Below are 144,179 nucleotides of genomic sequence, written 5' to 3'. Positions count from 1 at the left end.
GTGGAGTTTGCATGTTCTCCCCGTGTTTGCGTGGGTTCTCTCCGGGTACTCCGGCTTCCTCCCACCGTCCAAAGACATGCAGCTTGTGGGGATAGGTTAATTGGAAAATCCAAATTGCCATTAGGTGTGAATGTGCGAGTGAATGTGAGCGCGAATGGTTGTCTGTCCCTGTGTGTTGGCCCTGCGACAGACTGGCGATCTGTCCAGGGTGTACCCCGCCTCTCGCCCTATGACAGCTGGGATAGGCTCCAGCGCCCCCCGCGACCCTGAAAAGGAGAAGCAGAAGCGAATGGATGGATGGATGTTTACATATAATTTTATATATATAATAATTTTATATATGCGGTGGCCCCTAGAGACAAAATACGTACAAACTCCAAAGAGCACGTACAAATTCCAAAGCACGTACAAACTCCAAAACACATTTCTAGAGTTAACTGAATTTCCAAAACAGAGCTACCTAGATCACTTAAATTACACAATTGAAAGCATATGTGTATTGTTTGTGTATTTATACACAAGCATATATATTCAAATAATTTCAAAAAAATATTTGTTTGCCTTTTACTACCACAAACCAAATCCGGTCGTTAGAACTTGCTGGCTTGTGTAGGTAACAAAAGCTCAACACTGCACCTAGAATTCTGGAGCACTTCTGTTGTCTTTTGTACGTGTTTTGGAGTTTGTACGTGCTTTGTTTCTAGGGGCCACCATAAATATACTTTTATTTATTCACTCCACATAAAATGTAATAAATAAATCATATAATACAAAAACCAACTATTCACATTTCAACTTTTAACTATTTAAATTTTCAACTTTTCCCTTTTAAAGTGAAACAACACAAAACACTGCAAACCACAACACAAAAAATGTAATTAAATATAAATGAAAATATGAAAACAAAAAGAACATGCATATTCTCTGTCATATGGACCTGCATGAATAAACTTTCTGAATCCTTTATCATCTGCAACTGAAAATAGTTGTGAATGATTACTATACCTTTCTAATGTGACCAGTGTTGCCAACTCCTCAGCAAGGAAAATCGCTATTGGTTGTCCTAAAAGTCGCTAGAAGTCGCTAAATGACGTCATCACCTAATTTGCATAATTGGTTATGCTAATGTAATTGTAACCTACGCTGCTGGAGAGAGAAATAACATCGTGGACGAGACATAAAGTGAGCAAAAAACGTCCTAAATGCATTTAGAATTTATTTAGAACTACAAATTAAATTTCTTTTAGCAATTATTGTTTTTTGTAATGTCTTTCACGTCGCTAGGGGGTCTGAAAACTCGCTAAATATAGCGACAAAGTCGCTAAGTTGGCAACACTGAATGTGACGTTGTTGTCCCTAGTTCTCTTTCTCTGTCTCTCCCTCCCGCTCTGTTCCTGTGCTACTGCGAGTGCAACTAAGATGCAACTCAGGATGCCACCCCTCGCTGCCCCTATGCCATCAGGGTTAAAAAAATAAAGTATAAAAAAAAATTTGGAAATTTGGACATATTTAAATACACTATATTTTATATATTTATGTATACACACAAACACATCATCTGGTTGATGTCTGGTGTACTTTTGTCTGTTGTCATTGGGTTTCATCGGGTTCGTTGGTTTGCAGATATTTTGAACAGTCAGAGATCTTTTTCACCTGACTGGCACTCAGACTCTCAGAGCACATGGGACACGATGTCTCCCTCTCCAGCAACCTGGAACAAAGTTCAGTTTACACGTGAACATTTAAAATTTCTATTAATTACACTTGTTGATTCTGCCTCTCTGTAGTGAGAAAGAATACAGCCAGGGGACTTTTAACATTATTTAGCACAAAGACATGGTGAAGTGGTCAAATGGGTTTTTCCTGTTTGTGTGAAAAGATAAAAAGTTGCTATAAAAAGGGCGTTGAAAGCCTGGCGGGCTAGCCTTCGGCAAAGGCTTTTCAGGGTGAAGCGAGTGCAGTGTTCGCTCATACCCGGTGTGGAAATAGCCGCTTGGGCATGTTGCAGCCCGAGGCACATCACACACGCGTCATGTGTATCTGAACCTGAGATTTTTCAACCGCAGGGGCAAATTCTGGGCAGCAGTTTGCAGTCTGCCATATTAAGGAAGCTTGGTGTAGCTAGCTTGGAATGGCTGGACGGCTAACGCTGATTTTTTTTTTCTCCTCTTCGTCGGCTAGCTATGGTGAGCTAGTATGACCTAGCTAGTGTGGCGGCTAGCGCTTGTGCTACTTGGCTTGGTGACCGTGTGTAGCAAAGACAGTTAGCTTGTCAGCTAACTGTTGTGCTAGGTGCGTGGTGGCAGCTAACACACTCTCCGTCCTGGCTCTGTGGTGAAGAGCAGGCGACTCGAAACGTGAGCCGTGCTAGAGCCCGGTGACCAAGGTGTTAGCTTGCTCGCGTGGATAGTTAAGCTAGCACTCACGTTCACAGTCAGGAGAGATTAGGTTTCTAAGAAGCGAGAAGAGGAAATTGAATGACGGGTGACGCTCTGTCACACCCTTTTATAGGGAGGAGGGTGGCCCCTCCCTGACGCAAGCGTCACGACTGCCAGCCAATACTGGCTGGCGTAATGATATAGAGGCTTCTGAGGACAACGCTGAGAGAGCGTTCCCCATAGTGAGACACCGAAACGAATATTTGAAAGAGAACTGAGTTATTCTACAGGGTGGACCATTTATATGGATACACAGTAATAAAATGGGAATGGTTGGTGATATTAAAGTACTGTTTGTGGCACATTAGTATATGTGAGGGGGCAAACTCCTCAAGATGGGTGGTGACCATGGTGGCCATTTAGAAGTCGGCCATCTTGGATACAACTTTTGTTTTTTCAATAGGAAGAGGGCCATGTGACACATCAAACATATTGGTAATGGCACAAGAAAAACAATGGTGTGCTAAACATCAACGAAATGCTGACAGTGTAGATGGCTTTACTCTCAGGAGGTGAGCCGTCCTGTGTACTGTGGCGATGCAGTAGGGCAGGTTGTTCTTGCGGGAGATACACAGCAGTTCATTCTGCGGGAGCTGGAAGCCACAGAAGGGACACGGAGTAGTTTCCTCCTCCAGCTCCGACTTATCCGGGCGACTAAGGTGCAGATGGGAATTAAAATGAGGAGTCAGGGGCAGAATGGGCAAGAGGAGATGATAAAGCAGAGGATGAATGAAGAGGGTAAGGATCACACGGACTCACTTGAACCATCGCCTCAATCTTCTTCCTGTACTTTGGGTCGATGTCATTTCGGTACTCTGGTCTCATCAACATGGCAGCGAAGCTGAAGGCCGAGTTCTTCAATCCGGTGCGGTGACATTAGATTACTGCTGCCGTCAGAATGGTAACAACATATACACACACGCAAACACACAACGATGAGTTTTTGGCTTTTCACCAGCGTTTAGGTTTTATCAGCTATCATGTGAATCGGACTGACAAGTTGACTCACGTGCAGGAAACCTGTTGATGTTGTTGCTGACACGGATGAGCATCCGTGCCCCCTTTAAATGGACTCCTCTCTTTACATGGATCTAAAAGTAAAGAAATCAGACCCCAACCTTACCTACGGCTTCAGATACAGGCTGGGTTTTTTAGAAAAGTGACAGCAAAAAGCCAGTGAAAGCACTGGTTTTATATAATGAGAAAAAGGCAACTTCAGGCATTGTCTGTGTTCATTTTGCTTAAAGACTGGTAAACAATGAGATGCAGGAGTCAAAAAGGCGCTTGTGTGAGCTTTGACGATCCCGGTTACCCTTTAGTCATCTTTTCCTAGTATTCCTTGAAACAAAAGTGAAAGCCTAGAGTGCTTTCCAGGGGATTTAAATTATTAAGTAGCAACATGAAATCTAATTCAGAGTGATAAATGAAAGCACATTAACTTAGAGTTCGAGCCTATGCAACCCAATCGTTGCTGGGAGGGTATAGAGGTAATGGTGTGTGTGAGTAAGTGAATGTGTGTGGGTGTGTTTTGATGAATATACTGTATGCCTCTCTCCAGCTGTGGCTGTAGGCCTGAGTGTGCTCCAGAACATCAACAACTACCTGTCATTGACTCTCTGCTACCACAGCTGGTTGTTTAAAGGTCTATCAAAAACCTGTAATTTCATCTTCTTTTAAAGGACAGATATTCTCCTTGAAATGTAAAGATTCCAGGGTCTATATTTATGTGAGAATAAAAGGGCCCATAGAGATGTACCATAGTTTCTCACTGCTGAGGATATGAGCATGTGCTAAGCTGCCAGGTCTGATAAGTAAGCTACTAGATTTGTACAAAATATAGTACATGTGAATTTACTGCTATGGTAAATGGACTGGTTCTTATATAGCGCTTTGCTACTCTTCTGAGAACTCAAAGTGCTTTACCCATTCACACACAAGTACATTTTTCTTAGTGCTTTCTAACTAACATTCACACATACATCATTCATACTCCAATGGATGCATCGGAGAGCAATTTGGGGTTAGTATCTTGCCCAAGGATATTTGGCATGCAGACTAGGGGAAGCCAGGAATCGAACCAACAACCTTCCGCCTGAGCTACAGCCACCCCTATAAAGCTGTAAAATGAGGCTATAACTTCAGCTGTACATTTAATTAAATTTGTTTATTATTTTGTTTTTGTGTTTTTCATCTTACATCTATCCCTCATCCTGTCAAGGAAAATGTAGATAGTTTGCAGGAGCAGGAGATTTCTTTTTGGGGCAGTCAAGCTGTGAACTGACAGTGAGATTGGCAACAGTAATACGGTTTAAAGATATCATTTACTGTTTTATTTTGCTTGCTACCTCCATACAAGTGTGTCTGTTAATTTGTCATGTCTGTGATGGTGGTCTAGCCACCCTCACTAACTGTGCCGAGTACACTGTGTCTTTTAAAGTTTCATTAGGACAGCATGTAGCTGGAGCAAAGTAACAAACAGGCATGCTCCTGTTAAAACGCAACATGTATAAACGATATCACAGTGGCTGTGACTGTCAGGGGCTGGGTTTGTGACCAAGCAGTTTCGTTTTGTTGTGTATTTTTGTTCATTCTGAGGCTATGTCCACTCGTACCCGGGTATTTTTGAAAACGCAGATTTTTCTATGCGTTTGCACCTATGCGTTTTCGGTCACTGAAAACGGAGATTTCTAAAAACTCCGGCCAGGGTGGATATTTTCTAAAACTCTGTTTTTGCATTTACCTGTGGACGAGAAAAACGGAGAAAACGCAGAAAACACAGCGTCAAAGATGTGCGCCTTTTTTGACATCACAGTGTGCGCCACGTTATTGTTTCAGTGAAATGAATTTCTACAATACTGTTACTGTTAATTGTACTCTCTGCAGTGTTTAAATGCTTACATATACACACAGTTACTGTCCCTCCAGACATACGACTCGGTTCTGCTTCTATGCCCCAGCTTTGTTTACTATTTCCCTTCCTTCCCGCTTCTAGACTTCTGATTGGCCAACATTTCTACATGGTTAGGAATATAGCGCCACCTGCTGCTTTGGCATGTTCCTAGCAGCGTTTTCCTTCATTTCTGCCTTTACGTGTGGACGGGATTATTTTTTAAAACGAAAACTGAAAATCTCCGTTTTCAAAAATACCCGTGTACGTGTGGACATAGCCTGAGTTTGAGTTTCATTACTTCTTCTGTAGCTCCTGATTTAAGTCTTTTCTGGTCTTCAGTGTCAATATGTCATGTGTTTCTTGTCTGTGTGCTTCATGTTGTCAAGTTTTTGTCATGTTTAAGTCTCTCATCGTTTCCTGTTTTATTTTGAAGAGGTCTGGTGTCCTATGTTCATTGTGTTTAGTTTCACTTCCCCTGTGGTGTCATTGTCTTCACTCTAATCAGCTGTTTCCCCAGGTGTTTCCACTTCCCCCATTACCCTTTTGTGTATTTAAGTCCTCTGTCCTCCTTTGTTCAGTGTCAGGTCAACTGTTGTCCTTTGTGCCGTCTTCCAGGTATCTTTGTATCCACACCAAGTTTCATGTTTAGGGTTTTTCATGTTTATTTTTAGTTTTCCCAGTTTAGGTTATAGTTTGTTCTTGTCTTTGTTTGCCTTTTGCATTGCTTTGTATTTCTCCATCAACCACATTAAATGGCTCGCTTTTAGTTAATTCAAGTTTGGTTCCACGTTTCTTTGTCTGCATTTGGTGATTCACAATATATACAGTCTGTTTCTGCATACTGTGATAGTGACTGGTGAAATGCACTCCAACTTAAAAAAATCAAATAGAAAAAAACAACAAAATTTTCAGTCAGTCAAAACAGGAAAAAAAGTCAGCGGTCAGCAGCATCCAACTACTGAATTGTTTTTGGGAAGGCAATAATGTGAGGAATAGCTGTGGAAGTGACAAGCTAACGGTAAATAGGTAATATTAAACATGCATGTACATTATTACATGATTCATGTAATTAAAACACACATTACCTTATAATAATGAAGAGGTTTCTCTGTTCAACCTCTCAGGGCCACCAAACAAAGAGGAGTTAAAAGTGGACAAAATAATTCCTCGTTTACAGCACTGAGTAGTGTCAATTTTGAAAAGGGCTTTTCATTAGAGCCATTAAGATGTCATTGATCACGCTAGGGTGTTAAGTGATGAGAAAAACAACTCATTATAAAAGTTTTGCATTACTAAAATTAAAACCCTTTAAATTAAGTTTGCACATATTGGTCATATTGTTAAGAGGGTTTGCAGTCTATCGTGCTTTTACCTCTGTGTATAATTTCATAGTGATTGATATCGATATAGCTAAAACTGACTATTATGTTGAGTTCTGCAGCTGTATTGGCTTGCAGGTTTTCTTCTTCTTTCAGCTGCTCCCTTAAAGGATCACCACAGTGGATCCACCTCGCCCTATTCCTAACATCCTCCTCTGTCACACCAGCCTTCACTGCACCCATAAATCTTCTCTGTGGTCTTTTTTCTACCTGCCCAACAGCTCCTCCCGCAAGATCCTTTGTCCAGCATATCCACTGTCTCCTCTCCGCATGTCCAAACCATCTCAGTCTTTGTCTCCAGACCATTCAACCTGAGCTGTCCCTCTAATGTACTTATTTTGACACCTATCCCTCTTGTTTACTTACCACCTTCAACTTTACCAACACCACCTCCTGTTTTTTTTTGTCAGTGCCACGGTCTCCAAACAACCATAGCAGGTCTCAGCGTCCTCTTGTAAACCTTCTCTTTAATTCTTCCTTCTGTCGCATATCATCCCTGACACTCATGACCAACTACTCCATCCTGCCTGCACTCTCTTCTTCATCAATCTTGTGGACTGTCCATTGCTTTAGATGGTTCACATCAGGTATTCAAACGTATCCAATGTCATTACCTCTTCTCCTTGTATCCGTTATACTTGCCTCCCTTTCATTCTGTCGTGCTTATACTGCCTTGAATTCCTTGTCTCTTCAAAGCAAAACATCATACTCCACGAAAGACTCCTGCCTATCAATATTTTATCATCACTGCAAACAAGAAGGAACTACATCTATGATGTACTCCTCTATCCACACTGAACCCATCTGGCACTCACTCGTGAATAAAACCCTGCGATACTTACGGTCCTCTGCTTGGGGCTTCGACTCATCCCAGACCAGGAGTGGGCACTCCACTTTTTCGGTGTGAGAACGATGTCTTAGACTTGGAGGTGCTGATTCTCAATCCTGCCGCTTCCATCACTGTAGGCATGACAGTGGGATTGAGGAGATGAGGAGATCCACTGCCTGACTCTATCCTTAGTTGCGGTCAGCAGCATCCAACTACCACTGTATAACACTGAGTGTGAGTAGAGGGCAGCTTCCCAGAGTTATCTGATGATTTGTCAGAATTGCTTTGAGGCTGAGCCTTGTTCCATGATCTCACTGAACTCCATCCACAATCAAGTTTTTGCATCTGTCAGTACCAGAGTCGCGCTCTGCTCCACAGTTCCACAGGCTAACCAAGCCTGATAAGACTCCTGCTTCACTCTGACTGCTCCCTTCACCTCTGGCCAAATCAAACCAAGTGGCCAATTTTCTTGCTTGACCAAACCAAACAACATGTGCAAAGAAAAGTAAACACCAGGTAAAACAAAATAAACTTTAAGAAAACTGCATAATGAAACTTAAATTCAAAATTTGGGTCTGGGACCTGTGTGTCAAAGCTAAAAGTGGATCTTTGATATAAAGTACCAGTCAAAAGTTTGGACACACCTTCTTCTCATTTAATGTTTTTTCTTTACTTTCTATGATTATTTACATTGTAGATTTTCACTAAAGGCATCAAAACTATGAATGAACACATATGGAATTATGTAGCAAAGAAAAAGAGATAAATAACTCTAAATAAGTTTTATATTTATATTCCTCAGTGTAGCCACACTTTGTTTTGTCGGCAGTACTTCAAATTCTTGGCCTTCTCTCAATGAGCTGATGTAGTCACCTGAAATCGTTTTCACAGGTGTGCCTTGTCAGGGTTTATTTGTGAAATTTCTTGTCTTCTTAACGGGTCGGGACCATCAGTTGTGTTGTGCGGCAGTCTGGTTGGTACACAACTGACAGCCCTATTTGACAACTGTTAGAATTCATATTATGTCAAAAACCAATCAGTTAAGTAAATAGAAAAGATAGTCCATCATTACTTTAAGAGCTGAAGGTCAGTCAGTTTGAAAAATTGCAAAAACTTTGAATGTGTCCTCAAGTACAGTTGCAAAAAAACATCAAGCGCTATGAAGGAAAACCAAGAGTCACCTCTGCTGCTGAGGATAAATTCATCCGAGTCACCAGCCTCAGAAATCGCAAAGTAACAGCACTTTATATTAGAGCCCAGATAAATGCTTCACAGAGTTCCAGTAGCAGAAACATCTCTACATGAACTGTTCAGAGGAGACTGTGCGAATCAGGCCTTTATGGTCAAATAGCTGCTAAGAAACCACTACCAAGGAAAAGCAACAAGTAGAAGAGATTTGTTTGGGCCAAGAATGGATGGTCTCTACATGCATGGTTCCCACTGTGATGCATGGGGGAGGAGGTGTGATGGTGTGGGGGTGCTTTGCTGGTGCCTTTTCAGATGATTACCTCACGAAGCTCATCGAGAGAGTGCTGAGAGTGTGCAGAGCAGTAATCAAAGCAAAGAGTGGCTATTTTGAAAGTTCTAAAATAATTTAAAAAATGTGTTATTTCACACTTTTGTTTACTACATAATTCCATGTGTGTTTATTCATAGTTTTGATGCCTTCAGTGAGAATCTACAATATAAATAGTCATGAAAACATAGAAAACTGACTGGTAGTATATCTATGAACTGACAGAAGCCAAATGATTAGCTATAACGTCCAAAACTGGTTTATAAAAATACTAAAAGTGAACAAAGTTACAAAAGAGACTTTAGACTCAAAGCTGGGGACACAAACAATGTTCCAGAGAGGACTTTATGTGCTGCACATGATTCTGTTGGATAAAGAAACAGTTTCAGGAGTAGAGAAAGCAATGTGTAATACACCACAGGGTTGCTAAAAGGTTGGATTTGTCTGTTTGTAAGAGGCAGCATTCTGCACTTTCATTCTGTTATACAACAACACATATGATGAAAACAATATTTTTTTTCCATCTTATTGTCACTGAAGACACTTGGTCTGTAATCAGCAGGTATCTCAGACAATGGAATAGATCTGTGGCAAAAACAAAAAACAACTACAAGAGAAACAGTTGACAGGAGAAGCCTCATTTTAAAAATAGTGTCTAAGATGCAATACGGAAAATACTACTGTGGGGTGGTTCATCAGTTATTCTGGCAGTTTTATGTATCATCACCTAAAAGGTAAGGTGGAGGCCTTTCCAACATCCACAGCACTTTCTGCATCTTTAGTTAGCTTTGATTTATTTCTTTTCAGGAATCCATTTCATATAAAATATTATCCTTTTAAATTATACTGCTAAAAGCAAAATAACAGCCTAAGCACTTCGTGACAGCCCACCTGACAAGCCAAATAATAACTGCTTGATTTTTTTGCTTTGTTAATTAGTACCTCAACTTCTTTGTCAGTAAAGTTGTTGTCATGACCTTTTTCTTTATTCACTACTGTCACCCACAACCGTGGGAAGCTGTTAACCATACATGGGTCATTAGGATTGTTTCTTTTTGTGAATGTCGTTGATTATGAAAGCATTCAGTTCAGCCTCTGTCACAATAGCCAGGGGATGCACAATAAATGGAAAACATCATGTAATGGATGCATCAAGAGGTAACTAAATGTGAGGAGGTGGTCTTTCACTATGGAATGTTTGTTTGCAAATTCAGTGTAGTTTGCAAATTCAGCCTACTGCTGCATTGTTTTTATTTTCACTGTCAACTTGTGCATTTGCAGAGTAATTGTATTCAGTATATTGTCATATTCTTTTTGCAACAAGGCAAAGTAGTGACTCAATTTGCTTGAGCTTGTAAGAAATGTCAGGTAAGAGATGAGCTAAAATTGCCTGCCCACGCAGCACTGTAACATAAAAAGGGGTTGGTGGGATTTTCTTGTAGAATCTGCCTGTGCTACCAGGGTGAAAATATAATGTACTGCATAGATTACATGGAACATGTGCATGCAATATGTACAATGCGCACAATGTTTTTATATAGAGTCAGACAGTCCTTCTTGAAATATTTCTAAACAACTAATACTTTGTTCTCAATATTCTCTCAAAATCGTCGACGGTGCACTGCAGTATTTACTGACTGTGTGGGCTGGATGTGATCGGACAGTGTAGTTAAATTTTTCATGCCATTAAGCCACTGGAGAGAGTTGGTGGAATCTACTTTGGAAAGTTTTGAATGTATTTCCAGCACACTCACTTTTGAGATTTGCTGTGCTACATGAAGAAAAAATGAAGTGTGAAATATTGACCAGCAGTACCTTCTAGTGTAAACAGAATAGGGTGCTGTTTAACAAAAGAAAATAATAAACCTCAGGAGTTCTATATTTATTTATTTTTCAGTGTTGATGACCTTCGACCCTTTGCCCTTGCTGGGTTTGTTCCGTCGTTCGGAGAGAGCTAATGTAGCCCGGAGTCCTTGCAGCTGAAATGATGAATTGGAGATGGAGTACTTTTCCCTTGAGCTGCTGTCTGATTTTATATGCTTCACTTGTTCTCAACCTGCAATTTCACTGCATCATGCACAGCTAAACATATCAAAACATATTTCCACAGCTTGATTTAGCTTTGGCAAATACACTCTCAATTGGAACTGGTCAGCGATGTCTTGTGACTGCCTGCACATTGTCGACTGTACATGTGTTCTGCAGACTGTGTGTTTACAGTTTTAACACCACAGTCTTCTTCCACAAGCTGCTCCATCTGCTCCGGACCCCATTAAACAAACAGACCATATTAATTGCATAGATCCAACAGCAATTTGACTGCTCTTGAGAGCATACCACATTTGATTTCCTTTGGACTACACCACCATCCCAACACACCAGTACACGCACATCCAAGCTGCTGACTCTTTTGATCTTTGTCGCTCTTCCTGGAGGGCAGGTGAGTCATTCAGCACTACTTTTGTATTTCTGTGTCTGGCTCTTGTGTAGATTTTTTATTTTTTTAGATTTTTTGTAATGCCCTGTCTCTTCAACCTTCATATGCCCACCTGAGGGGAGAGGCCTTACCACAGGGTGGGGATCAATGAACTGCTGTGTTGTGCTCAGCCAGTGTAGGATCTTATTTAGAAGCCCTCCAGGTGGGGAGGATCAGTGGTGCACAGAGGGAGAGGGAGGCAAAGCCGGCATCCATTATTTATTTCCTCATTTAACACTGGCAGCAGAATCCTCGCCTACTTCCATTTGTTCAAAAAGTAGTGCTGCGTGGGGTTAATTCTCTAAAGGGGTTAATATTAGGAACATAATTGGATTCAGGCACCAGGACAGATGGGAGTTTGAAAGATAAGGGATGCGTTGTAAACACACTGAGCCTTGTCGCTGATAAAAGATCTATTTGTTCTGCCTGCTCTTTTGCTATAACGTCAGTACATGCCAGAACAGGGCAGTCCGGTGAAGTCTATTGATCTACCCTCGCGTCCTCTAATAGAGGAATGAAGAATTAGTCCTTGCCAATAAAACACAACTTATTGTCTGCACCATCCCACCCATCCGTCCCTCTATCCATTGTTCTTCTTCACCGTTTATCAGACCAAAACCCAGACGCTCTTCTAATGAGGGCTTAAGAGCAAGCTGCTTTGCGCTGTAAGTGATAAAACTCCTCAGAAGAAAAATAAGACTTCTTGAAGGTAAAATGCAGAACTTTAGTATCATGAATGGTTCTATGAACAACTTTTTGTCTGATAGTTGAAGGAGAACTAGAGGTAAAACAGTTTAAAAAGGAAACTTTAAAGGGAGCTTTATTCTCTCATAGTCACAGGCAGTGAATAATTGCTGGCAATGTTGTGATTTCTTTTCAAAAATCCCATTTCTGTTATGTTTAAAAGTCAGACTTCAAACGCAGCAGATCAGAAATCCATCTCAAATCAGACTTATTGAATATACCATTGACTGTGCATTAACCTTGTAAATAGCTTAGCTTAGCATTAACTGTGGAGCTGCCCACCACCAAAATCTTAAGACGGTACAAAACTTACAAGGTGAAAAAAAATACCGGACTAAAACATAACGTAAACGTACACACTAAAGAACTGCAATTGTATTTTATTTAAATAAAAATCAACATTAACTTAAAACACACATTCACTATTAATTAAGTTTAGCCATTTGGAACTATGCAAAGCCTCTGAATAATTGTATTACCATTTAAACAGCTGCTTTGGTCGAAAGGTATTCCTCTAAACACACAAGTATTTATATCCTTTAAATAGGATCCTGCATGTGAAAATGCTAAATGATCGGTTATTAAAATACTCTACCCATGATAATAACCACGACTGCTCCAAATGCTGAAGCACTTACCGTTAAACTTTTAAGCTCTAATTAAAAAACAGAAAAGAAGAAGAAGAAGAAGAAATGCATTCAGCTGCTGAACCCTGGAGGATGAAATCTGTCTTCTATTCTGTTGTAAATTGAGCACACCTAGCAGCTCACTGCAGTATAATCAGGAATTAGAGGATAAATGCAGCAACTGTGAAGAGTAATACGTGCTTGCATTGCTCCTGCACCCTGAGTTTATAAAGCTAACCCCCCCCCATTCACCTCCCCCAAGCTTGTGGCTATGCTTCTCTGTTTGAATGTGGGATTTAAAAGTCTCTGGAGGAGCACAGTGGGTGAGTAAGAAGTGTTTTTATGTCATGCTATAAGCTTTCCACTCAAGATATTTTCTACCCTTTTAGATTCCTTCTTTTTTTTCATCTCTGAATTCATGCGAATTGTGCTTTGAAATAGCACAGAGGGAGTGTGAAGTTGTGATTGCTGTGTAATAAATGAGAGAGAGAAACACTTGCAGCCCCTCAAGCTTTGACAAGTAATTAAGGGCAACTGTGCCACAGCAGAGGCTGAGTGGTGACCGGATATTATAAATAAACAAATTCAAGCACAAGGTGTTCTTAAATCACCTTATTTGCAGTTGTTGCCTCCTTCTTTCTGTTAACGAAGAACAAGTACGCATGGTGAAGGGTAAATGATGCATTGTGATATGCATTATATCGATATTGAAAGTACTGTCGCCTTTGTGGATTTCAGCACTATTCGCAGCCTTTGTCCTTTATTTGATGCATTCCATGAGCAGCATGAAGCCCCGGTCAGCAGGTGAAGGACACCAAAGAGGACATAGCCTCCTCATCAGCCTTGCACGTCCTTCAGCAGATGGAGTTAACCCACGGTGTTAACAACAGACGTCATAGTAGATCTGGAAGGCCTTGGTGAAACTTGAGTGTCAGGTATTTACTTGAACAGATTAAGCAGTGTCCCAGAGACTGTACGAGGCATTTCTTTAATCCTTTCAATTCTGCTACTACATTCGCTGTCGTTCACCACCGCCACGTAAACACGAGCACAGGCTGTTCGGACAACCCGATGTGTTTTGTACTGTGGTTGTTATTTCAGAGCAGTAGACATGGCCAGACATGTAAGGCTCCTTTTTTCAGTTTGTTATTTCACATTATTATAGCAGAGTCTGTCAGTATCACCACACATCATGTCTGGCTTGTTGAGCCAGCTTTTTACAAAACGGGAACACACCATAAGTCCCATAACAAACCTGGATATGTGCGTAAGGGTCAGTATTAGTTTGCTTTTCTAAAACACCACCTGCGATTGTTTTGATTTATATCTTTGAGACTTAATAACTGCTTCATGCATTTTGGGGGGAAATTAAAGGTCAAATTTAAACCGATAGTGTTTAGGAAACACAATTTGCAGGTCTCAGCCTAATCCTGCAGTTGTCTGAGTCATCACATTATGCATTCAGTCTTCACTTTATATAACACACACACACACACACAGAAACATATATCCTATATATCCAGTAGAAGAAAGTGAATATACTATACCCATATCCATTGCCAAGTTATCATGGCCACTGGGAGGTCAGCAGTGTCATACTAGAGATTGTTCTTGCTGTGGTGGTTGGCAGAAAAATGATTTGAATTGATACCATAAAAGCTGTGACACACAGTCCTGCTGACCAACAGTATGTGTGCAACCTAATTAAGCCTTAAAAAAAAATAAAATAAAATAAAATAAAAAAATAAATACATATATATATATATATATATATATATATATATATATATATATATATATATATATATACATTTAGTCCTTACATCAAACACTGTTATTTACATCAGAAGCTCAGCGTATTTGAAGGATTTGCCAGCTCAGTCCATGAAAGATCAAACCAGAAATTACAGCTGGTTTTAGCAAGGTTTTAGCTATTGGCTTGTATTCGTTTACGTAATGTATCAAACTACATTACAAGACTGGTTAAACTTGATTGAGTTATCCAATCCATCCATCATAGAGGACATCACATCTGCATTATTACCACATTGCCATTAATCTTGCTGAATAAAATAGTGCCACAGAGGTTTGTTGTAATGCACTGTGTGCACCTTTGGTGTCATTTTTCAAAAGTCAGGGTTACCTGAGAGGGCTCAGTAGACAGAAAAATGCAAAGTGAGATGGGAAAAAAGGTTTGCACCTTATAGTATATGTTTAAAAGGTCCTAAGGGGCGTGGTTTAACTCCTAACCATGATTTTTCTTAAACGAATCATTTGCCTAATTTAACTTATGGCAACAACAGAAAAGGAGAAGTCAAGCACAAGACCAGAATTCCTGTTTCCTCATTAGAGGTTGCTTGATTACACTTTTATTGGCTGCTGTTCTTGTTCGCAGGGCAAGATGGTATGCTGCAACAGTGCCCTGCACGTCAGATAGAGTGAGATTGTGTTGAGAGGAGGGAGGAGGGCGTCCCTATACTCTGAAACACTATGTGGGCAAATATTTAAACATTTTGGCACTTTCAATGTAAAAGTTCTCAGAAAATAGGGGATTCTTTCCCCAAATTTCATCATCTATGGCTCATATTATAATTAAAGATTCAGAGAATCCTCTGGAGACTTCTGCACATGGGACACAGCTAAAAATCAATACTGAATGGTCATGATCTTTGTGCCGTTGGGCAGCACTGCTTTATAAACGGACACAATTCTGCAATGAAAATCACTACAGGAGCTAAGGAGCACTTTCAAAAATCACTATCAGTGAACACAGTTCATAGCATCCTCTACAAATACAAGTTAAAGGTCTGTGTGAATAGGAAAAAGAAAAAACAACAAGATTGAGAAACACCACGGCCTTCTCTGGGCCCAAGCTCATTTAAAATGGACTAATACCAAAAAGAAAACCACCCTGTGGTCTAGCCAGAATTTGGGATTCTATTTGAAAGTCGGGGAAGTAGTACCTTCTCTTCTCTTAAGCCTCTGGAATAAAAAGAAGAGGACAAATCAAAAAGATTCAAAAAAGTGACATCTTTAGCAAAGTTTGAGTTTGTGATATCTTTGTCTTTATACCATTTTGAATAAATGTAGGATTTCTACGATTTTCAAATAACTGCTTTCTGTGTTTATTTGTAACATATAAAGCACTCTGGCCTTTTTCTACTAGTAGTAATACAAATAATGCAATACAGCTTTTCACTCCTGACTCTTTTTAAAACAGTGCAAAGTGCACCAGTACTTCCTGTTTACCATGCTGCTTGATGAACACATACTTGCAAAGATGAAAAGCTCATATGCATATCATGCATTTCTAATTTACTTTACTGGGTATTATCTGAATGGCTTTTCTTGGCCCTGCCCACATAATGGGCCACTCTTTCAATCACACAAACAATGTTTTAGATGACTACAAAGGTGTAATGCTCATTAGCTGCACACTTGTGGACGCAGGAGCAACCCTGGGTCATCGCTGACAGTTCAGTGATTCATTGTAGTCCTCCCCCCCCCCCCCCCCCCCTTTTATTAGCTGTATTTCTGGCTTGCAGTTGCACTTGCATAAAAACCAACTTCGGCAGATAACCCATACTTGGGAGGTAGAGGCAGTAAAGTACACATGTAACACAGTCACAGCATTGGGGGTAAAAACTCAGCTATGGAAACAAACTTCACTTCAACCCCTCACAACAGAACATACAGAATAAATATCAGGTCTCATATCCATCCACATTGAGAGTGAAGCAAGATAATAGGAAAAAGTAAGATGTTTTTATTTGTTAGTTTTCTTTTTTGTGATTTTCAAATACAAATGCATGTAGCCAAGTTCATCTTGGTCTTTGGGGCATAGCGAATGAGAACTGTGTATACTTTCATTCCCGCATTGCACATTAACAAGAAGGATGGCAGCTGATGCATTTGAAAAGAAATGTAATTGAGACTGGGTGCAGTGGACACTGAGATATTAATTTCTCAGAGGGCAAGGCCTGCTGTGGGGCATCAGATAAAATGTAATTAGGCCCACATTTCATTTCAGAGCTTCACCACTGCAAACAGAGACCTGAGGTGAACTCAGGTCACTGCTTTGATGTTAAGTAATATTGGATGCCAAATGATGTATCAATCATGCCTGTGGGCTATGTAAGTAGAATTTGCAATTATTATTCCCGGTTGTAGACTGTTTATAGGGATAAGTAAATGTTCTGACATCTTGTAGGCATATAAAACTTAAACCATATAAAGCACAAACCATTATAGAAACTTTAACAAGGAGAAACTGAATGTCTTCATTGCAGTACTTGATCTTTATTGAGTTCTATTGATTTGAAAGTTCAACAAATTGTTGTGACTGGCCTTCATAAATGACCTTCATCAACTTTGAATAATTCTCAGTACTTCTTATTCTTTTTATCTGGGCAGAGTAAGTAAAAGAATGAGTGAAAAGTTGAGCTTGATAGTTCATCAATTCAGCAACAGTCTAACACCTCGTTAGCTTTGTTTAATAGCTCCTGCAACTCCCTGTTATGCATAGGATGCTCTTTAGAATCAGCTCTAGTAATACTGGTTGTCAACTGTATTGGTTCACAGACATAAACCACTGTTTCATCCCGACAGAGAATCTTTTAATCTTCTTCACTCAGTCTGTACTTTTTCTGCACCAAAAAAGGGGAAATACCAAGGATTCAGGGTAAAATGACGACACTGACCCCAGCACAAAATGATGAGTTGGTAGTGACAGACTAATCCTATAACCCGGTGTGTCAGGACACCCATGCCAAAGGACAAATTGTGCATGCATGCAGAGGCTGTAACAAAATGGCACTAATCGATGCCCCGGGGATGAGAACAGGCTGATCTACTCCCACGGAGCATACATGTCAATGGTGGTGCAAAAAAGAGTGAGATAATAACATTTTGGACACTCAGAGGAGAACTGAAAAAAGGAACTGAACTGAAAAACAAAATAACATCTCAAACAAAGAACAAAAGAGAGAATATCTTCAGTTTTCAGATCGTATACCCAATATGAAGCAAATGAAATGAGAACGTATTAAAATGAAATGAAACCTTGTCATCAACGTGATCTGGCAGACACTTCTAGTGGTCTCGATGGCCTTTCTGGTATTTAGGACTATAGCTTTCCAGGACAAGTGTTTTCTTCAAACCTTTTAAGATGTTCTCACTAATGGAAGCAAGAGGAAACTTAAAGTATCTCCTGATCATGTTCACAAGCCAAGGAAGGATTGAGTTGGACACTAACAGAAGGCTTGGCGCAGTGTCTACAGTAATGCAGATGCTGCACCAGCCTTCTGAGGTAAAAAGGGACTGTGTGCAAAGACAATCTACATTTACTGGTCAATCTACATTTACTGGTCATTCCTACTCTCACCCATGGCCACTAGCTATAGATAGGAAAACAAGTCTGCGGATACAAGGGGCACAAGTAGGCAAGGGTCTTATTTACTAAGGGTGTCTGGGCTCATCGGTCATTCAGGAGTGGCTAACCTCAAAGACGCTACTCATCCACTTTGAATGAAGTCAGTTGAGGTAGTTCTTGAACCTAACTGGGAATTCTGAGGTGTTTTGGGCATTTTTTTTTAACTGTGAGGAGTTGCTGGGGCAGAATGTCTGAGAGACAAGTAAGTTTCTCTTAAAGTCTTTCAATACAGACCCTGACAAGTAGTGAAAAATGGATGAATGGATAGATGGATGTCTAGTATTGTGTGAAAGACTACCACAACCTTTCTCCAACCAAGCAGTTTTGGCACCAAAATGTCCAAAAGAGGATTGGTTAATGTATTTCTTAATCATAGTTGGACAATTATTTTCACAAATGAGGAAATAAGAGTCCAGCTACCTGCCACCTACTGGCAATATCTATCCAAGTGATATCAACTGATAAAAGCCATTCGGTGGGCTGATTACATTAAAATTTCTTCATTTCACCTCTTTTTTATCTCATCCTCTTTATCACTAGATCAGTCTGTCTGTCCAGGACATATGCGATTAAAATTCTATTGAAGATTTCCATTAAAATTGTTTCCAGAGCTCTGTCATATTGGCAGTTACCAGCCTGCACCACCTGTCCGAAATGTGTGAGGCCCTCTGTGCTTCAGAGACTTCGCAGTCTAAGCCAAAGTCAATTAGTTTTACCCTCAATGGCTGCTGTAAATGCTCCATAATCATTATATTCTCAGATCTGCATGCAAAATCCCTTAGCTCTTCAGAATCCATGGAGCCTTCCCACAAATGGAAACCCTGAATAACAATACGAGAAGGTCAACTGTTTGAGTAGTTAACATTTTCTGAATGTCTTACCTGAGGCATTGCTTGGATTTAGGTTCACTTTAAGGTGAGCAACACACTTTCAAATTCAGATAGACAGAAAAACACGTCCTTAATATGGAGACATGGCAACGTGTAAATTGGTTTTATATTCTCCGGAAGAGTCAAGAGCAATGATAGCGCTACATTTCATTTTCAGTGTTATAAAGCTTCCTGCAGCTAAGTCAGTTATTTACAACATAAATATATAAGTATGTCCTTTAGATCTGATTTTCTCTTAAAACCTCTGACAAAACTGTAAAATGCAGTAAGGATGGATGTCAGACACGACATCCCTCTGTCAGTCTATGAATTTTAGCAAGCTAAAGTAGTCTTACCTGATTTCTTAATATTGGCTGTGACACTTTGTTGCCCCACTGTTTCGCATAACGCATGTCTGGTGTTGAAGGAGATGTGGCTGTAGAAGTTATATAATGTGTTTCATTTGTTTTTCTTGTATAGAAAAGTCACACTTCTTATTTATTTACTACATTTTCTTGCAGATGGCAGTTCCCCTTTTGTGCTGCTGGCTGACGCCACAAGGAGCTTTCTTCCACCACTGTGCAGTGTAATGACATTAATCATAAGCAGCTGCCTACATCAGAGTTAAAGTCAAAGAGCTCACCTCTATACTTTCTGAACAACATTTCCATCCAATGACAAAATAGGCAAATCACCTCTTAATCCCAAAGCCATACATACTGTACTGATATAATGTATCTCGCACTTACGTGATAGCTTACATTGCACTTGCAAATTCAAAAAGCATTTTGTAAAGCGAGCAGGCACATTAATCTAAATGCCACTACCAACCTCCCCCATTCCCTCTTTGCACACAAAACAATCTACAATCTGTTTCCCCCGTGGTGACTTCTCCTGACTTAAGCAGAACTAAAATCTTGCCAGAGTAATTTATTACTTTCCTTCTTGTTGGGCGAATCTTCATTCTGCCAACAGAAAACCTCAGAAGCTCACACATCATTACGCACACAGAGATAGTGTAACTTGGCTGACAAGTCCTCGGGGTTAGACCTACATACACTGCATTATCTGTGCTGTTATAAGCTAATTCAAGGGGAAGCTTACCAACAGTGTGGACATTACCGCTGTATCCCTTGCATGGGTCACTAAGTTCACATGTGTTTGGTACATCTAGAAGACCAAAATGTCATCGCCCGCATTACGGGATGAATCACATAAGGACACCATGGATTATTATGGGCATGATAGCCACAACTGTACTGATATGTTGTGTATACGTGTATGCACACACATATATTTTGTAAACAAAAATGGAAAATATCTACAGAAAGGGGCTGATAAAAGTTTCCAATGTAAGAAACACTTTCTTGTTTATCGGTTCAAGATGTCCGGCAATCTGCAAAGAATTCATCACAAATTACCAAAAGCAAAAAGGGCAGAATTTGAAAATACCCAGATTTGTTTCATGCAAACATAGAAAACAGCAATTCTAATATTATGCAAATTCCTCTAATATTATGCATTCCTCATAGAAGAAGCACAAACAGAAAGACTCTATGTACCAAATCTATAGAGGCAGCAGTCTACCACAGCAAATGGTAAATGGTAAATGGACTGATTCTTATATAGCGCTTTTCTACTCTCCCGGAGTACTCAAAGCGCTCTATACAACATGCCACATTCACCCAGTCACACCCATTCTCACAAGCACTTTATCTATACTTAGTGCTTTTTCTAACTACATTCACACACATTCATACTCCAATGGACGCATCGGAGAGCAACTTGGGGTTAGTATCTTGCCCAAGGATACTTGGCATGCCGACTGGAGGAGCCTGGGATCGAACCTCCAAACTTCCGATCAGTAGGTGACCTGCTCTACCTCCTGAGCTACAGCCACCCACAGCAGACAGGACTTGGGAGATTCCAGCACATTGCAGCAGGATGTAGCATGCAGACAGAGACAATTCACACTGAAAAGCATAATAAAGTGGTTGGTGTGGTGTAGTCAGCAACATCTGTGGTTTGTATGGATCACAAGTTCAAGTGGGTCTTAGATCCTGTGGAACTTTAAGTTTCAGATAGGCAAACACTGCTAACAGCTAACAGTCCAGTCATAGTGACAGGAGTTGTGATAGAGGTTTTATTTGCACTGGACAGTGAAATCAGAAAGAATGTATGAGAAGAATATACGGCTCTATATGGTCCCTGTGATAAAATAAGAATTGGAGGTATGATCCCAAACCTGAAAGTGACTGCAACTTGAGACTTAATATTGGAAGTCCCTGTCTATAAAAGTCAAAGGAACAAATAACATGAATCCCAGAAGTTTTAGGGACAGGGCAAAGCAGCATGAAAACAAAATTGAAAAAATTGAGAGTAGAGTGTTCTACAATGTGCCAATTTATATACATGCATCAATTTCAGTAATGACCAGGATTCGACCAAGGGGAACACAAATATTAGCAGGTCAAAAACAAGCAGAACCGACAAGGGAATGAGCAAAATGAAACAGTCAATGCTCAGGCTTTCTGTATGGGTTTCTTCTGAAAAAGAAAGAAAGGAAGAAAACAAAAGGCATGGCAATTCAAATCAATGACAGGCACTGGAAGGAGAATGAATGTATTTTTGATAAAAAGGCAAAAGTCTTCTGTTAGAAAGTGTTGGGGACTGCGCTGGATAAATGTGTGTGATCTCTGGATAAATCCGACAGCTCAGGAGGAGCACAGGATTTAAACAGAGAGGGGTGCATTATTGCAATCTGTTCCAGTGAAACATGAAATCTGTGTGCAACAGCTGACATGTATGAAATGCAGACGAGATTACAAAACACTATTTACCTTCTGTAGAGTGTTCGAGGCTGCAGCTATTTAATAAAATGTTGCCACAGTTGCACAATTCAGACATGAATCTAACTCACTTCATATCTGTCTGCTATGTAACACATCTGAGAGAGAAAACTTTTAAATAATAAAATTATATCTGGACTATTGAGAAAAGTACGGAAGAGTCTGAATTCTGACCGTAGAAAAGACTCGCAGGTTGAAATTATCTTTTTGTAGAAACAACTGAAAGACTGAAATTGTAAACCAATCACTCGATGTAAAAAAGGAAATTGGCTGGATTCTTGTAATCTGTAATTGTGTTTTGCACTGGGATCCCTCCTCTCTCTTCAAAGCTCAACATTCAATTTGGTTTCCTCAAAATACCAAATACTACTGAGGAACAGAAGTATGTGGGGCTCTAAACAAGGAGTGAGTGAAGGGTTACATGATGGAGCCAAAGTTTTGTCACAGCACTAACAGTGTTGAGTACGGAGCCCCTCTGATGACATGGTCCAAAAAATAAATAAATTGTGGCCACAAAATACAACTTTGTGCCTTCCAAATTGTATAACGTGCCCATGAAATACTTATTTGTGCCCACGAAATAGTATTTCGTGGGCACAAATAAGTATTTCATGGGCACGAAATGCTAATTTGTGGGCACAAAACACTTGACCGATAACCGTGATCCTTCCCAGGCCCTTGCAGTTGGTTGACAATAAAATCTATCCCGGCGTTCAGGTCTGTAAAGCAACTGGGCTCTCAATATCCTGTTTAAATGTCTCTCCGTAATAATGGTTCCTTGCCTTGCCAGGCTTTTCAAAATGCATTTGTAGCTCATTCCCAGCCTAAAATAAAGCTCAAACATACCCAATTTGTGCCCACAAATTAGCATTTCGTGCTCACGTTATACCTATTTTGTGCCCTCGAAATAGTATTTTGTGGCCACAAATAAGTATTTCGAGGGCACAAAATAGGTATAACGTGCACACGAAATGCTAATTTGTGGGCACAAAACACTTGACCGATAACCGTGATCCTTCCCAGGCCCTTGCAGTTGGTTGACAATAAAATCTATCCCGGCGTTCAGGTCGTACTTACGTCGGTAAAGCAACTGGGGTTGCTGTTTAAATGTCTCTCCGTAATAATGGTTCCTTGCATTGCCAGGCTTTTCTAAATGCATTTGTAGCTCATTCCCAGCCTAAAATAAAACTCAATCATACTGTCTCTGTCCATGGTGTATAGGTTTAGCCTACTCTTATGCTTATGTCTCTACGCAGCTGTCCAGGAATTGTATCAATATGATGTGCGCACGTTATCTATTTCGTTGCCACAAATGCGTAATTCGTTTCCAAGTTATACCCAATTCGTGGCCACAAATAAGTATTTCGTGGGCACGTTATACTATTTCGAGGGTACGAAGTAGTATTTTGTGGCCACAATTTATTTATTTTTTGGACCATGTCATCAGAGGGGCTCCGTAGTTGAGCACCAACCTAAGTTGCTAGGATCTCCAGGGGAGGGATAATAAATAAATCAACACAGCCACAGAGATTATTCTCTCTGGCATTAAATTCAGAACAGTTTGCAATAAATTGCCTGCTACAAACCTTTGTAAATCACATTTGAATTTTTATGATCATTTAAATATCCCAATTTTAGCGCTCTGTAAGGGAAATACCTATAAATCCGTGGGCAATAATAGCAGTAGTACAAATAACTCTGTTTATGTGTTTCACTTCCAAGACTGACACCTCAATAGTAAATACTGACCATAACTTTTCAAAACCTACAGAGTATTCTGGGCTAGATCACACACACACAAACACACACACACACACACACACACACACACACACATACACATTTGGGTCACACAGTTAAGTACTTTATTTCCAAATTCAGTGGATTTTAAATCAAACAATCAAGATGTGATTGAAGTGCAGACTTGTAGCTTTTATACAGTGGGCCTGGCTCTATTGCCAGCCATACGCTTCCATGCCAGTGTTTCTACCTTGTTTCACAGACGATGTGATATGTTTCAAATCATCAGTTCTTTATTTCTGCCTCCATTTTTTTTCTCTTCTCATCATTCTGGTAGTTCATCTTGATTTTTATTCTTTTGCTGTCCAACATTTTTTTTCAGAAGTGAATGTGCTTCTTTATTTGCTTTCTGTCAGATGTGGCTTTCTTGGACTTGAGTGTAACCAATAGTTTGCACCTTTTGGGAAACTGCATTTCCACTCATGAAGGAGTTTCTTGATTTAAAACTGACAATGATATGTGATGCTTCAACGACAGTATTATATTGGCAAGATATTAGAATTTTTCTTTTTTTTTAACAAAGGAAAGACACGATCCGTGATCTTCCACTTGAGCTTCTTTCCATTGTCTTGCAGGCCTTTTGGTATTGCTTTTTAACAACGAACCAGGTTGTGTACTTGGCCATTCCCAAAGTTTTTATTTCTCTAAAACCTTTATTTTGTTTTCTTAGCCTAATCATTGCTTCTCTCACTATATTCTTTATATTGAGAGTTTCAGTGAAAAGCAAACAAATTCAAGTTCAAAATTTGGAATCACCTCCAGATCTTTTATTTACTTAACAAGAGAGCAGCGCTCAGCTGACAGTGAAACTGCTTGCCAGTCAGTTGTCCAATTCCTGCTGAGCCGCTGAAAATGGAGGACTGTGTATAAAAATGATAAAACCCTTGAATCAAATCTAAAATTCAGTGCATTCATTACATTTTGATTTTTTTGTTTAAAATCAGCTGTTACGTTTGTTGATGCCCAAATACTCATGAAACTAACTGTATATATGTAAAATTCAGATGCTACGTTTGTAACCTCCCATTATCAAAACAGAACTGCAGTCAGTTCATTCTCTTTTTCTACACTTTTGCCGACTTGATGACTGCAACTTTGATATTGTCCTAACCTTAACTATAAAGTGGCTGGTACAGAATCAGATCTGTTAATTTTTCATTCTAAATATCAACTCAGTGGTCAACATTACCATACAATACACTTCGTTGTATGTTATGCTACATGCCTTTTGCAAATGTATATTAAAATACATCCCAGTGGCCTAAATGGCTGAGTCTATTCCTGAAACTCACCGTACATGGTACTTTGATAAAGTTTAATGCCACAGAGGATACTGTAGTTTTTACAGAAAGAAACCGATGCTAGCGTGATTGCAAAAGCAGCTGTTGTCTCTTTGATTGATTATTGGCCCAAACTTCCAGAGCTTTGCAGATAAAATGCATCTCAAATACTGATTTTAAATTCCTTAGCCGCTATTGTTGGCCTAATCAGATACAAATAAATGCGTAAATAAAAACACCTCTATTTCTTACCTCGTGCTATCATTACTGAGCAACAGGAAATTGTAAAAATTCAGTGCTTCAATCATTTTTCTTATAGCTTCTGTTTCTGTGAGAAAAGTACACCCTGTGCTGGAGGTTGTTCTTTCAGATGGCTGCTACATTTTCTGTAAGATCATGGAAAAAGAGCTTTATTGCTGCAAGCTAGTGTCACACTACACACAGAGACTTGGATTAAAAGGTCACTATCTCCTTTTGCAATTCCACCGTTCAGTCGCGAGAGCCAATAGAGACCTGGAGTTTTGTCTCCAAGTGTGTCAGACACAGGGAGGGTCAGAAAGACGAGACAACCATCTTTCTTGTTGCTATGATTACTAACAATTGATTTCAGAGACAGAAACAAATAGAGAAAGAGGAATTGCAGTGAAATGCCACAGTGTAATCCAGCTTTTTAATAATAGCTACACAGCAATATGGATTCTCTTGTCTGAATTTTTATTGGTAATATCAGGCACGGAGAATATAAAACAATGATAACAATAGATTGGACGTGATAGGGGAGAAATGCCTGCTGCACATTATTTTTAATGGAGTTTATTCTAGTTACAATTCTTCTTGCACAATAAGCAATTTTTGCTCAGTCAATAAAAGCCGTACTAAATTGTTTACTTCCCTTGCAGGTAAATCATTTAAAAAATGGATTGATATTAAGGTATATCCCTGAGAGTATGTACCTTCTGGATCTGGGGGATTACAAAGCAAACTGTTGCAACCTTTCTGAACTTCATAAGGACCCCTATACTCTTTCTAATTAGGCCTTCCTCCCTCCAGGAAAAAAGATAATGGCCAGGTGTGAATGAAATTTGAAGGTGGATTTTTGCCCTGGGTATGTGTCTGGTGCAGTGTGCATTAGGTGAACCAAAAAAGTTCATTGTTAACGCTACAGAGTCAGTGAGAGTAAGTGATGTTATTAAAGCATAATCTCAGTTCTGCCCTCAGCTTCCAAGGTGTGTGCAAAAAAGGAATTTCCCTTTTGTAGACTAAGTGTACTTGTGTAATGTGATTTTCTGTTTGTATTCTGTCTTTTCCCATTAAAATGAAACTAAAATAGAAGAAACAGACAATTCATGTTTTTGTAAGTATTTAAACTTGCAAATTCGGCATGAGGTTAAATAATTATTTCTCCCACCGTAGTGTTTGACAGTGTTGACTACTAAGAGTCTTTAATGGAAGCCATATTTACCCTGGCTCTCAGTATATTTTAGAAATGGTTTTAGGAATTTATTGATTACTTTAAAAATGTGGCCTTACTTCCTTTTAGTTGCATACTGTATGCAAGAGGAACTTTGAAATCCATGATAGGATATTATTTATTTGTTCCAGAGCCCAAGCTAAAAACCAAAGGGGATAGAACACTTGCAGTCAGTGACCCGGGGGCTTGATTTCCTCTGCCTGAATAAATCAGAGAAACTGAATCACTGAGTTCTTTTAAGTCACATCTTAAAAAATCCTCTTATGGGAAAGCCTTTCAAGTCTTAATTTCCTTTCAACTGTCTTATTTCCTTAAGAATGTCTGTAACTTTTATTAGGATTTGTCAGCCGATTACTTTTATGACTTGAATGCTTTATTTCCGTGTTCCTGTGAGCACTGTATAAATGACATATAATTATTACTACAGTTGTAATTCCACTGTTGATGGACTCTCTTGTCCACGATGCAATGCACATCAGGGGAGAAAAAAAAGGAGCTGAGGATGGTGATAAAACAGATCCTACACTGCTGGAGAGAAACAAAAGCAATGTTAAATAGTATATAGCTTTGGAAAAACATTATTTGGAGGTTAAGTTGTCATCTATTCTTTGATTAAATTTCATTTTGACGAAGTTGCACATGCTAAAATTACCCACACTACCCACCCATTTCTCTTCTTATACAACCTCAGACGCAACACACACAGATTGCCTCGGGCAGTCTACACACGATCACCGGCAGGATTGCTTTGTTCTGCTTTCCAACAGAGCGAGTGATAATGCTGCTGCAGCACTACCTTGAGCACTGAGCACTGCTTTCATTTTACAGTTCTATTTGAATCTCAACCTGGTTAAGATTGCAGCTGAACAGCAGGCTTAAATATAGAGGCTGCATGTGCGAATTTCCAGATATTGGTTACCAGCCTGGTCTTCAAATATTCACTTTTCTGTAATTACTTTACCGGTACTTGTTCAGCTAGGCTCCTAAACTCACTCACCTAGAGCCTTAAATCTTATCACCAATGATAATGATCAACAGGAACTCTCTGTTGGACATCCATGGTTAGCTGTAAATGCATGTGCATGTACAAGTGGTAACTTCCACTTGTATTTACAATAATGAGCATGCTCTTAGCACCTCTGGTTCACACCTATATAAAAATAAATCTGTAAACATTTAGCTTCACCCAACAGAGTTTTTTGAGGTACTTATGAAACCTATCATGTTTACTGTAGGATCCACAGTTTCTTTAATAACAGTTCAACTGAGGCTTGAGAATTCAGTCTGTGTTTGAACTTTCATTATGGTCAGTAAGTGAAGCAGTGAGCTGTTCCAGCCCTGAGAGGACGTATATCAAAAAAAAAAGTTGCTCTTCAGAAGGTTTATGGTATGCTTCAAAAAGAAAAACTGACATTCTTCAAAAAGAATGTAAGGCGCATTCTGCGTCCTGCGATAAACAAGTGGCTACATGCACAACTAAAGAGAAATTAATGCACAGGAGGTGTTTTATGCTTCCATACACCGCTGTTCTGTTTGCTTCTTGCACCTGACAGATTTTGCATTTCTGCTTCTTTTTTTTTTCTCCTGAAGCCTTTCTGAAATCATTCTTGCTAAAGGATTGGTGTTGCTAAAGGATGTTTTTCACGGGGAGACATGGTGCATTACCATAGCCAGCCTCAGTTTACGGCTTACAGAATAAATATCCCCCCCAATATCAATAAACTACCCGGTGAATGAGGAATGCTGAAACGATTTAGAGGTGGTGCGTGGGGAAATTCCTGACTATCAAGATGTATGTTTTCACCCTCAATGTGCATTTGTCTTGTTAGCTGTTCGTTAATAACAAACAGAGCTTGGGAAGTCAGTCATCAGTCTTATCAGGCCGGCCTTTTCTCATAACCCCCTCATTCTAAAACTTACAGTAGTTGCCCTCCTCGATTACCCGTAACTCCTGACTAAATCAACCCCATGTGGGAAAACACAATGAGCACATGAATCATAGTGGTGCATTAAAAAGATTTATCCTCTAGTGGAAGGATATACAGTGAACCACCACAATATATTAATTCTGTGAATTATTAATTTTGAAGAACACGCTCCCAACTATACATATGGAAAACTGCAATATCTGTTATGGCATTTCAGTGCTGTGATTTATAAAGCGCACGCTCTGCCAGGATTATTGCTTCAGTGTGTTCAACACTGCAGGGACCTCTAAAAATAAATGAGCAAACAGACTGTAGGAAGTGTCACTGGGTGGTTATTTAATCAGCATTCCTGCATTATGATAGTATAGGTTTCACCGTTAGTTTATCTGTTATTGCTACATAAACCTGACTGACACTTTAATATTATTTGAATTAAACAGTGTTTGCTGGTATTTATATATTGTCACGTTTAATTGTTAGCATAGTGATGGAGACATAGGAAGAATCTGCTGACAGCAGATCCTCTCAATAACAAAAATGTTTGTTTTTTTTAAAAAAAAAATCTGCATTATTTTCAATAATTGCTGTGAACCACAAAAACTTAAATGCACCTTTCCCCCATTCAATAAGAAGAAGAAAAAGAGGGAAAATATAACTAGAAAGGGACAGGAAGTAATGTAAAAAAAAAGGGACGAAACTAACAAGAACAGAAGGAAACAAGGAGATGAGGAAGAGGAAGTGAAGAAGCTATAGAGAAAGCAAAAAATAACAGTGAGTGGAAAGAGGATAAAGAAAACAAAAGATGAGAGGGAAAAGAAAGTGAAAAAGGCAAAATGATGGATGAAGGATGGGCAGGAAAAAGCCAAGGAGTAGAAGAGGGTGGAGGACAAACTACTGTAAAAGAGGACAAAGCAGGACAAGGAGAAGAAGAAGGAGGCAATGGGATTGAGGAGGGAGAAGTAATTAAGGATGAGAAGGAAACAATGAGGAGATGAAGGCAGTAGGAGCAGGAATGGAGAAAAATAAGACAAAGACGAGGAGAAGCTGGAGGACAAATAGTTCCAGAAATGTTGTAGACATTTGCTGCGACACGTGAAGTCAAATCTAAAGTGTAAAAAAACTAAAATTATTTTTTGTGTGTGTGCGCGTGGCCGTGTGTGCATTTCTGTGCATAAGGTGGCATTAAAATCCCGTGTTTGGAATCCTTTCATCTGCACTAAGCCCTTTTCTCTTTAGAAGAGCGGATTACGTCCACGTATGGTGGAGTCAAGTTTTCTTCTATATGGAAGCACGATAATCTTTCACCTCCAACTTCATGATTCCCCAGACATGAAAAAGAAAAAAAAAAAGGTGACATAGCGGCATGTTTGTCACACATGTGGCTGCAGAGGCGACAATGTTTATCTTCTCCTGTCACTGTGAGACAGACAGTGTCATTACATATGCTGGTACCATTGCTGCCAGCAGCTCACCAGCACAGCCAAGCACCACTGATTTCCATGGAGGTAATCTGCAATGGCAGAGGCAGGCGAAATTATGGATAGGAGATGAGGCTGGGGGCTGGCCACGGGCATCCCCCCCAAGCTTTTGTCTGTCACGCTGTTACACTGAAGCGCAGGGCACCTCTCTGGGGGATGAAAGGATCTATCTGTCTGTAACTGAGCTTGCAGAGAGGATGAAATGGATTTGGCTGGGCGCAGGCCGGGCGGGGCCGGTGAAACATTTAAACATCTCTACTAGGCTGGAGTCAAAGCAGATATACAGAGCGGGACGGTTCAGTTTGTAACAGGTGTCCAGAGCAATCATGTAAGATCGAATGAAGACAACAGTGCCTGTGATACTAACACAGAGACTGATGGTGTAACGATTGTACACAAAAGTCACATAGATTCCTGTTTCACAGTCCTTTAGCGTTTGAAAAGTTGGTGCTTTTACTGTCAGCTCCTTCTTTATACAGAAGGCCCTACAGAAAGATGCACATAGGCCATCATAAAGTAAATCTTTCTCCGAGACGACAACTGCTTCATGATGCTAAATGTTAAGAGTCAAGGCTCTCGGTGTCAAGTCTATCCGTCCCTTTTCAGATCTGCAGCGGACGTGCCTGGGCATGAAATGCTGAATTCACTCCAGTCTGTACATTCTCTGACGCATGCTTTGAATTTCTGCTGTGAAATATTTTTTGTCTTTACGTAAGCTGAATCATTCTCATCGAATGCATGTGCCTTGAAATGTTGAAAATGTGCTTCCAAATGTCTTTTTCTCCTCCAAGCAGGACATTAATCCAAGAGAACGGCTTGTAAAAGTGAAAAATAAAAGAAAGAAAATACGAGACGTATAAATGCAGCGGAGAGATACTTTTATTTACTTTCGAAGACCAAATAGTTTACAAAGTAATGACTGCGGCAAAGACATGACATTTTGATTTCATTTAATATGAAGAGAAACGACAGCAAAGGGAAGCACTCAAGGAAGCCAAATAAAATGCATTATTTGATGGTGGAGAAAAATGCAATAAAAAAGAAGGAAAAAACTCTCCTGCTCCATCTATAACAGCATATAATTTCATTGAATGTTCAGTAAAGAAGATTACTGTTTCTTCAAGCTGCACTTCATAAGATGCTGTATATATAATAGAAATGAGTATCTGTATTTCATAAAACCAAGGTATCATGAAGCTTTGAACACAGTGCGTGCTGAGGAAAAAGGACAAAGACTGCCGACCTATCTCTTTCTGCAGTTTTATATAGGTCTAGTGTGGAAGATGTCAAACCCCTGGAGGCTAATGTGTCAGAGGCGGTAGGCATTAAGCAGGAGCTTAGTGTGTGTTGCAGGCACACAGGGTCAGCACCTAATGTGGTGAAATTTATGTGGAAAAATTTACCAATAGAACTGCACTGCAATGCAACACAGCTTTTGGATTTTAAATCAACCTCTTAAACATTCTCGGCAGCAGAAAATATACAGAAGATGTTGAAGCACAGTGAAAGGACACCTGAGCTGAAGGCAACCGTGTTTGTGAAAGCAGTCAGCTCTACACACAGTCACTGTGACTATACAAATAAGACCAGTAAACTATTTTTCCATAACTCCTTCGTGGCTGAGGTAGTCACTAATCACAAGGTTGACCCTCAAACTGCCAAAATGTCTGTGAGCAAGACATCAAACTACAAGTTACTCCCAAAGGCAAAACACCACCTTACATGTCAGCTGAAGGAGTAATCCATTCTAAGGTTAAAAATTGAAGTAATGGTCATTTACTTATGTACATTTGGTTTGCTTTGAGTGGTGACTTAGTGCTACTGTCATGATCTGGCTGTGTGCAGACTCACAACCAGCGTTATTTGCTGAATGGCTAAACCATACAAAACTAAACTGGGAAATTGAAACAAATGGGGTAACACAGGGAGAGACACACAACAATAAAGGAGATCGCGACATGAATACGTGTCCTTTTGCTGTCGGCTGACTTTAACATCATGGTCCACCATACACAAGTGATGAGAGCAAACTGGAAAGACCAAAAAGAATTTACGGTTCTGTGTAAATTGCAGTAACCTTACCAATAAAGCACTACCATAAGTCCTTGATTTCTCGTACCAGTTGAGAGGCCAGCATCTTAAAATCAGAACACGCCCCAGAGTAAAAGTCAAAGGCAGATAGCAAGATAGCATAGTGGTAATACTATGTATAGCTGTGAGAGAATTCAGTTAATTCCTCTTTTATTTAATTCAGCATGGTTTTCCAATCAGTGCTTATCGCTGACATGCAGACGAAGCAGAGGGATGACTTCCACATCTCCCCTGGCAACATGTTCCCACTATTTACACATTCACCTAAGAAGTGAAAGAGCTCAGTTCAGTCCTGTGAGGAGATCCCACAAATCCCCTTGGGGGATGTGTCAGGAAGTGCATTAAGTGTAAAACTCAACAAATCAAGTATCCGCTTTGGTGACCACTTGTAGGTAAGGGAGCAGCCAAAACTATTTTCTTCTTCTTCAATCAATTAGCAAAATCCACAGATTGAATATGTTGTTGGTAAAATTGTATTTTTAAAAACCAAATAAATAACTTAGTTTTTCAGAAACAGTACATTGTACATAGACGATTACAGCTGCTTGTGACTTTGGTAATACCTGTATACCTTTATTAGTCCCACGAGTGGGAAATTTCATGTTAAGGCTGCCGACCAATTGCACGCAATGGCGGCGCCATCATACCCTCCGACCATACATACATTGCACGAAAACATTACATGGGGAAGACAGGTCAGAGAGGTATAACAATGGAAAATGCACAACACGAGGAAAGAATCAGGGAAGCTGAAATGCTCGACTCTTTCATAATAGTTCTACGGCACTCACAGTTCTCATTTCTTAGAGCAACACACAAAGCTTTTCTTTTAGCACCCATTTAAAAAACAAGGTAGTTACAACTCAAAGTGAGCTTCAGCGGAGGTAAAAATAATTACCCAGCCAGTTTCCAGTGTCATATAGCAAAGATGATGCATTCCCACCACAGCAATAAAAATGACAACAGTGAACTTTCCTTTTATCGAAGCATTTTTTTCCATTTTAATTTTTCTTTTTTCTGCTTGCCTTCCACAAGACTTCCATCTTCTTGGGCTTACTCCCCATGTCCTCATCTTTCTGAATCAAAGCTTTTTGTTTCCATTGACAAGAGAATTGTCTTAAAATTTTCCAAAATCGTGGTTTTTGTGGAAACCCAGAACAAACGCCTGACCTGTGGACAAAAGAAATTCTGCAGGGCCGTGATGGTCATTGAACTTGTATTACTGTCTGTGACAGCTGTACCAAAAATCTCTTCAAAGTAGTCTCACATTCATGCGTTGTTCTTCATGCCCTTAGAGTCACATCAGATGAATGTAAGTTACATGAGCTAGAGAAAGTTAATAGTACATGCTGTGTAATTTTTTTTAAGTGAAAGCTGTGGAGACAAATGCTATGCATCTCCACTTTAGATGGATTGTTTTTGTAGTAGTGGATATTAAGGCTGTAAAAAATGAGGTCAGATTGGATGATACATTTTTAAGGTACATGAAAATGCATCTTTAAAGGAAAAAAAAGTGACCTGAAAAGTTTGGTTAAATCTTTGCTTCTTAGTTAAGTTCAAATTTGTTTCTTTCCCCTGTGATGGTCATTATTCACCCATTTTTATTTACTACTATACAGCACCGGTATGAAGCGATAACAGCACAGAACAAATAAATAACACAATAAATAATGACTATGCTCTATTTAGAAAACAAACAGTTCATTTTCCTGAGGGGATTGTGCAGCATTTATTTGTTTATTTGTAGAAACGGCGAGGTAAAAAGCAGAACCACTTTACAATGCAACAAATAAGAAACTTACAGGGTGGAAAAAAGGCAGTCTGTATGACTTGAAAATTGAGTAAGACAAAGAGCTCGTTAAGCCCCCTTCCCTGGATAGTCGTTCCCGAAATGCACCATGTCAAAACGAATGCTAAAACAACCAGGGCAAAACATATTAAGGTGACGAGGTCCAGAATGAACAGGAACCTATTTATTTATTATCACAGGAGAGGTCTTGTTTCTCCCTTTGTGCTTCTCTAAGGTACTTTTTCCTTTATAAATTGAAATTTAACTTGGTATAGAGTAGAAATTACCAGGTGGAACTCATTCAAGTCTCCAACCAAATATATTTTCTTATAGTTATATTCAATGTATCGTTAAGACACAAGATCCCCATGTTACTAACGAGACGTAAATGAAAGGAAAAGGAGAAGAAAAGAAAATTGGGGGCAGGGTGGGGCGTGAAAATGAGAACAGCAGGTATTGGTGAAGGGGGCTATATAGACTGAGGCCGGAAGGGGCGTGAATGAGGTGTGGTCCCACTCCTGAAAATCAGATCACATCTCCAGGTCCAGAAAAAAAAAATCTTTAGTTAGTATTTCATATTTTGCAGTAATACCAGACTAGTGAAACTCACATGCATGCATTCCCCTGACATCTAGTGTAGTGTAGTCGTCACTTCACATGTGCTTTGAAAATGACTTTAAAATAATGCACAGCATTAACACCATCATTATGAGAGGCTCACAGCTTCTCATCCTCATGCTGCTCTCCAAGAACCTTCGAAGACAACAGAAGTGTTGGCACATAGTTCCTCAGCCAGGCGGGAGGTGTCTTTTTATGGGGAAGCTGATAGAAAGCTTGTGGTGGTGTTGGCTGTTAGCCTGTTGTGCTCTGCTGGACAGTCATTTCCTCACCAATCTGACACGGGTGGCATTTTGTTATCTAGCGAGGACGCCCCGTTCAGGGAGAGTAGATTATTCATCGAATGTCAAGAAGGGATATTGTCCCCCTTCCCTCCTTAAGAGATCCTGGAAGCTCAGTGACAATGAGCCATTCTCCCTCCTATGGATTTTAGCAAAATAACACTTAAAGGTAATGACATTAAAGCTGATGTGAATTTCTCTTTGCAGGCAAATCTGGATTAAAAATGAATTTGACGTGCAGACACAAGGTGATGAGGAGGATTTAAAAGGACATTTTCTCAGTAAAATTATAGAAATAATACACAGACAATAGCTAATGAGATTATTCATGCTAAAACAGTGAAAAGGGACAAAATATAACAAGGTCAGGTCCAATGGCTTTCAGTCAAAGCAGTTTTCATTCATTTATGGTCACATCAGACCTTCTTCTTCTATCCTTTTTTTTTCAGATAAACACATATGTCTGAAGCATGTACCGTTATGCAGAAGAGTGAGGTGTAGAGAGGAATTGCTAAACTACTAATACATCTAATGCCAAATGATACAAAAAATGATTTCAAATGACAGAGTATTACTTTATAATACTTATAATACCATCGGCATTATCAAGCAGGTCTTTTCAAGAAGGGGATACCAGAGCACATACATTTGTACTTGCAGTATAACATGTATTATACAATAAAATCTCATGAATCCTTTCTGATACTGCTAAAGAGCTGTTTTGATTATCGTTTTTGTTTGTTTTTTACAAACAACCCCCATAAAACCCCACAAAACAAACAAATGCTGTATACAGTTAATCAAATCTTTTGTTTAATCTTTCACAGCTGAATTTTTAAATGTCAACACAACTCTTTCCAAAGTGATTGTTTTACTGAGGTAGTGCCTCTACTATTTGTTCTACACACACCCAAACCTGGTATTGGCATGCGCCATGATGTTATAAAGATATTAAATGGGTCCCATGCCTTTGTCTATCACTGTTACACTAGTAGATGCTCATATTAATCATTGCTGAAGTTTCAGATAAGTAAGCACTATAAGCCAAAATCTCAGGCTTGAGAGATACAGATTGACACTGTTTTATTTTCTATCATTGGCTCACTATGATGTCAGTGAGAGCAGTTATCTCTAAAGCCCCACCCACCTCCTGGTCAAATCTTTATTTTTTTCGGAGGAGCAGATAAGTAAAATAAATCTGGAGTAAAGACAGTGGACATTGCCTCTTATAAGGTAAATATGGATACATTTGGATGGATAAATATACAGTGTTGTGAAAATGTATTTGCCTGTTTCCTGTTTTATTATTTTGTTGCTTATTTTTTGCACTTAAAGGTCTCAGATAATCAAAAAATTAACACTTGACAAAAATGACAAAATTTAGTTTTTAAATGGTCATTCAATTTTTTAAGGGGAAAAGTTGATCCAAACCTATCTGGCCTTATGTGAACAATTGCTCACTATACCTAATAACTGGTTGTGTCATCCTTGAAAGAACTCAACCATTTACAATTTTGGATTTCAGTGTTGACTTTGATTAGACAAGTGCTTTCTTGATTCTGCAGTGTGACAGTAATCAGGCCTGGGTGTGACTACTGAAATTGAACTCAGCTTTCCAAAAAATGTAATTCATCACCAGTAATTCATAATTTTAACACGAGGGGCAGTCATTTTTCTACACAGAGCCAAGTAGGTTTGGATGACCTTTTTTCCACTTAATAAACTAAATCATCATTTGGAAACTGCATTTTGTATTTATTCAGGTTATCTGAGTCTCTTTCTAATATTAAAATTAATTTAATGAGCTGAAACCTATCAGTTTGAAAGATATGCAAAAAAAAATTCAGGAGTAGGGTAAAAGCTTTTTCATGACACTGTAGATCCAAAAACATAGAAAATGAAGTCTTTCAGTTATTCTGATCAATAAGGCCAAAACATAGAAAGAAAGAGGTTTAAAATCTATCTGACTTGTCAGTCCTGCAGGGTTTGAAATCCCCTGTGGGTGTCAACCAGCAGGTGGAAAAGCTTTTGGCTTTTTCTGTTAGAATTTGTAATTTTGGAAAAGCTCCAGAGAAGCAGAAACCTTTGCGGGTGAACTGTTGTGGCTTAAAAAATTGTCTTGCAATGAAAAAAAAGCCATTCAACACAGAAGGCACTGACATTTCAAAGACCTATGAATTGAAGCAGCAGGTTAGGCCTGCACTTAAAAAAGACTGCCTTCATGACCAAAAGTGTATAACACGGGAGCAGGATTAAAAAAAAAAATCAAAAAGCACTCAATTGGTAACATATTTTGGGCAGCACTCAGGTAGAAAAAATGACTGTGACAGCACAAAATACCACAAAATGTAGTGGAAATGGGAACATGGTAAGACGATCTCAAGCAAATAATGAAACTCTTTCTGTCACCGAGTTGTTTGCTGTAGTAACTAACAATGTTATTAATAGAATCAGTGAAGTTAGATTGTAATAGAAGTCCACAAAGGATCTTTGTTTCTGAGTCACCTAAAAAAGGTTCACTGTTACAGAAAAGAAGAAAGTATACTTGCTGTACCTTTTCAGAAAGAGCCACTATAAACATTTTGCATCTTGACTAATGTAATCTTTAGACAGTTTACATTTATGGGACTCACTAACTAGGTCTGTGAACTATCACTGCTTCATTCACACCAGATTATTCTTCTCCTGCTTTTATTGTAACAGGCTCTGCAGTTGTTGCAATAATTTAAAATGTTTTAAATGATTAGTAGTTTGAGTCAATTCTGGCTCACAGACTGTTAAGTTTTAGCCACAACACTGAAAAGCCTAATGCCATGTTTTCTCTGTGTGTCTGTGTGTGTGTCTGTGTGTGTGTATAATCCAGAAGATTTTCGTCTCCTAGCCAGCCACCTAGTCAGCTAACTTTGCAGTCTGCTCACACCCTCAAAGCCTTCTCCTTTGGACAAACACAGCAGTCTCCTCTGTGATGGATGTGGAGTCTAAGTGCCACCACTGTTTTTATCCTTCTAAATATTTCTGCTCTCGCACAAGCGCCTCCATGTGCTTGACACTGGCTTCTCTGTTTGGCCTCTTTGTGTGCAATATTTGCACCTGTTCCATCCGTCTCTCTGCCCAACATGCTGCTTTTCCTTTTTTTTTCTCCCTGTGCTTTGTTTCTTTTCTCTGCCTCTGTGTGTCTCGGGGAAATCCAGTGAAAACTTGCTGTGGGAGCTATGCTAATTTCACCAACAATAGCAAGTGTGGGTGAAAAAAACACATTGCCTGTTATGGTGGAAGTGTGGGTACACAACACCATGCGTACACTTGTGTGGGCATGCATATGTTAGAATGTGTGCTTCTTATTCCTATTCTCTATGTAAATGTGTTCTGCATAGTAGTCCAAGATCACCTAAGTTATAGTGTATTAGGGCTCATATGATAGAGCATTATTCAAAAAAACCTACTGCTAGTGGGGCCAGACATGGTGCTTTCTGCAGACCTTTTTTTAAAGACAGGGATGTCCTGCAGAAGGCATGTTGTCATTATTGTCAACATAGTGTTGACAGGCCTACATATATATGTATATTGTTACGCTGCTGACACATGAATGCTTAGTTTTGACCTTTGGACTGCCACTGTAGTTCATGATATCTGGCATCAGTAACGTTGTAAATGGCAGAAATGGATAAAGAAAAGGGTATTTTGAAGAAAAACATTTAAAGCTCTGCCAGATGGTTTCCTCAACAAGACGAAAGTTATTTGAATTTACTGTCAATATGAACTCATTTAAAAACTACTCAAAAACCACTTGCTAGCCGGTTACACAGGTGATGGGAAGAGTTCTCCCCTGCAGACCGTGCTTAATTTCAACTGAGACGTTTGGACAATTCTACAAGGAAAAAAAATTGAATCCATGTAGAGGAGGTGGCTGATGATTGTGCCATTCTGTGGTCAGTTTCCATAGCCAGTCTTGTTAATGATCTCACTGGGGAGGTTCAGGCCTATGCAGAACAGCAGTAGGGACAGAGCATCTCCTTGGTAGATCCCGCACTTGATGGTGACTACCATTTTTCTAGAATCACATGGACAAATACTTATGTTAAACAAGAAGGCCTATCTCACAGTCTACCCTATAATTCATCCCACATCTATCGGTTTGAGGTTTTAACTGAACTTGATTGTTGCAGGCCAGTCAAGTTTTTCCACACCAAACTCTGTCATCCATGTATTTAAGGACCTTGCTTTGTGCACTGGTGCACAGTCATGCTGGAACACAAAGGGGCCATCTCTAAACTGTTCTCACAAAGTTGGGAGCATAAAATTGTCCAAAATATTTACACTTTGCCCAATTTCATCAGACAAATACTGTTCTCCTGGCAATCACCAAACTCAAACAGAGTGATTCATCACTCCAGAGAGTATTTTTCCACTGCTCTTTCCACATGCCGCCACTGCTGAGTCCAGTGGCGGCATGCTTTACACCACTGCATCGAACACTTTATATTGTGCTTGGTGATGTAAGACTTGGATGAAGCTACTTGGTCATGGAAACCCATACCATGGAGATCTCTACGCTCTGTTCTTGAGCTAATCTAAAGGCCATATGAAGTTAGGAGGTCTGTACCAATTGACTTTGTAGAATGTTAGCCTTTGTGCACTGTGCACCTCATCATTCACTGACTACTCTGTGATTTTACTCAACTTTGTGGCCGAGTTGCTGTCATTCCCAATCACTTTGACTCTGTTATAATTCCACTAACAGCTGACTATACAATACTTAGTAGTGAGAGGAGTCCCCTTCTTTCACAAATGTTTGTAGAAGCAGTCTGCATGTGTGCCTAAGTGATTGGAACACCTCAATGAAATGATTCAGATGAGTGAATACTTTCAGCAACATAGTGTAGTTCTAATGAAGGATTTAACTTGTTAAATTTGTTACAAATGTTAAAACATTTCTATTGTTAAAAAGACTGAACTATAACTATATAGATCAGCTCAGCTGAAACTGATTTATTTAATTTATCCTAAGTGCATACTGATAAGCATTTGCCAAAACAGTGTTGATAAATACTTTAATTTGATGAGATTAAGTAAATAATCCATGGGACATTTAGTAAACAAAGACGTGTGTGTGGTGTAAACACAATTGATAAGCCTTTAATCACATGTCTGCTATGCTTACTTAAACTGGACTTCTTGGATCATATTTCAACATGCTTCAACAGTACCTAAGGCAACATACCAAAACCAACACACCCATTTCTTTACATTGCCTGCTAACATAGGACACACACTGTCAATATCAATACACATTTCATTACACATAAACTCAAGTTGTTTACCATAAAATATATAAATACAACAAAAACAAAGGAAAACTATGTATGTCTACAATGCCTCAAAGGCCATTGAAAAAAACAAAAAAACGTAACTTCACAAATTGATCAAACACAATTTAACAAACACAGGCACACACGTATACACACACACACACACACACACACACACACACACACACACACACACACACACACCTAGCAGTTTGTTTTGAATGTAGACACTGTTGTAATTGACCTCAGGTCAGCAGGCAGCTTGTTCCAAAGAATAGGAACAGAGTAACTGTATCGGTGCCTGTATTTAGTTGGTTTACACACCACTGCTTTCAAAGTACAGATGACAATACTTTTGACTTCTAATTGCAACTTATGTAGGGCAGAGAGTGTGTCATGATTTATGAACTTAGAATCATCAATATGCTTAATCTGGCTACATTTTAAGTAGATGTCTGTGACGTTTGCGCTCCACAGTGGGTTTTGTTTTGTTAGTACAACCAAACACAGCTTTTACCTGTAATGTATATGTGTTTGCCTTAAAATCACTTTGGATCAACTTCCGTTGTTTTAAACTGCTGCATAAATAAGAATGACTTGACTGTCAGGGCAAAGGATTTATTATACTAAGACAGTTTCATGCATTATGTTTGAGGTATTTTTTGTCAATTCCAATAAAATAATTCATTTAACGTGTTTCAATATATTGTTGGAATGTCATCATATAGTTTAGAGGTCAGCTTATATGACAACTTGTGATGAGAAGAAACAAAATAGTAGTATATCTTACTGAAAATTTAAATTAATAATGCGGAAGATCCAATGGAAGTCATGACTGAAATATCATTTTCATCACTTAATAAGCTACCTGGATATTGATTTCCTCTCTGAAAGGGCTCAGTGACCTCTAGTGTGGCAAATTAGTAAAAGTTCTACCTTTTAAACATTTTCACTTGATTATAGTACATGTGGTTGTCAGTGTTGGGCAAGTTACTTTGAAAAAGTAATTAATTATAGTTACTAGTTACTTATTCAAAAAAGTAACTGAGTTAGTAGCTGAGTTACAAGATTCTAAAACGAATTAATTACTTGAAAAGTAACTATTGTGTTACTTTAAAAAAAATGTTTAACCCTTTGGGGTCTAGGTTATAATTGGCCATTTTTAACTACTTTTGATTTTCCCTCTACATTTCACCTTTAAAAACTATTTACTTTACCTTGTTTGGTATCATTCTTTTCAGCACAACCTCATGTCTGAATTTACAGTTGTGTTTTCATTTTGATGTACTGTATTAACACAATTGATCTAAAATCAGACAAAAAACATAAAATCCGAGTAGAAAGTTATATTTTTTACTGTAACAACCACAAACATGTTTAATGAATCATATTTCATAACTTTAAATGCAAATACAAATTGTCAACTTTAACGTCATACGCACAAGTTTTACCTTTACCTTTTACCTTTTTTTTAAATAACCATTTCAAACTATTTACATAACAATCATAACAATGTTCTGCATTCAATAAGATGTCACACAAATTACTTGTGCTACTCCAAAAATTTCTGTCCACTATAAAGGAGAACATGTCACAAATCTCTCACATCTCAAAACTCGCTCTCTCCCTTTTTCTGCTCTCTCTCTTTCTCGCCGTCACTCCTAACCCCCCCCCCCTTTCTAAACAACCAAATGTCATGTTGCCATATCATTTTTTTTATTGGCCGACATGGTACATTTTTACACATTTTTACATTTTTGTTTTGCTTTTTTTATTTTTTGTTCATAAGCAGAGAGTGCTTGCTAGCGCTGTCCTTAGACAGTAAACGTGACGAAACTATTGAGGAAAAAACACGCGTATATATTGTTTATCATGACTCTGGTTTTACGTGGCCCATCAACACAATTTAAAAACTGGTATATATCACCTTGTTGCTTTGTCATCTTGAAGTGGTCATGTGATTGGCTTAACACGACTACTTTATTCTTCCTCAGTCAAACAACAGCACTCACGCAATTGTTTTGCCCCCGAGCTACAGGTGTTGTGCCAAAAAGTGCAGCTGCTTCAAGCTGTAGCGCCCAGATTACTTACAGCTATTTGCGTGCAACTGATATAAGATGCGGTAACCTGAACACAGCTTCAACCGTCTGTTTGTTGAAAAATAGTATTTTCTTGTTATTAACTGTAACGGCATTGTAATGATAGAAATAGTAATTCGTTAGATTACTCGTTACTGAAAAAAGTAACACCGTTACTTGTAACGCCATTATTCCCATCACTGGTGGTTGTACATGTTCAGTGCTTTGCTTTCTTTTAGTGCATACCTGCCATGTTGGCATATATCCATAAAGATGTAAATTTCTAACCTTTTTTGGAGGATTTTATGATGAAAATTCCTAATGAAGAGGACAGGATAACTTTTGCACTGTAATGATTACATTCGTGTAACAGCCAGACAATGTTAAATCATATTATATGTAAAAAAAACTAGTATGAAAATTTCAAGCAGACTTTGAAAATGCGTGTGCATGTAGCTTCAGCAATTGCCAACATGTTCAATAATAACAAGTAATGACAAAAAAAGAGAAAAAAGAATCAGCATTTACAAGCTGCGAAAACCACATAAGCTCCAGGCTTGAAACAAAGGTGTAAGTTGTGGTAATAAATGTTTTTAGTGTTTTGGGTGGAGTACTAAAGAAACAAATTGAGCTGGGACAGAGTTGCTGCATACAATCTTACAATGCTTCAAAAATCAATTCCTTTAAGGGAGTTCTCATTCAAAACCAAAGCTGACTGCAGCAGTCACAAAGCAAGAGTGAATGGAAGACATCAGTACGGAGCTGCTTCCTGCCTCTTCAGGGAGTAGTGAGCAATGCTGGGAGACAGGCTGAGAATCAGAGATGCACTGAAGGGTGTCAATACAGTACAAAATTGAATTAAAGTGTAATTAGGGAAATCATTACCTGACACTTCTGCAGTGGGGGATTTGGTTAATTTACTGAACAATCCTTCAGTGAATGGACTGTGTCTTAGATTTTTATGTCAAGGGTGACTAAGTACCTTTGAGTGATAGAGGATGAATTCGTAATGCACTCCTTAATAATGGAACACAATCAAATCTGCTTAAAAGTGTTTTTGCACTGTAGAAGATGGTGCTGACAGAGGCATATCTTATCTTGCTTTAAAGCATTAGCTGTGGCTTCAAACAGCAATGCCTTGCTCTGTGTATGCTGTAAAAAAATGGGTCCAGTGTGTTCAGTTCATATTTCATCCTATTCTGACTTCATGAGAACTGATACAATGGCTCAAAATGATATAAAATCCTATTGTACGTTTTATTTTCATCTCTCAAAGTCTACTTGAGGTTACTATATTTCACAAGAGAAATTAGGCCAAGGCTGCTGAAAAATTGTTAACCCTTTTAAATAACGTCACATCAACAGTACAGCTATACAGTATGACATAAACTACACCAAATGCCGTAAAAGAGTATACCAATGTTGAGTATACAAATGAGTTTTTAAAAATCTTAAAAGGCAAAATACATTACTTGGTAACATCATAAACAAGCTTCTGAAATAGGTTTGTTTCAACCTACCAAGTCATATGCATCTCTGATAACCAGCTCATTACATTTTCTGGACTTCTGTGCATATGTATAAACAGCTATACAGTGTAGTCAATGAAGCAAATACAAAGACATGAATAAACTGCAAAGACAAATGTTTGTCTTTACACTAACACAAGCTATCCTTACCCATACATATAAATGATTTCTCACCTCGACAAATCATTCACCTGCTGAACTGATCAGGGAACAGATAAATGCTGGAGCAGCTTGGTATGAATTGTATTTCATTGTTGGGTAGAAATGAGACCGAGAAAATGGCTGATGTGTAATTTCAGAGTAACCTCAGAGGTAAAGCATTTACAAACATTTTCTGCTACAATAAATATAACAGATTGGTAGCTGGAAAAGCATAAATAACAGATCGCCACAAATTATTGGGAAATGTGGATTGTCGCACAGATGCCAAGCACCAGATATCTATTTAGAAATCAATAGCAATTGTTAGTATTGTGCTTTTGAAATAGGACCAATAAGTACTGTATTAATATAGGGGGAAGTGATAGACCGGAGAGCACCTTTAAGAATAAAACAGCAAGGGTTTAAAGAAATACAGAGAGACAAAGAAAACAGCTTTTACAGATGTCTCGCATTACATCTTATCAGTGCAGTAAAGCCTGTGTGGATATGATGATAGATCCATGCAGTTTCTGTGTTGAAAGTCAGGGGAATGGTTTCAAGCTGTTTAGATTAAGGCTATGGTAAAGAAGGAGTGAATGTCTTTTTCCTTCGTTTGCTTTGCACACAATAGTATAGATGCTTTTGCACTGATGAAACTCTAAACAATGAAGTGCAAAGATCAATTTTGGATGGAAACCTTAAGAACGTACCTAACCAGCGGTGTTCCATCAGGAGGACCAAGGAAAGTGGTGCTTATCTAGTGAAAGCTTAAAATGAGACAAGAAAAGACATCAGTTAAAATGTAAGAAAATGAAAGTAATCTACTTTCATCTCAAACTTCATCGTGTCATAAACCGTCATGCCTGTTTGCATCTTGTGGTCACAGTCTCTGGAAGCCGGTTTAACTCTGCTTGGTTTTGACTCCACTAAAATTTGTAGTTCATCTTGATTTCATGGGCATATAGCTGTAACAGTAGATTGAGCTTGTCAAGCTGAAAGGCCATCCACTTTTTTCTGGTTGTTTGCACATCGGCATTGTAGTGAAACCTGAGTCTCCCATGAGACAAGATGCCACTGGCTCTACGTTCGCTTCTCTAAGATCAGTTACCGTCTTTAGCATTAGCTCAGTAAACATAGTTCTATGGTTTATCGTCTTAACAGAGCAGATTCCTATTACTAACCACCCAGGAAAACATGCTTGATGAAAGAAATTCATCACACTCTTTTAGCATGTTGGCAAAGAAAGTGTTGATGATGGAGAGCAGACTTATTGTGAGCACACGTAAATTTTATTATTAGGTTTATTTTTGTTATTTATTAGTAAATGAGTGTTTCCCTTTTGTTTAAATGTTTTTTTTAAAAAAGAAAAAAACATTTAAATGGTACATGTGCACATTTATTTATCTCTGACTGAACTCAGCATAAGGATTTCAAATCAAATTCAAATTTTATTTGTCACATAGACAGTCATACACAGTACGATATGCAGTGATTCCCAGATTATTGTTTGTGTTCAAATGGGCAAATAAAGCCATTATATGGTATCTCTTCAGTTTCTACTTTTGACAGTCTATTGTAACAGCAGTCTGGCGATGAAAGAGCGGCTAGCCGGTCCAGCGAGCGTGTGGTGTGGGGGTTAGCTGAATAACCCAAAGCCAGTCGGTTAAATCCAATAACACACCTTTATTCGCCGTCAGCAACATTACACTTTATAAGCCAGGTCTCCTCGGCTGTACTCGTCCGAGCCTACATACGCGGGGATTGGTATCGCCAGCGCCAGCTTGTTACAACAGTAAGGTGTTTTCTTGGAGAATGGAACATGAGCAGCATGGAATGGTGACCCCCATAGCTATTACAATAGATGGGCAACCCCCCCTAGTGGTGCTATAACCCAAAAGGGTTGTTACGCTATGTACAATTTGTCAGTAGTACAGTTTTATTTGTAGTGAGGTGTTTTCTTAGTAGTTGATCATTACTTTTGCAAAAGAACTGGTTCTAAAAAAACTCCTCTAGGACCCCTCATTTTAAGATAAGAGAATAAGCTGAAAATAATGAATTATAATGACTTCTGTAGTTATTTATTCAGTATAGAAGTAATAATATTTTACAGTTCTTGAGCTAGGAAGACATTCAGCCAATTAGGTAAAAACACCCTGGAAGAGTGCAGCAAACTGTAGGAAGATATCAGGATACATGAAACAGCACAAAAAATGTTTTTTGATTCATAAATTAAAGGCCACAAAATGCAAAATATATCGTTTGTTTTTGATGTACATTTGTTCTTTGTGACTTATACTGCCTTTTGTGTGGTTATGTACAACTTGTTCAAATCTGAAAATTCCAGTTGGTGGACTGCTGCTAGAAAAGAGCCTGTCGCTCCAAACAATCTCTCTCTGTAGCCTTCAGGGGAATAGTTTTACTCTTGATTTATCTGACCATGGAATGAAAAGCTGTTAAGTTAAAAAAAACAACAACAAAAAAACTACAGAAAATGTAGTGGCCAGAACAATAGACAATGTCATCAGCATATAAATGATACAAAGCATTTTATTATCTTTTTCAGAAATTATTTGCATAAACAGAAAGCATACAGCATTTTGATATAAGGAAGAGGAGGAGTTACCAAGGTTGTCGACTGAACTGTGTCAGATGGGCTAGCCCTTAAACTAAGTTCAAATGTTAAAGTAATAGATGCCTCTGGATGTTAAGTGAGAAAGCAGTACTCTTGACATTGTTGCATGATTTGCAAAGATTATTTTCAGGCTAAACAACATAGCTACACACACTTACATGACCGCAATTAGAAACAGTAGATCCCTCTGGGACAGAGATTTATGAGCAGGTGTGTGTGTGTGTGTGTGTGTGTGTGTGTGTGTGTGTGCGTGTGTGCGCGCGCGTGCTACTCTGGGGTAACATAGTACAGTGTGTGTGAGATGCCATTATTTTCACAGAAGAGCTTCATTTGTTGCTCCTTCTGAAGTAATTAATTTATTCATGACAGTTAAAAATAAAACCAGAAGAGGACCCATGTGAGAATATGCAGGCAGAGGAAGGAGTTTGAAGGGTGTCAAAAAATCTGCTTGGTACACTTCAGAGGAATATTCAAAAACAGAAAATGTTAGTTTATGGGCTTCTAGTAGCAGTAGATATAGTGTTTTTTTCTGCTTTCACTTTGTCATTTTAGTGATTAAACACGTTTCCTGCTTGAGGAACAACAGTTGAATCTCAAATGCTGTGCATGCATGAATTGGCCTTGTTGATTATTGATTAATGTGGGTCAAACAAAAACTTGCAGATATTCATATAAAGGAAAAATAAAGAAAATATTAATAACATTAATAAGAGATTTGGGCACTTTTAGTATTCATAAATAAAATTTCTTACTGCAATAAAGCCTAACACTGGGAAGGTGAATGTGGTTAATCCCAAAATATTTAAAGAGCACATTTGTTATGCTTTTTAAAACATGAATAATCACCCAGTGCAAGGATATGGCCATTGCCTTGCTCTCTGGGTAATGATGCAGAATAAAATTCAAAAAAAAGGAATTCTGACCTTGAGTCAGTGAATATCATAAGGTAAACAAACACCAGTGAGAAAAAAGCATTCCATTTTAAGAAAAGCATTGCTTTTCTTCTTAAAATACCCTTTGCACGTCAACCCGATACCATTTAAAATGATGAATACTTTGAATTAACCTTAAATTAGATTCCATTTCATAAAAATGGCTTGAGGTGCATTCATAATCCTCTAAATCAAAGTGTGTGTTTTTCCAAATAACCAAACCCGTTTTCTGACTTCTCATAGTTCTTGAGACTTTCTCTCTCTCTTTTTCATGTCTCGCAGCCCTGAGTTGTGACAGCTCAGGTCCCTGCAGTCCCCCCTACATGTCAGTCATTTTCCAGAAACACCCTCAGATCACAACATTCCATTTATTCGGTAAGTGTTTGTGATCGCATGTAATTTGGTTTTCTCTGCACTGTCCCAGTGTTGATGGCAGCTGATGAGGTCTTAGAGAGCCAAGCATTTTATTCTCCTGAGATCATGTCCCAAAACAGCATCTGGCCATGCCTCACAGCCAAACACACACGCACTCACACACTCACAGTCTGTCACACAAACTGCCACATGCACGCCGAATATACTATATTTAACTAGTTCAGTTCTTCTCACTGCAGCATTTGCTCCAAGTCTTCATCCATCTGCAGTCATTCCATTAAATTTCACTGCGGTCTGTTGTCTGCTGCTTAAAATCTCACTGCCGTGTAATTTCAGTATTGCGGGGACATATGGTCTCTGATAAAACGATATTATGTTGTGCCACACAAGAGGGGGAATCCAAACCAATTCATAAATATCTCTCGGTGAAGAATTTGTCTTTCTAAAGAGATACACACAACATGAGAACAGTGAAATATACAGAACTGCAAACGATTAGCACTGCATGAGACAAGCTGGAGCAGAACGCAAGATTTGTGATGAGATTTTTGTGCAGCACTCAGCTTTTAAGCCCAAGTTTCCATTCTGTAGAGATGCTAATGGATTCTCTACCTCAGCTACCATATTATCTCAGTGCAGCCTGCAGCAAATGGCTGAGCTATACCCACAATTTATTAAGTTAATAGTCTCTGGAATTTTTAAATTATTATTTCATGTTGTTATTTAATTTATCTTACTAGTGAGCGAAGAGAAGAGAAGAGAAGAGAAGGTTAAAAGCTGTGAAGTTATTAGTTTATCCACAAATAAAAATCCTCTTTTCAACACAGAAGAAGTCTGCATATCATTATAACCTAACAAGTTTGCTGGTGCCTTTTCTCCCACAAAATAGCGGCGACCCTTAACAAGGTTATTTGAGATCTATTGTGGGCAAACAATGACCATAAAATTACTGCAAACATCTTGTGCTGCACAATCCAACTATTCAAAAGTCCAATATTTACCTAATTATATCGTAGATTTTCTGCACTCGCTGTGCTCTCGTGGCCCTGCTGCACACAAAAAAGTGCTTCTGCTGTCTTCATCCCTTCTTTCTAGGCATATATTTCCACAATTTCGGGGTCATAAACACCAAATTATCATTATTACAAAATAATGAAACCCTAAGGCAAAAGTAAGTCATCCTGTGCTGGTATTACAGCTAACACAACACACATCAGAAATTTGATTCTGAACCACAGAAAATAAATCATAATAATAATAAATCAATAAAATTCCTGCACTTTAATTTGCCCAGTGATTTTGACAAATCCAGTTCAGATGAAAGTATAGTGTCATTGCTCTAGTGTGCAGCTGTCATGTTGGAAATGAAGTGCATTTTTTTTCTGTTATAAAACCTAATAAGTATTGCTCACGAGTTATATATTCTGTTAAAACAGCAACATTTTACAGAATATACTACATTGGGAAATCACAGTGTCATTTAGTCATTTTTTAAAATTCAAGTATTTATTAGATTTTACATTTTATAACAACAAATACAAAAATACAACAACCCAAGGACCAAAAAAAGAAAACAATAAAACAAACAAAAAAAAAACCACCCAAAACATAAAACAGTGAGGTTTTAATTTCTGTTGCATTAAGCTCGAATATCCAAGTCAGGTCAACATGTAGGTGGAAAAACTGTCCCATTGTTCCACCGAAGAGTCAGTTATGTGATGTAACCTTCCCAACATCTCTTTGCAAGCAACGTTCCCAATCATTCTTTGTTTCCACATTTTGAGCGTAGGAGTATGGGAGTCCTTCCAGTATTCCAAACTGAGATGGGCACATGTTAGCAATGCAGTGCTTAACACTCTAAACTGGCTCATTTAGTCATTATTCAAAAATACATAATGAAAGGTGTTATTACTGATCAGTGAGCCCCATTTCATTCAAACAGCATTAAATGCTCATTGGAATAAAAATAGGAGCTATAATTATAGCTGTAATTATAATTGGAAATGATTTAATAATTTTTTTTGTTTATAGATGCTCTAAAATGATCATCTATCTGTCTAACACAGACAGACAGACAACCATTTGCACTTACATCCACACCTATGGGCAATTTAGAATTAGCAGTTAACCTAACCCCACTAATTGCCCACACAAACACAGTGAGAACATACTCCACAGAGAGGCCCCAGTCAGATTCGAACCCAGGACCTTCTTCCTGTGAGACAGTAGTGCTTGCAGCTAACATGGACTATCTACATGCCCCAGTGTGTCCTAATCCAACCACCCACAACCTAACCCTGACCCAGATGCACAAGACTCACTGACCTTCAGCAAGCACACAAGGTGCCATTCAGTGTTGGTCCTAAGCTACCAACTCTTTGCATCTTAATCAAAACCACCACTTCTCCCAAAACGATGTCACACGCTTTAGGTGTCTAAACGTTTACTAGCCAAACGGCTAGTAAACGTAAAAATAAATAACGGGTGACATAGGATACAAACCATGTATCCATGTTCACAGCCTAGTGACTTACATCACTGCCACCCCACCTGCCTACTTGTATGCTCTCTGAAAAAAGTATTATAAACAATTATCAATTTTAACTTTACACAGTTAGTTGTTAGTCCAGTCCACATTTCCAAAGTAAATAAAGTATTGTGATGTAGAACATCATAAAAAAAAAAACAGGTGCCTTATCCATGCACGATTTCGTGAAACCAGGTAACATATTGAGACCGCCCTCCCCATCCCCCAATGAGTAATATCTAGAAAAGAATGTTGTGGTCCACGATCTGAACACCAGCCTGCAACTGTCATCAGTTTGAGCCAAGAATTCTATAATTTGCTAATTAAGACTTAACGTTTACAGTAGATCCGGATTGAATATCATTGTTTTATTAGACGTGGTCTTAAACCTTAAATCCAGAACAAAGTAAACTGTGACCTTGATGATGGGGTTTGAGGAAAACCTGTGAGGATCATCAGCATCCTTTGGAAAGAACAAATCTTTTTGGAGTTTTCTGTTCCACAGAAATCAGCATTTTCTTTAAATCACTGAAAAAATCGGACATGCCTGTGGCACTAAATAACAATAGTAATAAAACAAATTCAATTCCACTAATTTTTCTTTTTATGTAGCATGAAAATCACAAGAACAAGTGCTTCACCGCGCTCTATATTGTAAGGAAAAGACCAGAGAAACTCCAAAAATCAGATAACCCCCTATGAGGAAGCGACAGCAACTTTTCAGGGAGTTTTTAGCCCATCCTGATAATAATGAATTACACTAGTCCAGCCTAAGTAATAAATGCATTAACTGGTTATTCAGAATCACTCTGAGACAGGATAGTTAACCTACCGTCAGTTTTAAGGCCTGTCTTATAGAATCAATTATTATTGGTTAGTCATATTGAAGCATTATTACTAGGACGTCTTTGAGCAGTCTTATAGGAGTGGGTTCTAAAAGACACATTGATGGTTTGTAGGAAATAAAGGAAGTTAACTCAGAAAGATCAATTCGACAAAAAGAGTCTAAATAAATATCAGTGGTATTGAAGGTAGCTGTAGATAATGTAATGCCATTGAGATGATTATGCATATTTCTTCTCTAATGGTTAAAAATGCTATTTGTAAAGAAATTAATGAAGTCATTACTAATTCAGGTTAAAGGGATACTTGGCTCAACGGATCTCTGAACTTTTGTCAGCCTGGCTACAGTGCAGGAGAGAACACTAGGGTTGTTCTTCAATTAATAGTAAGATGTTGTAGCTTTACAGAGGGCTTTTTTAATTCAGCCAGTTACTTTTTAGTTATTTCTAAATGGTGGTAAAAAATTAGTGAGGTGTCATTTCCTTTCCAGCTTACAAGTCATTTGATGGTGCACATTTGAGAATTATACCAGGGAGTCAAGTACTTCTAATTGGAGCTACAGTATTCAGAGTCATAAGAAGGTGTAAAATTATTAACAAGATCAGAGACATCTGTGGGATTAAAGTTCAGGTAGCTTCTATGCACTGTGTTGGGACATGGCATTGAAGATAATAACAGTGGAGGAATTAGGGATGGGCACCGGTATCCTGTGCCATGATGGCACCGGTTCTGACATAAACGGTAGTAACCAGACCGAAAAGCAGCGCACATTTTGGTGCTTTATTTCGGTGCTTTTTTTCCTGAGGTGTCATACACTTTGAATTCTAGCCAATCATTTTACATTTCTGGGGATAGTACGTATGTTCTTTTAGAGCAGAGCTACAGATTAAAAATGCCCAAGGCGAAGCGGTCAAAAGTCTGGCTGTACTTCACAGCAAAAGATGCAAACTAAAAGCCGAGAAATGAGCCGTATTTGATAGCTTGCTGTGAGACCTCACACCGAGCACATCTACAGCTTGTGTGTTGCCTGTTATCGGACCCGGAGTTAACAACATCGCCCAAAAACCCAAAGAGGAGAGTCCTGGCCCCTAGCCCTGCCAGTGTAGCAGAAATGATGACGGATGATGATGGCAGCAGCAGCCGTTCCTCTCTGCGTGAGTAGCTTAATGTTGTTCGTGTGTAATTTACGTGAAGTAGGCTAACCACGTTATTACATTAATGCATGTAAGGTGAACTAGCAAATACCGTCGTAGTTACATGCGGCTGTCTTCTTGTTTGATGGCAGATACTCCCTTCACCCTGGCCAAAAAGGCTAAAATGACCAAAGAAAAAGAGGGAAACAGTTAAACATGAGAGGTTTTTGGACAAAGTTTGTTTTGTTTTTTCCATTGTTTAAGCACTGCTTCCAGCCAAGAATGATGCCATATATGCCCTATAGCTGCAGAAAAGGCTAACATTGTTATCTTTTTACAAAAAAACAGCTACATGAGAGGTTTTTGGACAAATTTTGTGTTCTCCATTCTTTAAGCACCGGTTCGAGCACCGTTTAAGCACCGGCACCATTTCAAAAGTACCGATTTGGTACTGGTATCGGATAAAACCTAAACGATACCCATCCCTAGGAGGAATTATATCTATAACTATAACTTAGTTACAGCACTTTCAGAAATACATCTACTGTAATAAAATGTATTCCCATTTCTGTGTAATCCATTACTGTAAATTTAAAATGTAAGTGCTATTAGGAAATAATGATAAGAATGATGACAGTAGGGGATTAATGGGGAATACTGTTACCATATGTTAGAACAAGAGAAGCCAATTGAGTGTAATAATAGAATAAATGTTGTGCTGAGGCTTTCACTTTTAGTATCCATGTCATTAGGAGAGGTAAACATTCACTTAAACTGCCACCTCTTGACCAAACACCAAGACAAAAGATTCCAAATATTTTCTGTTAGCAGAAACAGTATACCTCCTTTTGAGGTATATTTGTAGATTCATAGTGTTCTTGCTTTATTTGATAGCTGACTTACAAATGAAAATGGCTGATTACTGTTGCTGCAATTTGTAAGCCGATGACTAATGCAAGGTCATTTTGGGATGTGTGCAAAAGCATAAATCTTTGTCACAATATTGTAAATTTGTTTCATTCAGTCTCATTTTTAATAGGAAGTTCAGTCAAAACAGAGTCATGGTCCTTATTATTTGGGGGATTTGCATATTGTGATGACAATTACAAACAAAGTGTAAGAAACTGACTTCTTTTACGTGTGTGAACTGCATGATTATAGCTGAGCTCTTGGTATTTCAGCTGGACGCTGCAGCCAGAGGACTGTTAGCTGAGGTCATTTATCAGCAGCCAGTTACCACAAGCGGAGGCTGGGCACTTTCTATCCCTGACCTATGTTCTCTATAAACTGAGACAATGTCCTACTAACGCTGGGTTTTATTCCACTAAAAAAAGTCTCTCTATCACTGCTGAATTGTTTGCTTTTCTTTCCCTGGAGGGAATGAATTGTCCTTGGCCAGCCTGCAAATTCAGACCAGCACCAAGGAGAAATAACTCTAAAGATGTAAAAACAGAAAGAGGAAAACATAATGCTAACAAGGTTTATACAATAGGTAGTGCAAGCCAAGAAATCTGTTTGGTCAGATAAGCATTCTTACCATTTTTTATGCGATCTTTAAACACGTTAAACCCAGCTGAACACACACACACGCACACACACACACACACACACACACACACACACACACACACACATATATATATATATATATATATATATATATATATATATATATATATATATATATATTATTATGTGTTTTTATGTACATGTAAAAAGATATAAATGTATCAGCACTTACCCAGGTGAATGTGAAGTAACTGATATATTTCGATTACATCATCTTTTTGTATTTGTATTAATAAAAGCACCTTCCACTCCCACCGCCAGCTCCTGTCTATGTAATAATATTAATGACAATTCCCATGGCAATAATTACACCATGACTAAATACAATTACAGTCTAAATTCTTCATGGTCATTAAGTAGAAAGACTGCCATGATGAGAGTTAGCAAAAGAAGACATTTTAAAGCCAAGACTCTATTTTAAGCTAAAAAAAAAAGAAAAAAGAAAAAAAAAAGAGTTATTTATTAACAACCAATAAAATGCATAAGACAGACTTTTAATTAATCAATCACTTGCTGCTATCTATTCTTGCAGTCTGTGATAGGAATGATTTGGGAATATTTTACATTTCTGTAAAGCAGCATTAGTTAATAGATCTTTAGCTCACTGTTTTGAGGTTTTATATATACATGAACTTGACCTTCTGTAGGATGATGTCGGCATTTTTCTGCATGTATACTGTATTTGTTATGGCATGCTCATGGTGGACATGCACCTAAGTCCCCTTCTCTTTGTGAATTGTTAGCTGGTTGCACGACATCATTTCAACAATTTGGCTGACTGTGTACATACATGTGTCTCCATTATACCAGGTTTCACTGACAAGAAAGCCGAAATATGGTATAATTGCTGGAAGCACAACATCTTGAGGGCTGCATATACTGGAGTTCACCATCTGCTTGTTAGGCCTGCGTTTTGCCACTCAGTAAAAATACAATAATGTTTACTCTTTGCTATTCAACACAGTATATATTTCAATCTCTCGAGTTAATGGTTTTTCAAGTGAAGTGGCCACATTTGCAAATAACAATTTTGCTCCTGCAAATGAACTCAACTCCCTGATGAGGTGAAAAGTCTACCAGCCTTGACAGTAGGGAATGATTTCGCACAGGCTCCTTATCATATCTTATACACACTCCAGCACAAGCACACATAAACACACCGGCTGTCACTGCACTCATGACTGAATATGTGAATGTCAGAATCGTTCAATGTGAGAAGCAACAACAGGGAGATGCTGAGCATCTGGGGAGGCTGTAAGGAGAGGTAAGAGCTTCTCCTTCGTTGGTTAGACTGACACCGTTTATTATTTCTCTGCTTTCTGTCTGCCTGTCTTGCTACAAAAATTTAAAAAAGTGCATTAGCATGAGTCTGTAATGGCAATTTTAAGGTAGCAAATTAGAAAATAATAATTAAAAAAAGAACACATGATACTTACATAATGAATTTACTTGCAAGGTCAGCGTAAACATTTTATCACATTCATTAAATATTGTATAATTAATACACAAATTTCCATTTATTAATATATTATATAAATAAAAATATATAAATCATTTATTTGAATATAAACTATAAATATACTATTAATGCATTCTTGAATGCTTTTTACAATCTACAATAATATTAGATATGCTTTATCTCTGAGCAATCGCCCTATAAATGGTGTCATATGTAGAAGTAATTTGCACCCTTTAACACCCTTATAGCACCCATATGTTGAAGATGGTGTCAAGTGGTTGATATACAGTACACACATACGCACAGTGTTCATTATATAGCAAAGCAAAACAGTTCTAACAACATAAAATCTGTCTTCGTGTTGGAAATGAATCACACAACAATGCATATATATCTAATGTGTAATGTGACTGCAGACACGTTCATACCTGTTGTACAGTTGTATTCTGCACATTGGGTTTACATTATCTTATCAAACTGTTAAATGCTTTTTCTCTGAGCTGATGGCAGGTGAGGATGGCATCTGGTGATATTTTTATGTATTTTCACACAGCAGGAAGTAGCTTATTCATAACAATTTAATTGACAGAAGCTTTTCCTTAATGAACTACATCAGAGAAGTATGCACATGCTGTAGCCTGAAAGAAACAACTTGGCCAAACACTATTATAAAAATATGTGAAAACCAGAAGTCTTTAAAAAAATAATTTAAAAAAACACTTACAAAGAGAATAATAAGTCTAAATGCTAAAATATAAAACGGATAAGAATACTGGATGATTGGGTTTGATAAAGACGTATTAAAGAAAGTCTTTTAGATGAGTCTAGAAAAGACATCAAAAATGCACCAAAGCCATAGCTACTATCTACTTCCACTGTCTTCTACTGCTCTCCTTTTTGTACACAATAGCACAATGTTCTTCACACAGTGAGCAGACACCACAAGACCTCACTGTGAACCAGGCGCTTAATTAGAAACAGTGTGTATATTGCACTCAAGCACAAAAAAAAAAAGAAAATCCTGAATACTGCAGTCAAGCCTGAAAACTCCAGAGTAACAAAACCATGATGATCACGATAAAGCCAGTAGAGCAGGCAGGAGGGAGGAGATTTTCTTGTTGATTAATTGTGAGATCGAGGTCCAAATGACCAATGAGTAATCGAGATTCTGATTAAAGCTTTGTCAGACTGTTTGAATCTTTAATGACCACATTTGTGTGTCTGTGATCCAACTAGGTTATGTTTTGTATACAGCACCAAGTTACAAACTAGACCTAATAGAGACATAGAGGCATTGAAGATGTTCTAGACATGTCAGGTGTAAGGACGGGCCTGTATTACTTTTCCTACCCTATATTGCCCAAAATTGAAATGAAGCTAAAGCCAACAGTGCTCAGACAAAGCACTGACAAAAGCTGTCAGGTTCTCAGGCTGATTAAAACCTCAGTTTCACTCTGTTCCCTGATCACTCCTCACAAAGACCCTTGAGTGGCATCAATGAGCACGTTCAGGCTTAAGTGAATGTTTACCTCCCCTAATGACTATCTGTCTCAGTGCTGAGTAAATGCGACTGCCTCACTTCTTTCCACCACTCGTTGGGGTTACACTGAGTCATGCAGAGATGAGACCTCATCTCCAGGTCTGTGTACCGGCTGTTTGACGACACAAGACTATTTGCAGGTTGTTATTATTTTGCTGTGTGTAATGATTGCCGGACACCATGAAGGCTCAGTAGCTCTGTAGCACATTGTGCGCAAGGAATAAATATATTAGGGCTTCACATCTCTCCTTTTTCTATTTTGAGTTGCATGTTATTTCCAACATAATAAAAAAAGTCAATTCAGATGGATGTAGGAATCTCAACTACAAGAGTTTGGGAATGTAAAAGCAGATGTCTCTTTTCTGATTGCACTGTGCTTAGTGTCTATTCTTGTTTACTAACTTAGACCATGCTTCAATGGGCTACATTCACCCAAAATATTATTTAAAAATTGTTTACAAGTGAAATTGTTATTCGGGCATAACAGCATAGTCAAACGTTTGACATTAGTACCCAATTAAAATGAATATCCATCCATCCATTTTGTGCTGCTTGTCTAGGTTCAGGTTGCAAGGTCAGTAGGCTAAGCAGAGTCACCCAAACCCGCTCTCGCTGTCCACCTCATGCAGGAAACTGAGGTGTCTCTCCAGCATGTCCTGGGTCGGCCCCAGGGCCTCCTCCTGTTGGGACATGCCCAGAACATTTCACCAAGGAGGCATCATTGTCAGCTGTCCAAACCACCTCAACTAGATTGTTTCAATGGGAAGGAGAAGCATTGTCACTCTGAGACAAATGGCCAGTCTCCTCATTTGCGATCCACCCTTTGGGGAAAACTCATTTTTGCCACTATTATCTGCAATCTTGTTCATTCTGTCACTACCCAGGGCTCATGCAACAAAGATCAACTAGTAAATCGACAGCTTTGCTTTCATGCTCAGCTCTTTCTTCGTCACAAGAGACCACGAGAGTCTGTATCACTGCTGACGCCGCACCAATCTATCTGATAGTCTCCCGCTCAACTCTTCCTTCACTCGTGGATAAGACCCCAGGGATTCATTTACTTGGGGCAGTAACTCATTCCTGGCTTTAAGTAGTCACTCTATCCTTTACCAACTAAGGACTCTGACCTTGGACTTGTTGAGGTGCTGTATGGCTACTGAATCAGATACTTTGGTTGTGCCTGGTTGAACAAACTCCCACGCACCCTAAAATAAAATTAACAAACTCTCTGGTCCCCCTTATCAAAGTGGGGAACCACAATTCCGAGTTCCAATCCAGATAGATTTTCTTCGTTTTTTTGTGCCTAGCACAAAATCCTTACAGCAGAAACTGCGAGCCAGAGCTGCTCGTGCAACATAAGTGTCTGACCTCATAAATGCACTTCTGGAAGAATGGTTAAAAAGTCCCATAAACACACCTTATGGAAGTCTTTAGGTGTTGAGGCTCTTGTAGCTGCAAAGGGTGGGGCAACATCATATTAAACCTGATTGATTAAGAATGGGATGCTGCTCAAGTTCATATGTGTGTGAAGGCAGATAAGTGAATACTTTGGGTAATATAATATAGTTTAGAGTATTATTACAGAATGTTTTGCTGATGTCTTGCTTAAAATTTTGAAAACTCCCCCAAACATGTCATATGCAATGTGGAATAAGCAAGTCTGGTTTCTGGCCATAGGTGCAGCTTTCAACTATCTTGCATCTCCCGTTACTAAATCACAAAACAGTAGTGTAACATATCTTCAACCAAATGTAATGAACATATAAATCTACTTTAACATATGAATTGGTAACTAGCTAAAAACCTAAAAAGTAATAAATAAATGTAATTGGATCATGCTGGCCCAAAGTTGGCTAGTCCTGTGTCACCTCAATCAATCAATCAATCAATCAATCAATCAATCAATCAATCAATCAATCACCTCAAAGGCAGGGATTATTAGTAGTAGTAATATTAGTCCTACTGATTAAGAGTATTTGTTAACAACTGAAAGAAACTGCCATTCACGCTGCGATTTAAAAGCTCTATTTCATGTTAATTAAAACAGTGAAAACAAAGTAAAGATTTGAAAATTTACATGTTGTGTTGGGGCAAATTACTTGTTGGTTTATTACACTTATGGCAACACAAAATAAGCATCACAATGCAGAACTGTTTCAGGAACCACTGTGGAACTGTTTTGGGTCTGGTCTCCACCAGGGAAATATCTCAGTAAGGTTGTGGGATGTTAAACCAAATGAATGAGCTGCAAGAGATCAAAATACTTAGCAGAGCTGAGGTTTGTGATAATTCTTTTTGGGTTTGTCACCAATAGTGACCTCACCTACAATAAACATTCATTACGATATTTAAAAAAAAAAAAAAAAACATATCCAAAAGAATCAATTAAGTACTATGTTTGAGCAGATGGTTACTCTCCACCTTGTGGATTTCTTTGTGATGCATTTCAATTAAAATCCATGTTTATGATGTTTCTTTTTCATCCCATCTCTAGCTGCAGTGTGTTTGATTTGAATAGAACACTTCTTTCAGGACAAACTGAAGATTTCCAAGTAATTTTATGATAATTTTCACATTTCAAAACTAACACTCAAGGGTGTCTGGCTGTGTGCACTTGCTAAGGTTCTGCTTTTACCGTCTTTGGTTACTGTAGCCTTGAAAAGCATAAGGATCACTTCTTGTTACAGGTCAGTGCTCTGCCTCTGTGACCTACACATTTGATGTATCTTCCTTTAGCTTTAATGAGCACTTTACTGTGACATTGTCTTTGATTCCCCCCCCCCCCCTCCTTTGTGTGCCTGGTTTAGATCTGGTCCACATGGACATCCTTACGCTGCATCAATTGGCAATCAATTCTGTTTCTTTCCCATGTCTTCTAAAAAGCAACAAACATGCAAACTAACTTATTGTACACGCTGCAGTACTCATAGCCACACCTGCTCTTGTAGAGAACTGTACTCAGATTGAATGAATGATTCATTTGAAATTGTAAATATAAGCTTTGGGGACTTACACTCCACTCTTCCTGTGAGTTTTGGAGCATTGAAACACGTCTTCTAAAAACAACCTAAAATGCTGTTTGAACCCACGGAGACAAGCCATGACACTCTCCACTAAAAAAATCATCTTTTATTCAAAACTTGCGTAAAAGGAAAAGTTGAATCTGTGCTTCCACACAAACTTTAAATGGTCAGCTACAATGCTGCTTATAACAGGCAAGCAGAAAAATCCCTCTTTCCAGAAACACCAAAAAGACTGTCTGTTCCTATTAGGTAGTTGTCCTTCACAAGTCTTCGTGGCTGCAAGGCAGGGTCAGAAGAAAAGGCACCCAATCCCGAGACATGATGATGAAACTGTGACAAATCAACTCATTCTTCCACTCCAGATTCTGCGAGTCTCTGTGCCACGGGATTTCAGTTTCCCTTTGAGTTTAGGAGCCAGCGAATCTCGCGACTCAATGGTGTTCATTTCTCTAATCCAATCCCTGCATAAAACCTCCCTTTGAACGTCTACAGAAAATCTGAAAGGCAGCACATATCCCTCCCTCCTTTCGCCCGCTCTCTGATCCGCGCTCAGTGTCCGACGCACAAGCGCTTGGATAGAGCGGGGATAGAGCAGATCTAATTAAGTTTGCTGATGGTGAAAGTGATGATTACTCTGCAGGAAAAAAGGGGGGAGAGTGAGGAAGAGGGCAGAGAAGATAACGAGAATAACTGAGGGGTGGGGTTGGGGGGGGGGGGGGGTGAATACACCCTCCCCGCTTCTCCTCCTCATCTCCCCCTTCCTCTTCGTCATGATGATGATCACCGACACCATCATTAAAGACATTATTCAAATAATTCAAATATTTTCGGGAGTCATTTGCTACTAAAATAATACCATCCATCCCCTCCATTCGCTTCCGGAGTGTGATGATTATACCTATTTGAGGATTTTACATTTAGTGTATTGGCTCTGTTTTACTCTAAAATACTCATGAAATCTTAGTTCAAACTGAGCTAATTTCACTTTCATAACCCAACTTTTCTGAAACGTAGCTGTTGTTATTATTTTCCCAGTTTTGACTGAAAAGCTGCTCGTGCCATCCATCAGCCAGAATCAGACCATAAACGTGAGGCCACTCGACTTTTTAAAGCTGGCATTTTATCCAGATTTCCTCCTGTTTTGTTCTTTTCGCCTCCACTCTAATTTGTATTGATCCGAACTGCAGGTGACTTCTATTGCTTTTTCTGAAATGAGGCATCTGTCTCAAGCACACTAGCCTTCTCTGACCATCCCCTCATCCAGCCTCCCCCTCCACCCACTACCCCTCTTGAACACCTCCTACTTTCAGTTCCTCCAGTTACGTCCCAACCAACCGGGTGTGTGCTAGATGCTGGAATAAATTAAATTGCGACGCTGTGGTACAGGAGGGAGGGAGAGAGAGAGAGGAGAGCGAGAGCACCCCTAATGCCATTCACACATTCCGTTCGCTGGGAGTCCAGGCACTGTCAGCATCATCAGCAGCTCTCCCTGCGCCCTGCATGCGCCCCGAGCGCGCCCCTCTAGCAGAGAGCAGAAATGAGTTAAGAGGACGGAGGCTCGCCACGCTTCTCCCACCCGCGCATTCACCGAATCCAAGTCACAGCGGTGTGTTGAAGTGACCAGTCTGCCTGTGAGTTTTTTGACCCCGTCATATTAAACGCGTTGCGGTCGCTGGAGTGGACCTACAGTGCGGAGCGCACACCGCTGGAGATACCGCTGTGAGAGAGAGGAGCGCGCTCTGAGGAGGTTGGATGTTTTGTTCCCCAGATTGTTCGCGAGTTTGAATTTGTGAGCGAAATTTTTTCTACAACAACAAAAACAACAAAAATCTTATTTATTTTTTTCAAATGCCGCCCAGTCTGCACGCCCAGCTGAGCCCAACTTTACAGTCCTATCAGGGGATTTTGCGGAGACTAATTCCAACCAGTCACGGACTCCAGTACTTGCAGAATCAGGTAAAAAAAACAAACAAACAAACAAAACAACAACATTAAACCTTTTAATAATAACCGACCTAAGGTAGCGAAATGAAATATTTTGATTTTTTTTGTAGGTTACGTCGTCCAAAATAAATTCTAAACTCACCTTTTTCATTAGCTTCACTTTCCACAATGCAACCTCTAAAATATTTGTTCTGGTCTGGCGCTACTTGACAAATGAGCCCTCTCAGTTCCCCTTTGTTCCCCTCATCCCAAACCAAAATTACTAATTAGTGCCCTTTGTGTCCACGTTGTCTCAATTGCTCTCCGTCTGCCTCTTTCTCCTCCTTCCAGCGGAACTCGTCAGCAGTGCAGGGAGAATGAGGAGTCACCGGGGCCGGGGGAAACAGCATGAGTGGCCCGTGCATCTCCATTAGACTGACGGCCCTCATGTTTCTATGGAAGTGGTTATCACTAAGCCTGCTCCAGAGCTGGTTGGTAGCAGGGGCCAGTGCTGCGGACCCTGCCGGGTCAGGCTTCAGCGGCTCCACTGGGCCCCTGGGCTGGCTCCTTTCGGACAAAGGTCCTTTTCACAACTCGCAGGAGTTTGTTGATTTCACAGAGCGCTACCAGCAGGGATTCACCACCAAGTACAAGATATACAGGTGAGAGACAGCAGTGGTTGTGCCAGCTGACTGCTGCAGAGCTTACATACCTGAAATCAAGGCTGTTTTTGTCAAGTCAAATAGGCTAAATGTAATTATTCTGATTCATGTGGTCTTGCTTGGAGTTTTCCCCCCTCTCCTTCTTCTTTAGAAAAGGGTATACTAAACAAGAGATTAGGGTATACTTTTCTTTAGACTATAAAAGATGCAGATTTAGTGGGTGGTGAACTGGGGGATGATGTATTGAGAAGATTACTTTGCATACAAATAAAAGCACTGCGTGCAGTTTGCACACATGCAAGCATCTTTGGGTGCGACTGTTTGCCCTTTTTGATGGTAGCAACGACATGGTTTGAGTGTGATACAAACTCTCAAAATGCTGCATATCAGTGGGAACTCAAAGTGAAGATACTGCAGGGGGGTTTGGGCAAAGCAGTGGGACATAAGAGATATCTGACTGAGCTCGCTGATGTGTGACAGGATGGATTCAAAAAGTGTGCGGTGTGAAGTGTAGTGGGTGTGTGCTTTCGAAACAGCGGGGTATTGTTTGAAAGCTTGCTGTGATGTAATTTTTCTTTAGTTGTTTTTATTTTATTTCCTGACAGGAGTAGAAAACACTGAGAATTTCAGAGACGAAAGCTACAAATATTACTCAGCGGTCTCTTGGTTTGGATATATGGCATAAAATGGTGCATAACACCCATTGGGTTTTTTTTCTCCATTTCCACAGCTTGCGCTACAAAGGAAAGGAAGGCGATTTTGCCACTGTCACCAGAGTTAACACATTTAGCAGATTTTTTTAGTCTTTTACACAAGTGAGTGTACCAGCTGTCATATTTCCCTAAGCTTTGCTGTCTTCGGAATAGAAACGTACCTCCAGCATTCAGAGTGTGCACTGAAACCGAGACTGATGAAATTCTGTTAGGCTGTGGGTTCAGTCAGCGTGACTTAGCACAGACTGAAAGGGCAAAGTCTGGTGTATGTTTGTTTGATGGCTGTATCATCTTATGGAGTCTATAAATCACCATCCAAAGTAGACTGTGTGAGCATTCCTGTTTTGACTTCAGGGTGTGAATGTCCTCTGGAGGTTGGAATAAAAAAAAAGAATCCTTGTTTTTGATGTACGTAAACATAAACATTTTTTTTTTTAAATCACATGCTTGACTTCACATCTTTTGTGAAAAACTGAGGTACCAACAACAATGGCTGAAGATGCTCCACGATATGTGAGAGTGCAACTAGGTGTGCTTACTTGAGTGTCTGTATTTGCGCCGGTGTGTGCCAGGTAAGTGCTTTGATAGTCATAGATGAGAGTAATGCCGGGGTGTCCTCAGCCGAGTGGCAGAGGAGCTGTTGCCAGCTGAACAGAGGTTTGACTGACACTGGCATTTAGCAGCTGACAGGGGCGACAATGCCAGGCAAAGACAGAGAATGTAGCGCTGCTGGCTCCCCAACATCCATCATTTCCTCCTTCACTGCCTTTCTGTTGGCATCGTCTTTCCATTTCTCAGGACGTCTTCATATCTGCTTTTCTCCTTGCTTGCTCTTGTGCCCTCCTGCCCTTTCTGCACCCCACCCAAGTGCTGCAAATCTAACATTTGCACACAGCTAAAACATGCGCTCAGATTTTTGGCCAACTTCTAGACAACATTTTCTTACAGACACTATGACTTTTTTTTTTTGACCATCAATTGAATATCTGATAATGCAAACTTGACAGGTCTATAACCGTCTTTTCCCCTCAGGCTACAATGGCCTTTTCAGTTTCGTTCTAGAACAGTACGATACCTAATTAGAGCAGAAATCCAATAGAAACTCAAGTGAAAAAGGTGAAATATCACCATGTTGAATAGAGTTCCTGCATTGTCGTTTAGTTTCCTGGGCTGAAAAAGAAAAAAAGCACAACTCTTTCGAAGCTTTAAATATCTTGCACTCCTGGCACTGTCATCCTTCACTGAGCAGCTGAGGATGCTGAGGAATGAAGAGATCAGAAGTGCCTTCAAACTGCAGTGGGATGTGCTGTTTGTTTGGGTTGCGTGGCTCATAAAAGACTCATGAATTTTAAATCTTTTTTATTTAAAAAAAAGAAAACTCTAGGCAAAAATAATCTTTCGTATTGCCCGACAACAGCGTCCTGCTCCTTGCAGACACTTTGCAGCCTATTATGGGTCAGTAAAAGTCCTTTTATTGCCTCTTGAATCACCAACACTGTGTCAGTCCCAAACTGAAGCTGGCCTCAATTTGGAGAGCTTTCCTTAGTGCTTGTGTGGATTCCACACCTCCTAAGTATAAAGTATATGTACAATACTGGCATGCACACCTAAAGACAGATGAGACATAGCAATATGAACTCAGTCTCAGTATTCACCGGGTATGAGGGAGGTTAAATTTAAACATTAAAATGTAAACCCCGTCTCTTCCTTTATCTCCATGTCTCTGTCAAGTTCTTTTTTTTCCTGCCCCCTCTCCCTACCTCCCTTACTCCTTTTCTTCCTCCCTTGTCGAATGATCTCAAACCAATTGCTCTCCCTTGCTCATAAATATTCTCCAGAGCTCAGTTGGCCTTTCCCGTCAGGGGGCAGGGGAGAGGGAGTCAGGGAATGAGGGAGAGGGCTGTAGGAGATGGAGTACAAAAGGAGAGAGAGAGAGAAAGAGAGAGAGAAGAGAGGAAACACAGCTTTATCCCCCCCTGCCGGCGGGTCATTGCACCAGAACAGCTTGTAGTCTTTTCCAATTATATTATATCCTTTTTTTTTTCTTCCAAAAATTAACAATTTAGTTGAGTACTATTCAGAGTAAAAGTTGTAAGGTTTTTCTTTTCTTTTTCCCCCCCATCGCCTGCATGGAGTGCATTAAAAAGCAGATTAAAAAGCTTAGAGATTTACAGCTTTATGTCGCAGCAGTGTAAATGTGAAACATTGTAACAAATGTGATTTTCAGACTGCAAATCCTCTGAGTGAAAGAAAGAAGTTCTCTCTTTTCAAGGTCTGATCAAACGCAATAATATAATGGATTCAGTGGATTCAAAAGCAATGAAAAACAGGCATAGAGGCACTTAACGATATTACTTGCAATGCGATTGGAGAAAAAAATACACCTGTTATGTCAGGCATAATGGGGGTTTTAAAATGCCCGTTTATTCACTTGCTCTTTCTCTTCTCCCGGCGTGCGTCGCAAATCTCGCAACAGCTTTGTGGCTTTTATTTTATTACTGATGGTAGTTGGATGATTCCAACTTTCCTTGTCCGGCTTGTACATCTTGGTTTATTTGAAAAGCAAGTGAAGCAATAAACAGCTTTTTTCTTTTCACTGCTCCTTGTTCACACTGATAGTGCGAGATGAGATTTTAAGATATTTCTGTGCAGTTGCTGAATACATGCGCATCATTGCTGGAGGGGAGGCTGTAAAATTAACAAAAGTATGCTTCAGATTAATTATTGAGCAGCTCTCGGTGTTGAGAAATCATCTCTGCACATGTGAGAAGCTCTTGCGCCATGATTTCTTGAGTGCAGTCGAGCCACATCCACAGACAGTAGCATATTAGTCAAAATGTCACCTCCTCCCTTCTTCTTCTTCATGGGCCATAACTTTTATATCACGCCTCATCTCCTGTGTTTTCTCCTCTCTTTTTCTCCTGTCAGCCTAGTAGCTATTACACTGACTTCATTTGATATAAGGAGTCGTCTCTTGTAATTATGGAGTGATTAGTGTTTCAATTATATGCAGACATGTTTGTGGAGAGGATAGGCTGCCAAGGCATGATGTTCACAATACCTGTCATTTGACTTAGCCTATTGTCGTGTTTATGACTTTGCTATTGTGTTCTGAATGCTTTAGATGGGAAAGCACATTTAAAAGAGATTATGAAATGGGACGGAATAAATGGGCTTACAACTGCAATGAAAAAGCAATGAACAGAAGAGAACAAAACAGAAGAACAAAAGGAAGAAAGGGCAAAGCAATGTAATATCACAGTGCAATGCATCACAATACATAGTAAACAATGGCATAAAATACTATCAGTGGTCCTGAGAAGATTATCTAATTTAAAAAACAAACAAACAAACAAAAAACTCTCTTAAAGCCTCTGATAAAGACTAAATTGTCAAGTTGCCTTTTTTCACTATGAAAATCTTGTTTCCATGCAATGTGAGGGCATGTTAGATGGCAAGAATTACAATTTGATTAGTCAAATTAATAGTTTTTTATGCTTGCATTCAGTAAGTCACCAATTTAACTTTATAACAAAGATGTGGAAGAGTGTACTGTAGTAAATGCTGTGTCTCCAGTCATATACTTTGATAATTACCCTTTCTATTTTTGGTATGTAAGTGTTTTCACACTTTCAAATACAGCCAGATGAAGTCTGCTGCAAGGAACCAGATGGCAGTGAGAAACTTAAATATTAAATTCTGTACCCCTCGAACCCTCAGTGGTAACCATCTTAACTCTGTAATGGAAAAGAGACCATCACAATGTTTTCTGCCAGTAGAAAAAGGATAGAAAGTAGCTTTGTAGCTAGCTATCTTGCTAACGGTCTCAGATGGTTTGGTTTTTGGGTTTTCTTTTTACCATTTCAGGCAAAATCAGACATATGCATCTGTCCTGGTGCTGTTATGTGTTTGTTTAAGTTAAACTGTTAAACTTTATAAGAGAAATGTTCACTAGACATTAAAAGTCTAGATGGTCGTGTGCAATGTTCAAAGTACATTTAAATGCAAAATAATTCAACAAGTAGTTTTAGGACTTCATCAACTCAATAAATAAACAAGACAGTTTTTCAGACATGCTGTAACATTTCTATAATGATTTATTGCAAGGTATCTGCTGTCCATTTATCAAACCGTTTTTGTTTTTTGTTTTTTTAATTTTTGAGGGTTAGATGCCAATGCTTCAAAAGGTTAAGGCATTTTTACCCCCTCACACACACACACACACACAACAGACTCTGGAATTCTATGAAGAAAATATAGACCAGCTGCAATATGATTTATGTTCACTGTTTCACATCAGAAACAGTGAACATGCAAATTACAACCAAAAGTGAGACAGCCAGCTCAAGAGCACCATTTGATCAGTTGTCACCCAGGTCTTCAAACTTAAGACCTTCTCTTTTATAAAGACAAGATGTCAGATGTGACCCTGGGTTCCTTTTGAAAGGTAAAAACACAGATCGGTTGTCAGAACAGTGACACGTGTAGCTTTAAATCGCATCACACCTTAATATAAAAGTATCAAACAGTGCATTAGGGCAACTTACATTCCACAGGTCGTATATCAGGACTAAAAATCTATGAAGAACCGGGATGCATAATGTCAGAACTGCATTTTAAGGGACTCTCCATAATGCCCACTTTAACAAAACCCATTTCTAAGCCATTATCTTGAAGAAGTTCGACCTTAAGAATTAAAAGGAAGCATAAACAATTTTCCCTTTGCCTGGAATGTAGGTGCTTATTGGGGACATCTCCAAAAAGACTGGAGGAAATAAAAAAGCTCTTACAGAGGACAAAAGGACTCTTATGAATCTATTACTGCTTTCCTGGGCTCATCTTTTCTGTTACTGACTCATACGGCAGTCTGTATCCAAGCACTTTGTCTTTTAATCATATTTGCTCTTTTGATTGATCTATCAGTCTGTATGTTCTGCAATCAGTTACAAATCTTAATAATGTTTAATGACTCATCCATAGAACCAAATATCCTATAATCATAGAAAGCGCAATAACTTTTCCAGAAACTTATATCTTTATGCACACCCATTCCAGTTTTGCAGTAGAAATCAAGATTCTTCAGACCAAACAACGTCTTTTCATTCTGCTGTTGTCCAGTTTTGGTGAGCCTGTGTGAATTGTAGCCTCAGTTTCTTGTTCTTAGCTGACAACGGTGGCACCCAGAGTCGTCTGCTGCTGTTATCCTTTTTAAAGGTTGGGTGTGTTGTATGTTCATTGAGTTGTATTGAGTGGTTATTTGAGTCTGGTCATTTTCCCTTGATCAGTGATAAGGCATTAAAATGCATCCCCTTTTGTGGGCTTCATACTCTGCATGGTGGAATCTGCCATGAAACGAAACGGCATCAACATTTAAAATCTGCCAGAGTCGTGATTTTCTCTCATTTATTACAAACAGATTATGTGTAATTGCTAACTTGACCCAAACCCATAGTAGACTAAACTACTGACTCCATGCTGTTGTTTGACGAACCAAAGTTGCTTTAAATATGCCGAGTGACTGTAATGGTTGCAGACCTGACCCCCATTTCAAAGGCAATGAGATTGCAAGTTCATTGCACTGTCACATTAACTTTGGTCACACTACGCTCTCCAACCATTGTGTTCTCTAAAATCATGATTGCAGCAAATGCATTGCTCTACACCTATTATTCCAACCTGCCACAAAACACAGAGTAGACTTCCTGTTAACCAACTGTTAACCAACAGAGGTGTCATCATGGCATTTCTGCCTCTTCATACAGTTACAAAAAACTGATAACCTGATTTAGGTCTACTAGGGTGAGACATTTCTCATTTGTTTTGCCTCAACAAATATTATGCTGTAATAAATAATTTCTGTTTTGCCTTTTACTGGTATTTGTTGGGGTTTTTTTGTTTGTTTTTTTTGTTTCTTTAGTAGTCAATAGTTAATAGCACTTTATATCTGCTTGAGCTATTTTAAACTGGTACGGTCGTCTTATTGTTAGTGTGTAATTAACACTGGCCGAGCAGTTCATGTTTTTCGTGGCATTTGTATGCGCATAAAGAGGCTGAAGCTCCAGCAATACTCAAAGTATAAATAACAGCTTTACTTGACCAAGTCGTTTCAGCCTTTGGCCTCCACCGGGTTTGTTAAAACTTTAAAAGGGTGTAGAGTGGAGTCATTGTAACACTGCAGTAACGTTTGCCTTACATGCCCCCAAAGTCTTCAAGAACAACTTCATGATTTATAATACTTGGATACTTAGATTTTTACAACTGTTGTGTGTATTGCCAACATTGGGAAAGTATCATCTAAAAATTTAAAATACCAGGTCACATTTGACTTCTGACCTCTCCTTCAAGATCAATAGATAATAATACAAATAATGCTATAAAGAAGAATTTTAATTTCTTTTCTATTATAAGCATACAGGGAGTAATATATGGGGATTCTAAATATCATGTTTCTTTGGACGTTATTTATTTAAGCTCAAAAAAGGTCCGATTTTTATAAAATGTCTTTAAACCTATGCTTTAAACTCTGCTGCCTACAAATACTACAAACAAATGTAGTGGCAAATGCTCAAGTGTGACATTATAGTTTGCATCCAAATATCACATCAAATTTGAGCTTTGTACTCAATTTTACATTTCACCTCTGCTGGTTATGTCAGGTATATTAAAATTGTTTCAACACAGCAAAAAACAAAAGCCCATATTTTGCACCAGAAACTTCTTAAAGTATATTTAAAAAGAACAAAGTAAATACATAGAAAATACAATACCACTCCCTTAAAAGTAAATACTGCCCAGAGAGTGAGCTGCCTTGGTGGAAGTTTGCACTCTTGGATCAGTTGTGTCAGCTTGTCAGCCATCAGAAGTAACTTCAAAACACTTCATTTCAATAACCATATAAAACCCATCGTCTGTGGAAATGTAGTCAGCTTGTTTACTGATGCTGTTTATTCATTTCTACATTTAAGCATGTTTACTCGCTTTTACATTTCATAGAATATGAAAATGAATTAACCTGCTTTAAACTACGTTTTCAATTTTGATGATTATGGATCTTTTTATTCAGTTTTTCAGTAAGATGTACAAATTTAAAACTTATTGTTTGCAAATTGGAATTGAACGTTACTGTGTAAAAAAAATAAATGTCAAAAGTTGAACTTGATGCTTTTACAGGTATAAAATAATGTGCTGTACTTAGTTACTGATGCTTGGGGCAATATAACCACTGTCTTTGTTTACAGATTGGAGGACATTGAGTAAGTTTATGTGGTAATATATTTTTCTCCCCAACAAAAGAGTGGTCTGTTAAATATTATTCTAAACAGAAAAAGTGTATTTTCAAAGACAACACTTATTTCCACGTATCCCTATTAGCCATGCAAAATGATAACCTTGATGTGTAGGTCAAAGGTGGGAGTTCAGCCTTTGTTTCTTTACACCATGAGCCCAGTTCCCTTTTTAGGGGGATCAGGGCCATCATGCAGATCAGAAGGAAATGATTAGTAGTTGCAGTATCATGTTAAAAACTGGTGCGAAGTGAGAAAGTGTTCAAATGCGTCATTTTTCTATAACCTATTTTTGTCCTTTAGGACTGCAGGACCGACCAAAATTAGAAGCACTCAGGTTTGATGTAATGTGTTTCATACACCCAAACTAATACTCTATCATTGCACTTTGCTAACAAAGACATTCGATGTCATGAATTCACAGCGACAGAAAATTTCGAGCAATTTCAGGAAATTAAAAAATCCAAGCTTTTGCCTGTTATGGCTTCTAGATATAAAAAAACAAAAACTGAATGAATACAGTTGGTTCATTTCATGCTTCATTTATGTTGCCATTTCTTTAAATTCAGAACACATTCCTGTGCTTCTCTTCTGCCTCTCCGCTTGCCTGACATACACAGCCTAATCAAATCTGACCTTGTGCTGGTGAGCGCAGAATGCATTTGCGCGCAGAGGCTCCTAACTGCAAGGGTCTTGTTTGTTTATAATCAATATATTATTGTATGGAGTAGTTTCTTTTTTGTATATTTTATTTGACTTCATTTGCATTTTTCTTTCTTTATTTTAAAACCATTACAGGACATATCCAGGGAGATCACGGGTGTTCATGTTCTTCAAATTTCCTTCCATTTTTCCTCTATTCATTCTGGTGAATTGAAGTATGTTCATTATCCTTCAGTTTCGAATACATCCTCAGGAAAGAGGTAGAGCAGCCCCTTCTTAATCACCAGTGGCAATGATAGTGACAAGTACTTCCTTCAACTAAAGCTTATGGCTTCTGACAAGTGTGGGATTGGGGAGTTATAAAGGACAGAACAGAGATTTATTGGTTAGAAGTCTATGGAAACAGGTTTTATGAAAATGTCTCTGTATTAGTATTTGAGGCCAAAACTTATGAATTGCTTTGAACACTAATTTAGGATTTATAAAACTGCTTGAACATACTGTAGGCACTATTGGGCCCTCTAACAGTGAGCTAGACTTTCGTATTAGGAAAAACAAACTAGTAGATTGAAAGCAGAAAATTCACTTTTCCTAAATGTCCAGCTAATGTCATGCCTCAGCACATGCACAACGTTTCCAGATGTGGCTTAAGCCTAGTTTTAGACTTTTTTCACTCCTAAATTTAATTTTAAAGATTAGTTTTAGTTAATTAAACCTAAACTTTTTTAAAATATTTTTTTTTAAATATTCAAAGTTAGAATTTTAAACTAAAGCCATGTCTCTCTCCTCGTGTACTTAGATACAAATTATGAACTACAGATTTAGTAAGCAGGGTAAATGATCATTTTGTGATTAAAGTACTTAAAAGCACCAACACAGTCAATTCATTTCACTTCAGTTCATTGATCTGCCAAAATCAGGGAAGTCCACTGCATACACTTGGAATTCATGTACATCAGCTGACCAGTGTAGAAGAAAACAGTTACTGAAGTTGCTGTCAGCATGCACACACCATCCTTATTTACATGTCTGAATGCTATGCTAAGTTGCACATGGGGGAAAACTCAATAGATAGAATTGTAATATTGGCAATGGTAAAATAGTAATAGTAAAAGTGTTATATGGCCGTGAAGGCAGCAAAATCTCATATACAGTGGTCCCTCATTTATCGCGGGAGTCACATTCTAAAAATAACCCACAGTAGGTGAAATCCGTAAAGTAGCCAATGTTATTTTCTACAATTATTATAGATGTTTTAAGGCTGTAAAACCCCTCACTACACACTTTATCCACTTATTTCAGACAGACATGAACATTTTCACACTTTTCTCTCTTGTTTAAGCACTCTCAAAGTTCAAACCTGTGTAGAAAAATAAGTCCAGTATTACAGAATGAAACCAAAGGGACCCGCAGATGCCTTTGAAAGCACAAAACGTTTTGTTGACGTTGTTGTATTTGTTGGGGAGAAAACTTACAAACACACAGTACAGCACTTCAGAGTCACATTGCTAGCGGTCCAAGATTTATGTAAATCTGACAAGCTGAACGCATTCTGTACTGTACAGGTGACAATGCACGAGATTGATTGACAATGGTCTACAGCCAATCAGGATGCAGAACACACACACACACAAAAAGCATGCAAAATTGCACAAAAAAAATCTGCGAAACAGCGAGGCGGCTGTGGTGAACCGTGTTATAGCGAGGGACAACTGTACTACACAGATAAGATAGAACAATGCATAAATAATAAATGAATTAATCAAAAAAAATGAAGAAAACTAAAGTTCTAATCTTCTCCTGACAGGTTTGTTCACCCGCCATAAAAAAGGAGACCTGTTGTACAGTTTCATAGAGAATGATTTCCTGAACCATTCTTTATGACAATTGATTAATTTGGTTTAAGTCTAAGGGAGAATGATCCCTGTAGTGTGGAATGAAGGAGGTGTGATGGACTGTCCGTGATGGAGAGCAGTTTTGTTAAGTGACCTCATGTCCCTCACTGACTCGCGTGCCTCCAGATTTTGGCCCAGAATGGTTCCAGCTAGTTTGCTGATCCATATCTGGCATTGCTGCTGCTACTCATTAACACTGTTTTGTCAAAGATTTCTAAGATCTTACTTTACACAGTGCAGTATCTGAGCTTCACAAACACTCCTCATCTCCTTCTCCTACAAAACATCAATGTCAGTCCTCCAGTCCTTTCTGTCATTCAGGTGAATACACAAGTATCTGTAGCTATTTACTGTTTTCAGTCTCCTCAGCCATCTTGGATATTTTTTAAATTAGAAAAAGGGGAATCTGACAGACAGTCATCATGGCAAAATTACCCAAGGGTCACCTGGGTACAGTGGTGTAAAAAAGTATTTTCCCCTTCGTGATTTGTTAATTTGTTAGCATATTTGTCACACTTAGGTTTCAAATCGTCACACAAATTTTAGACAAAAATGACCCAAGTAAGAACCAAACTCACACTGCAGTTTGAAAAGACAATTTCATTTAAGTTATAAGAGCTTTCCAAACCTACCAGATCTATGTGAAAAAGTAAATTCCCCCCTTGTTAAATCATGAATTAACCACATTTTTGGAAAGAGCATGGGTGTTCACGTTCTTCAGATGAATGCCAGACACCTTGAATTAAGAAATCACTTAGATTGAACCTGTGTGACAAAGTGAAAAAGATTAAAAGATTTTAAAAAGCAAGACATCATGGTTGGGTAAGGTCAGCTTTCATGATTTAGAAAGAGAGTGGGCATATATGGGGAGCTCGAAGGCAAAAACCACTGCTGATCAAAAGAACACAAAGGCTTGTCTCACATTTGATGACTTTTGGGTAAATATTCCGTGGCCTGACATAATACAATTCACAAGTTTTTTGGAAGGTTTAAGGCCCATTATATCTGGCTTAAAACTAATACAGTGTTACATAAAAAAGACATCATACCAACAGTCAAAAATGGTGGCAGTATTGTAATGGATTAATTAATTCTGCTCCCTACCAAAAAGAGAGAATTTTTGGTCATCAGTTTGTGTCAGTATGTCAGGGTTATGCAGCAGGACAATGACTTAGACAAAGACTTATCAGATTAAGATTATTTTGCATGACCTTTAACTGGCCGTTCATGGTCAAAACCCCTCCAATATGACTGTATATGACTCTGCAAAGCAGTGGGCCAAAATTCCTCCACACTGATGTGAAAGGCTCGTTCTCAGGTCTCAAAAACGCTTGATTGCACTTCTTGCTACCAAGGGTGCCATAACCAGTTATTAGGTTTGGGGGGCAGTTACTTTTTGGATTGGATAGCTTTTTTCACCTTAATAAATTATTACATTTTGTATTTATTTGGTTGTCTTTGCGTTTTTTTTTTTTTTGATGATGTGAAACATGTAAATGTGATAAATACGCCAAAAATCAAACTTTTTCAGGGCACTGTATTGTAAGATTCAGATGTAATGATTGCAGTCAGTGACATTAAAACTGTATTTTGATAGAAATTTGAAGCTCACAAAATCAATCGGATGCTATTTAGAATAAAAAATGACATTTAATTTGTGATTTTGCGGAATTTTATGTGTCCCCTCTTAAGTTCTAAATATGGACCTGTCAGTGTAAGAATGTGACTAATAAGCCTTTAAAACTGTAAGAAAATTATGGTTATGAGCAGTTACAAGGGAAAAAATGTCTTTGCTGCCTGTTATAAATACTGACTTTGATGGCTTGACTGGCTTTGAATCTTGTCTCGCTCTGTTGCAGACTGATCTACACGATTGTCATGGAAACCCAGAAATAACTGTTGGGTTGACAGTGCCACATGGAAAGACTTTGATAATATATTTAAAATTGATGATGTTTTAATCAGGCTGTTACTGTTAATTGTTTGTAGTCCCCAAGCTTCGATTGTTTCCAGCTTGCCTGTCAAGCGGGCTGATGTTCGTGCTGTAACAGAATTAGCTGTAAAAAAAGTGTTTTACTTACACAGTAAAGAAAGGACCAGAAAACAGAATGTGCAACTTGTTTTGGGTTTGAATCTTGTGTTCTGAAGATGTATTGTGCAGAGCTACAGTATGTCATACTTTGTAAAAGCTGCATACTGTGGACAAAACTGTCACAAAGAGCAGGATTTACTGTAGCAGGTCGCTCTTCAACGAGCTCTTTGATTTATTTGTGTATGAATTTGTGAGGTTAAGTGTGTATACACAGTGTATTGGCCTATTAACAGTATGTGCATACCTCATTATGTAGACAGTGTGAGTCCAGACATTCCTGTGTGAGTCCGCATTTTGTGTGTGTGCGTCTTTGTGTGTGAGAGAGAGAGCAAGAGGGAGAGAGAGAGAGACATGTAGTCCCTTGTCAACAATGTTATGACAAACTGCAGCACAAAAGGGATAAGCAGCTTCCATATCAGCAAACCCTGCTGCCAGTCATGATCTTGCTCTCTCGAGCTGCCCTTGCTTTCTATTATCAGAGGTGTAGTTGTATTCATGGAAGTCACAAATCATTAATGGCAGCTGCCTATTTGGGAAAGCTTTCGCTTCTTACAATATGCAGTATTTCACAGTTTCTCAAAACTGGTCTTTGAAAAATTAAAAGTTAAAATGAATGCTTCCTCTTTCTTCCAGGAAAACTTTAAGTGTTAAAGCTTTGCTAAAAAGGGAACATGAAAAATGAAACTGACAGTGCCTATTTTATCCAAATTGTTCATTTACAATTGTGTAGAGCTGTAAAAATGGTTTTTCTTTGGTAATAAAAGCAAGTAATAAGTTTAGTCAGATACATTTACGTCAAGGACGTGACCAGTTTTTCAAATATTGTTCTCTGGTTCTTTTAGGGACTTGTCAAGGAATCAGAGCAACAAGAACACACAGACACACCTTCACACGCATGCATGCACACATATACACATTTGTGGACTGTAAATGCAAACTGACATCAATGTATTAGTGACTCCAGAAGTACACAAGGTGCACATTTGCGTTACTGTGTCTCTTCTGTCCTACGTGGCTTCAAATCAAACTAACAGCTTTTAAGAAGTGGAGCTATTTCTCTGCTCAGCATCTGCTATTTTAGAATTTGATCGGATGCTTTATGCCATTCCCGTGCTTGACTTCCTGACCTCCTCACAAGCTCTGTGCAGCTTCACATGACTTCCTACAAAAATAGACTCAGTGCATAATTTTGAGCATCTTATGGGATTCTTCTGAAACGTGCTGCGGAGGAACGATAAGCAATTGCTTGAGTGGGTGCAATCAATTACGATGTAGCCGCCCTGAGTGGGATTCACTGTTGGTTATTACTATTCAGCTGTTCGCTGTGAAACTTTAAAATGAGCCGAAGATAATGCGATATTTTTTTCATGCTCTGCCCAACTGTTCTGACACAATGTTTTATTACTGCCGTTAATAAACGCTTTGATTTTTAAACAAAAAGGTAGGCTGCTGTTTTAAAGCTTTACAAATATTTTTTCATTCTGCTGTCAGGTTTTCTGACAAATTTTAAAAGTTTTCTGGGCATAAATAATCAGGGAAGTTGAAACGTGAGTGATGAAATTAACCATTCATCACAAGTTGCTAATGTTTAAAAGGGAAAAGAAAAGTGGCTTCCACCAAAACAAGCAATGAACTGGGATAAAAGCTGAACAAAAAAGTAAGCTAAAGACTCCTAAGGTGTAAGCGCAACACGATTCCACAGAATGAGTCCACAGGCACCACGCTGCCCCTTTTCTCCCAGCCTTTGTACTCTGTCCCCGACGGCCGAATGGAGACAGCCGTGCGCAATTACCTGCTCCACGGGGGAAAGGCGGTACCTGAGACACAGGAGACAGAAAGAGCGAAACAAAGCACAACATGCGGCACTAAGGCCATAACACATTCTTTTAGAAGAAAACCGAGAAAAAAAAAAGACAGTGATTGGTTGTTTTCTGATGAAGGCAGTGAAAATGAGGATTGCCAGTATGGGTTACAGCTCTGCTTTTAGGCTTGTTTGTGTGCTAGAAGTGACAGCTGTCTCTGAGAAGCCACGAAACAAAAAGTACAGACAAGCATCAAATTAAAGGAAATAACACCAGAAAGTGTCTTGGTAACGAGCTGAGATGCCATATGCACAGCTTTGCATGGATTCTGCAAGTTGTTTTTTTTTGGAAAACTATTGTAGAAATTGTCTAAAATCAGAAAAAACTGTCAACTCATCGCAGTCGACTTACATGATTTTTGTGAGGGATTTATTTTCTCCTTCTGCTCTTTCCTCTGGTGAATCATTTGTCCTCCTCATTAGAAAGTTGGCGGGGTTTTTTTTGGTATAACCAAGAGAATGTTTTCATGTCACGCCACATCATTAGTTAACTCAGTGGAATGATAGGATTTTTAAAGCCTAACCGATGGAGGGAAAGATGTACCCTCACTTGGTCCTTTGTTGATGGTCCTGGAAAAAAAAGAAAAGAAAGAAAAGAGTAAAACTGGTGCAAAAATCTGAACTTACTTTGGTTAACATTATATTTAAAGCCATGTTTTGACTAAAGGGTATCCAACTTGAAGAAGTCTACCTAACTAAATACATTATACAGCTAAATGCCTTTAAAAGTATGTAATGATAACTCTTGATTTCAAGGGTGCACAATATTGGAAAATATCCCTACTAGCGTCCAGCAGCTGCTGCAGTGTCACTAGCAATAATTTTAATAACACAGTAATGATACACATCAGCACGACAGCTTGTTTCTTTTATTACTGCCTGGGTATTTTGTCTTTTTTAGACAATGAGAACTGAGAGAGGTGGGAAGAAAAACAACAGGGAAATAATTTCCTTGTTTATTTAATGTCATTAATCATTTTAAGTTTGTCATAATTTTATTCTAATTGTTTTTAGTATTTAGTGTTTGTGTATAAAATGTTTCATCATTATTCCATAATTAGACAAAATAGTATTAAAGTATTATACATGCAGTATTATTATAGCTTACACTGCATAATTTTGCATTCACAATTCATATATTTGCTCTACAGGAGTTTTTGATTCCCACCGACACAGGTCACACTCTTAGGTGGTAGTCGAGTGTTGGAAACGTGTACTCGAGTATCACTTCAAAAATCCAAATGAACAGGAAGCGGTATGTTGCCTTGTTTATAGGACCTCTCAGCGGGTTTAATAGGTTTCTTACAAATTAATGGTCTAATGTTTGTTTGATGTTGTTGGACAAACTGTTGGTGGCAATTCTGCAAAGCGTTCACAACCAGCAGCTATTAACTACATCATTACACTCACTTTCCCCATCTTGATCTTCCTTTCTTCCCTAGTTTGTTTATCTGGTGCGTCAATGACGAAAAGAAACAGGGAGGGTGAGAGTCTGTTTTCTCCTCTCCCATCCCACTCCCACTCTCATTTCACTCTCCAACTAATTTTTTAAAGACGGCATCATAAGTAGCTCAATTAACAAAGTTGATGGGAGCCGCTATGAAGGTGTCTTTCTGGGATATGCTCATTACGCAACTGGCACGAGTAGAATTTCTTTTGATGTCACTCAAAAGAAAAGCCTCTTTGTTTGTAATTCTTAATTTCTAAAAACCATTTCCCTGTTGCTAATGATGCATGCATATTGAGAAGGATCAACGTCACATCAGATTAAATGAGGAGGGAGAAGCAAACCGCAGTAAAGGAAAAGAAAATGTGACATCGAAAGCGGCGGAGTGTCCGCGGTTTGCACGCAAGGTTTTCTAAATGCATGTACATTTGGTTTATCTTACTGAACGGAGCATGAAGGACATTTCTCTCATTTTGCTCTATTCTCTTTAGGGAGGTCCTTGAAATAACTTTGAGTCTACATCAAGCAACTGTTTTGCACAGTGGGTTATTTTGGTATCTGGGGTAACCCAGCTACAAAACACAACAATATGTTCTTACTTAGCCTTTATTGATGAGATGCATGTGTTTGTAAATCATGATAAAATAATAATGATGAAGTGCTGCTAGCAAGTTTTTACTTCTTCTTTAAGTAATGTTTTAAATAGTGAAATGAAAATGTGTTTTTAATTTACTATTCATCAAAATTTATTAGCAGTACTGTTTGTGTCTTGCCCTGTTTTCTTTTAATTTAATACATTCCTGTAGTGGCTTTAATCACTATGAATTAAAGGTCCTTTATATGTCTTTTTTAAAAGAAATTACAGATTAATGTTGCCATGGCTATGTGCCAGGTCACAAATACAGAACTGTGCAAAAGTCTTGAGCCTCTCCTTATTTATTTGTGGTTTTGCTGGGATTCATTGCAGCCATTTATTGAAAGCAGCAAAGATCCTGTACATAGAAATACAGCACATAAGGTAAAAACAGAGTTTGCACATTTCTAATGAGCTCGAAAGTCAATATTTAGTATGACCCCCTTTATTCTTCAACATATCCTGAACGCTGTTAGGCAGGCTTTCTTTAATTTCTTTAAGTAACCTTCAGGAGTAGTTCTCCAGGCAGTCGTCGTGGAGGAGTATGGCCTACCTCAGCCCTTTCTCTTTGTTTCCCTGAAGGAAGGAACACAGGAACAGCCACTCTACCACTGAGACCATTTGGGATATGGGTACAATTTCTGAACAGTGAACAATAGATGAACCGCGATGCATCTATCATGTCCTGTGTGAGGTCTTTACTGGATTTTTTTAGGTTTCATAAGGCCCTGACTCTCAAATATAGTTCATCTGCGGTAGATAGTTTTTAGACCAGTCACTTCTTGTTTTGTCCTCCACTCGTGTAGTTTCCTCTGATATTTTAAGGACACCCTATGCCCCATGCTGAGATATGCCGCGTTTTCGGCTAATAGCTCTTTTGGAATCACTTTTGGTGCAAATATAAATATATTTATGGCTGTCATACTGCATTATTTTTGGAATTTTGTAGATTCAACTAAAGAAATGGGCACAAATTATGTGTTTTTGCCACTGGCTGCCGGTAATAAAGCTCTCAAGGATAGTAATTTAAAACTGGTTCTTTCCTAAGTTGTGTATTAAACACACCTCTTGATTTAGGTGTGTTATTCATGTTTGATTCATTCATAGGTCAATACTGTTGCACAAGAATACTTTTAAAACAATACAAATCTGGTTCTTTGGAAGCAAAATATCAAGAAATGAGGTGTGGCTCAAGACTTTTGCACAGAGCATTACCTTATTAATGGAATGTACTGCTGCACAGATATAACAAATAAACTGAAGATTTCTATGAAATTTTCATGTTCATCCATAAAATGCCAATAGTGAACACAGGCTCTACATAATGAATCAGTTATTGCTTCCTCTTGCAACACACCTGCCATGTGAGGGTCATTTGCTCAAGCTCAGTCAAGAATTTCAATTTCATTTCTTGCAGCAATTTGATTATTTTAGCAAGAGTGAAAAAAGTAACAAACTTAACCAATGACAAAATTGTGCAAGAGAGGCTCTCATTTACCAGTGTGAACAGGATCTAATTGGCATTTAGAATACACCATCATATAAACAGTAAACATAAGCTGTATGAGAGGAAAATCATATGTGAAAGGAAAGACAAGTATATCATTAAAGAAAAGTACAGTACTGCCTGATGTCAAAGGTGAAATTAGACTTTTCTGAAGCAATCGGGAAAGAAAAGTATTTAATTAATGTCATCCCCTTTATTCCACTGGCAAATGTGCATTAATTATCATGTAGGTCGAAGTTTTCTCCAGTGTTTAAATATTGGAATTTTTTTTCTTATTTTTTTTCTTCGTGAATCACCGTTTGAATCCAGAGTTTCGTAGCGCAATGATGTGGACCTAACTGCTGTAAAGTCATTACAGAGTATCTGAGTAAAACAGCGAAGAAATGAGAGATGGAGGAAAACTGTCTTTAACGGTAATTGCCTCGCTGCCGGAAAGAGTGTACGAATACAAGCAGAACACCTGCAAAGACAAGTCAAGCTTATTTTTCTTTCTTTGTGACATTTAATTGTTCTTCTGGTGGGTGGAAATGAAAATGCACTATAGCTCGCTAGAATTAACTTGAAAGAGACACCAAAAGAGCCGTAGACCCGTAGAAGCTGTGAGGATTATTCATGCCAACCTAACTTACAGACACAGAATAATTTTAAATAAATTATATTATAAAAACAAACAGCCAAAGGAGAAAAAAAAACCCTGTATAATAAATCTGTTTTTGCAAAATGTGCACATGTGCGTAAATGGCAGTGGTTCAGATTCAAGTGTCATTAGTCTCAGTACTGTATACAGATCAAGGGCAGAGGTTTGTGTTATTAATCAATTACATGATGCATTCACACAATGTTGATCAAGTGTGACTGTGTTGCAGTTTGTAAATGAGCCAAAGACACGTTCAGCCTAATTGATCAACATCAGCTGATGTGCAGGTCCATTTGAAATTATTCCGATTGCTGATGTATCATCACCATGATATATTTCTTATGCATTTTTTTAAAATAAAATGTGTATGAGGATTTTGACTCGAGGTCTGAATCCTTAATGTAATAAATTTTTAAATGATATACTCTTTTCTACCTGTCTTTAGCGACGTGCCTTTTACTACAGTTTTATTCTAAACAGGCTGTACTGTTTTTTACAAAGACCAGAATCTCTGGGAACAAATTTGTACCTTAATATAAAAAGAAAAACTTGTGTGTATGTTGTTGTTTCTCCATCTTCTTCAGTCATACACTTAGAAACGGCCTGGCAGTAATATGGTTCTTCTCTCATCTACTACTCTACTACTGGCTACTTAGAGCTTTGCTTATCTCACATCTGCACCTAGGCACAAGTAGAACATCAGCAGGTTTAAACTAGAGATGGCACAATACCACTTTTTTATGTCCGATACCGATATCATAAATTTGGATATCTGCCGATACCGATATGAATCCGATATAGTGTGTTTTTTAATCAGTAAAACTGTTTTTTTAATATCTTGCTGCTTTTTGTATAAGTTCATACTCAAGTTAAAAAACAACAACAACACTAAAGCTATTCTGTTATACCTGTATGTAAAAAAAACCCCACACTGCACCCAAAATATTTCATAGATCAGCAACACTGATCAATCTAATAAAGTTAAACCTACTCCATCCTCCCTATTCTGGTATTTTAAAGAGTACTTAGCAGAAATATTAAGCAACCTAACTAATAGGGTTGCAAACTCCCAGCAAAAAAAAAATAGGGAACCACCCTCTTCCTCATGATGCTTAATCAATGTAATCAACTTTAATTTGATGCAGGGTGAAAAAAATTCACAGAAATAAATTATTTTTCAAGAATAATTAAATAGATTCAACATCTTTCTTCAACAGAATTGCAGACTGCACAGATGGTACCTTCCCAAAGGAAAAAGTACTACTACTAAAAAGTACTAGGGTATATTAGACTTAACAGTTACTATATACAGTAATGGACTTCTATACATTTTACATCAGATTAAAACTTTGGGTGTAAGATTCAGATAATTATTAAATAATTAAAAGCTAGATATTTTAAATGAGAATAAGAAAGAAAAGTATGTCTTTGCGCTGCCTTTTGCCTGTTCATGCCCTATCGGCCCCCCTGGCTAAACTTTGCTAGATCCGCCCCTGCACAGTTACCAGCCGTCAGCTGCATAGAAAAAGATCCTGGTCTAGAAAGTAATATTAAATAAATTCTAACAACAGCTTATCAAGCTTAAACGTGCTGCTGTTGTTTAGCCGCTGGTTTCCTCTTTCTGGTGCAAAGTGGGCCAAAAACAAAGAAGAGAGACGGACTCGCGACAGAAAAGCCGATCAGCTGATCATTAAACAGTTTCACGATTGAAGTAGCAGCAGGAGAGAGAGAGAAGAGGCAGTTGCTCTATATATCGGTTGTTAAGCTTAACGCGGGAATGCTTTACAAACATTCAGAGATGAACTTACACACTTGCTTTACTTCTCTCTGAGATAACTTCCTCGGAGATGAAATGTTTGCTAGCAGGCTACAAATACACACAGCCGCTCTATCAGGTGACCACACTGCTCCGAAGTGCTACTGCTCGCCATGTCGCCAAGTTTTGTGAGGTGCTTTTTTTTATATTTAATGGATCGGATTACGATTCAGTAATTAGGTCAGTATCGGACCGATACCGATACGTAATATCGGATCGGTCCATCTCTAGTTTAAACCCAGAACTTTCTTGCTGTGAGGTGATTGTGCTAACATTGCACCACCTTGCTTGAGATTTACACGACAAATACAGAATGAAACCTGAAGCCAAAAATGACTTAAATGCATTTTAATTCACTTAAAAGAATCAGTAAAACCTTAAAAATCTAAGAATAAAATGAACATTTTACTATTTTTAAAAAACATTTCTAAACATAGACTGTCTCCTGATACTGCAGCTTAAAATCTGAAGCAGATGGTGTGATTATATATGCATATACATTTCATATATAGATGTAGAATTTTGGTACCTGAAAAGGACAGATAGATATCTTCAGGGCCAGTAATTTTGAGATTGAATAAAAACAACAAAGAGATTGGAAAAAGGAAAATCCTCCAATCCTACTGCTGCTTTAAACTGATTCACAACAAAGTACACTTTCATGTTTTTAAACTGCATATTTTTTAATGAATATTTTAAAATATTTATTTCCTTGCAGTAATTCCCACATCAACATACCTTGGGGGAAGATCAGAAGAAGCAGACACTCCCTCGGTGTGCTCAGTGACATAGTGAACCGACTGAAGTGTGCACTGCTTTGCTTGTTGCCATATTTCAACTGTTTTAGCACGCTATTCGCTCGCTTCATTCTGTGGTTTGTTATATTGGACACTAAGACGCCCTCAGGCAGTCCATACTGAGTGATGTATCTGAGACATCTGGTGATGGCTCTGATCATGACCTGTGTCACTCTCCACCTATTGGTTCACACAGCACTCCAGCTTGCTCAGATGGGGGTGTGACAGGTAGAAGCGCAGGAAGCCCCTGCTGCACAGAGCTGTGGGTAAAATAAGCCTGCCTATTATGTGTGTGTGTGTTTGTGTGTGTGTGATAGGGTATTCCAGTTACTCAACTCCAGTCTCACTGAGAAGAGTAAGGGGTGAAATAAACTTGCACTCTTCCATGAAATGCAAGATCTCTTTGTGCGTCTACGTGCAAAACGTTGACGCTGAATTGCAGTCTTCGTCAACAAACGTGTGCATGTGTGTGCAGACACTGTTATTCTGCAGCTTAGCTGTGACACCGTTCGAAAATGTCCATCAGCGAGCAGGATAGCGAGGCAGTGTGCCGATCACGGCACCGCTCTCCTTCTTTCTCTCTCCATTGCTCCCTCCTTCAGATGGCCCCAGCGGATGGAAAGAAACACTAATGGCCGCTCGTTATAGAGAAACACCGACATGAAACAGGACTTAATGAGCTGTTTTCTGTTTTGTATTTTTCTCAGGGGGTCATTGCTATTGGTGAAAAATTGATTGGCAGCAGGCCCGCACCCATGGGGACTATGCGATGTTCTGGGCGATAGCAAAGTTGTTGCAGCAAGGGCAGCTTTGTTCAGATGTTTAAAGCTGCAGGGTGTGTGAATGCACGTGCATTTATCTTTGCATTTTGAAGCTGGCGTGTGTCTGTGGAATGTAGGGAGTATGTACTCGAGTACTCGAGAGGGAGGTGATAAATCTCAGTTTTCACTGGGTTCTTTGTAAGGACATTTCAAGATGTGAAGAAATCTACAGCAAAAATAGTTTTTTGAATGTTTGATAGATTGCTTCTTATATATATCACATACGCTGGTAGCTCAGGCATGTGGAAGTTGTCAGTATTATCCTGTTATCTTTTATCTCTTGTGAAATCCTCTGAAAGATACTAAAGCTTCAGTTACAATACAGATTACATCTTCCTGAAAGAAATACCTAGCAAAGCAGTGTATAACAACAGAATGCTATTTAACCTTCAACAGAGACCTACAAAGAATCAACACTAGAGCCAGACAGATTTATCAGCGGGTCAGTATTATCATTTATTATTAGCTATTTGTCATTCTGTCAGTATCCACATTTATAAAGGCAGAAAGGGAAGAGATGGGAGAAACACCCTTCAACCTTCAACCATGTGAGTGGTGCATAGTTTACCAATCAGAGGGCACGCTACAACTTTCCTGTTGGCAACACACGTACTGGCAAGCTACAAAGACGACAATCAGCTAATCCCAGCAGAGCTGAGTAAAAAAAATAACTAGACTGACCATATGTCAGGGAGATATGTTTATGTTTTATGTGTCTGAAAGAAGAAAACGATAAAGATACAGGAATATTGTTTTTTTAATACCGGAGTTTTCAGGAATATTCAAATCTCAAATTCAACTTTTATTTGCCACATACACAATCATACAGGGTACAACATGCAGTGAAATGCTTAATGCTGTGCAATTTCCGACCAGATGCAAGTAAACAAGTAAAAATTAAAGTTAAAAATCAAAATTAAAAAGGTGTGAAAATCAACAGTGTGCAGATCAGTGAACAGGTATAATATCGAAGTACAATATTTTGTTATTAAGTGCATGTACATGTAATATTTTGTGAATATTGGATCTAATCAACACACAAACCAGGGCATGGACACGTGTGAAAATGACAGTTAGGCAAACAGATAAAGTAGATTTTGTAACAAAAAAAGACTACAGTAGATGACCTACATCTCAACATTGGCTTTAATATTGTGGGCAATAAAGAAGGCTTCTGCATCTCAGAATAGAAGTAAAACAATATGAAGCTTAATAAGTTACATCACCACTGGTAGACTGCATTTATTTGTTTGTTTGTTTATTCATATACTTACTTGTTCATTTACTAATTAAAAATCTTCTGGAGTTTATGAGTGTTTGTTTAATGGCAGTGGTATATTAGTCTGGTGACCTACAGCATTTAGGTTTTTGGATATTGTCATATTGATAAAGACTTAAAATGCAATATAGTATGCAATTATGATCCCCACTTAATTGAAGGTAAGCATGGAAACTGGTGGGCACCTTTTCAGTGGTTAAGGTTTTGTGGAAATTGTAATTTAAAATATATATATATATATATATATATAACGCGAAAGAACTGACATGAGGTGCTGCTGTGTTAGAGCATCTTGCACAGTGAACCATTACACGATCAATTTAAAAAAGGGATAATGCTGGACACAATTAAATACTGTAGAGATGTTTTTCTGTATTCTCTGCTGAGTAACAGCAACAAATAAAAATAAATAGTTATCTTTTTCTCAACCTTCTGGTATTTCTGGTAATATTTGTTGACGATTTAAATCTTAGATGATTTGTCTGGGTTTCATGTAATATATATCTATACATACATATCTATACATACATATATATAGGTGTGAAAGTTGACCAGGCTCTGCAGTGAATTTAAAAGTCTGAATTTAAAATGGAAACAAAAACAAAATGCTCAATTTTTTGAACCGATGGTGCGTAATGACAGAAAACTTGTCTGAAGCCTGGACTTTCGCCTCGCGAAGCCTATGCTGACTTACTTTTTGAAACTTTGGACATTATGAGTAATAACAATTGTAACAGTTTATGCGTAAAAGAAGGACAAGCAATAAAGGTTTATTGTTTTAAAATTATTTCCCAGAACTTGATGATTTACTTTAATCAACTTCTCGCAAGCAGTAAACGTATCCCTAAACATATGTTTTGGAGAAAGATAAAAAAGACCTATCTGGAAACATTTAGATAGTTTTTGATGTCTTCCAGTGAGAACATTTAATGTTTTTGTTCCCTGATTGCTAACACTTTGGAGATATATTCAATAAAACAATATATTCATCTTCTGATTGCCTACGATTAAAGGAAGGGTTTAGGTTGGGGTTGTTGCAAATGGAGAAATCAGATCTCAGAGGGTTAAAGTTCATTTGGTTTTGTAATACATCTTTGAGAAGACATGTTATGCTTGTGTTGCAGCCATTCTTTGATATAACAGGTTATAATTTACCCTATCGCCTCGAACAAATTTCCCAAAAGCCAAGTCAACTACCCAATATGACTGAAAGGTCTTAGATTTCTCCCCTGCTAGTTTGCGGGAAGAACCTTATTTATTACCAGCTGTATTTGAATAGCACTAATCTATGCATCAAGCCGCAGCACTCAGTCTGCACTTGGTAGATAAAGGCAGCTGGCATACTCCATGGCGAGGCTGAATATCAATCGGCTACAGATGAAGCCTGTTCTCTCCAAAAGAGGTCCTAAAAGCAGCAAGACTCCACGCATGATTACAGACTGTCCAGCCACAGCTCCTCAAACAGTGACTGGAGATGTGAAAAGATTGCTCTATTATTTAAAATTGGTGGAAAAACACAATATTTTTTACACCGTGGTGCAAAGCAATTCTGTGAGCCAGAGGTAGGAACAGCATGAGGTCATTCATCTTTTAAAGAGTGGCACACATGATTCACTTAGAGGTTATACATACATCACATTTTATGCCCAGCAAGGAACAGTTCTGAATATGGGCCTCATTGTGAGGGGTAAGCTGTGTCCTGCCTGCTTTAAAACGGCAAGGGAGCCTATTTTCATTTCTTTGCAACTACTGTTCAGATCAATGTGGTGGATTTAGTCTTTGCATTGTGTGTCTAGAGGAAATGTCCCAAAACAGCCAAAACATAGATTCTTCTCATATATTGAAGGCAAAGGAAAGACTAATCAAGACCTTATTATGGAGGAGTCCATATAACATTTGACTTCAGCTGGACTGTTTTCAAGCGAGCTCGAATGCAACATTCATGCTGTTGTTTTCCTTTGCTTACAGCGAGCATGTGTTTGTGTGAAATTGCAGGGAGTTTGGCCGATGGAAGGTGAACAGCTTGGCCCTGGAGAGACAAGAGAACAATGGCTTTTCCTTGCCTCTGGACCCCGAGTTCCTCCAGACCATTAGGCAGCTGGGCAGGAGGCCCAGTCTTAGCGCCATCACAGACAACATTATCAGGAAATACGGGACCCACTTCCTGCTCTCTGCTACACTGGGAGGTAAATAAAGAACACAGCTTGTGGTTATCTTTGCTTTTACTGACTTGTCTTAAAACGTGAATAACAAGGTGATGTTTTAGGAAGCCAGATGAACACAGCCTTTTTTACAAAACAAGAAATTTTAACCCTCTGATGTCGAAGTCATCGTAGGTGTCAACCGTAACTCTGCCCCTACCCTAACACTAATCTTAGCCCAGTCACCACCAGTGACGACTTGGACCACAGAGGGTTAAAGAAACTTTTTCGGGATCTTTACAAGTATTTCAGCTTGAGACCCAGAGTGAATTTGACTGAGTGGGAAAAAAAGCCTCATGTTTTGCTTGTCTGTTGAGACTTTGGAGCATTTTCAGTTCCCTTTCATCTTTAAAATTCTCTTCTCTACTTCAAAACCCAAATAAAAAATGCTAAAGGGACTCTTTTATTTAGTTTCACAGTTTTATTGCTGTAACTTGTGTTCCAACTACTATTCTATTAAAAAGAACCAAGTACATATGCAGGCACAGTGTCTCTGTCTGCCTATTCTTGTTGCTTTTGACTTTAGTCTATCAAATAAGTAAATTGCCATCAAGGGTAATCTTCAGAATAAGAGTAAACCTCTAGCAGCAGGGAGTCTGTCAGTTAAACATGTTTAATGCTCAAAAGCTTTTTGTTTTGCACTCGTTCAACTACTCTAAATATTTAAGTTAATTTTGGCCAAGAATGTGGAATCATTTGTAATCTTTTTTTAAACGCAGATTTTCTGACTCAACATGTAAAATCTGTCTTTGAAACTGTCAGTAGATCATCTGTTTCCATAACAATAGATCTAAGTTAGCCTGAGTGCTGTAATGTGCAGCAAAGCCCCCAGCTATCTGGTGTTCAATCACCTCCCAGCTGCTCTGTTTGGCTCTTTTCATCTTTTGTCTCTTGTGCATAAACTCTGAATACCAACAGTATTCAAATAGATCGGAGAGACAATCTTGCACATTATTGGCTGCAAACAAAAGGAAAGAAAATACAGCTGCACGCCAAAGATAACGCGCAGCATTACCTTTAGCCTGTGCTAGTAGTGCTCTGTAAGAATATTGTAATATATAAAGTTATGCTAGCTAACAAAAAGTATTGTGTTTTGCAACCTCTGTACAAAAAACATTTGCAATGCTGATTTTTGAACTGCACGTCCTTCAGTGCCTATGTCCAGTTTTTATTGCATTACAGTCTTCTTAATTTCCCCTGTTTGTTTGTTTCCTGGCACATTCCCACCACCTTTAGATCAGCGCAATGGTGAGGAATTTTTCTAGCAGGATCAATTGGGCACCTGTGCTTACGGGGTTATTGTATGGAAAACTTATGTAGCTTTTATCTGAAAAATAATAAATAATAAGACTTCTACAAATCTCAATTTGTGCAATACAGCAATAGAGTCATGACTAAATTAGGGTGTAGTAACAAGGGCTGTTTGTTCTCTTAGCAGGTTTCCATCTTTATGAGTTTAATGTAAAGAGTATGATGATGTTCGCACGGAGGAGTCATAAATAATCAATCTGTATGTGTCACTGCGTCTGCGTTTTTGCAGGGGAAGAGTCATTAATGATATTTGTGGACAAGCGAAAGTTGAGTCGAACATCAGAAGCGAGTGAATCAAATGGCACAGCTGTGACGCTGGAAGCTCTGCACCAGCTGGCCGCCTCCTACTTCATTGACAGGGAGAGCACCCTGCACAAGCTGCACCACATCCAGATCGCCTCCACCGCCATCAAGGTAAAGTCAGCTTCTCTTTGGGCTTCAGTCACACATAATAACGGAATCACATTATTTGCAAATCGTTTAAATGGCTCCCATTGTTATAGCATTCCATCTATGCACGCAGCCATTTCATTGAGTTATTGTTCCAATTTGCTTGGATGTTGCTTCACTGGATAACCATAATTATTGTATTTTTCAAAACATAGCAAAGTGGTCTTGATTAGCCCCCTCACTAAAGAATTAATTCAATCACAGCCAGTATGGTGTATTTCAGTCGTAACCATACAATCAGCACATTTGGCTAATTTTAACAAGTGGAGCTTGTGTCAACAATCAGTGATTGCTTTTGCTTTTTTTTATTGTTTTGTTTTATTCCCAAAATTTATTTAGTATGCACACATTCAACAACTATATTTGTACCTGCATATTAAGAGCCCATTGATATGCTTTCCACTGGTTGAATAGTACACAAATTGATAAGAGGTCATTGTGGGATTGTTACCTTTTTACATTTATTCATTCAGGTGAACTATAAAGGGAGTCCAACTACCCCATTAAATGCTGTATATGTTTTCTTTAATAATACACATTATTACAAAAAAGGTTTTTATTTCCAAACGTTACTTTCCTATTAAAAGATAGTGTCACTGATGTGGCTGTGTGTGTACTCATGATGTTGCATAATTATTCTTGCTCTCCCTTTAGAGAGTAGCTATTTGACTAAATCAAGAAAAGCCCATCCAGTGGTCAGTACTTGCCAAGTCCTAACCACTTACTACCACTTACTTTATGCAGTTTACAGCCTGTGAAAGGACCTTGATGAGCAACTGTGCACTGCTTCAAATGCAAAATAGAAATATTAAAATATTTCTAAGCCCTTAGTTGAGGGGATTAGAACTATGTAAGGACAGGGAACCTCCGTGTTAAATGACAGCTATTTTTCTTACCATTTTTAATTAATGAACCATTAGGACTAAATGCACTTAAGACCTTACCTAATGTTCTAGCCAAAAATCCACCGGCAGCCATTAGTGAGGCAACCTCTTTATTGCTTAATAGTTTTACTTACAAAACTGTTGGGCAAAATGTGTATTATAACAGTGGTTGTCAAGCTTTCATTTTATTTTATGGAATTCATTTTATAATTATTATTTTTTATACTAAGATAAGCTTCCTCAGGGCTTATAAGTATAATTACTATATATAAGCCATAATAGACGTGCGCTATTATGTCAGGTTGAGTGTATTTAATATATTTATTTTTCTTCTTCTCTATAGAAGGCACAATTGTACCAGAATATTTTAGATGCTTTTTTTTTCCATTTACCTTTTTTTCCTTAAAGTATTCATTTTTTGTGATTGTAAGCCAAGCACAAATTATATTGGCTTACCACCGTCATCAAATAATTAAAGAATAATCTTTAATTCTTATAAATGATTTTATTTTTTATTTAGTAATGTAGGAGACTAGTCCTATAACCCTGTGTCACACCAATGATAATACATGTTAAATCTTGAATGGCTTGTAAAAATGTAAAAGAAAAGAAAAACAACTACCTGGGGCTGAAAATGAAGCCACTATAAAGATCCAAATACTGTAATTCCTTAAATAATCACTTTAGGCTACTTTCAAAAGTGAGTTAATCCCCGTGGAGTCCATATTAAAATGGCTTTACAAGAGGAAAAAAAAATGTTTACAGTCTGTTAAAGTTTATAGCCCTAATTTGAGATCCTGTCTTCCTTCTCTCACCCCAGCCGGTCGCAGCAGATGGCTGCCCCTCCCTGAGCCTGGTTCTGCTGGAGGTTTCTTCCTGTTAAAAGGGAGTTTTTCCTTCTCACTGTCACCAAAGCTCATAGTGGGTCATATGATTGTTGGGTTTTTCTCTGTATGTATTATTGTAGGGTCTACCTTACAATATAAAGCGCCTTGAGGCAACTGTTGTTGTGATTTGGCGCTATATAAATAAAATGCAATTGAATTGAAAAATTGGTATAAAAAATGGTAGTTTGCCTCATACCTATAATGGTAGCTAATTACTGACGCATGCAGCTGTAGCTTCTGGATATAGGCATTTTTAATACTCAAGTTTTGGTCTTCAAACTTCTACTATTTTCATATGTTACTTATTATCACTAATTAGCAATTAAGTCTGTAATACACCCATACGCATTTATAGGCAACTTGTTTACTAAGCTAGGTGGTGTTAGCTGACAACTCAGCACTCCACCTTCTCATCCAAACATGTTATATTGGGCTCCACAAAGCCAATGTGGCATCTGTAGCACTGAATGTTGTGTTATGTGATTACATCTTTTATATATAGTCTACGGTATTTAAAAATTTGCTTGTAGAAAAAAATAACTCTGAAACGTCAAATACAATATTTATTTTATTAAAAGAAACTATAATGTTTGAAAGCTGATAAACTGAATAACCTTCTTAATATTATTTAGCTGAGAAATTAGAAAAAAACACCAGTTTCCTTGCAAGTATTGCATTGTTGTGTTGGCTTTGATGTGACATTTGAGTAAACATGCACATTCAATGAGCAACCAAGAGAAGACATGAAGTGAGCAATACTGTTTACTTCCCTTCTCACTTTAATGTGTGCATTCACAAGCTTACATATGAGGCGGCATTTTGAGCATATCTAGATAGGCTTATGTAGACTTATCACCCTGCATCTTTTACAGCTTAATACCTCCAGGGTGTGTTCATATATCACTCTGTCAGTTGTTGTCAAGCAGAATGAATTGAATAGGCTGGGTTTGTCCTTCACTTAAAATTCTCTATGTTTTCAGAGGAATCTGTTACTTCACGTGGCTTTAATGTGTTTACGCCTACCTTTGGTAAACCACAGATTAACATCTAAGAATGTGGGTAACAATAACAATGTATAAAAACACCAGTCTGAGACATGGTTAGCTTCTTCAGTCTGTTTGTCATGTGATTACACCTGCTTCTGCAGTGATAGTTTTGAGATTGGATCTGCTAAAAAACAGAGATACCTGACCTGACTAACAAATCAATGTTTGCCGCTTATAGATCTTTGATGTTTTCCTGCAGTGCCACTGACTAAGAAACAAGCTTTATGTGAGAGCATGTCTTGAATATTTTGAAGATGTGTTGAGCTGAAAATGAGGAGGCAATGTAAAATTACCTGATATTATTTAAAATGAGATCACATTGGATAACAGAGCACACATAAGGAACGACGCCAAATTGAGAATTAGTACACAGTAAAATATGTGAATCAAAATAAATAGTAAAAACTATTGCAAGGTAACTTTACAAAATGATATTCATCAGTAAATGGATCTGATTGTGGGGTCATAAAATGTAAGAGCGCATTACAAACCTACTGAAAAAGTACCAGTTTTACAAAAACATGTGGATATGTAGTTGTTTTAAAAATTCTGTTTAATTTAAGAATACATACAAGCCTGATGTGCAACCCAGTATCACGACAAAACACGTAAAAGACACGCCTGTTCACCATATCTATGTCACACTTCACTCCTCCAAAGCGTGAAAAGACACATGCAGAAGCTGCAGTAACAGCAGAAAAGCATTTAAACAGACATTATTAACACACACACATACATATACATATATATATATATATACATATATATATATACACACACACACATATTAGCCACCTAGCTTAATCATTTCTGACAATTAAGGGCTGAATGTGAAATGACTGAAATGTATCCTATAGGTTTTTTTGTTCACTTGCCTTTAACTATTTTATGGTAATGCAGCTTCTGCATGTGTGTCCATTACACATTTTGGCACAATATCAGGTTCTGATGTGTCCAAATTGGTGTCTTTGTAACTACTGTCTAAGACCGAAGTGAGAGCTGGTGTCCTGCAGGTTTCGGATGTGTCTTTGAATCAACACAGCTGATTTAAATGGCTAAATAACTTCTTCAACATGTCTTGAAGTTCTCCAGAGGCCTGGTAATGAACCAATTGTTTGATTCAGGTGTGTTGTCCCAGGGTGAGATCTAAAACCTGCAGGACACCAGCACTCGAGGCCCGGAGTTCCCCAACCCTACACACTGAAGGTTCCAGAGTTAGTACTAGCATATTTGTTTGGTAATTAATAATAAATTTCATAATCTTAGAAAGTGTTACTCTATCTGTGGTCGTTTGCCTTCATAAGAGCTTTTTAGATACTAACGTCCTCTGACCACAACTTTATTGGCATTTACAGCATGGACACATGTTAGGGATCAGTAGGAAAAAAGATTTTCAGAATGTGCAGGTGGTAATTATGTGGTAATTTAACCATGTCCATGTCTCAATGGAAAGCACTGCCAGACCGCAACATATAAAAAATGATGTCACTTCACAGTATTTTGTATTAAACTGCCTTTTTTTTTTATAATTTATGAACCGATTGTGGTGAAATCTGAATCATTGCAGCCAACTTTTTTACCTACTGAAATAATCTATTATGATAAAGACAGCCCTTTTTGAAGAGGCCAAGCATCAATAATCTAAAATTACTAGTCAGGGTAAACAGGACCTGTTCAAAGAAATAAGTAGTAATTATGTGTGCAAGTTTTTTTTTTTTTTTTTTAACTGTAACCTCACAAAGTTACGAAGTCATCCACATGCATTGCTAAATGAGGCAACAGTGTTTGTAGGAAAAACAAAACCATTATTAATCCTCTTATAAAAGGGATGTTAGGTGAAGTGGATAAGCATGTAGTTAGTGTGAATAAAAACCCTTGGTGGATGGGTGATTTTATAACTGTGACATGTCTGAAAAGACCACCATATACAAATGTTAATGGGTGTGCTGTGTCTTTACATTGAAAGTTATCACTGAGAGAGAAAGAAGCAACAGAAGTTGTCTTAGTTTGTTCTCTCAAACAGTTCACAGCCTCTGTGTGGGTGCAGCTGCTGTGAGAGAGAAAGAGAGAGCAGAAGCTACATCAGCTATAGATTTTTCAGTATGAAAGAGATAATTCTGGATGACAAAGTTGCTAATTAGCACAAAAATGAGGTGAACGGAAGCGTAATGATCACTGCTGAGCGTGAGCAAGATGTATTGTGCCCCAGTTGAAATTGCTGAAATTTTTCATATTAAAGATCAAATTATTATCTAAATTCCTACATTGAAAACTGAATACCATCCAAATCACAAATAAACAGCATCTATAAACTAATATTAAATAGGTTTGAGCAAACACGGGCAGGGCTCTGTTCACTTTGGAAAAAAATAAATAAATAAAACTTGACTGTCCGGTTTGTTTCCTCGTGTAGCTGCAGGAACAAAGAAAAAAAAAGCCAAACTGCCTGCTTTTTTTCCTCAGATGCAGCCTATTCTTCATTGACTTGTCCTTAGTGATGCCCCACTACGCAGTCCATCAGAGATAAAACTGTACATTCTCTAAAGTGAATTGGCAAGAGGACGTTGAGCTGATTTGGCAGCCACCACTGAACCAAAGTGCTGCTAAAAACCCCTCTGATTGAGATGAATAGAGAAAAAGCCCTCTAGGGTACGTTTGTTTGTGAGGCATTTTCAGGTGACTGATGTAAAATATTCACAGCATCACCAGCCTTTAATTTCAAACATGGATTTTTACCTCACCCAAATGAAGACGAATGCCAAAACAAAGTTGCCTTTAAGAAGAGCATTGGTCCCCTGGTTTTAAGAGATAACATATTTAAATGGTGGAAACGCTTGGCCTGAAGGCCTGTAGGACTGAGCGAAGCAGCTCTGGAAAATAATCAAAGACGGGAAAAATGAGATAGGAGTGCAAAAAAGAAAAAAAAATGGCTCTGCTGTTACATAGTGTGATGAATCAGCCCTTCCATTTCAGTAATTTCCTTTGAGAGCTGCCGTCATTTGTCAAACATTTTGTGGTACGAGTTAAGGTGTCATATGCGGGTGAGTAGAAGAGATGAGACGAGGACAGAAAAGCCTTATTTAGAGGGCCTTTTAGCCCAGGATCCAAGTACACAGGAAAAGTTGCAATAGTCATCCTACTTACCTTTTATTTGCTGCGCCAGCTCGTCCACATTGAAGATTCATTAAACTAAGCGTGTGAGGGGAATATCACTGACAGGAAGGAGAAGTGATAAGGATTGCTTGAGCCAATCTGCCGTGCCTGCCTTAGCTGTTCAGCCATTACACTCAGTTTGTTCAAGTTAAGGAGCGCACAAATAAAGTTTGAGCATCTGAAGATTAGCAGATAACTGCTGCTGAGCAACAATTTCAGAGCACAGGGCTTCCAAAGTTTGAGGCTGTTTTGATGCGATGATAAAGAAAACCAAATGAAAAAAGACAAAGTACTTTGTCATCATGAGCATGGATGAATAATTCATTATGGACAGATTTTTTTTTTATGGCCATTATTCAGAAAGGAAGATAAATGCTCTTCTTTTTGGCTCTTAACCATGTTTTTCACCAAATTTTAACATAAGTTCCTGTCCTTGATATGTTGGTAGACGAAGAATGTGATTATGGCAAAGCTGAAATCTGACTTTAGATGTCAAGAGGAAGCTGGGAGATCTCTTCTCCCAGCTTCCTCTTTTTCATGTGCTGTAGGTTAACAGAGGTGATGTCCGATGAGCTAAAACAACACAGAGTCAAATTCGCTCCCTCGGCCCCTCTTCCACTACTCGCAGTAAAAAAGCATAGCTTAGTTTCCCTTAGTGAACATAAAAGCACATTCAGTATTAAATTGCACTTTCTGCTACCAGAGGTCCCCCTCTGTCCCCCCGTACCTTTTTTCCCATTCCAAAAGCCACACAATAATCACATTCTGATGCTATTTGCTTCCTCTTCCTCGTTTTTCTTGCTTATACTTTATAAGCTTATCCCCCCCTTTGGTTGACATTAGAGTGTAAGCCCGTGCAACAAAGTGGTCTTAAACATGCACGGAAATCCTCAAAGACTGAATAAACAGGCGGAAACGCATCTCAGATGCAAATGTGGATTTGCACATCCACTGCGCCGTGGTGATTAAGGGAACAGCAATTCTTGAAGGTGCAGAGAATGAGGCAATTTTGAGATGAGCGATGAATTTTTTTTTAAACATGAAACATTAATGTCATCTTGTACTTTTATTCTCCAGCAAGCAGAAAGTGCAGCCATTCAAAGTCCATTGTTGCTCAAACATCTGACAACACAAGCTCACTAAGTGACATTTTATGCTGTTTTGTGGAATTATTCATATGAGAGATTTGCAGCAGTGATGAATGTTCATCAGTAAAATGCTCCTAACTTGTATTATAATAATATTAAAGCCACATTTTTAAATAATGAATGTGCCTCAGAGCCATCTGTATCAGTGGAACATGTTAAAGGGCTAAGTGATGTTTTGCCCTGCCAAGGCTTCACACTAGTAACACACAGGCTATCATCCATTTAGTTGTACCTTGCAAGACACTTCATAATCTGATTCAGAGAAGACAGGTATCTTAACAGCCAACTTGTGGTGTAATTACCTTTTATCAAGCCTATTTTATTTAATTTGTTAGCTTCAGTTCATCTACAATTAAATCAGACAAAACTGTATCTCTAATGATTTCTTGTCAGTCAGTTGTCAGAAAGAAAATATTTTTAGTCAGTCTGTGAAAAATCAAGTGCATTCCAGTTAGGATCAACTGTTTTTTTTAACAATATAATATATAGATATATATATATATATATATAAATATAAAAAAATATATAATATAATATATATTTTGCAAAGTCCGTCTTAATTTTTTTTTTCTCCCATGTCCCCTGCGGGGCTCCGTATGTATGAACATATGGGTGGGTTAAAATGTGTTTTTCCAGAATATTAAAATAAAAGTGTAAGTAATGTAAGTGCATCAAATATCTACATGAGACTGTGAGTTTGTGTTTAAATCAATAAAGCGCTGCATAAAAATACCTGGAGCTAAATATTTAATTCCACTCGAGGTGTTGCAAAAAAACAAAATGTAAATTTGTTCTATGCATTTGGTTTTCTATAACTGATTTTGAGCATATTTATTATTGGAAACTGCATCAGTTTAATATCTGTGATGGAGCATAATAGAAATAAGCATTGGTGCCCTTCAGTGTTCTGATTATTAGTATTTTAGTCCCAGGCTTTTATAGTCATTATTCTCAGTCAATAAGTTTCCATTTTACTTGTCAGAGAGTGTGAAACACAGAGATAATATTGATGTTCACACATTTTAGATAATACTTTGAAAGTATCACACTAATCAAACAGCTTCCATTTGTCATGCTTGCAGGGTCAGCGTCACAAAAGGTGAAAAAGTTTATATTCATTTTATTGTGGTAACATTTTGAGTGCCTTTATTGATTATACTTTTATGTTGTTTTATGTTAACAAAAAAGAGAGCTGATTTTGAGGTTGGTCAGATTTGTTTGATTTCATGTGCTTCCTTTTGAATAATCTTATTGAATTTGCTCTGTTTTCTTCTTTTCTGTTATCATGTTTATCTGGTTGCAGTGAAACAGCTTCACTGCTGCTCTACCAAATAAAACAGATTTGAACTAGCGGGAGAAACTGAGGTGTCATTTACTCTGTGTGTGCACAACCTTTCCAGTGGGAGACGTGAGATCCACCATTTATCTTCTTCCACTGTGAAAACTGAGGAAAACAAGCAGCTGTGCTGTGCTTAGTCCAGTTACGATGCCAAATCCTGGCTCTGGCTCTCACCTGATCCAAAAGTCAAAATGGCTCACTTGTGTGTTGGGCCAGAGGGGAGCAATGTTAACTTTACAAGCAGCAGTGTTTCCCCTGAACGAATGTGTGTGGCAGCAGCAGACCTACATATTTTACAGACAAGAGTGTAAGAAGAAGCTGAGGAGGATGCCTTCAGGGGTCACTGGGGAATGCCTGCTTTGCTTGACTATAGAGACAAATTAAAGGAAAAACGCAAACAAACAAGTGAGGTACCACAACAAATGTGTGGGTAAAAAAGCTCACTGAATGATAAAAATAAAATAGGTTAAAAACAGCATTTCAGTTCTCAGTTTTGTTAAATGCCTGTTGGAGATTTTAGAGACTCTAAATATGAGATTATCTTTGGAAAAAGAGGTATTCATTCTTTTAGTAGACTTCCAGAGCACTCAATTTTTCTCAGTCGCTCATCCAGCTAGGTTTCAGCGTTAAACTAGAGTCTATTACATGACCAACTTAGAAAGACAGACAACCATTCATGTTCAATCAACACCTAAAGCTAAATTAGAAGCCAAAATTAACCCAACATATACCCAACTGGACTGTGGGTGGAAATAAGAGCACCTCTGCATAGATGCAGCTTATAGTAGCCACACAGCACTGTACTAGTAACACTTCTTTTAGAACATCTTTAGTCAAAGTAGGATTGTTATTGCATCTCTACTAATTCATATTTGCCAGAATGTTTCTGTTCTCACACCTGCCAGTCACTTGTATAGCCTATGATTGGAGAACACAACCCTGCTCTCCCATGTCAAAGAACATGAAATATATATTTTTTAAAGCCAGTAAAGTCAAGGGGAGAAAGAAACAAAAATGAATGGTGGAAACTTAGACTGGAAGAGCGTTGCAGAGTGGTGTGTAGCAACAAGACTGTCTGCTGGCTAAAGTATTTTAAGTAGCCCACTTATATTTGCTTGTAGGTTAACTCAAAAGGAAATAGGCAGAGCAATCTTGATGTTGGCATGGAGATGTGTCAGGATCACTGGCAGAGTTTTAGCTTGAGGTCAGTTAATTGTTCATGGTAAATTATGCTGAGGTTATCGTCATGGTATTCCTAACTTTTAAACCCCTTTTTGTAGATTCGTATTCAGCAAAAATTGGACCATTGTTTCTCACCAACCAGCTCAAAAAAGGTTGATAGTTCATGAACTATGTGCAAAGCGGTAAAGAGGAATGTAATGTGGGAGGGAGACAGTAAATATTCAGTAATAACAACTTAATGGATCATTTAAACAGGATTTATCTATTAATTCTAGAGTGGAATATTTTCATGTGCCATATTTGCTTTAACCATAGGTTGATTATTTTAGCCAATATATTTTTTCAGGTTTTATTGTAGAGGGCATTTTTGTGTGTGTGTGTGTGTTTTTTTTTTTTTTTTTTTTTAATTTTCATGCTCATTATATATGTATTGTTCATTGTTGACATCCAGAGAATACAAAAGGCTTTCATTTCAGTTGTCAAATCTTTATCGGAAATCTATGGGATTTTGTTACAATGATCGTGTTATGGTGTTGCTTTTTTCAGCAAAATTTAGATCTTGATCTTTTAAAAATTGTGATTAAAAAAATACTTGTCTTATGAACCAATATTTTTTCAAATATGGTTTTATGTTTAGTGGATTCTAAATGAGCACTAGGCTTGTAATACATTAATCAAAAGGTAAGCCTTGAGGGCATAGTGTAATGTGTCACGTCCACAGCATGTATAAGTGCTTATTCTACAAAACCCTTTAAGCGCAATTAAATGTTCCATTAAATGCAGCTGTTAGTTATTCAAACATAGTCAGCACAGTTATCTTGTATACAATTATGGTGCATTAATAATTCCCCCGCCAACGGATCTGTGGCTTTTACTGATCACAGTTAAAAAAAAAAAAAAGTCTTCACTCCTTTAGCAAAAAACTATTTTTTTTTTTCATTTTTGGGTTGCTTTCTAATAGGGAAGGCTGACTGTGCACACATGCTCTGCTCCACTGGGTTCCTTTTGCAGATGGCCTCATTGCTATGCATAGAAAAGCCATCTTTAGATTTGCATGTGGTCAATTTTCCACTTTAAGTTGGACATCTGTCTGTGTTAGAAATTAATTTGTAAGTCACTATATATGCTGCTTGGATTTTAATTAATAGCATTAAGGCATCCATAACAAAAAGAAGAATGGAAGTCCACCTCTCTCTAATGCTTTACTGCTGTCTCCCTGTCCTGGAGAATGAAAATTATGATTTTTTTAATAAGCAACAGACTATATTTTTTGTAAATTGAAAAATACTTGCTCAGTAAGGTTTTTATTTTATGGGGTATTGATACAATGTGTGCATGCATACAGCAGATACAGAGCTCCCAGCCATTATTCCTCTGCACGTCTCTTTGCACTCTGTGTTATTCATTGACCTTGTAGTTGTCAAAAGCAGATTTCAAAAGAGACAACTTTTCTGCCCACAGCGGCAAAAGTCTTCCTTTTCCTCCTGGCTGGATACCACAGTTGCTGTCATTAATCTGGCAAGGAGATGGAGTTACTTTTATTGGACTCTTGGGAAATTATTAAAAGAAGACGGCGTCATGGTTTTTGGCAATAATTCACGAGTGACAGCGACAGAGATGGATTTCCCTTCAGGTTGTCAGCTTATCTTTGGTGCCTGTGGATCCTGCATGCATATACACATGCGCTAAATCAAGCTTTTGTCAACAATGATTGAGCTGAGATTGCTCACAAACTATATAAGCTCAAAAGGACAGGAGAAATGGGTGACTGTTTTGTCAGCACACATCTGGTGTTCTGGAGGGACTTGGATATAGTTTGCATGTTTCAAGGCTCCTTGGAATAGTTTTTTTACACCCCTATCAAAAGTTGTTCTCTCGTTCCCCAACTTTTCTCACGCCCAGGTTTTAACACATCTTCTTCAGCAGATTTAACATTCACTTCATAAAAATGGGCTTTTCGAGAAAGAATCTGTTTAGAGTTCAGCATGTCTTTATCACCACTCAACCTAGTATTATGAATAACACCGCAAGCCGTTTTGTGGCTTTTTACTGCACATTTTTATAATGTTGTTATTTCACCTCCAAGAATGATGCCCTAACCCTGACGTAGAACCTAACCTTTCCATGTGTCATTTTACTGCCTTAAAGGACATACTAAAACCTTAAAAAGCATTGACATGTGCCTGAAGTGGTGTTCTATTTATGCAGAACTCCACATTGGATCACATCTTGTGTAAAAATCTCTGAACTGTAACACCTCAGTTTGTTCAGATTTTGTGCTTAATTTAGCCGGCTTGAGACATTTATTAAGTTGTGTACTTGACTCTTTTGAGTCAAATGTAAGGTTGTAGGTCATGTAAGTTTGCTTTCTCTGCATGCTGGCCTATGCCATTTTCTTGCTTTTTACGCTGAATAGCAACAGCTTCTCCCTGTTTTCACCAATTTGTATTGCAATTTTCATTATAATGGACTGAGCACATAAGAAAAAAGCCTCTGAAAAGATTTACTTTCCAACTGTGGAGTGGTGCGTTACAGTGCAAATGATTAATTGAGTCAAAACCCATTTTTAAAAATAACCTTTTATTTCCAAAGGACAGAAAAGTTTTTAAGCCAAAATGTCAAGACAACCTTCTTCAAATGGACGGTGAGAAAGCCAGCAGTGACTACACTCGCTTTGGATGGTCACCCTGTTCAGTGCACAAAAAGGAATACTATTAGTGTAATCACTCTGCCACACATTCTTGCACTCAGTCGCTGTATTTTAAAACCAATTTCTCTTCAACGCACCTTTATGCATCAATTTATGATTAACAGCAAGGAATGGCCTAATGGTGCTAGAAAATTGAAGCAGTCGCTGTAAAAATTGTTTGCTTTTTCTCTTGCTCTCCTTTTCTTATGATATTCAGTGAAGCATTCATTAAATTACAACATTTTAATTTAGAGTGACAAAGAAATGGAGAATTTGTTGTAAAGTAGAGAATAAGCAGAGAGTTTTAATAGATCACCCAACCGGTAATAGAAATAAACACATTCAGCTCGAGTGGAGCTGTGGATCAGTTATCTGCCTAAATGACTTCAAAAGCTTCATTTGTCCCAGAGAATCATTTCCTCCTGACACACAGGAGGAGATTAATGAAAAAACAGGGCAAAGACAGGTTCACTCGACTTGTTCATACAAGCAAGCAACAGATGCAGCGCAAGAAACATTATCTAATCTTCTACACTCTGTTAGATTTGTTGTCATTTATTTCTTGGTTCTAGTTTTCCTAAATGCTGCATTAGCATTGCACATTCATCAGTTTCACATCTGTTATAGAATCAGCTTTGCTTTTTCCTTTTTTTTCCCCCCTATACCGCCGATTTGATGCGATAAGCGAAAAGCTCCGAGTACAAATAACAGGTGCCGTTTTCGTGAATTTACCAAGCAAACTGTAAGATCACTTGAGTTGGGTCTGCAGCTCAGACAAAAGGATGCGGTGATGATTACAACACATACTGTTTATTCAAACAAACAGGAGATTTCAGAAAATCAAGACGATGCTTACACACAGGACTCACTGTTTAACATTGTGTGAAAACCAATAGTGACTGCATGCAGCACATTTGTCATGCACACATCTCTTCTCCAATAGACGCTCGATTTTTGAGGAAAAGCCTGCCCATACTTGTCTATATGTTAGTGAATTTTCATAGTTTTTTCCTGTCCTACTCCCACTTGCTTGAACCTTTTCTGTTGAGTCAATTAACCTGACTTGGAGCAGGTGTGTAAAACAAACTCCTCCAGCTGGCGCTTCCCACGCTCACAATTCAGAAACATATCTTGTTTCCAGTGATGTTTGTCTGCCGTAGCTTTTTAATATTAACTTCCCTAGAATTTCTTGCACTAGCTTTTTGTAATCTTTATAACTGTGGGACATTGTCAGATATGCGAAAATAACATAACAGATTGTCAGATGTACAGAAGTAATAATTGCATAATGAAGCATGGCATGTGGGTAAGGCTGCCGTTTCCTCTATAAACGAGCTGGTAAATGACCTGCTGTCCGTGCCAAATCAACAACTTCTGCCAACGTGTTTGGCGTCTCGCTTCATGTCACTGAACTGTTTCCATGACTTATCTAAGAGTTCTCTCAAGGAAAGAGAAACTTGTGAAAACCGAGTCTGTTACTTCCCTCAAGCTGCAGTAATGTAATCTCCTCAAACTGTCAGTAGCCTGCTCGAGTTGTAATTTATTCTTTCATCAAGACTTTACACCTCCCACACAGCCACATCAATTTCCTCTGGGTAAAGTTTTTCGTTGTGAAGCCTGCCCCACTCTCTTCTCTCAGTCACCAAATTGTCAGACTACCATCACAGCCAACTGCGCTTGTTTCGAGCGACTGAAAAACGGAGTGCGTGATTGGTCATGATTGAAGCAAACACACCCACTGCCAGAATTATAGTTATGTTTTCTGCGCCTCCACAGGTGGACTAAAAGTTGCCAAAAATAAGCTTGTTACACTGTGTTAATCTCACATTATACACCTATGACTGAGTATTGTCTTGTGTGTCACTGATTTTAAAAGAAACCTAAATAAGAATAACTAGTTTGATTAACGTTTCAGCGGTTTACGGTTTCCATGTTTCTGTTTCTTCTTTATGTTATCTCCCATATGGAAAAGATATATATAAATCGTATAAAGTTTTTATCTGTCTTGTATGAAACTTGTATGAAAAGCATACAAGAGTGAAAACACATATAAGATCCTTTGAAAAATTATATAATGAAACTTGTATGTTTTGTATACTTACTAAAGAAATATATGAAAGTAATGAGAAAGTGGCCACTTTCATGAGTAAATCATGTAAGCCTTATATGATTTATATATGATTTATTCATGAAAGTGGCCACTTTCATGAGTAAGTCATATATGTTTTTTAGGGATGCACCGATACCGATACTGGTATCGGGTATCGGGGCCGATACTGTAAAATGTGTGTGTACTCATACTCGTAAAAGTTAACCGATACCATGAACCGATACTAACTTATTTCATTAATCAGAGGGTGGCTTGTCATTTCTGTTGTAGTTTTTTAGATTGGCCACTAGGGGGACATCCCATGCTAAACAGGCACAGGGTTAGGCGAGTGAGACTGACGGCTCCAGATAAAAAAGAGAAACTGGAGGCTGCTGTAGCTAGGCTAAACAAAATGTCAGCAGTCAACTTTAACTCAGGTTTTGGAAAAGCGATGAAAAATTTCAAGAGAAAATCCACAGGCAGTTAAAATAACAGAGGCTCTGACTCATTTTATCACTCTGGATGACCAGCCAATGCCGGTTGTGGAAAATCGGGGAGATAATGGTGCCAAAACTTTCTGAAGACAGCAGTGTGTGTGCGATGTCAGTTCTTGGTTTAACAGCACAGTGGACTGATGATCCACGGGCAGATGAGGAGTTTGTTCGTCATTGCCGAATACTTAAGTTATTTTGTTTGTTTGTTTACAATATGGACACTCTGCAATAATTTAAAAGTTTATTTTATTCTCAAACCTAATTTGTATTTATTTTATTCCAAACAGAAGTGTTTATTTATTATTCTGAAAGCTGGAGACAGTGCCAATAGTTCAGTGATATTTTGTTAAATTACAATGTGGAGACTCTGCAATAATTTAACAGAAGTGCTTATTTTTCACTTGAAATTTATTTGTGGTCATTTTTATTAAGATTTTATTTTTTATCGGCAGAGAATAAAATAAAACCTGTCTTCCAATTAATTGTATTTGTGTGTGTGTGTGTGTGTGTGGTAGAAGTATCGGTTTTTGTACTCGATATCGGCAAGTACTCAGATCCAAGTATCGGTATCGTATCGGTTTGAAAAAATTGGTATCGTTGCATCCCTAATGTTTTTACTATTTCTTTTCCATATGGGCTGTTTGCCTCAAAGACGGAAAATTTAGAAACACCACACAGCTCGAAAGCTGTTTGTCACCACAGAAAACATCGAAAACAAGGGATTTGCCGTGACATGCCACTGGGTTTTGTGCACTAATGACTAAAATAATTAATGATTTTAGATATAGACAAATGCTAAATTAGTGGAAAATCTAGATGGTTCAGCCAAACAAGCAAGCAGAAATATCTTTGGAATATCTTTGGATGGCTCTCACCCTGGTTAGTTTTCCAAAATTGTGCAGATTTTGTACAAATTCAGTGCTTTTTCCCAGGTTGTACAGTAGTTAGTCAGTTCCTTAACTGTATCTTTAAAATGTATGTCACAGATGTGCCTGTCACAAATGAGATTTCTTTAGAACTATAATACCATCACCTTCTGGGACATAATGACAAACAGTCATATAGAACATCATTTAGACTAAGAGCCTACCATAAGAGCCAGTGTAAAATGAAGTCAGTCCAATATGGCTTTATACTATGCTTTTATATTCAGTCAGTCACACTTGCTCTTAGTTCTGTTGATGATGAAATACACATACAAAGTAAATATATTTTGATCCCAGATATGTATTAATTTACCACCATTATGACACTAAGCAAATAACAGCTACACAAAATAGGACAGGAAGGACTTGGACCAGGGAGTGAAAACAGCACATGGGATTGTGGGTAGTCCTCTCCTAAACCTAGACTCAGTGTATGCTGACCGTGTTCAGGAGAAGGCCAGCTGCGTTGCTGCGGACTTAACCCTTCCAGTAAATTAACTGTTTGTTACGGAGCCCCGGAAGGGACATGGGAGGAAAAAAAATTACGACAGACTTTTGCGAGATCTCGCAAAACAAACTCGGGATCTCGCAAAACTTTTAGCCGCATTCTTCGGAGGCCGCCAGCTCGAAGACGACCGGGAGGTCGAGGCACGATGTGCCGGGAGAGCGATGTTCCTCCCGGCTGTAGTAGGTCTCGACCTCCTGTTAGCTTTGAGATGGTGGGTGTCAGATCTCCGAAAACGTCGCAGCACTTTTGCAAATATGTGATGTCTTGTAAACCGAGCAGATATTTGACATTTACACCACTACATTCACGCCTCAAAATATCTTAAAAGTTTATTTTGTGACCCAGAAAGAGTAATATTACAACTAAGTAGCTGCCGCCATTGTTGGAATTTAACTTTTGCGACCTCCCGAGTTAGTTTTCCGAGATCTCGCAAAAGTTTTGCGAGATCCCGGGTTTGTTTTGCGAGATCTCGCAAAAGTTTTGCAAAAACCACCAGTCATGCCTTAAAAGAGCTGAGGACATGCTGCAGACAACTGCACTTTACAACATTTTTTTTTAAATTGTTTGCCTGTTATATATCTTATTGTATAAAAAAATTCTCTATTTATTTATTGTGTGTTTGTCTATGTTAAATACTGTCTGTTCTATGATGAGAGGTACACCACAGGATTTTATTATGTGACTACACCGTGAATCATATATCTGGAAAGCTAAGGATCTTTTGTTTTTAGCGCTAATTAGCTACTGTTAGCATGCAAAAATGAAACGGTTGAACATTATACCCGGCGAGCGTGTTAGCACGAACATGCGAGGAAGCTGATTCACTTCAAAGTGCTCCTTTGTTCCTGCAGTCGCACAGAGCCTCTGGTGTGCTGCTTAGTTTCGTCAGAAATAGAACTGTTGTGAGGATTTATGGGATTACCAAATCATTCCTCCGACTGCAACTGGTCTAATGTGTATTTGTATCCGTCATTTTGCAGTAAAACATTAACATGTAAAAATGAATCTGTCATCATCGAGTCTGAAAAATGGCTTCACTGTTTACCGCGATGAGTATGCTGCCAATCCTCTCATCATATTTCAACCTACGTAGTCTTGGAACAATATTGCATGCCTCCTGTAAAAGTTTGAACCAAGCAATTACACAAACCCTCAGGTGTATAATTGAAGATGACATGCTTACACGGGCTTACAATGCATTTTAGCATGTTATTGGTGTCAGTGGGTATTATACTGGGTAAACACAATGTAGAGATGAATTTGACAGATGACACCCCAACTTACTCATTACGCCTTACGCTGCGGACCCGATCACAACTCAATTTCCAGCTCACTGGCTCACAGAGTCATTATCCTAAATATGATTTGCTCAATGGAGAAGTCTAAATAATCTGTAATATATTTAGTGTTTCTCAGAAGAGGAGATGTAGAGGGAATGACTGTTAATCTTATTCTGCATGATCTGCGTTCGCTTCCATCCTCCTTTGTCATAGCTCACTCTCTGTATGTGTTTGTATATTTAATGCCATTAGAGAGTTACTTTCACAGTATGAATTGCTGTTATGCCCCTCTGTTTTCCTCCCTTTAGGTGACCGAAACAAGGACGGGTCCTCTTGGATGCAGTAACTATGACAACCTCGACTCTGTCAGCTCCGTTTTGGTTCAGAGCCCTGAAAACAAGATTCATTTGCAAGGTTGGCCATCCATAATTGAACTCCCCCAATTTCTGATGGAATTGTCACAGTGTCTGTTCTCTGGCAGGCCTATAACTGCAACACGAGAGTGTCAGAATGAATTTAGCTTCAATCACTCTTTTGCTTTTTTTGCTTTTTTTTTTTAGCCATGCATTGCTTGCAGACTTCTGAAGTGAATCCTGGACAGTAATGATTCAGAACAAAAGTAGCAGAACTACACAGTAAAAATAAAACTTAAACTGAATCTCAGCATATTGCATCTGATGCCAAGTGTATGTCAAGCATGGGAGAGGAAAAAAAAGAAAGAAAATGAGAGCTGGTCTTCGGTGATTTACAGATCTACCATAGAAAAGCTATCTAAACACAGTTTTTGCAGTACCTAAAGTGCTTACAGCTCCCACTTCATTCATCCATGTGACATTTCCATGTTTGTGCCCTGTTTTTGTCCTTGCCTTAGGCCTCCAGGCCATTCTGCCAGAGTATCTGAGGGCCAGGTTTGTGCAAGCAGCTCTTAGCTACATTGGCTGTAATGAGGAGGGCCAGTTTGTGTGCCGAAACAACGACTGCTGGTGCCAGTGTGCCGTCGACTATCCACAGTGTAATTGCCCCGAGGTGGAACTGAGGGCTATGGAAGCTAGTTTGCTGCAAATCCGAGATTCCTGGAACATGGCTAACCAAGAATTTGAAGAGTCAGGTCAGTGTTTTTTTATTTGTATTTATTTATTTATTTTTGCCATTTTAAATGACCCTCTCACTGACTGCAAATAACACCCTGTTGTTGGAGGCACTGATGGAAAAATCAAACTGACGATCTTTGAAAAAGGGACTATTACATCCAATCTATGCAATAGAAATTCAACATTACAGAGTGTAATACTTTTTGGAAGAAGCTGCAAACACACATGGTTATGAAAACAACTAAGAAGCCCTGTTCATTTAACTTACTTAGACACAACAGATTTTTTCCCTGTTCTGCACATGTTTTAATTTTATTGTTTTTATCTGTTTTCAGGGATTTTGAGGGAAATAAACTATTAAACCATTTCCTGATCATAACAAATTGTCAGTTGTACATATCAGTACACACCTTTTATTTAGTATTATTTGGAATTCTTGCACGCAACAGCTTACATTAATTGTCTTTGATTTACATTCAGTAAGAAGATTATCTGCAGATAACTATTGTCTGCAGTAATATCTATCTAGCAGCATGGGTGGAACCTCCCTGCCTTTCTATGAATGAACATTGGTACACAAATGGCAATCACTGTATAAGATTTGCGTGATGGATGTGTAAAAGAGTAAAAGCTATCCATCCATCAGCTGATGTGGACTTCTCTTAGAGCAGCTGATCTTTGTGGATTGCGGCTGAGCTTGACTTCATGGCCTCGATGATTTAATGATATGTTCAATTTTCGGTGACTTACAAAGTATGAGGATCAATAATATCAAAAGATGTATGATTTCTGTAAAACAAAGGATGTTTTGAGGAGGTATTCTAAAACAATTAAATATCAGCTACGTTAAGGCTCTTAACAAATGAATGAAATGAAGGTACCTTACTTCATTGTGTTGATGTAAAAATGTTATAAATCCAATCCTGCCGTAAAGCAGCACTGATTATTGATCAGTAACACTTGTCTTAGTGGCCTAATACAGCAAGAGGTATTAAGTGAATAGCTGACGTAGTAGAAACAGCAAAATAATGAAATTAATATAAATTTCTCTGGTGAAAATCGAACCACTTTTCGAGCATTCAGATTAATAACTCTTTTGTGACCTTTGAACCTGTCTTTAGGAGAAAAAATGCATGGATGATTTACAAAGTCCAGTACATGAAAGAGGAGCAATTACAGCAATATTACTGGGTCAACAGTGATTCAGTCAGAAGTAAGCTCTTCACTGCGGTAGGAGCTGTCATGCCTTTTGAAACACAATACAGTTGCTCTAATCTGTTAGCAGAATACAATTTAATAGCTTAGTAATAGCACTAGCAATGATGTTGCAGTTGTATTAACCAATGTGTCATTAGCTTTTGCATTTTTTTTCCACTAATGTACCCGTTGACCGTTATGTCAAACTCTTCTTCCTCAGTCTTGAATTTTACTGTATCTTGCAGCATAGCTCTGCCTCCATGTTCCCCTGTCATTATTAAAACTGTGCTGCATCCACAGGCTCTAAGGACATCTTGCTGTTTCACTCATTTCCAGCTCTGCCTTAAGCTGTTTTCAGTGCACCTAGCTGCCTGTATGTTATTACCGGCTACATGCTTCTGTACTAAGGGCAACTTGATTAGTGCGCAGTTGGCAATGACTTAAGCAGCAAGGTGCCCAGAGAACTGCAGTTACACTGCTGTATTAAATAATGAAAAATAAGTTTCCTTGAAACCCCCGAGGATCTACTTGTATAGTCAATCTAATAGAGGACAACTTGCACCAGCAGCAGAGAGATTAATAATCATAACTCTTATTGTTAAATGAGCTTCCTACCATCAGAGGATGGTGGACATGATTTGTTTTAAGTCCCACCTTCCACTGAGTGGTAACTGTTTAATAATTAAGACATCATATCTTTTATACCTGGATCAGTATCCTATCTCAGTGTTTGGCTAAGACACACCATAGTCATAACAGAGCAATGAAACAGTGTGAAAAACTAGACTCAGGGGAGCATAAATAAGAGAGTGCACTTCATATCCAAGAGAGTTCCAAGAGGCTTTAGTCTAAATAAACTGCGATATGTTGCAGTAAGTCAAATACATGCTTAAAGTTACCGGACTACTAAGACGCATAAATTATTAATTATAACCTCATAATTAAGTAATTTAAGAAAACCCTGCCAAATAAGCCTCCTTACACGCGTCGTTACCCTTCAACCTCCTTGTGTTATTTTTGATAAGACCCACACTGTGTCTGTACTTGTGTTCCTGAAAATCTGACAGTGTCTTCTATTTTTAAAATTGTACAAAAGGAAAATGCCGTTACCTTCCTGGGTTCAGCAGCTGACAAGATAATAATGGTCATTAGAGCGCAAGTTTCCAGGGATGAGGTATTGTTGCCTTGGTGATAAAATAATAGTGTAGTTAAGAAGTTACTTGCCATTCCCACCTTCTCATGGTTATTCAACATTATGATTTTGCCATGATGCTAACTATATTTAATTAATCAGTATTGTTTTTTAGCCTGTAAGTACACCTATATTCTGTATATTTCCTACTTAAGGAGACAAATGACAGTATAAAATAATCAATAATAATAAGAAGAAGTGAATGTACCTATTGTTTTGCCCATTTTTCAAGTCAAATCTGCTACTCCTCCCAGAAACACAGGGTCAGCAAACTTACTGGGAAGAAAATACAAAAACAATTTACATATCCACTAAAACAGGTCAAAACTCAAGGTTCAATGTCAAAATAAGAACAAGATACAATGTGAATCCATTGTAAGGAATGAACATAAATAGAAATAAGATGGAAGTATGCCAATAATGTTAAGGATACAAAATAATTTAAAAAAATACAAAAAGCACTGCAACAGGAGTGAGTCTTGATCTGTGATTTAAAAGAAGACACTGACAAAGCGAGCCAGACCATTCCACAAACAAGGAGTCCTAAGAGCAAATGCTCGATTGCATTTTGTGTTTAAGACTGACATAGAAATTTTTAACAGGTTTCTGCCTGAGGATTTGAGGCTGAGCTATTACTGTGCAAGTAGTACAGTGTGTAGTACTGTGAGCTCACGCCCTATCATTTGCTTCCAAGGAACCAGACTTTTTTAAATTTTTCTTCTAAGTAGTCTTGAGACATAGTTCTCCAAGCTTTCTGAAGGTCTTTCAAAGTTTTTCTTTGGGCATTTGCTGCTTTTTCACTCATTTTCAAGACTAGTCCTTGTACCTGACCATTTTTTTTAAATTATTAACTCACATAACACAGACCGATTAATCATTTAAAAATTTAAACAGCGCTTAACTCAAGGGATAAACCAATGTTGTGCCAACACATAGATACAAGATAGAGAACAAATTTAAAACTACATCATCAGGTACATTAAGTACCATAAATTGTTTCCATTTTTTTAGTTGAATCTAGAAAAAATAGCAACAATAACACAGTCTGACTGGCATCAAATAGTGTTTTTACACCAGCAAAGAGATATTAGCTTAAAACCTGCCATACAATGCTGTGAAAAAGTATTTGCCCCCATCTTACTTTCTGATTTTTACCATGTTTGTGACACTCAACGCTTTCAAACAAGCTATAAAGATAACCTAAGTTCCATCTACTGTTCACCAAAGCCTCAACAGCAATGCTTTCAATGGAAGGATGGCTGTCAAGAATTTCTAAAAATGAGTCTTCACTATAATGTAAATGTACACCCATCTGGAACAACCCTAATATCCTACAAAACAACAATATGATAAACTTCCCAGATTGGAGTTGCAAAGGAATTAAATACTTGGTACATCTATTTGAAAGAATAGACTATTCTATTTGACAGATTAGTTTTACAACATGGGATTAACTAGAATAGATTTTTAGAATATCAACAAATTAAATCTATAATAAAAAAAGAAAGTTAAGCCTTATCAAGTCAAACTACAAACACCATTAAGTGTGGTGCAATTCCTCAATCTCAAAACCCCCAAATTACTGAATACTGCAAACTAAAATATGCAGGAAAACTCTCTGTTAAAATGACTAGAAACCCCAGTCTACAATTAATACAATACAAAATCCTGCATAGAGTGCACCAAATGTGTCAACGGATGTTCACGTTGGGTTTTGCGTCGTCTAACAGCTGCTCACACTGTCAGGGCAATATACCTGACAATTACATCCACCTGTTCAGAGGTTTTGGCGCCATTCCAGCCTCCCCTTCAGTTTTCTTGTTGGGCAACTTAGATGATTTCACAAGAAGCCATTTTGAAGGAAGGGAAATAGGGAAAAGGGGTCTGAGGTATCCCAGATTACACAAGAACATGGACTGAGAATCAGTGGCCAAGTCTTGCAGAGTATCTTGAAAAAGATTTCAAACTTGAATCCAAGTTTGAAGTCTTTGGTTCAAACTGTTGTCATCATGTGAGCAGGAGGAAGCCAACATCCAGAGAAGAGCTTTGGAATGTTATTCAAGAATCTTCTACAGCTATCTCTGAGGACTACTTAAAGAAATAATATTTTTTACTGAATATATTGTATCTTCATGTATGATTGCACATTTCAATACATTTCTAGCAAGAAATAGAGAAAGGAGGAATGGCTCAATACTTATAGTACTGTTTATTATGGGGCCAGGGCATGAAGGACTTTAAAACTAATAAGTAAAATGTTAAAATCCGCTCTATGGGTAATGAGCAACCTGTATAGGGTCATGGACTCTATAAAATAGGTTCACTTTTCTCGGTTCCCATAAAATACCATTGCAATATTGTAACCAAGAGAAAATAAAAGCAAGAATGATAGTCTGAGTATTGATTACTTATTATATCCTCACAATATTCCTCTTGTAAATTTAGCATCTATAACACAGGTACTTGTAGGCCTTAATAAAAGTGAGTAATATTAACTCTTAATTGGAAAGGTTAGACTTTAGTTGGATGCTAGAGACAAAAAAATCCAGCTGTTACTGCACGATGTGTAATCTTGATAATGTGGCTGAAGGATCAGCAATTTACTGCTCCTTTTTTTTTAAAATCACTTTTGGGCATTTTATTAGACAGTGGAAGGAGGCAGGAAATGTGAGGAGGGGGAATAAGATTCAGTAAAGAACCAGCCACTCAATGCTAGAGGCATTTGTATCAATGTAATAGCTAAACACGTGGCTATTGAGCCACTCCCACAGTTATTTTTTTCAGACTGAACACATTTCAGTCTGAAAAAAAAAACACATTTATATTACCCTGGTTTTTAATTTTCATAGTCAACCACTTAAACCCCTTTTGTCTTCCAGAATAATAAATCGTATTAGTTAAAATAGTTGGGAAATTTAGATTTATTGGGAAATATAATATTTATAGTAATCCTTCTATACAGTGTGTGCATAGCCAGTCTACATTAATATTATATATTAGTGTTGTCAGTGTTAATCTTGTTAAAATGATGTTAACACCATAACCGCAATAACGCAGCAAATCTCAGTTAGATAATTAGCGCGGACCGCCCCGTGCGTGGGGCTGCACAGCGTCAATGCGTTAGCGCAGTTAGCTCGTTAAAACGTTAGTGCCGTGCAGCCCCATGCACGGGGCGATCCGTGTTAACTCGCCAACGGAGATTTGCCGCGTTAACGCTGACACCACTGTTATATATATTTCACACATACTGAAACATGTAACAAACAATATCCTCATGAATGAAAAATTATTTTCTTATGCTACTTTTATGGATTGTGTTTTTTTTCTCCTTCTTTTTTTCTATAACTGGACAATGATCTGACAATATCGTATTTTAGTTGTTTTAGCTGACATTAGCCAGTCTTTTTTGGGATGTATTTTTATTTTTACATCCTTTAACAGCCAGTGTCACTTAAACTTGCTTTGTCTTGTCAGATTTGCATTTTGCTACTAAGCTTGTTTTTATTGCATGTTTGCATGACTGATGTTTTAATGTTTCAATAAGTTAAGCGCAATGCTAAAATATTTATGTAAGCTGAGATATATTCTTCTTCTTTGACGCAGAATCCTGTTGTTATTCAAAATGTAAATCACAGTGATGGTTATTACGATGAAGACACGCATGGGATGTTTTAAAAGACAGACTCATTCTTGGATTATGTCATCTCATTGGACGCCAGTAATGGTCTTATCTTTTAAACTAATTTTAGTTAAGACAAATTAATATATCACACAATCTGCTAAATGTGTGATTAGAAGAAAGAAAAAATAATAATGGTGGCCATGTGATTTTTCTTTAGTTTTCAAAATACAGGTCATAGAAAACACTCAGCTTATTAATTTCACAGGAACATGTAAAGCTTTTTGCATAATCAGCAGGAAAGGCGTTGGGGCTTAATTGGTTTCCCAAATTGATGCTTTATTATCCAGACAAACAGCACGGTCTTTTTCTAATCAGAAGTGAGCATGTTTTCGATTTTCCATACATCCAATCATGATTGTGATGATATTGTTATTGAAATGTAATCTGTTAGCACACGAGGCAAACAGCATTTCTGAAGGGCTGACAGATGTTATCCTCTGTGCTCCATGCCCATCCTGATTTCCCCCTGACAGACTTGCTGCAGAAAATCTGTATGCTATTCATTAATGAATCTTACCCCATCACCGTATTTAGCTCTGCCTTTTTCTATTAGCCTATGCTTCAAACAATATCACTTCCAGTTTGCCCCACAGCTCTTCAGTCTACGAGGACTCTGCGAACTGATTTTCTCATTTTGGCTTGACTAAATTAGCCAAATATAGTGAGAAAGCATTCAAGTCAGTTAGGCAAAGTCAGACAGGAACCATCCACTTCTTTTCCAACACAGACTAAACTATCTTGCCTGTCCTCTGTCTTTCAGATGAGTTCCAGAACTTTGTTCGAAGGCTTCCTACCTTCTATGCTCTGAACGCATCGGCCATTCAATATTTCTGGAAAACGGAGCCAACCATTCTCCAGCGCTACAAACAGCTGGAGCTCAGCACCCAGCAGCTCCTGAGCAAAGCACGACGCATTATCAACAAGCTCTTCACCCTCAGCAAAAGGTGTCAAACTCAGCCCAAAATTATTATGCTGAGAGAGAGGTGAGAAATATAAGTATTCCTGCTGACCTTTCTGTGGATACAGATGTGTTAGGCTGTGTGTTTGCGTGCATGAGTGTGAAAAAATAAGCAAAAATTCCAAAGCCTGCAGCCACATTGCAAGTCCTTTCAAGCACGTTGCAAACGGCAGTGCTCATTTATTTTCCTCAGCCCGCTCTGTGCGCAGTGCTTTGTTATCCCCTGAACTAGGCATTATGCTAATAATACACACAATACATTAGCACTTTGATATTCAACCGAGGTCTCGCTGAAGTGAGCTATAGTGTCACACCTGATGACTTGGCTGCACTCCCAGCCCGGGTCTCCTTTACATTCAGGAAATCAAAGTTATCCTCCTGTGAAATTAAAGTTTGCAGTGTTTCAAAGGAATATGCAAAGTTTGGGCCATTTTTCCTGTTGGTTAACTTGACTGCAATGAAATCATATACTAAAGAAAATCTGCCGTGGATCTTCTGTTAATCATTCCATCTATTTTTGTGTTTTTCTCCACAAGTTTTCTCCAAGTTCAGCCGTATAGTCCGCAACAAAAGCTTATGAAAAAGAAATGTGATTATGTCAGTGCAGCTGAAGTACCCAGGTTTATTTTAGGAGCTATTTCAGGTGAGAAACCAAATATTCATCCTCTGCAATGTGATTTTTTTTAAATATAGAGCTCGAATCTCCAATTGCCCCCACCTTCATTTCCTCTATAATGAGGGAATATATCTCTGTTCAAACTGTACATATTTACCTATAAGATCTATGGGAACATACAGTGTTGTAAGTCATGTATTTGGCTCATACCTGATTTTTTACTTGCAGATTTTTTAAATGGAGATTTCATTTATTAAGGAGAAAATGCTTTCCAAACCCACCTAAATTACATGTGATTAATCACATTTTTTGGAAAGCTGGGTTCTATTTTATTAGCCACATGCAGACCTGATTACTGCCAGACACACTAAATCAAGAAATCCCTAAAAAATGAACCTGTAGAAATACGTTATACTCGCGTCTGAAGAAGCTCAAGAACAGATGAAAAACAAAGTCATTGACATCTACGAATTGGGTTACAAAACCATTTCTAAGGTTTTGAGATTCCAGTGAACCACAATGGAGAGCCATTAAGAAAATGGAGAAAACTGAAAATTGGTGAACATTCCCAGGAGTGGCTACTAAAATTACTCCAGGAGTGCAGCCATGGGAGATTTCCAAAGACCACTGCTGACCTTAAAGGACACAAAGGCTCATCTCACATTTGTCAAAAACCATATCAATGATCCCCAAGACTTTTAGGATAATATTCTATGGAGTGACAGGGCAAGAGTGAAACTTTGCAAGGTTTGAGTCCTGTTACATCTGGCAAAAACAAACATAGCATCATAGAAAGATCATACCATCAGTCAAACATGGTTGCGGTAGTATGATGGTCTGGGCTGCTTTGCTGTTTCAGCAGCTGGACAACTTGAAATGGATGGCTTGATGGGTGAAATGGATGCAACCATGAATTCTACTAGAAAAATCTAAAAAAGAAAGCCCGTCTGTCAGTTCATGACCTTAAGCTCAAGGACACTTGGGTTATGGACAATGAGCCGAAAGACTCCAACAACTCCACCTGGATGGTTAAAAAAAAAAACCAAATGAATATTTTGCAATGGCCTGTTAAGGTCTGTGCTTAAATCAGATTGAGCTGCTTTAGCATCACCTTAGACAGGCTGTTTAATTCAGCTCTCCAATGAGCCTGAATTAAAACAATTCTACAAAGCAAAGTGGTGATGTGAAAGACTCATTGCCAGTTATTGCAAAAGCTTGGATATAGTTCTTGCTACAAAGGGTGACGCAAGCAGCTATTAGGTTTAGGGGGCAATTACTATTTTACATTGAAGTGTAACAAATATGCAAAAAACTAAGAGATCAAGGAGAGGGCAAATACCTTTTCACAGCACTGTACATATATGCAGTGTTAAATTCGGAGTTGCTGCAAGCACAGTTGTGTTTGCTTACATTTTTAAGCAAGGTAAAGAAAAGGTTTTGTTTCCTAAAAATAGAACACAAAAATTGTTTAGTTTACCTGAAGTAGTATATTTAGGGAATCCAAATTTTTATTTGCAGACTTAAACTCAAGGTACTGCACCCCTTTAGTATATGGGTTTTCTATACAACCAAATGAGGTATACTGACACCTATTTGCAAAGATCTTATAAGGGAATAGAAATGTATTCAGGTTATTACCATTATAGATTGACCATCGCTATAGGGAAAAGTGTATTTCTGATATTTAAGGGGAAATGTATAGGAGCGATAAAGGCAGATTAAAAGATTGGTCAAAATCACTTTGGCTGAGCTCTCAGTCTTGCACTAGTCATACTACAAAAGATTCAATACAACGACAAATGGTTATTTTTTCGCATGATTTTGCATTTCTGTTTCCAGATGGTCCCTCATATCATATTAACTTGATTTTTAATGGCTTTCAGCTCCAGTCCTAAGCACCGTTTCCTCATATAGCATCATAATCCTGCAGAATCAGATGTTCCTTAGTGGCAATTTATGCAAATTAGGTGCGACCCAGGTCATTTACAGCTATATTCTTAGTAATATCTGTGCTGTGAAAAAAAATTAAAGAGATGCAAAATGTTCATCCCTGATGGAAAATGGTGACAGGTTTAGTAAATGTTACCATCTGTGTATAAAAGCTTGCAAACAGCTAAATTACAATGATGAAATAGGCGACTTGCAGTGTTTTGAGCTGAGATGAATGAAGTTATATATATATATAGCAAGAATATACAAAGATTTTATCCCCATTTACCTTACATATCATACTGCCCTGTACATAATGGCCCAGCTCACGGAGGATTTGTTTTTCATATGGAATATTTGTACGTCTCTGTAGCCATTATCCATGTTCCAAAGCTTCACGGTCTTTGTGAGATGAAGACAAAGCAAACATAAAAAAAAATGTTGGCTGTTACATTGTAAATCCATTTTGGAGTTTCTTTTGTAACTTTCTAGCGCAGTCTTTGGAACTATGTACAGTATTTTTTTTTTTCCGTGAATACAAGAGGTGTCAGGGCAGCCGTGATGGAGCTGCACAAAAACAACTGATTGGAAGCACAGAAAAAGCAGCCTAAGTAAATAAATGTGGCTTGTAATGGAAAAATTAAGTATATCTAGTGCAGAGGAGAAGTTTTCTTCACTAGTCAAAATGTACTCTGTGGCAGAAGGAGAAAGTTCGTTTGTGGCATTGATCTGTGTGAAATGAACTGACAGACAATGAACAGATTGCAGAGTGAACACCCGGCTTCTCTTTTGCCCATACTGCACACTGCGTCTCCATGACAGTTTACATGTCCTGCTGACAAAATGTGCTTATGATGGCGAGACAGCTTCCTCTCTCTTGCTGTGCACAGTCTCCACTCTGGAGGTGAGATATGCACAACTGACTCTCGCTGATGAGTTTCAGACAAGCTGGGTGCCGTTAAGACTGTTAACGCATTACATCGACTATCTTTTGACAAAATGTCACCAGATTTAAAATTTGATTTGAGGAAAAAGAAAAAGTCTTTTGCTCCTTTCTGTTTTTCTCCACATCACACTGACTGCGCTCACTGTGATGCTGGAATACTAGAGGGGGCTTGCCGGTTCAAAGCACTTATAAAAGAAGAACAAAAAAATGGTCTCGAAACTAAGAAACACCAGAAGCCTTCTATAGACTTTAGCTCTGCATGATAATTATTTTTTCATGCCTAAGATATGCATCATTAGTGAGTAAAAGTACAGTACACTGGAGGGAACAAATTATAGAGCTGGAAAACAAAAAGAAAGGAAAAGAAAAGAAAAGAAAACGCAATCACAAGTTTATATATTTAGTTATTTTTACCACTGGAAGGTGTTCTAAGCCATGTTTCTTTTTAAATAATTGTTTTCTCAATTAAAGTGGAAAAAACACATTTGAATATATTGCTTTTTGCACAGAACTGACAATATCAGCGAACTCACAATCATGTGTTTCCATTTTTTTCATATAACTGTGAAGTCTGCAGCAGCAGTATGTTAGTTTATCCAGCTGTTTAGTACACAGTTTCACCTTTATCATCACTTTGCTTAGCTTCACCATTTGTGTGTATTTTTCCAGCCCAACTAGAATCTAGAGACGCAGGACTGTGTAGATGAAATCCATTTAAATATGTTGTGTGAGTTCAAACACAACTCGATCGTATCCAGTTTGATAGCTGGTTTAAAAAATGACTCAGTAGAATATTACATGTATTATAGCCTCTTTTTTTATAATCAATTGCTTCATATTCAAAATATCAAAATGTTCTTTAAAAATGTTTTGCATATATTTACTGCATTTATTTGTTGGGTACACCCACATGCTATCTCCATCCACTGCAGTTTATCACTTTCATAGTATTTGTGTCGATATAGGAATATATCAAATGCTTTTCCAGTCAATGTACTAAACATTGAGAAGCTAAAATAATTTGTGGAAAAGGGTAAAAAAGCCAGATTTAGGAATTACATCTAACATTTATTCATCTATCTGTCCATCCTCTTCTGCTTATCCTTATCATTGTCGCAGGGGGTCTAGAGCCTATCCCAGCTATCCCAGGGCGAGAGGCGGGCTACAGCCTGGCCAGTCTGATGCAGGGCTAACGCTACTGTTTATCATGGGATCAAATTCCCAGTGATACACACACTCACCAGCACACACACAGTGCAGTTTAATTTCTTTAGTCTAACAACTGTTTGAACAAACGGTACGTTTCCCTTCAAAATTATGTTTTTTAGATGTAAATTACTTATACATGCACTTTTGTTTCCCTTAAATTAATTTACCAGCTGCACACGGCTACAGCAACAGAACAGCCACTCTGCTAAAGAACAAAAGTGGATTAAAAAATCTGACAGATGTGGAACATAGCAAGCGACAGACTAATTTACCACATTATGTTCCTGTCATGCATTCCATCTGCTCTTTCATTCAGAAACAATTTCGGTATATTGCTTCACCGATATAGTTTGTGGCTTGGAATAAATAGAGCATTTTGCTAATCATATACTATATGTATGGTTCTAGATATGCATAGGGCTAGACTAGACTCTGCACGTTTCCAACTTAAATAAATGATGTATTTTCCTAATGTGATCTTTATCAGCCTCTTATTAAACCTAATTTTGTTTTATTGGAGATTTTGTGTGATGCCAAAGCTGAAGCTATGTTTTGATTACATTTCTGTATTTTGTGGTTGCTTTGGTTGTTTATGCTTTTAACAAGAGTGTATCTTTTTAGTATTTTCAGCTCTGCTCAAAATAAACAACATAAAAATTGTAACGTAATTAGCATTAGCTTATTTTACAGAGGGAGACTTTCCAATTACCCAATTAGCTCATTTTCTTAGCACTAAATATAAAATGGGTGTATTTCTAACTCATCTTTTTTGACCTTGCATATTTGTAGTGAAACGACAAGTGATCCATCTATAGTAGGATGCGTTTTAGACTGGATAAGTGAACAGGAAATCTTTTCTACAGGGATTTCATGAAAACATCGAAGGATTTGAATGAATCGCTTAAATGTGGGACTTGCGTAGCAGGCGTTGGTCTCTTGAGATTATGATGTGATATAGAATGATATATGACTGTTGATCTCCCCCATAATGCACCTTCCCTCCCCTACAGAGTCTAGTCAGGAAGCAGACAAATTTAACTTAGCTGTGTTTCTTCAGAAAGCACTTAACCATGCATATGAAACTCATAGTTTCAATCTGTTAGTTAAAGTAATGACTCAGTTTTACTCCTTACAGTGCAAGAGTTGGTTGCTCTAAATTACATTTAACATATTTTCATGTGTCATTAACGAATCATATAGAGCAGGAGAAGACAGAGGGACTTTGACATTTACATTTCATGGCTTCATAATTGTGAAGTACCGCATAACTGCTATATCCATAGCCATATTTTCATTTCATGCCCACATATTTATTGTTCAACTTCCCATCTATATCCACTGCATCTCTTATTTATAGGCAAAGATCTGAAAAGAAATACATGCAAAAAGTGTTTTTTGTATTGTTTATATTTTTTAAGTATGTGAGGGGAAAAGCGCTTTTTCTATCCTGAGTCATCTCTGTTTTTGTTTATAGATTTTACAATGTAACAGCTTCCACAAAGAAAGAAAGTATGCACTATAATTCTTAAAAATTTAAATACAGTGTTTATTCTTAATGAAATGTCAAATTACTCAAAGTTATATGACCGTCTAATAATTACTCAGCTTACCTGCTGATGTGAACAATCAGGAACATTTTTATAAATATTATATTTGACAATAAAGTAGAAACTCAACACCCAACAAAAGAGAAAGCACCTGATGTAAGCATAATGACCCGAAAGGGAAAAGAGATGTGACCGAAGACAGTAAATGGGATTGTGAGACTTCACATTGATGAAAAGCATACGTGATGATCACTATCAAACTAAGTGGCTCACAGGTTTTCTCCATACAGAGAAGCATTGAGTTTGTCATCAAAATATAGATTTTTTTTGTTGTTCGGTTTAGAAACAATGAGATTAATGTTTGAAGCCATGTGATTCTTGTGTTATGTACTCTGCATCAGCAATGAATCTTACCCACTGCTCCGTCTCTGTCGCAGGCCCTTTAGCTACTGGCTGAACTACATCCTCTCCATCATGTACTGCAGCGAAAACAATCACATCGGCTCTTACCTGGAGGAAACCCGGAGCTGCTCCTGCCCTTATGAGCATCCTCCCTGCCAGGGCTTGATCCCATGCACAGTGGGGGAGGGCACCTCCTGTGCGTCGTGCTCCTATGAGAATCGCTCCCGCTGCGCCACCTGCAACCAGGGTTACATGCTGAGCCAGGGGGTGTGCCGCAACGAAGTGCCAGACTCCACTGACCACTACATAGGCTTTGAGACTGACCTGCAGGACATGGAGCTGCGCTATCTTCTCCAGAAACGTGACAACCGCATCAGCATTCACGGCATCTTCGTAAGCAACGACGTCAGGCTGAATAATTGGTTTGACCCATCGTGGAGGAAGAGAATGCTGCTGACACTGAAAAGTAACAAATACAAGTCAAACCATGTCCACATGCTCCTGGGGATGTCTCTACAGATCTGCCTTACCAAGAACATCACTCTGGACCCCATGCTGTCTGTTTATATCAATCCATTTGGCGGGAGCCACTCAGAGAGCTGGATCATGCCCATTGAGCAGAAGAACTACCCAGACTGGGAGAGGACTAAATTAGACCTTCCTTATGACTGTTATAATTGGACTCTGACTTTAGGCAACAAGTGGAAAACATTTTTTGAGACAGTGCATTTTTATCTACGGAGCCGGATCAGGGGCACCTCAAGTAACGGGAATGGAACTGTATATTATGAACCCTTGGAGTACCTGGAATCGGGACGAAATCTAGGCTACATGAAGATCAACAGCATCCAGGTGTACGGCTATAGTATGCACTTTGACCCGGAAGCGATCCAGGACTTGATTTTACAGCTGGACTACCCATATACTCAGGGATCGCAGGACTCAGCCCTGCTGCAGCTGCTGGAGATCCGGGATCGGGTCAACAGGCTTTCCCCACCAGGAGCTCAGCCCCTGGACCTGTTCTCCTGTCTGCTGCGGCACCGACTCAAACTGTCCACTACAGATGTTGCCAGGATCCAGGCAGCGTTGCAGACTTTCAGTGCCAAGCAGCCAAATTCGATGGAATATGAAACAACCAAATTATGTAGCTAAGAAGTGGGCAGGTGGCCAGGCGCACAGATGGAAGAGCAGTCACCACACAACTCTGACGATAGTAAAGAGCAATTCTGGAGCAGTGCAACAGACATTTGGGGGACATGTTATTTGTTGTCATGGGTCTCAAGAGTGCATTTGAGATTCTTATGTCAGCTTTTGGTATTACGTCTTAGAAATAAGGAGGATTTCACCATACTTGCCTCATTGTTGGATTTTTTTTTCTCTCCTGATGAAAACAATAACTTTAATAGTTATTAATATGAATTTCAATATTTGCCATCACTGATATTTTGCCAGCGTGCTGATGTTTGTAGATTGCACAAATCTGAATTGCTCACATACGTAAACAAAAGGCTTTTGCTGATAAAATATTACCCAAGCAATGTAGTCACCTCACTCATTTCATTTCAACACCAGCATGTTCCTCGCTACATTTGCTTTCTAAAAAAAAAAAGCCCAACATAAGTAATTGTTTTAATATCACAGTCCGCCTTCTTTGGCTGGAAAATTATGGGCACCGTGTTCTTTTTGCTTTTCATATCATGATAAAATCACTCATTTTTTTAAGCTCTACTTCACATTTTTGTAAGAAAATAGTCATTGCCATAAACGAAGTGAATAAATAAATGCTGTATTACTCCGGACTTGCTGACAAACAATGTATCATGTTCACAATATATGTTACATGTGCTCTTATTTTTATAATGCTGTTGTTTGTGAAGCAAAAGTTACAAAAACACTGTCTATAAAATGTATAATACGATTTGTTAATACACTAAATAAAATACATTTTTATGTGTGGTCTGTACATGGTGTTCTTGTGTACATAGATGCTTTTCTAAATGGTACTGTAATAACTAATATAGTGCCATTTATAATGAGTTTATCAGATTTGTGATAGGGGTTACTAACATTATTTATTCTGTTATCACGTTTCAAAAATGTCACTTTTGATTTTTATGCTCTCAAGAGACACGACTGAACAGCCAATCAGTGGCATGCAGTGTGACGATGTCACATTTTGTTACCTGCTCAGATTGCTCGGAATCCCAGACAAGCAGGTGCTAAAAAAAGTACCTGATACCAGGTAGTATGACCTAATGGAAAACCGTGGCGAACCATGGTAAGTTGATCCCAGTAGGTACTAATGGAAAAGGGGCTTAAATGTGACATTTCCAATTCATTTTTTAAAAGAATCATTCCAAAACAAAGCTAGATATTGTTACACTATGACTTCTTCATTTTATGTATGATCACTCATTTTAAAGGTCACCTAAACAGGACATTGATATCATTAAAGTTACTGACAGCTACTCTTGGTGCTGCTATCAAGAAAACATTTTTGATTTGAATAGTAGAATCATAATATTACTAGTTTCATTTGTTGGTAAGTTGTTTAGTTATTGCTCAGTATTAACTTTATGAAGCTTATTTTATAATTTATCTATTTGTCTAAATCCAAATCTGTCCTATGACAAAACCCTTACACGGTACACCCACAATCAATGTCAGTCTCCTTCCTACTTTTGCAGCACTTCTTTACTGGCAAATGAACTAATTTCACACAGCTATACTGATAGTGCGAGAACACTTGAAGAAACTATTGCCATTGAACTGACTGCCGATTTCCAAAACCACAGTTTCATTGCATGAAATAAATCAGTCCACGCCTCCCACCTGAGCTGCTCACAATGATCTGCAATCACCCACAAATACTTTTATTTAATAACAATTCTGATTAACTTTGAGTCTCTTAAATTGGGTTATTTTTCTAGTATTTTCAAGCCCTCAAAACTTCATGAGCGCAGGAGATAAATTAAATAATATTCAATCAATTGAAAAAATAATCAGTAAAAACACACAAATTGTTTGGATTTTACCAGTTAGGAATATTTCTATTCTATGAATATATATACACATATATAATAACAAAATTACAACAACATTTTTAACATGACTACATGATGAGAAACACTCATTGCAGGAATAGTTCCATATCAGACCAGTAAGAAATACATTTTTACACCTACTGCATCCCTGAACTTCAATATTGTGAGATTTATAATGACATACAATCCTGTGCAAAAGTCTTGAGTCATTCTTTTATATTTATGTTATGCAATCAACCATGCAGTATTTTAAGGTTGGACGGACAGCAGATCTCCACCAGATCGTCTTCACCTCAGCAGCAGTAATCAGGTTCTCTGCACCAAAGATTTGAATTCCCTGAGAATTAATATTGTTGCTCCATCTGTTTTAGTGATTTCTTCCCTCATTTGGATTCCTACTCCACTCCTCTGTTTGCTGCTCTGAGGAGTTCTGCACTGCCTTCAGCTTCAATTTTGTGGGTACCTGAAAGAGAAGGACTCACCTGGAACACTCACCCGCCTACACACTCACCACAGGCACTCTTAGCCTCTGGATTCCACCTGCCCTCAGAAAACCCCTTCCTGGATCCAACCAGTCCCATTCACAAGTAAGATTGTTCTCATTAATGTCATCCTTATATTACCCTCTCTTTTCCTCCACGGGACTTCCAGCAGCCCATCACTGAGTTAAGCATAACTCAAGCTCTGCTCCCGTCCTCGGTAAATAACTTGTTTCCCATTAAACCTTTTAAAAAATTCCTTCAGTGTATGGAGTCTGAATTCAGAATATTCATTTAGCCAATATGAGAGTTTTCTGTTAAGTGTAAACATCACACTGGTTAAGACCTTGAGTTAGGTGTCTTTTATTATGCTGAAATGATTGATAGGTGAATGATACTCGATGTTCATGATTCGATGTTTTCATGAAAGTCAATGATACTGACTGACTAGTTTGAAAATAAGTGAAAAAGCAACCGGTGTCCAGCATTGTTTTTCCTGTGAGGATGACCCATTGTTTGACTTATTTTAGAAATGCAGCAATATGTGCAATAGTCAGTAGTGATAAGAAGAACATTTCTGGATTTACGATCTCTTCTAGGCTTTAGATTTGTTCTCATGCATTGATGTTTGATGCAGTGGGGAAGACACAGCATCAAAGCCTGATATCTCAGGTGTTTCTCCCCGTGGTTTGTAGTCTGTTGTAATTTGCAGGGTTTATGTCTTACTCCAACCTGAAATATAAGCCTCAAACTCCAGATCCTTTAGGTGCTTTGTACTTAGTGTAGTTTGCAGCTTTGACCCCAACACACAAACACGTTGTAGTATGCGTGTGTGTGCATCTGTTTCACATGATGAAAGCACGAGTTTTCCCCACATTTAGATGGCAGTGATGCTTTTATGCTAGAAGTCTCAGCTACTTCTTTCTGCTAGAACAGCAGAAGGATAAAAACTAAATACTTTTATTCAACAAGTTTTGCACCACTTAAAGCTTTTTAAGCTTAAGGCAGCTTAAAAAATTAACAATGGAGTACTTTTAGCTATGCAACCAAACAATAATGTGTGATAAATTACTCAATATATGAATCTTAGCATTGCTTTACTTATATAAGGATTGCACTGGTAGAAAGAGTAGATCAGTAGATGATTGGACCTTGCAAAAACACTCTAACTCTGGCACAAGGTAACATTGCATGGAAAGAATACATATTTGCTAGTTAGATGAAATCTCACAAGCAGAAAATGCTTCACTCATTTGTTTTCTCATATCTGAGCTAAACTCCTGTAACATACTAATACTGTAATTACACGATAGCAGCAGGGAATTTATGCTTTCCAACATTTAATAGAACATAGCGTAAGCCCCAACATGCACCAGACTGTCTGGTATTTTGCTTTTGTCATTATTTTTCTGCATAGTTATTTGGCTTGAAATTATCCATGCATTACAGCAATCAAAGTAACCCCTGTGTGTAATGTTTTCTTACTCCATGTAGCCTCTTCTATTTCATTTAACATAAAAGTGATGTTTTCCACAAACAGCAGCTCCAAGAGACAATAGGGAACCAAGCATGAATCAAATTTTTTCACGCGTCTGACTATCATCATAATGCTTTTATCAAGAAAAACAAAGAAAAGAAATGGAAAAATTGTACTGTATCTCTAAGAAAGAATAAAGGGAAAGCTTTTGCATGTCCCCAGTTTTATGCCTTTAGCATTTATTAGAAATATAATGTGTTTTGCTCCCGCATTTCAAAAATATGCATTTTAGATGAACTGGTGATTCTAAACTGGCCATACTCTAGATGTGACCCAGATAAAATGCTTGACGTGTTCAAAATCAACCATTGCATGAATGCATGATTAGATCTAACTTCTTTTCTAAAGTAACATGAGTGGCCATTGAATCACTCCAAAATGAGATATACATTTGAATAAATTATTCACAAATATGGTAACTGTAGTTGGCATTGCAGTTTACAAGCTGTTAATAATAAAGAGTTTTCGATTTGAATAACAGAAACCGTTGATGTAAGTTTAATTTGTTGGTAAAAATTCAGTTATGCTTACTTCCTGAAACCAACCTATTGTCTATTTATGGCTGCATTCAAATCTAGGCGGACAAAACCCTTAACTCAGGCTTTGAACACCCATAAATCACACCAGACTCATTATTACTTTTGCTGAACTTCTTTATTGGCAAATTAACCCAATTCAAGCAGTTACACTGATTAGGCATAATGGCTACTGAGAGGTTAACTGAATAACACTGATTATCTTTTCATCGTGGCACCTGCTAGTAGGGGATGTATTAAGAAGATTTTGTCTTCAAGTTGATGTGTTAGTCGCAGGAAAAATTGGCAAGTATAGGGATTTTGTTTGAAAGAGACAAACTGTGACGGATAGACGACTGTGTCAGAACATCTCCAAATCTATCAAGTATGAGAGAAACAAAGTCACATCAGTGTAAGTGTGAGAAATGTAAAACCAGTTGAAAAAAATAGTTTTAAGGAACTTCAAGTGTTCATGAGAGCTGAGGGCAGGTCGTCAGTAAACGTGCTTTTAAGTGCATTCTGGTATCTTATATTAAACTTAGATGTTTTTATTATGATCATTAAGATTTTGCTGTGATGTGTTTTGAACCACGAAAACCTTTCAAATTACGTTATTTAATCTGTTTTGGTGATAAGGACTCTCCCCGACCTGATCATGAGATATTCAAACAGGAGCTTACTGATAGCAGTCCTTTGATACTTGAGACATGATGATATGGTGTTTCTGTCTGTGCTGACAAGAGCCAGACAAGAGTCTTGGTCTTAGTCACTTAGGCAACAAACACCGTTATCACGGATATCCACAGATATTTAAGGAAGCACTGACGTGACAAAACTTGCAATTACAATGAATAATCGTTTTAAAAACTGTAACTTAAAAAAAAGAAGAAATGAATAATCAAATAAGACAATCAACTGTTTCAGAACAAAACTGCTCAGACTGTATGAAGTATTAAGGTGTGCTCCCCTCTAGGCTCAGAGAGCAATAACTTGATGCTCCACCACAGCTCAACTCTGAGGGGCTAACAGAGCTGCAGTGATATTTAATAAAAAAAAAATTGTAAAAGTTCCAGTATAAAAGCTCAATGCTGTTCCGAGGCTCTTCAGAATTTGTCCATTTGAATGAACTCACAGCTTAAGAGCCCTGAAAGCTATATTGTAAAGATCCTCAAAGAAAATAGCTTTCCAGCCTTCTTGAACCAAGGTTGGAAAAAAAATGAGCTGAGCATTCTTTTCATGAAAAGCAACTGCGTGTGGGGAATGTTTAAAATGCCATGTAATAGGTTTTTTCTTGAGTAACAGTTTAGGAAAATACAGTAAGACTCACTTTCATTTTTCTTTTTTTTATATAAAATTAAGTTTATGCTTGATGGTGAAAAACACGCTCAATGTCTTGTCTGTCTTGTACTTATTTAACGTTGCTAGACCATTAGTGATATGCCTTTTAGACACAAATGTCTGACCACTTATAGCAACTTTACAATACCTCCAAGTATGTGGTAAATGGACACTTTCATTGTCCTTTTCTACTCAAAGCAGAAAAGCACTATGAAAAGCCTCATTCCCCTCTTTACGTGCACATTCATATAACATCTTTTTGACACACACTCACTCAGATGCATCAGGACCAACTTGGGGCTCAGTACATACTTTGACACACAGACTGTAGTAGCCAGGGATTTTGCATGAAAAACAGCCACCGGATTCAGTGGTATAGTTTGAAAGGATTGGCGGTAAAGGTCAAGGTTTTTATTGTATGGCCAATAAGGTTATGAAACCTTCCTAATTATCTTTATTTTTCCATACATAAATATAACAGTGATGGTAACTAATGATAGCTGTTCATTTACTGCATATCCACTAATTAGATTATTAATTGCTGTATGTGAAGGAGGTTAATTGGGATTCACTGTTCTTTTGCTGGAATACAGTACACTACATTGTCTTCAAACCAGGAGTAGAAAATGAAGTCTCTAGTCTCTTTGTATTTTTACAAATGTAGTAAGAGTTGCACATACGTAACACTGTTCCACCGTCGGGGCTGCACAATTTGTGTTACAGTAGGTGGATGGGTAGCCATCTGGCTTAACAACTCTTCTGGCAAAAGCCCCGAACATTAATATTTATAGTCTAATTAACAGAATTACATACTGTGCACTACCATCGTTTAGTGCACTTACTTTTGGGTTTACAAAGAAAATGTATTTTATTTATAATTTGTTCATCCTTTTAGACTATGCAAAGATGACAGGTATGTTATCTGGCCTTAATGTAGCCTAGTATCTACATATTATTACTGACATTATTACTCATTATTATACCTTCAAGATTCAAATCATCTTTTGTTTCCCCAAACTGTGGTCCACAGCTTCTTTGTCATATCAAATGAAGTTTGTTGCATATTCAAACTCAAAGGTTTGCATTAATTTTTTTACGTGATGCCCTTTCAACTTTCAAACAGCAGCATTTCTTTTCTCCAAAGGCAGGTGTTCTGTGATTTTGAGGCTCAAAATATTCTCAGCAGCTTGTTCTCTTTTGCTTGTTGCTCGCTGTCATGTAGTTTCTCCTCGGCATGCTTCTGGCTCCAGAACAATCTGCATTGCTCTTTGAAAATGTACTTCATAGTTCACCACACAAGCTACAATCAGTAACAATTCCCAAAGTGACCCTGAGAGTCACAGCCCTTTCTCCAGCAGAAAGAAAACACTACTGCAAACTCATAATGCCTTAATAGTGGCACTAAAGCATAATGTTAAAGGATGAAAAGGAAAGAGCACCATCTGCACCGACTGTGGTGGGTGAAGGTGACAATATTATCATTATCTGGATGCCAGATCCTTAGAGGAAACATTTCCTCGGAAAGTTGAGTGGGTGGTGAGACATGATGTCCTAGCTTGGCAAGAGACAGCTTGTGACTGCTTTAAAGACGCAAATGGAAAAAAAGAAGAAAAAAGAGAACGTGAGCAATGTGGTTTATATAATAAACGTCAAAAACACGAAGGAGTTTTGAAGGTTATTGACATGCAGGTGGCCTACCTACACTGCACTTGAGCTGAATATTTTGAGAACAAATGTTTAGGGGTATAAGTTATTTTTATGCACATTCCACTTCCTTGCCAGAGGGAGTAAGTGAATCTAATTTAGCGGCAATAAAACTAAATTAATGGACTACAAGCATCAGAGCACATAAAGAACTAATTCCATCTGAAAGTAACATTAACACTGAGAATATGTAATTGTGAAAGAGGTCTATAAAAATACTGATTTGGTCGGCCAAATGCAAATGTGTTCCTCAATCAGCTCTGCCAAGTTCTGTCCAGGCGTGACATGCAAACTCGATCTGAGGCAAACTTTTTCCCCCAAATCATCAGATTTGAGGGTAGCCTGGAGGAGAATAGAATATTTTGGATAATGGGGTAGAAAAATTCAACTTTCAGCTTTGAGAAACTGTAGTTGTATTTGTTCTGCCTCACAGAAGCTGCATCAATGTGACGTGTACAAGTGCTTGCTTGTATGGACACACGGAGCATTGTTAATCACCTCTTCTGTGTAAAAGTTTGGCCCTTTTAGCTCATTGCTTTATATTGTTGATGTTGTTTGTGTTTTGTCTCACAAGCTTTCATATCAGCAATCTAGTGGTTTTAGAGCTAACAAGTGTTAATAAATCCAGCAACAAATTAGCTAAAAGGTGAAGTTAGAAAGAAATGCAACACAGTCAGTATTTCGGTTTGGTTTATCCCCAGCATCCTCTCATTTGCATTGTTTTCACTGTCTTCCAATTTTAAAAAAAATCATCCAGTTGAAATCAGTCTTTTATCATTTATCAATATAAACTTTAGGCTACAGTTCCACTCACTGACATAAATCTCAGTCATTTTGAGGACACACACAATATCTTTCTTTTAGTGTTTAAGTCTCTTGTTCTCTTCCACAGCATGTCTTCTATCCTGTCTTCCTTCTCTCACCCCAACCGGTCGTGGCAGATTCCTGAGCCTGGTTCTGCCGGAGGTTTCTTCCTATTAAAAGGGAGTTTTTCCTTCCCACTGTCGCCAATGTGCTTGTTCATAGTGGGTCATATGATTGTTGGATTTTTCTCTGTATGTATTATTGTCAGGTCTACCTTACAATATAAAGCGCCTTGAGGCAGCTGTTGTTGTGATTTGGCGCTGTATAAATGAAATGAAATTGAATTTAATTAAGTGTCAACACAAGGCCGACAGAGCAGTTGAAAACCAGCTCAAAGAACACTTCACAGAGAAAATGTTGTAGTCAAAAAGATTCTTCTTTAAAAACGGTTATAGATAGAAATGTTTATCTGAAAATCAACCTTGGGTTTATTGTTTGCACATGCTATGAGTTAGCAGGGGAAAACAGATGTTTCTGAATGAGGTGCAGTTTCTACTGTACCACCACATTTTTGTGCTTTTAATGTTCAGAACTCCACTTTACAAAAGGTGTAGATCATTTTACTATTCATCACCTCCTGCCACTGACCATCACTTTTTTTTCATGTTTGATTTCTTAGGTTTTTTTTATTCTGTCCACCTAGCATGCAGATTTCTTTTCAAGGATACATAATTTAATTGGTATGGTTACTGAATTAAGTACCCTTGTGTCTTAGATTACTCCATTCCAGAAAGAAAAGAAATGTAATGTAATTACAGCAATGCAATACATTAGAATGCATTACACCCACCAATGTCTGTTAGGTTGCTCAGGGTTGCTTGCTTGCAAAATATTTTCTAGCTGACATATAAACGTTGATGGAGCAAAGAAGTCTACCAAGAAGTCTATGTGTAATACAGTAATTTCAGATGAAATTTTAAGAAATACACAAGCCAATCAAGTCAAGCTGATGTGTGGCATCCAGCTAACTCCACTGAGGGGTTGCTATACTAGCTTGCCGAGTCTAAATATATGAATTACTTGTTAGGCCACATCAGTGGGCAAAATATTGGTTTACTCAACAAGCATCACATTCGAAGTGGGCAAGGGGTAACTCAGACTGCAGACACAGAAAGCTCTCATTCTAGAGACCAGCGCTCACATTTAGACTTTTTATCTATGGTTTAGGTTCAGGTTGTATGAACGTAGGTCACAAGCTGGCCACAAAGTTTTGAACAATAATCCTTTCATTACTACAGTACAATAAAGTAGCAGTACAATTCAATACAAAATACAAGTGTATTAAAAGTTCAGATATTTTTTGGTGGAATACAAACATATAACAGTGATTATATAACTCATGCATCGAGAACGGCTATATTTCCGAGTTGCCCTACTGTAAATGGACCACAATTATTTTTTTCTCCCTTTTTGCTTTTTCTATTTAGTTCTACAGAAGCATCATTTCTAAGACACAGTATTTGTTGTTTGGCCTGGTTTTGGTGAAAGTGTGGTTCTCCATAGACTCCGTGTCAGCTAAAACTCACGCCCTATTGAGGCATTAAATCAAATCTCTGAAGAATATGATGAATTCCCACCTGAAATATATTTCAGGTGGGATATCTTAAATTACCATTTCACTCTGTTTTTAAATATGCAACTGCAGAAAAACAATGCAGACCTTTGTGTTATTATAGCTGCTTTGGATTAAAGAAAGCTGATAACACACATGTCTAGCGCAACATTTATCAAACTTTAATAAGAGGTTTAGAACCTCTGATGTGAAAACTGAGCTATTTCTGCTCTGGGCTTTCAAAGCTCCTTGTCAATGCCAGCAAAATGCTCCTCGCAGCCCTTATAGTTCTTATTAGGACTCAAAGCCTATTTCTCTGATCTCTTTTCATTCTTTAAAGAAAAGGAAAAGGAAACGTGAGGCTTAAAAGAGATACTACAGTCACCAAAATATGCTAACCTCATTTCTTTAGAAAATAAAACATCTCTTTTTGTTCCTGCTCTCTTATCCACAACTCTTTGAATATCACAGCTTGCCCTCTTGCCCAACCTACTAATGCATGTCAGGAAAAAAAGTATTTTGTGTCCATTTCTATTCAAATTGCTTATGATAGCAGGAGCGCCATGGTTTCCTCTGGGGCTGAGAAATGTTCATTTGAAAAATCGCCCGGACGTGCACGGAGGTTGCCAACCTCAATTTTTGATGCAGTAGCTCATTTTGTGTGTCTTCCTCAGGAGTCACAGCCCAGCCCCACCGGAGGCCTAGCCACACTAGCCAGCCAATTATCAGGGCCTTTTCCTGCACCTGCCCACTGCAGGCTCGAGTATGGATCTGCAGCTCCACTCCAGGCTGAGAAGCAATCAAAGCTGATGCCCTACTACTGCTTAACTCTGAGAAACTCAAAACTGCTCAAAGAAAAACACAATTTCAGTTCATCCACTGTCTTGGATGAAAGATTAGGAGAAAAAAATGACAATGAGCTGGAAGTCCTTTTGATACATTTTAAAACTCAAAGCATACCTAGGGTGAAACTTTTTAGCTCGAGTTGAGTAAATTAACCCTTTTCCAAAGTCAAAACCAAAATGATTCAGCAATAAAATGTAGAAATTTTATAATTTTGAGAACCATGCTAATTTTTCATTTGATAACACCAATATGAAATTGTTTTTGTTTTGTTTTCTTCGTTTCATTGCTTATTCTTTTAATAACTTGCTGGAAGTGTTTGGGAACTGAGGAGACCAAGCAGTGCAGTTTTGAAGTTGAAATGTACGCTTGCTTCTTTGATTTTTCAGACCACTGGACAGTTTTCCATTTTGCCTCAGACCAACTTAAATGAGCTCAGTCCTTGAGAAGTCAGCTCTGTTTTCCGCAACAACCTAACCAAGTAGTTTTAGTGCCTAAACCTAACTAATCATAGAGTGAAAGTGAACGTAAAAAGAGTGTGAAAACAAAACTAATCAGCAAGGAGGGGGAAAAAATGAAGCACTCCAAAACATGAACCACTCAGCCCCTGAGATCCGAAACTGACTCAAGACACAGTCACTCCTCTAGCTTTCTAATGAGGACTCTATTACTTGGAAACCCACCGTTAGCTCTCGGCTTCTAATATTGCCGCTCCTGATGTGGCTAGGCAACAACACAAAAGGAAGCCGTGCACTGTTGTGATACCTGCTGCTTCACCCTGCTACTTATCTGAGATTTTATGCCTTGCACCTTGTGTACACACATTCCTTCAGATTCTCAGAGTTTGATGATGAAATCATGTGGTTGAATGTCACATTGAGAACAGGTAAGATACAAATTGTTACATGAATTTAAACTTCAACAGTGAAATTGTTCAATTATTTATTCTTCAACACTTTGTCATCTTATTTATTTATTTGCCATTTAGAATGCTCTAAATAGACCATCAATTTTACTGTACCGTATGTAGTGCACTCAGAGCATCCCATAATGTCAGCTTAAAGAGATGAAATGTAATTGTGAACCAAAACGAAGTCAAGTTGCCCTTTTTTCAAGCTCTCAAGACTACCGCGCCCTGGATTACTGAGAACCTACTCAGACATATTCTGTTGTACTTTGGGAGAAACACATAGAAGTATGAAAAGGTATCAGGAAAGCTGACTACAGGAACAGCTCTGTTTAAACTAAGGTACAGACAGTCCACACTGGTTTCCAAGAGCTTGTGCTTTGAGTCCACAGTCAAGAGACATAAAGCTGTGCAGATCTTATGATGAGCACAAAATCAGCTCTAAAAGTAAACGGAGAAGACGGGTCTCTTTTACTACAGATGTACTCCAGGACTAGATCAACCAAACCCTGCTTGAACAGACAACCTCCTTCCATCTTACACGACGTTTCTGTCTTCATGGAAAGGGCACAGTTTGCACATCATATATAAGGCAAAGAAACTTCAAGTTCAAAATGCCACAAGCAAAGGTGATGACGCAGATTTTCATTGTCTTTTCTCCTTTTTCTTTCCCTCTTCTTCTGTTAACTTTCTTCTGAACTTTTCTTCTTGTTTTTCTTTCCCGTCCCCGAGTCCAGTCTGGCCTGATTACAATAATTTAGAATAAAAATAACTAATAAAGATCAAATAAACTATGACAATCAAGTGGACCAGTATAGCAAAAGGCCCACTTGGGAAAGTAAATCTGTTGGGCATTTTTCTTGGCCTTCAGACAATAATTCTGATTCTGATTGCTACAGTGCCAGACAGGACAAAAAAAAAAAAAAGAAAAATGCCACAAGCAAGGATTTTCTATTCAGAGTAATAACCATACCATCTGGATCACAGCAAAAGGACATTATAGACACATCACTACAGACCACCAGGATAAATACGTGTACTTATCAACTTATCAAATCGGGATATTCTAGCCAAATGATCCAACTATGGTATATCTTTGTATCATCAACCCATTGTGTACCTCATCACAGGCACAGAGACAGCAATAAGAATGAATAAATTGGCACAGTCTGAAGTAGAACAAAGTAGGATGAAGGTATCAATGCTCTTCTCTAGTGCAAAAATACTTACTTCCAACCTCACCATTCAGGAAAAGAACGCTAATCCGTCCCTTAGTATTGACCAAAGGATCATCTTATTACCAGCTGGTAAAGAAAAGTGCACCATTCTTCTCTGCTCAACTGATTAAGAGTTGAATAACTGTTGCAGTGGAGACTGTCAGAAAACGCCTACAGCATGAAGCTGCAGATAGAGCTGCACCGGCTTCATCCTTGATCAGATTTGTGTGATACTAGACAGAAGCCTCAGCACTAAATTTCACCAAAAACCCAGACACGAGTCCTTCCACTATGACTCCCACCAACAATGGAACACAAACTTAAGATGACAGCAAACCTGCCGCTAACACATGAGGGACAGCCACCATTAGGGGTAAAAACCTTTGACTCTCTATCAGTTGTTTTAGAATTGATGAAGCCACTTGGGTGAAATGCAAGACCACAGGACATGCTTTTTGTCTTCTTTTCAAGCACTTGAGAATGCCATTAGCTGGATGATGAGGAACTTACATTGACAACATACAGTACAAATTTATTAGACCAAAGACCAAAGCAGAAAAATAGTAAAGCATATTTTTTTACATTAATAATTTAAGTTACCCTTATCTATATATCTGAACAGAAAATTAGTTTTAGTGGTTAAATGTTACAGATAATTAATTTTAGATTTCTCAGGGAAGTAAGGTGAGCCAGTTCAAATTTGGGTATAAAAAATATTAATTCTGTTTATTATTTGACCAACAAGCAAGTTTTTTGCAGATTTCTAACATGTTTATGTTTTTATGACATGTGGTTTAATCAGCTGGTTAATCACTGTATGGTGAATGTAAATACTTTGATGAGAAAAAAAAAAGCAATGTGTCACAATCAAAATGTACCTTTTCCATCATCAAAGACACGTGCCAGCAATTCTAAAAAAAAAAAAAAGAAAAAGAAAAGAAAAAAAATCACTTTCAGAGATTTTTTTTCTTATTGTTAATTTTGTTTTTCTGCTCATTACAATAATGCAGCTCGGTGATCGAAGTAAGTTAACTGATGAATGATGTCCTGGGTGTAAATTAATGTTAGTCTTTTTTGCTCCAGCCACATGAGACACAGGAGATTGAGTATTGGAGAGATAAGAGAACAAGTTGTCAGTGTGAGGAGCGGCTGGGAGATAAACTGATTGTAGTCTAGATAGGGTGTAAAAATGGTCTGCATAAGTAGCTCATGTCATTTACAATCAGTTCAACTTCATGAACAGAGATCCAAAAGTCCCCCATCCCCTCACCACACACACACACACACACACAACCCCATTCAGCTATCTTAGTGAGGACCCTCATTGACATAATGGTTTCCCTAGCCCCTTACCCTAACCCTAACCATAACCTAATTGTAACCCTGACACTAAAACCCCATTTTGAGCCTCAAAAATGCCTTTAAATGCCTTCAAAAATGTGAGGACTGGGTTGTGTCTCCTCACAAGTGACTGCTGGTTCTCACAAGTATAGTAGAATGCAGATTTCGGTCCTCACAAAGATAGCTAGACAGGAACGACACACACACATAAAAGCCTTGTGGCCTTTAGCATGACATCTAATTGTGACAGCCACATTTCAGACCAGAGGTCTTACTAACTAAAGCATGAATAATATAATTACCATTATCTTTGGCGAGCAAATTAAAATTTTGTTCATTTCAGATTTAACTTCCATAAATCCCACTGACTTTGTATTTTAATAATATCTGTTATCCTCTAAATATCTGTAATCCTGACTTCACAAAGGACAGATATTCTAAGACTGGCAGTTAGTTCCTATTCAACAATGATGATCAGAAACTGACTTTAATGAATCTGGGATAAATCTCCCTCACATACACATACACACACACTTTTAAAAAAAACATGTATATTTTTCCACATTTGTCAACAAAACCCATGAAAAGACAAAGGATAATAATGAATTTATCTTTTGGCTATGTCTAAAGTCTAATTAAAGTTTTTTCTCTGCTCCACTGTTATCCAAAAATCATTAAGAAAACATCACCATGGCACACTGCTGCACACGCTGACACATTTTTTCGTTGCGAATGGGAGTTATGGTGTTTTGAAAAACACTCCACAAATTAATTCTGTCTCAGACAGTAGTGTACGACAAAGATCTTGGCATATACATGGGGACATAAAACAAGGCATTTTTTAAGCTTCAAGCCCTCATGCACTTCTGACATTTACCCACTTCCCACAGTGGCTCAGAAAGTTGGTGAAATACACCCTATATTTTCCATTGTCATCGCCTACAGCAGTGGTCTTGCAGATACTGTTCTCCACATTCATATCCTATGTTTACTAATGTATTACATTAACAATATGTGCCTTCAGACATTGCCTCTGTGTATGGCATATTTGTGCCCTGCAAACATCCTGTCATCCTGTCAAAAATGTAAACATTTTTTGCAGAAGCTTGTTACTGGCTTGAAGTGAGACATGTGGACGATATCATGAATCTGCATAGTTCTAAGGATCTTCACATTAACATAAATAGGGTTAAAAACACTATCCACCTCAAAAGTCTCAATAATTTTGGGGACATTTGTTTAGGATCAGAATTTACTACAGCATCCTTAGAGAATAGGTAAACTGGTTGGCTGGGATTCAGTGACAGTCAGCCAAACATTTACTTTGCTCAGTCTTTCTCAGGAGGACAGCATTAGTGGTTCTCCAGATGTTACAGTGCTGTAGCTGCATGGAGGGACCAGCTATTTCACCTCAGGGAAAAGAGGAGGCTGATCGCCTAGAGAAGGCTCAAAGGCGGACAAATGAATCAGTGCATTATGTGTCCAGGGTGGGGTTTGCGGAGGCCACACGGGGATGGAGAGATCCTTATGGTTACATTCTGTTTGCCCAAATGGGCTGAGGGTGAAAATCAGATGTCAAGCTTGATTGTGCCCCTAAGGCCAAATGAAAGCCTCCCATACCTGTGAGATGAACTGTGGGCCTTTGTCTGAAACTATATCAAATGGGATAGAATGTAACCTAAAAATGCTGAAACATAATTACAGCAGAGGACAGTGGTTAAAAAAGTGGCTCATCCAGCTGGGCACGATGAAGGGCATTCTGTTTCTATGTAAGTCTGCTAAGTAAGGAAAGTAGGTGGGAGTATGGGTCTGGTGCTATCTGTGGAAGAGAATTGTTGGGAAAAAGAGCAGGTTTTGGGTTTTCTTATTTCTGGGCAAGTAATTGTGAACCTGGATCTTCTCAAAAATGAGCTATTGAACTATTTGCCTGACTAATTGATGGCAAAGGCTGTGTGGTCTGTCCAGACTATGAATAGATGCCCTTTCACAGATTAATGCTCATAAAAATTAACATACACATTGTATGTACTGACAACGTGCTACTTTTCATATGAAAAGGTGAAAGACAAAGAGAGAAGCGCTTTTATAAATTACGGTGCAGTTGTTTAATCGTTTTTTTGATCTGCCTCATAACTATGCCAAGAAAATATGGATGGGATTCTTTTTTTTCTGAAGCAGTATTTAATAAAATTGTATAATATAGTCAAGTAATGTCAAATTAATTATTTTAAAATTATTGTGTTTATCTGATGAAACAGCTAAAAAAGCACATTTGCATTTACTAACAAAAAGAGATGGATATGAAGATCTTACATGTCTTTAAGTGCTCCATTAAAAATCTTTTTTAATGTCTCATGTCTATTTTGTCAGTATGCCAAGTATGTATTATGCAATAAAGGAATTTGAGAAATTAGTAGCTAAGTTAAAAAGTGCCGCATTTGTATTTACACTGAGCAGTAACTGATTTTAATGTTACAATTGAATATAATACAGCACAACAAAAGAGAAAGATTAGATCAAATAGAAGACAAAGCAGAATGGGAACTATATCTTTAAATGCAGGTCAGGTCTTTTATTTTAACGGGAGAAGATCCAGTGAAGAAGGTTCAACCATCGACTCTTCCAGCAGATGGCAAGCCTCCCAGCTTGATTTCCAGGAACCTGGAAGTACATCACCACTGAAACAGTTGGATGAATATCTTGCCCCAGGGTAGGATTGTGCCAGTTACCTGGATTCGTACCAGCTCAATTCTCAAACCCACATATTTAAAGACTGCTCTAACTTAAATGCTGAACGATCAGACCTCTATTTGATCTAAACCCAGCCTGACTTACCAGACCTAGCCCCTCACCCCCAACACACGCACACCTCCCACAAAATGAACCAAATAATGCAAATTGCTTTGTCCCACTGTTCCTATTCAAACTAAGTTGCACTTACTGATTTCACAGGTATAATTACATTTATCGTTACTCTACTGAACAATGGGCTCTCTCATGCATTGGTAATACCTGAATAGAGCTCATTTATTTTCTGCTGAATCATGGATAACTTGCACTTCACTTCCTATAAACAAAACAGTGTATCGCCATCAAAGTTTCACACAAGTCTGTGATTTAGTACTGAAAAAAACAAACAAATGTCTGCACATAACAACTAAATGCATAAGGGAGGAGACCCTTTGTGACTGAGTAGAGAAAAGTAATGTTTTGAATGGAAAAAAGCAAAGCAATTCAATGGAAAGACACACTGAGATATTGCTGGCACAATGGTTTTATATAGCTGTGCAGAGAAGTTTCCAAGTTGAGCAAAATTGCCATGTTCTTTTGAGTTTTCTAAATGTAGATGATTAAAGAGAAACAGAGAATGATTTTCAGCAAGTAATAGTAAGGATGGCAGGGTAATGCTCGATACATTGTATTTATTCCCTCCAGTCACTCAAAGTTGGACAGTATAATTATATGTACCAATTAGTACTTTGGTACTTTTTTCCTTAACATGTAATCAGTAGTCTGTTGTTAGTTTTGCCATTAGTTCTCAAATTCCCATCATTTAGATACATGCAATTAATGGCTTAATGCATAAAATTAATGAAATTTCTTTGTTCTGATTGTTCAAAAAGGCTACTTTTTCTTCTCATGATTCTGATACACCTAGGTAGGGCAAACTTAGAGTATAGTTATTAGTCAAAAAAGGATTGAAAGTTCTGTAATAGGTAACAATAAAAGGAGTGAAATTTAACTCAGTATTGTTACATTTATTTCCCATAGAAGACTATTTGGAGGTAGCTCAGCAGGTAGAGTGGTGGCTCCATGATCGGAAGGTCGGAGGTTCAAATCCACTGAACGTCTACCCTGAGGTGCCCCTGCTCAAGGTATCGTCCCTACACACTGCTCCCCGGATGCCCAATGGCTGCCCACTGCTTCACTAAGTGAATGGGTTAAATGCAGAGAGGAATTTCACCACGGGGATCAATAAAGTATACATTATTATTGTTTGAGGCAATTTGCAATTTGACGTTCATGTCTGTCAAACAATGAGCAGCACGAAATGTGATCTGGATAACTGTAGTGAGCTGCAATACACTGTGAAGCTGCAAAACTAAAAACAATATTCAGTCAATACCTGCATATTAATTGGTTTCATAAGTTTTCATATTGATATAATCTCCTCCGGTGATGGATGGATGTGTAATAAGAACTAGCCTGTGGAACTGATGACACTTTGAAATTCAGAGACAATTATTCATGAAGGCATTAAATACATTGGCATTGATGTGTGGTCGAACTGGCTGCCTAGATTCTGTTGGACTCTTTACAGACAAATTTAGACTCTTGGAGAAAAAAAAATGTTGTAGATAAAGCAACATATGTTTGTTTTCTACTACTTTTTGTATTCTAATGTATTTTTATTATCATTAATTTTCCATCAATGTCTTTTATATTACAAGATGGGAAAGTAGGAAAGGTCACTTTTGAATAATGAGAAACTGGAAGCTACTGTACATCACAGTTTGGAAAAATAACACAGCAATCATCAAAAACTGGTTAAAGAGATAAAAAAAAAAAAGAATTAATAACAAATGCAAAAAGTCAGTATTGTGGAGGTATGTAAGGACGACTTGAGAGCTTACCACATTTTACTCCAACTTTAATCTCAGCTTCACTCAACTGGTTTCACAAGGCCACAAAACATCTCCTAGAACCCATAAAACATTACTCCTCCCACTTCACTTCCCTCTGGGTGTGACTTGAGTCCCCTAGTGGTCTGCCAGAGTATCACTAACCTGGCTATGTCTGGCTAATGTTCATTTGATTAATATTAATTAAATATTAGTGCATTTAACAAGGTAATAAATAAAATACAGTCATTTTTATGAGTTTCATATTTCACATGAAAGTTCCTAAAAATTCAAATTGGTACCATATCATGCTACCAAAAAGGTGTGTTTTGGGTAAGATTCAAATATTCCCTGTTCTTTGAAATTCGTGCTATTAAAGGGATATATTCATAAGTTGTTTTGGGAGTTTTCTTGCTCTGAAATGTATAAACTACAGCCTACATATATTAACTGACTGAAAGCTGCATTCCACAAATGATTTTGCAAACAGTTAGTTTAGTATTAGAGTGAACACATTAGAAGTTTACTACTAGAGTATAAGTAATGACCTTATTTAGAAAGACTTATGATATAAGATCCAAAACATGTGAATTAGAGAGAAGAAACTAAGCTACAGTTAAAGATGACTATGGTGACACTTTTTTGCTTCGCTATACAGTTTTTGAATATGTCCACAGTGTGTATGGAGCCATTAAATATGACCATCTAAAACATTCCAGTGGTGTCAGTGTCAATAAAAGAGCCACAACACTCACACAACACAGTTATTAAATATATATTGTATATATATTTCTTTAGTTCTTGGGTTTAGCAAAAAAATCACCATGGAATGTAGCAGAGGTCTGTAGTTTACACACCTGTAAACTACATGTACACTACACAGAAACAAATGCTTCCAGGTAACAAGCAACCAACCATAGTACCATATTTTTTTCAGTATCTGGTCTTTAAGTGACGACGTAATGAACCCGGGCCCAAACTATTTTGTGTTTAATAAGACAGTTGTGTTTTTAACACGTTTTAATACTTTGTATCTTGTTCTATTTAATCTCAACAAGCCCCTAAAAACAGTCAGTGATCACTGCCGGCCTCTCTTGGTTTTTATCACTGCTAATCATTTTAAAGCTCAGTTTTTAAAACATTACAACGTAACTACAGCCCAGCCCATGCAGCAGTATATTAATGACTAACCTTGTATTGAGGATGGATTATCTCAGTTGTTCTCCTGACTGAAGTTTGGTCCGTTTAAAGCATCCTGCCATGCGATTGCATTTGTCCCTAACCACCGGGAACCCTCACGCTAACTTTTATCGAGTGGAAAAAGCATTCGTCCTACAGCTTCACTGTTTATGTCATGCTAACATGCTAACATGCTGTGTCGCTAGCGATCATGTAGCACATCATTATATAACAGCTAGCCAGACTTCAGTAACCCTACAAACGTCACTACTGTTTAATTTGCTGTCTTCATTTATGTCAGAAGTGATAGTAGAGCTGTACATCTTAATTTGTTATCAGAACACGTGGAAACTAGCGAGCTAACTTGCTGCTAACTTCTAAATTTCATACATTCTGTTTTCATGGATGCCTGGATGTTAAACTTAATAGTTACACCTGGTAAAGCAGCAATGCTGATCATTTAGACAGTTTTTAACTCTCAGTGATGCTGCAGTGTTCTTTGACGTAGGGACCTGCAGCGCAGTTTAGGCCTGGCATTTGGCTAATGACGTCAATCTTAAAGACCGGATTATCTTTAATCAAAAGGGAATATCTAGAACATGAAAAAGGACAAATTGTTGTATTTTTTTTTTTTTTTACTTTTTGGTAAAACAAGGTGATGAACTATGCTAAAATCCTAAAAATAAATATTTTAAAACATGCTTTGTTTACCTTAGTCATGATGTTCTTGGACAACAAAAAATATGTTTATACAATAGTTAAAAAAAATATGGCTAAA

The 144,179-nt window shown here is 38.1% G+C and overlaps 1 protein-coding gene across 2 annotated transcripts; it reads left to right on the top strand.

Annotated features, from left to right (window-relative positions):
* Positions 1–61,291: 61,291 nt before the first annotated feature.
* On the top strand, positions 61,292–123,571 carry brinp3a.1 (BMP/retinoic acid inducible neural specific 3a, tandem duplicate 1). 2 transcript variants are annotated; one of them, XM_006797816.3, is made up of 9 exons: positions 61,292–61,620; positions 61,733–61,829; positions 62,148–62,458; positions 87,899–88,089; positions 89,645–89,829; positions 107,799–107,904; positions 108,362–108,598; positions 115,413–115,635; positions 122,295–123,571. In XM_006797816.3, exons 3-9 carry the CDS (start codon positions 62,205–62,207, stop codon positions 123,409–123,411), a joined length of 2,313 nt encoding a protein of 770 aa, XP_006797879.1. In that variant the 5' UTR covers positions 61,292–61,620; positions 61,733–61,829; positions 62,148–62,204; the 3' UTR covers positions 123,412–123,571. The 2 variants fall into 2 exon arrangements, with proteins under 2 accessions (XP_006797879.1, XP_006797878.1); XM_006797815.2 differs by having other exon boundaries at positions 61,292–61,829.
* The last annotated feature ends 20,608 nt before the right edge of the window (positions 123,572–144,179 follow it).

Source organism: Neolamprologus brichardi, chromosome 17, assembly GCF_056152115.1.
Source record: "Neolamprologus brichardi isolate AB-2024 chromosome 17, ASM5615211v1, whole genome shotgun sequence".
Taxonomy (NCBI): domain Eukaryota; kingdom Metazoa; phylum Chordata; class Actinopteri; order Cichliformes; family Cichlidae; genus Neolamprologus; species Neolamprologus brichardi.
Note: the sequence above shows the minus strand (reverse complement) of the source record. Positions and strands in the feature narration are given on the sequence as shown.

Bases quoted from the DNA above. Each gene is read 5' to 3' on its own strand.
- brinp3a.1 (XM_006797816.3), top strand. From the start codon at position 62,205: ATGAGTGGCCCGTGCATCTCCATTAGACTGACGGCCCTCATGTTTCTA. The intron at 89,830-107,798 runs GTAAAGTCAGCT...TCCTCCCTTTAG, and splicing joins TCGCCTCCACCGCCATCAAG to GTGACCGAAACAAGGACGGG. The intron at 115,636-122,294 runs GTGAGAAATATA...TCTCTGTCGCAG, and splicing joins ATTATTATGCTGAGAGAGAG to GCCCTTTAGCTACTGGCTGA.